General features: G+C 35.3%; 4 protein-coding genes across 11 annotated transcripts in view; all 4 read left to right on the top strand.

Annotated features, from left to right (window-relative positions):
• Positions 1-3,352: 3,352 nt before the first annotated feature.
• LOC125655220 (DNA repair protein complementing XP-C cells homolog) lies at positions 3,353-64,374 on the top strand. Of its 5 annotated transcripts, none has more exons than XR_008796940.1 (22): positions 3,356-5,172; positions 6,187-6,271; positions 7,053-7,137; positions 7,364-7,585; positions 9,714-9,779; positions 10,867-10,953; positions 11,859-12,241; positions 14,187-14,317; positions 16,459-16,509; positions 16,652-16,744; positions 17,555-17,701; positions 18,514-18,571; positions 19,521-19,632; positions 21,092-21,136; positions 21,493-21,537; positions 22,878-22,967; positions 23,511-23,592; positions 24,204-24,297; positions 24,958-25,051; positions 25,619-25,714; positions 27,362-27,698; positions 64,192-64,374. XR_008796940.1 is itself a non-coding variant. In XM_056144286.1 (22 exons), the coding sequence occupies exons 2-22, from the start codon at positions 3,819-3,821 to the stop codon at positions 27,479-27,481; spliced, it is 3,540 nt and encodes a 1,179-aa protein (XP_056000261.1). In that variant the 5' UTR covers positions 3,356-3,561; positions 3,814-3,818; the 3' UTR covers positions 27,482-28,535. The 5 variants fall into 5 exon arrangements, 3 of the variants coding, with proteins under 3 accessions (XP_048741387.2, XP_056000261.1, XP_056000260.1); XR_008796941.1 differs by lacking the exon at positions 64,192-64,374 and adding an exon at positions 27,764-28,535 and having other exon boundaries at positions 27,362-27,676; XM_056144286.1 differs by lacking the exon at positions 64,192-64,374 and having other exon boundaries at positions 3,356-3,561; positions 3,814-5,172; positions 27,362-28,535.
• On the top strand, positions 29,817-57,159 carry LOC125653099 (cell death abnormality protein 1-like). Of its 2 annotated transcripts, none has more exons than XM_056144288.1 (9): positions 29,817-30,039; positions 31,895-31,968; positions 32,082-32,300; positions 44,695-44,895; positions 49,657-49,815; positions 51,233-51,373; positions 51,736-51,837; positions 51,937-52,048; positions 56,673-57,159. In XM_056144288.1, the coding sequence occupies exons 2-9, from the start codon at positions 31,905-31,907 to the stop codon at positions 56,860-56,862; spliced, it is 1,188 nt and encodes a 395-aa protein (XP_056000263.1). In that variant the 5' UTR covers positions 29,817-30,039; positions 31,895-31,904; the 3' UTR covers positions 56,863-57,159. The 2 variants fall into 2 exon arrangements, with proteins under 2 accessions (XP_056000263.1, XP_056000262.1); XM_056144287.1 differs by having other exon boundaries at positions 29,819-30,039; positions 49,657-49,818.
• A 2,130-nt stretch (positions 64,375-66,504) lies between the features above and the next one.
• LOC130048107 (uncharacterized) lies at positions 66,505-96,770 on the top strand. 2 transcript variants are annotated; one of them, XM_056144284.1, is made up of 9 exons: positions 66,505-66,741; positions 68,597-68,670; positions 68,784-69,002; positions 82,826-83,020; positions 89,241-89,399; positions 90,818-90,958; positions 91,321-91,422; positions 91,522-91,633; positions 96,279-96,770. In XM_056144284.1, exons 2-9 carry the CDS (start codon positions 68,607-68,609, stop codon positions 96,466-96,468), a joined length of 1,182 nt encoding a protein of 393 aa, XP_056000259.1. In that variant the 5' UTR covers positions 66,505-66,741; positions 68,597-68,606; the 3' UTR covers positions 96,469-96,770. The 2 variants fall into 2 exon arrangements, with proteins under 2 accessions (XP_056000259.1, XP_056000258.1); XM_056144283.1 differs by having other exon boundaries at positions 66,509-66,741; positions 89,241-89,402.
• Positions 96,771-105,409: 8,639 nt separating this feature from the next.
• LOC125656536 (multiple epidermal growth factor-like domains protein 10) overlaps positions 105,410-123,767 on the top strand; it is a 22,378-nt gene continuing 4,020 nt past the window's right edge. Inside the window, exons 1-9 of one of the 2 annotated variants that reach the window (XM_056144281.1) lie at positions 105,410-105,589; positions 107,876-107,949; positions 108,064-108,270; positions 113,473-113,661; positions 117,549-117,710; positions 119,416-119,556; positions 121,957-122,097; positions 122,455-122,556; positions 122,656-122,767. In XM_056144281.1, the coding sequence (XP_056000256.1) occupies positions 108,093-108,270; positions 113,473-113,661; positions 117,549-117,710; positions 119,416-119,556; positions 121,957-122,097; positions 122,455-122,556; positions 122,656-122,767 (1,025 nt within the window). In that variant the 5' untranslated portion in view covers positions 105,410-105,589; positions 107,876-107,949; positions 108,064-108,092. Of the gene's footprint in view, positions 105,590-107,875; positions 107,950-108,063; positions 108,271-111,358; positions 111,806-113,472; positions 113,662-117,548; positions 117,711-119,415; positions 119,557-121,956; positions 122,098-122,454; positions 122,557-122,655; positions 122,768-123,767 lie in introns of those variants that run through there. The other variant, XM_056144282.1, reaches the window with a different exon arrangement.

Genomic DNA, 123,767 nt, shown 5'->3' with positions numbered 1-123,767 from the left:
CCATTGTCGATACCCTCTGTTCACTGTATACAATCACTGTCAACAGCCTCTGCTCACTGTATACAACCACTGTCAACAACCTCTGCTCACTGTATACAATCACTGTCAACAGACTCTGCTCACTGTATACAACCACTGTCAACAACTTCTGCTTACCGTATACAATCACTGTCAACAGACTCTGCTCACTGTATACAACCACTGTCAACAACCTCTGCTCACTGTATACAACCACTGTCAACAACCTCTGCTCACTATATACAACCACTGTCAACAACCTCTGCTCACTGTATACAACCACTGTCAATAACCTCTGCTCACTGTATGCAACCTTTGCTCACTGTATACAACCACTGTCAACAGTCTCTGCTCATTGTATACAACCACTGTCAACAGCCTCTGCTCACTGAATACAACAAATGTCAACAGACTGTTCACTGTATACAACCACTGTCGACACCATCTGCTCACTGTATACAACCACTGTCAATAACCTCTGCTCACTGAATACAACCACTGTCAACAACCACTGCTTACCGTCTCCAAACCTGTCAATGAAATCCGTATCCCAGTCGATTGTGGAAGATATTGTTTTAACTTGTGAGAGAGTTTATTTTTTAAATCAAGTGAATACCTTAATACTAAAAGTGTGCATGAAGTATTTTTTTAAACTTATTTATTTGTATTATTGATAAATATTTACATTTCCAATGTTTTATACCTTCTAGATTTTTACCACTCGAAATGATAGCCATTTCCTCATGAATGTGAACAATATGGGCGTGAATATTGATAACGAAACTATATAAGTGAATTTTATGTTATTTTTGTCAAATTCTGTTCAAATTAGAATTGTACGTTACTTTCATTAAAATGCTATTAAATATTGATCAACACAAAACTTGATAATGTTTGTACCCTAATTTTGTCATTTACTGCGCATGTGTTTTGTATTTTGCATTTAGATCATGTTGATTTCTAGACCTTTAAAATGAAAATGTCATGAAGCTATCTGTGAAATGTACGTTACAACATGCAGTTGCGGATTTAGAGGGGGCGCAGCCAGCACCCCCCCCCCCCCATAAATTATCAAATTTAAAGTAAATCGCGGTATCTTGTTTCGGAAAATGTACTAAACGATAAAGGAAGCAATAGTTTCTTCCACTCCCGGAAAAATAAATGACAAAATCCTATGATTTTTTGAATTACTATATTGGGAGAATTTAATTTTTTCAACAACAAAAAAACAAAAACAAAAAACCTTAAAGTTTGTGTCATTTTATTAATTTCACCTTATTAAAATGATAGAAAATCGTACAAAAGACTTAATAGGAGAAATATTTCAAGCCCCATAAAATCTGTAAAATCCAGGAGCTTTCGGGGGCCTCGCCCTCTGGACCCCCACCAGGGCTTTGCCCTGGACCCACTGCCTCATAAAATGGGCCCCCGTAACCACAATTCCTGGATCCGCCCCTGATATGGAGGTTTAGAAAAAAGTTTTGCACGCCCTGTAGTTGGAAGAGATCTTGAAGTTTAATTTCTTGAAAGAATATCAGGATTTTCATACACAGAGAAAGCTGCTTATAAAAGGAATACAGTACATTACCTTTACATGATTAAATATAGGACCATATGACAAAAAAATAGTGTCTATGTTTAAGGAGTAGTTTTTTAGCCACATGAAATATATACCCTAGCTTATACTTCAATTGGTGCCGTTGATGTTGTCAATATTCTGGCAACATTATTTCGTATCAGGAATACGTATTGATAGAGAAATTAACGCAATATCACCTTTCAAAAATGCGTGATCTTGTGTAACGTACATTTCAAGTGTTAATTTGCTCGCTATAGGGTGCTTTTGTTTGAGATTGTGTAAAAATGAACGCATGACAATTACATGCATAAAATTACAAGGGCGGATCCAGAGGGGGTTGGGGTGGTCTTTCTTCGGACCAAAAAAACTTATGTTATTCAATTTTAACGAGACTTTGAGTCAAAATGATATGAAAATACTTGGGTACCTTACATGTAATTGCATCATTCAAATTAATCTACACCAGTATATCATTCAATTCTAGATAAATAAGACGAAACACTGATATACATTAACGATATTTTCGTCAGATACAAGTATCACTCTTAAAAAGTATTTGTAACACAAAAGTTTTGCTTAAAAAGCAGACAATTTAAAAGTGAAAAAGAAGTGCCAGGAAATGCCCAGAATGCAGGAGTTTGCACCATTTACAGCAGAACTTCTGGGGGCCGCCTAGGCGGTCCCCCACACCCCTGGCCTATTGGGATAACCTTTAAATTAGCTTTTAAACAATTATTTACAACCAGATCTGAGTATAGCGACAACAATGACTAGAACTTGGGGAACAAGTAGTATTTTATACACACAAGCAAGCAAACGGTGTAAATGGGGTGGGGGTGGAGATTGTGAAAATTAAGTATCTAAAACATCAAGTGCTACAGGACACCCCCCCCCCCCCATTTCTCTTCCCAAATCCCTGTATCCGCCTATGAATTATATTTCTCTTATCTGCTAATATGTTGACGGTGTAACCGTTTGAACGAGCGCATATCCATGTATACATGTACATATTTTGTAATGTTCATGCTTTGATCAGGTTCAATTTAAACAATATATATTTGCCAAATACTCATTACATGAATTTTCTCCAAGGGTTTTATATTAAAAATCATTAAAACATGTATACATGAATGTGATTGAAATATTTTTATGCTATAGATCTAAATATACATTTTATTTCTGCTGCCTTCACTGTGACTTGCTTAACCTTTGATGTACGACTTGTTCTGAACTGTATGTTCTCAGCCTCTACTTTCCTTTTTTCTGCTCTCAATCTTTTCAAGATACTAATTGTATGATAAAAATGCCCAAACTTTTCAAGTTTATAAAACTATGTTTAAACAGCACTGCCTTTGAACACAAAACGCATTTCAATATTTAATGAAAATTTAAAAATAAATCGATAAATTCAACTATTGGGCATGTATATGCCCCCCCCCCCCCCCCCCGCGAACCTATCTAATTAAAAAAAAAATGAAATTCATATGATAATCCCCTTGTAGCAATTCTATGTTCCAAAAGAGAAAATTAGAACATTTTTTATAATATTGTACATAATGAACGAGTCTATTATTTCCCGAGCTCTAGTCATTAGGAGGTATATACCATCCCGGTTAATGGGATTTAACCGATCTCAATATGTCCCAGTAACTGGTTGGTTCAGTTAAATCCCGTTAACTGGGACTATAAATACCTCTCATTAGAGCTCGCAGTACGAGCCAGCGCTTCGCTCTGGCTCGCTGCGCTCGCTATTATTTTACTATATGAAAAAAAAAATACAGGGCAGTTTGGGAATACTTCATTTAAACAGCAAATATATTTGTGAATTGCACACATTAACTAGCTGTTGAAAGGTGTTTGGATCGTACGAAACATGAATGGTACAACCTATCTATAGAATGAGTTTGTTTCATAACGTAAAAAAAAAAAAAAAAAATAAACAAATGCACGTGGGAATTTGGGCAGTGAGTATTTAGATTGATCACAGCTTCTATGAAATTTGCAATGAAGATATAGTGATATTGAATAGAAAATTAAAGTAATTAGGGATAACTTGTTGAAATCAGTATATATTGTCAGCGCGGAAGTCGTCTGAAGATCACTCTCCGAGCCGGAGGTTCCCGCTCGTTTTCAGTTTCATGCAAGCCAACGGCAACGTTTGTAATTTTGTACCAGTGTTGATTTGATTTTGCCTTCCCGGTTTTATAAATTTTAAGGGATTATGGTAGCACGCAAACGCACACAAAGAACTGACAAGGCGACAGAAAGTAACAGAATCACAGGTGACAAAGATCGATGTAAAATCTCGTCAGGTGGTGATGACGATGACGTTTCTCCTCCGAAGGCGGAAAAGATCGCGGGGATTCCTGGAGACAAGGATGCAGACATGATACAAACAGACGAGAAGCGGACGTCTGATGTTAAAGGGAAATCTAGGAAGAGGGCAGTCCCTTTAGTGGATGCTGACAACAGCTCAAAGAATAAAAGAAGTCGTTCATCTCGGTCAGAATTACAGGTGATAAAGGAAGGTACTCGGGTTAGGAAGCAGAAACCAGGCGCTAGTAAAGCAGACCGAAAGCAAGCCCCAGACCCTAACAGAAAAACAAATCAAAAGTCGAAAAATGCCCCGGGTCCTGACAGTAAAACAGATCAAAAGTTGAAAAATGCCCCAGGCCCTGACAGTAAAACAGATCAAAAATCGAAAAAAGCCCCAGGCCCAAACAGTAAAGCAGATCAAAAGTCAAAAAATGCCCCAGGCCCTGACAGTAAAGCGGACCAAAAGTCAAAAAATGCCCCAGGCCCTGACAGTAAAGCAGACCAAAAGTCAAAAAAGCGAAAAGGAGGCAAAAGTGAAGTTGACTTGAGTGTGCTCAAGAGAAGATCAGGGAGAGGTAATTACGTAAAAACGTCGAGCAGACCCGCTGTTAAAGAAACTGTTGAGAGCAGTGTGAGAGATGAGGAGAAGACAGTATTAAACACTGAGATGTTAGAACTGTGTGATTTGAAGACTGATAAAGTTAAAGAAACAAGATCAGAAGATGTAGGTGTTCAGATTGATAAGGATTATGCTGATGTAGGGGTGATGTCCTCTAGTGAATCGGACGAAGCAGATGATTTTGAACCTGTGATAAAAAAGACGAAGGTCCAGTCAAAAACAGGTAGTGGAAAAGTGAGTGCTACTATGGATAGAAAAAGCAAGATACTTTCAAATTCAGACACAAAGAAGGCAAGTGAAAAAACCAAGAAAACATGTCCAGGAAGGAAACGAGCAACAAAGGTCAAAGAAATGAAACAGAGCAGTGAAAATAAAAGTCATCATGACAACAAGGGCATGTCCAAGAGGAGAGGCATCCCCAAATCAAAGGAGTCATCTGATAATTCCACAGGTGAATCTCGCAAATCTGCCACAACAAGCCAGAAGAACATCGACCATTTAAATGTGATGTCTGTGTTACTCCACATGGAAGGAGGGAGGGAGGTGCCAGGCTCCTCGGGGACAGTTCCTGGAGGTCAGCTGAGCGAGGGAGAGACTGACAAAGACAGTGAGGAAGAATCAGACTGGGAGGAGGTCAAAGGTGAAAATATTCATATTAAATATTATCCCACTGTTTACTGCGAAAATTAAAGTATAACCAGCTCTTTGGACTTATAAATGAAAGGTGCAAATAACAAACATTGATCAATCTCATAACTCCTATAAGCAATACAAAATAGGAAGTTGGGCAAACACAGACCCCTGGATATACCAGAAGTGGTATCAGGTGCCTAGGAGGAGTAAGCATCCCTGTCAACCGGTCACACCTGCCTTGAGCCCTAAATGCTCTGAAATTAATATGACTTCAAAAATACTTTTAAAAACCATGAAGATTTTTCTATAGAAAATTTGATTTTAATGACTATAATATGATTTTTGTCTCTGAAACAAAATTTATATTATGTATGATTGCAAATGTGATTGTGAAATGCCCTTTTAACACGTATGTACATTAATTATACTTCGAGATCATATAGTACGAAATTCATCCAATGAGTGGCATATTGTTAAAATGTTAAAATGAATCACATTGTCATGATTTTGAATTAATATATTTTTTATTGCATTTAAGGAAAGCAATACCTTCCATATTTATGACTTAGTTGAAGGATGCATTTTAGAAACTTTCCTTTTCCACTGTATACTTACATGTTATTGTGAAAGTGGCAATCGGTGGGACTACGTAGGTTGAACAAAAATTGATGAAAAATCAGTCATCGATTACTAGAAATGAATGCAATGTGTTCGGTACTCAACAGATTAGGAAGTATTTTAAGAGGGTTGTCCCAGAAAGTTGTAGACAACGTTCATAATTTTTAAAATACGCATCAAATCCAAAAGATTTTTTTTACATGAGAAACCTTTTTAAAACTAATTTTTAAACAAATTTAAAATAAAAAATTTGAAATAAGTAATGAAAAAGATTAATGAGATGTTACTGAATAAAAAGAGATCCATATATACTTTGTTGGTAGACAGGGTGTGTTATAATCGGATTGTGAAGGATGCTTAACACTGTCAGTATGTAATGTGATGTATATTTCCTAACATTTAGATTTTGAAGGGAGCCCAGTGAAGTCCCAGATCCCCACAGATCCCGTGGAAGTCATTCTAGAGGCCCCTAACATCCTCAAGAAAAGGCAAGTTTCATTAACGAACATGTCACAGGTACAATATACAGTGAAGGACGCTTATAGCAAAGTGCTGGGGATGGACAATTTTGATTCATTATAGACGTAATATGTATATCTAATGAGTTCATAATTATGTTTTAAAACTACAGGGAATGAAAATCAATTGGCAGAATTCATTATAAGTGTGTTAGCTATAACTGTGTTTTACTGTATGTGAGAATTCATTATATGTGTGTTAGTTGTAACCATGTTTTACTGTATGTGTGAATTCATTGTAAGCCTGTTCACTGTAACTGTGTTTTACTGTATGTGTGAATTTATTATAAGTGTGTTCACTATAACCATGTTGTACTGTAAGTGTGAATTCATTATAAGCGTGTTCCCTGTAACTGTGTTTTACTGTAAGTGTGAATTCATTTTAAGTGTTAGGTATAACTGTGTCGTTCTGTAAGTGTGAATTCGTTATAAGTGTGTTAGCTTTAACTGTGTTGTACTGTAAGTGTGAATTCATTATAAAAGCACAAAAGTCAAATCTCAGAACTTAATTGTTAAAATCAGTGTATATATATATTATATATATATATATATATATATATATATATAGATATATATGAAGTCGTCTCTCATTCTCCGAGCCGGAGGTTCCTGCTCAACTTCGTTTTAAATATATATTTCATGATAAAGAATGTTATGGGGATAGTCTACTTATCGAGGAGGATGTGACAAGAACTAGTTCAATCAAATTCCATTGAAATAACCTTGTTTCATCTTTGATTTTGTTTGACAGGAAAAAGAGAGAATTTGATTGGAAAGCATACGTTCAGAGACAAATCAATAGATTCAACAAAACTCTGAGAGAAGACATCCATAAGGTTAGTAGTGATCAGTAAGTGGAGGAGAGAGAGAGAGAGAGACAGAGAGAGAGAGACTATATAGGGTTGGTGTTAAATGTGACGTTTCTGACATTTTTTTCCAGAACTGTTTTTAACACCTTGATATGTTTTCCAAAATAGGTTTAAATTCTATTCTATTATACATAGAGTACATGTCACAGACAATGTATGGGTATTTATTTTTAATGCTGTTGTCTCTTTACAGGTACATGTGATGTGTTTACTGATGAGGGGGCGGTACCTTAATCAGATGTGTAATGATCTGCTTCTAAGGGGTGTGGCTCTATCCCTCCTACCTCAGGAATTTTCCTCGGTCCCACCAAGAAAGTACGATGTTACGACACACACACGCCTCGTGAACTGGTACAAAGGGACTATTATCATTGATCCAAGTATCGCTGTAACAGATGATCACAAATCTAATCTGGTATGTAAATAGTCTTGTTATAGGTACATTACTAACTTGCTTACTAGACATACTAGTGTAGTACTTAATAAGTACTTCAGGAAAGCAGAGAAGTATTAAACCTTGATATGATACTTCTATGCAACACGTTATCTATTTGGTCAAGACATTCTAGTGCAAGGTAGAATTAAACTTCATATTTCCCTCAAACTTCATATTTTCTTATATTTCATCCCTTTTGGAGCCTTGTGAATTTTGCATAAACTCGATATGCATTAAGGTAAATGTGGTCTATTATGATGTCACAATATGTCCAAATCAGTTTCTGATACACTGTAAAATCAGCAGATTTTTGTTGATATACAGACAATGAAAATAATCAGCCTTCAGACAGGAAAGAAACATAAGAAATGGGTATCTTTAATTCGTTGCTTGGTCATTCTAATACGTTGACAGTGCTACCATTAGGGGGGGATTTTGTTTCGCAATTTCAATTGCATTTTTGTAATCTTGCTTTGTTTTGGTATGAGAAACAATTTATTACATGAATACATGTATTTGGAAGATAATTGAGCAATTCACCCAAGAAATATGAAGTAAATGGATGGGACAGATAGATAGATTCAACAAAACAAACAGTCATGCAATAAATTTATGATATGACTGGGAGTCCAACCTGCAACACAAGTCAAGTGTCCTAACTGAATGGCCATTTCAGTTCATTTCCAGGGTTCACCCATTCTACTACCATAGGATTGTGCAGCACAATATGTCTTGTTCGCTTCACCATTATCACACAATAGGTCTTGTTGTCACTATCACACAATGAGTCTTGTTGTCACGATCACACAATGAGTCTTGTTGTCACTATCACACAATGAGTCTTGTTGTCACTATCACACAATAGATCTTGTTGTCACTATGACACAATGAGTCTTGTTGTCACTATCACACAATAGGTCTTATTGTCACAGTCACACAATGAGTCTTGTTGTCACTATCACACAATAGTTCTTATTGTCACAGTCACACAATGAGTCTTGTTGTCACTATCACACAATAGGTCTTATTGTCACAGTCACACAATGAGTCTTGTTGTCACTATCACACAATAGTTCTTATTGTCACAGTCACACAATGGGTCTTGTTGTCACTATCACACAATGAGTCTTGTTGTCACTATCACACAATAGATCTTGTTGTCACTATCACACAATGAGTCTTGTTGTCACTATCACACAATAGTTCTTATTGTCACAGTCACACAATGGGTCTTGTTGTCACTATCACACAATGAGTCTTGTTGTCACTATCACACAATAGATCTTGTTGTCACTATCACACAATGAGTCTTGTTGTCACTATCACACAATAGTTCTTATTGTCACAGTCACACAATGAGTCTTGTTGTCACTATCACACAATAGGTCTTATTGTCACAGTCACACAATGAGTCTTGTTGTCACTATCACACAATGGGTCTTGTTTGCACAGATCGTCACTGTCACAGGTATGGTAACTTAGGGAGGCTGGATATGTTTATTTTGTGGCAAATAAAGAAAATTTACTAATTTGAAAGGTGATGGTTCCTTAAACAGCATTGATATAAATTACAGGCAATTGAATTGTGTAGACTAAACATCTAACACACCAATATTTCAAATGTACATGTATAGATATATTGATACATGATACAGTATAACATGGTTATAGTGAACCTACCGGACTAGCAAAAACAGTTCATTATAACTAATCTTCATTATACAGTAAAACAGTCATAGCGAACCTACAGGGCCCGTGAAAAACAGTTGATTATAACCAAACTTCGTTATACCCAATGCAGTTTTTGTTATTTTACTCTCACAGAGGAATAACTATCATTTTGCAATAAGTTTAAATTCATTATCAGCTTGTTTTGCTGTATATGAGGGAATGGATACTTAATATGCACAATTTGATATCAGATTTACTGAAAATAAAAAATAAAAATTATAATGTGCTTAGTTTTACACAGTGCATAAAGTTATTTTGAATGCATGACATAATGACATTCTTCTTCTCATAGGATGCCACATCTATTTTATCAGGCCTAGTTTATTTTCGTTACTTGTAAGTTGAGAAAACATTCTGTGCTTTGTGTTTTATGCAGACTCCTGAGACTATTGTAAGGAGAGTGGAAGACAGAAAAGTGAACAGTCGACTGGAGTTTGTTTTGGTAAGGGTTAGACATATCATTCAATAAGCCCATAAGTCTAATAAGTTTCAATGTTTCTAATGGTGTGAACATGCATGCTGTAAATGGGGAAATGATTGTGGTGGTTTTAATTTCGCTATGTTCGCTGTCAGGGTTTTTTCCGCGAAACTAAAACAACCGCAATCATTTTGCAAGTGTGACACAATACATTTTGAACAGTCATAAAATTTGAATTATGCGAAAATAAAACCACCGCAATTAGACCACTATGAAAAACTGCGAACTTTTAGCACCGCAAAATTAAAATCACTTACAGTATCATGAATACAGCTGTGCAGTCATAAACAGTTTTTATTGTCACCTTAGAATTAAAGAAAGGTACATCGTCTGATTTTAACTCACCTGAGCCTCCAAGTGAACCTTTCTGGTTGAAATTTGTCCGTCGTCCGTCCACCTTTAGGAATGTCCTGGTTAACTTCTCACATTTTCAAATTTTTCTCCAGATCCTCTTCTTCAGTTTTAATAAAACTTGCCACCTTAGGTATCTTTGCTTAAAGGGGATTTACAATTGGTCAATTGAAAGGCTATGCTTTATTGCAAGGGGAGGTAATTTAGAGACTTGGATTGGCTGTTTAAGAAATATTGTGATGAAGAACCGATGAACTAGAAAAGCTAAAACTTGTTTGAATCTGCATGAAATAATGAAGATTTAAGTTTATTCAAATCATGATCCCTGGGGCAAGGACAGGATTCAAAAGTCTGTCATAAGAAGAAATAAAGAATGAATATCCTTCTCATAAATCATAAGGGATGATTGGTCAATTCAATATACAAGCATCCTCATGAAGTGGATTTCAAGTTTATTCACACCATGATCTCTGGAGCTTGGGCAACACCACAGTGAAGGTTTCTTTGAGTATGATACATTTCCAAAATTTAGTTCTTGGGATATTTTCTATTAATTAGGTTCATAAAAGTGCAAAATCATTTGCTCATAAAAAAGAAAAAAAGAATAGAAAATTCTTCTCTGATATAAATCAATGCTGTCAATCCTGTCAGATTCTCAGATCTACAATAGTTTTTGTGTATTGTATTCTTTCTGTTACAGTTCTACCTCGTCACACTGAGATGTTTAGGAGTCCACTCTAGACTGGTTACATCTCTACAGCCTCTTCCGCTCAAAAACTCCAAGCAGGTAAGACAATGTCTCTATTCTGCTCAAAAACTCCAAGCAGGTAAGATAAATTCTCTGATCTGCTCAAAAACTCCAAGCACTAGGTTTCTCTTGTGGGGGCCTGGGTTAGAATAGGTCCTCAGTATAAACCTTGCTTGTCATAAGAGGCAACTAAATTGGGTGGTTCTTTAAATGAGACCATAAAAACTGAGGCCCTGTATCACAACAGGTGTGGCGCAATAAAGATCTCTCCCTGCTCAAAGGCCATAACGCCAAGCATAGGCCAAAATTTTGCAACCCTTCACCGGCAGTGATGATGCCTCGATTCATGTCTAATTTTCTGTTCCACTGAAAGAACAGAGGATTTACAGTTATTTTTAGGTACCTGAGTCACTGAGGGGACCTATTTTTGTTGGTCTGCGTCCGTCGTCGTCCATCATGCATTAACAATTGAACATTTTTAACTTCTTCATAACTACCCTTTTAAGTCTTTTCAAATTTGGTATGAAGCATCTTTGGAACAAGGGGAACATACATTGTAAATTCCATGATCCCAGGGGAAGGGGTTGTGGTATTAGAGTGGGGCTTTATCATTTGAAAGAATTAACTTTGCTGATACTATCTAAAATCTAAACCCATATGAAGGAATAGCAGAAACGGATGTACCAGAATTGTGAATTTTGAAACCCCAGGGTTCTGAATCTAGGGCAGATTCGAAGTAGTCATATGGTGTTAATGTTACATATATTATATTATGGAAAGCCTTTCATCAATTTTGGGCACTTTGAAGCACATTTTGTTTTATACTGCTGCTGGATATTAGAATTTAGCTCAGATATGCAGAAGAGGAAAGTTATTGGGGCTATATATAGTGATACTTTTAAACTAATACTCAGGTGACCAATATGTCACTTGTTTTGTTACAGGGAGATCTTAAAGATGACTGTAAAAAAATAAACATAAAGGGAAACCCGGCAGCAATCAAGAAAGCCAAGAAACCCAACTCCAAGGTCAAACCCGCAGGACAGGCGAAAGTGGAGAAAAGGTCCAAGGACAAGACAGACAAACGGGATAGAGATCACACAGAAAAAACATCCAAGTCAGGAGCACAAGGGACCTCAAAAACTCTCAAAACCAAAAGCAAGAATCTCAGGAAGCGAGGCTCCAAAGTGAGGCCAGAGAGTTATCACGACAACAGCGACCTTGAAGACTCAGGAGATGACTTTGAGCCAGAGGAGGATGGTTGTAGTGGAGGAAGAAAGAGGAAGACTTCAGATAGCTCACTCAAGATCAATGAATCTCCAGACAGGTTAGGAGTTTATTGTAGTATATCTGTAGATCAACCTCCTCCAATGGTTTCCTAAACCTTTGTTTTTTCATATCTTGATTAAGGCACTGTGACACACAGATGTCTTTTCATCTTGACAAAAAATCCTATTCGTCACGGAATATGAATTCAATTATAAGAGTGTAGGTTGTACAGGTGGTACAGGAAAGTAAGAAAACAGTGGGAGAATTGACTATCCATAATTTCTGTATAACCGGCTTCTATTGCTTTCATACCTTCATAATACACCATGAAACAAACAATCTGGACAAGTCATATATTCCTTAAATGATTGTTTAGTTATGATATTTTATAATTAATGGAGACAGACTATCCCAGCCGAATCTGAAATTGGTTATAGTCAGTATTATGGTAGATTTTCTGACATTCATGCCTATTGTATTGCCTGTGTATCCTCCGTTAACCTGGGCAATAAATTCTTATGTGACATTCACGCAGGGTATTGTATTGCTTGTGTTTCCTATGTTAACCTGGGCAATAAATTCTGATGTGACATCCACGCAGTTTAATGTATTGCTTGTGTTTTCTCTGTTAACCTGGGCAATAAATTCTGATGTGACATTCACACAGTGGATTGTATTGCTGATGTTTCCTCCATTAACCTGGGCAATAATTTCTGATAATGGTTACCCCTGACTGTGTTTTCTTCAACAATTCTGAAGACAAAGTAATTATTGTTTAAGCAGAGAGTGACTAATTCTGAAAAAATAAATGAACAAGTCGGTGTTAATGTTAGACAGTTTAATTATACTTCAGGGTTTGACATTTACTTTTTTAAGCACTAGACCAGTCGGGCTACTTCAAATGATTTTTACTAGACCTGACCTTACATCCACTAGTCCTGACCAACTTTCCAGAAAAAAACCCACTGATAATTTCTTCATATTTAAATACTTAATTCAAATTACAAATGTTAAGTTTGAATTAAAACGTATTTGTCTCAAAAAATCTTTAGTCTCGTCATTCAATTTGATGCTTTAATTTTCAAACATATTTAATGATTTTCTGTTTCTTTAAATTCTACCCGGCATGGAAATTCTTTAGTCCATTTAGAATAAAATGACCTCAACCGTTGCTGTTTTTTTTAAAATTTCTATTTCTTTAGCCTTGCTTTGTTTCTTCCCATTTTTCCTTCCTTTTTTTTCTCTTAATTGGGACATCTTTCCTTGAAGACTCAGTCGGTCGGACGTGCCTTAGTGTCAAACCCTGTACTTGGATATATTTAAATGTTAAGCCGCTGAATTATTCTTATAGGCATATGAATTATACTTAGAGATACCAATGTTATGTAGTTGAATTATACTTAGAGATGTTAATGTTAAGCAGTTGAATTATACTTAGAGATGTTAATGTTAAGCAGTTGAATTATACTTAGAGATGTTAATGTTAAGCAGTTGAATTATACTTAGAGATGTTAATGTTAAGCAGTTGAATTATACTTAGAGATGTTTATATTAAGCAGTTGAATTATAGGCAGTTGAATTATACTTAGAGATGTTAATGTTAAGCAGTGGAATTATACTTAGAGATGTTACATGTATATGTTAAATATTTGAATTATACTTCGAGATGTTAATGTTAGTTGAATTATATACTTAGAGATGTTAATGTTAAACAGTTGAATTATACGTAGAGATGTTATATGCTAAGCAGTTGAATTATACTTCGAGATGTTAATGTTAAGTAGTTGAATAATAGGAAGTTGAATTATACTTAGAGATGTTAATGTTAAGTAGTTGAATAATAGGCAGTTGAATTATACTTAGAGATGTTAATGTTAAGCAGTTGAATAATAGGCAGTTGAATTATACTTCGAGATGTTAATGTTAGTTGAATTATACTTCAAGATGCCAGACTTGTCTTCTCCTGGAAAGATTGCTGTGATGTAATTATGATTTATAAACAGGTCAGAGGAAGACTTTGAGGAAGAAACCCAAACATTTAGGAGCCCACTCAGAAAGTCAATCTCAGGAAAGAAGAAAAACCAAAAGATTTTATCTTCAGACTCTGAGAATGATGCCCAGCTGCTTAATCAAAGTAAATTTTATTTTCAGACTCAAGCCCAGCTTTTTAATCCTGGTACCTGTACACCGAGTTTTCGTTAGTATATTAGGATTCAGATACCTACATGTACATGAGATGTAAAAAAAAATCATGTTCATTCAAAAAAAGATTGAAAGATGTTAAAACTAACAGTACTTTACAAATAAAAGGATTAGATTGATATGATGTAGATTGAATTCACATGTTAGAGGATTTTGTTTGGAAGGTTGTAATGAATGGATGGATGAATTCACATGTACAGTCCCTGAAACGTTCTACTTTACCATTTTTCCGTTTCCTCATCATGTGTTCACCATGCCCTCTCCGTTTACAGTTTTGTGCTCACCGTTCACAAAGCGTTCACCGTTCACTGTTATTCGGAACACCAATTTGAAAATGAAAGGATCGATTTTCATAGCAAGACAAAAACGAAAAAGGAATGTGTGCGTAAGAGTGAATGTAAACTTTCTTATTATATCAGAAATTTAATTCATAAAGCACAAATATCAAGATTATCAACTGCGAAAATTTAAGGAAAACTGCAGATCACTCATCAATATCAAAGAATAGAATGAATCGTTGTTATTACAGTGTATCATTACAAAACATCAAGTATTGTTTGCTTAAAAAGTGGGGGAAGTTCTGAATGAGAGAAAAATATAAAAGCCTTTGGTTATGAATTTAACCCTTATACATGTAGCGAAGAACGAGCAACGAGCGCTGGTACGTGTATGAAAATGAGGCAGTTTCAGTTAATAAATACCTTTGCCCCCCCCCACCCCACCCCACCTGAATTATCATTTTAACATTTTCAAGTTTGGTCTGAAGCACACAATTTATTATATTTCATTTTTTCTCATTTGACAAGAATTCTATATAAGTCGATTATTTTCCTTAAGCCGGCCCCCTCCCCCCCACCCCCTCTCTTACTTAAAAAAAACCCAAAACCCAATGCTACATTTCAATACACATTCGTGCCAAAATGTCAAATTGATTTTCTGATTATTGTTTGCCTATATTTATAAAGGACATTGTCAATAAATGTATTTACTCCTCTCCCCAAATTTGAAACTTTTGCATCGTTTGTTTCTAATATAAAGATGGAATATTTCTCATACATTTCTGTCCCACGTAGATATACATATAGTTCAGTACAATAAACAGTTTTATCTGCATCAAAAATTTACAAATATTGCACAATCTAAATGTAAAGTCATGGTCAAACTATTTATTTTGTAAGTACGTATATTAATTCTGGATTATTTCCTCAGATCAATGCCGGTATACCTTAATTACATGTATTTGCAATAAAGTGAATTACGCAAAATCTACGTGGGAATAAACCTTTTAATACTATTTAGAAGCGTTCAGGTGTCAACACAAGGTATATGATGTACCTGTTCTACCCGTGTTGGTTGTTTATGCATTTATTCTGACTCCTTTCGGGAATGTTTTATAATTGGGTGTAATCCAAACAACCGCACTCGTAAATTTTGAAGTCCTGCATGTACACCTGTAAATTCTTGGCGTTAATTACTAGACTATCTTTATTTCACATGCATTGTTTATACTCTTGTATTAAGAAATTAAATACTTTGTATCTTAATTAAGGCAAAATATATAATACATGTAGTATACCGAGATGACGCAGCAATATTCCTGATTTATGAAAACGTCAAGAATTCTAAATATTATAGAATATATGTTTCTATTTTTCATATAAATGTGTATCTATATATGTAATACTGTAAACAATGTACATATGGAATTTTCTTTTGTTTGTACATGATTGCTATGTGCATTAAAATTGATGTGAAATTTACGATCATTCATGAAAAATATACATCCAGTACTTGCACAAAAATGAACAGATGTATTCATATATATATTCTCTACCTGATTATAAACCAAGCACAATCCAAGGGAAAAATCCAAAATATACCGAATGAATAGACCATTTTGCGTTCACTGTTCACTCTGCGTGCGTTCACAGTTTGCTCACCGTGCATTCACCGTTCACTCACCGTACGTTCACCGTTCACTCACCGTACGTTCACCATTCACACACCGTGCGTTCACCTTTCAAGTGGTAAAGTAGAACATTTCAGGGACTGTAAGAGGATTTTGTTTTGAAGGTTGTGATGAATGGGTGGAGGTGTATATTGACCAGGAGAGCTCGTGGATATGTGAGTATCTCCATTTCTGCAGTTGTCACAACACATACACAGATAAACAGATTTATGTAGTACTTGTATGTTTAATACTAGATAATGACTGTTGTATTAGATATTGACTTACTGTTGTTGTAGATATTGACTCTTATTTTAGGTATTGACTGTCTGAGGGGACATATAAATCGTCCGTACCGTATAGAAAGTGCTGCCACCCAACCTGTGCATTATGTAGTGGCATACAGTGAAGGTATAGTATAAATAATCCACCACCCAGTCTATGTAGTGTGGAGTGGCACACAGTGAAGGTATAGTATAAATAATCCCACCACCCAGTCTATGTAGTGTGGAGTGGCACACAGTGAAGGTATAGTATAAATAATCCCACCACCCAGTCTATGTAGTGTGGAGTGGCACACAGTGAAGGTATAGTATAAATAATCCCACCACCCAGTCTATGTAGTGTGGAGTGGCACACAGTGAAGGTATAGTATAAATAATCCCACCACCCAGTCTATGTAGTGTGGAGTGGCACACAGTGAAGGTATAGTATAAATAATCCCACCACCCAGTCTATGTAGTGTGGAGTGGCACACAGTGAAGGTATAGTATAAATAATCCCACCACTCAGTCTATGTAGTGTGGAGTGGCACACAGTAAAGGTATAGTATAAATAATCCCACCACCCAGTCTATGTAGTGTGGAGTGGCATACAGTGAAGGTATAGTATAAATAATCCCACCACTCAGTCTATGTAGTGTGGAGTGGCATACAGTGAAGGTATAGTATAAATAATCCCACCACCCAGTCTATGCAGTGTGGAGTGGCATACAGTGAAGGTATAGTATAGAGAGTGCAGGGGCCACCTAATCTGTGAAGAAACTGAGAATGAAGAAAATATCTGCATTCATGTGTACCTGTCCACCCCCCCCCCCTTCCGTCTATTTATAAACTCCTAGTTGTTGTGGATCATACTGAAAACCCTTTAAGTACAAACAAAATCATATTACCCAAATGAAGAATTACATTGATTACATGTAAGGATGTTAAATTATTTCAGGGGGGAAATGGAAAGACGTAACAGCGAGGTATGCTTCTAAGTGGATGACGGAGACCAGAAAGCTGAGGGTGGATCCTGAGTGGTGGGAGGAGACACTTAGTGTGTATAGGGACAAGGAGGACGAAGTGGAAGATGAGGAAATTAAAGGTGGATAGTTTTAGGATTGGCAGCTACAAATTCGTCATGTGACTGGTTGTATATCATCTGTACGAGTTTTTATTAAAATGAAAATGTTTTATTAAGCTTTCCTTTTAAAAGAGCTTCTTACCAGACTTGTTTCTTTTCATTTGTTTGTTTGTTTCTTGTCCCTTCAAGAATTTTCACTCAAATTCAGATATCACCAGCTGTAGGTGAAGTACCACAACTTTAGACCTATGTTTAGTGCTCTGGGCTGTAGCAGTGAGGGTTCTTTAAATTGCGAACGCCTGTCGTGACACAGGACCTCCATTGTTTAGATCATATCCAAAAGGCTTGTGTAAATAACTTGCTTGTAAATACAATTGGTATTTGAAAATCACAGACACTAACAGTGTACGTAGCAATACATGCATCAACATGTTGCTGTGAATTATGTTCCTTTGCAAGGTCAGCTAAAGCTCATTCGGTGGAAACTCAAGGTTTTCTTCTTTATCCTACCAAATGTAAGAGGTTATTGCTATGAATTATAGCTAATTTTTAAGTTCATGGGTTGCCCCATCCAGGGGCATTATTGTAGTTGACTGCAATTTATGGAAAAATATCATAAAATGTCAAAGCTACAGATAGGAAAATTACAAAGGCCAGTGTAGGGAAATGCTACTTTTTAACCTGGAGATGACAGACAAGGGACGTAACTTGTGCAAACTTGGAATTCTATAATGATCAGGGAGGACAGGGAAAGGCTGCAAAATCTGGAGTATGTGAAATGTAAGGAGGAGTTTATTGGCAATAATATAGTAGTGTTTTATTTTTGTTTCTAGCTAGCCTGATGAAGCGCCCATTACCTACCAGTGTGTCTGATTATAAGAGCCACCCCCTGTAAGTAGTATTGTAAGAACCACCCCCTGTAAATAGTATTCCAAGAACCACCCCCTGTAAGTAGTATTACAAAATCCACCCCCTGTAAGTAGTATTACAAACCCCCCCCCCCCCCCCCCCCCCCCTGTAAGTAGTATTACAAAAACCACCCCTGTAAGTAGTATTCTCCAAGAACCACCGTTATAAGTAGTATTATAAGAACCACCTCTGTAAGAAGTATTGTAAGAACCACCCCTGTAAGTAGTATTGTAAGAATCACCCCTTGTAAGTAGTATTGTAAGAACCACCCCCTGTAAGTAGTATTACAAGAACCACTCATGTAAGTAGCATTATAAAAACCACCCCTGTAAGTAGTATTTTCCAAGAACCACCATTATAAGTAGTATTATAAGAACCACCTCTGTAAGAAGTATTATAAGAACCACCCCTGTAAGTAGTATTGTAAGAACCACCCGCTGTATGTAGTATTACAAGAGCCACCCCTGTATCTTATAAGAATCACCCCTGTAAGTAGTATTTTAAAAGCCACCCCTATATGTAGTTTTATAAGGACTATTATCTCACAGTAATTTATACTGCTATGTGTGTATTGTGTGACTATGTTACTGTATATCATAAGGGAAAATATTTCAACAGTGCAGAAGGGAAGCAACACAAATGAAAGCTTGTCTGTTCCACCTCAGTGGATTGATCTTCATTCCTGTGAAATCATAAATGTTTCTTAAGGAAATACGAAATTCAATGTATTCTGAAATTCAGATCTTCAACAAACAAAAGACACCAATACAACTATCATAAAGAATAACTGCATGCTCATCATGCCTGAAATAAAGTCCATGTAAACATGTTTTGTTCTCAAACATGCAGAATTAATCCAACTACAGTAAGTTCTAATAGATAACATACACTATGATGTTGAATATTTTAAAAATACCACCGTCTTTAATAGGTATGCGCTTAGGAGACATTTACTGAAGTTTGAGGCTATCTATCCAGAAACAGCTGCCCCGCTTGGCTACATAAGAGGAGAACCAGTTTATGCTAGAGAATGTGTGCATGAGGTAGGCCCTTGATACATCATCAAATCTAGCTGGGTTTTCTAAAGTTGCTGACAGTATTTGCATTGAATTAAAGGTTTTCAATTTCTGTGCTACTGACATTAAGTAGTGTTTGAATACTTTGAATGAGCTGTAGCATAACGTGTGCTGACCTATCTTGATGCAGGATATTTTATAAGTACATGATGCAATGTCGAGTGTTTTAGGAAATTACTCCTATACATGTATATGAAGGTTCTCCTCAGTTTGTGAGGACATAAGTTTAATTTATATTGCACTACAGGTAGTAGTACCCTATGAAACGGTGATCTGTAACGATGAAACGGTGATCAGTATTGATAAGTTAGTGATCAGTATTGATAAATTAGTTAGTGATCGGTATTGATAAGTTAGTGATCGGTATTGATAAGTTAGTGATTAGTATATTGATAAGTTAGTGATCAGTATTGATAAGTTAGTGATCAGTATTGATAAGTTAGTTAGTGATCAGTATTGATAACTTAGTGATCAGTATTGATAACTTAGTGATTAGTATTGATAACTTAGTGATCAGTATTGATAAGTTAGTGATCAGTATTGATAAGTTAGTGATTAGTATATTGATAAGTTAGTGATCAGTATTGATAAGTTAGTGATCAGTATTGATAAGTTAGTTAGTGATCAGTATTGATAAGTTAGTGATCAGTATTGATAAGTTAGTGATCGGTATTGATAAGTTAGTGATCAGTATTGATAACTTAGTGATTAGTATATTGATAAGTTAGTGATCAGTATTGATAAGTTAGTTAGTGATTAGTATTGATATGTTAGTGATTAGTATTGATAAGTTAGTGATCAGTATTGATAAGTTAGTGATCAGTATTGATAAGTTAGTGATCAGTATTGATTGCACACTTATCAGTAACTATAAATGAGTGAACAGTAAACCTGATTTAGAGATCAGTAACCCTGCATTATTGGTCAATGACATTGTATTGGTGATCAGATCTTAATAGATCACGATTTTGATGATGTCCGTGGGATAGCATACACTGAATGAAGACGTGATCAGAGACCATGGTTACGCATTTAATTGGTATTATCATTGTACACGTAGAACTAGTAAACGGTGTCTGATGGCACCTATTCTCTAGGATTCCCAACTCATGAAAACGACAGGAAATATACCTTTTTTTCCCCTGTAAATTGTAACAAATGTGAAATTATATCATCTTCATGATATTATTACTAATCAGTGACATCATGATTATGATTAATCTTTTAATGACTGTTTTCAAGCAATGTGTTGTTCTTTAACCTTAAATTTGTATAACAATCATATATTTCTATTTTAGAGTATGATTGAAGGGGGAGAAAATCACAAAAAGTCACAATCCTTTCATTGTACATATACTAAAGTCCTGAAAAGTACTTGCACAATATATAGTTTATTTGAATTGTCATTTTCATTTCGTCTGAATAGTTACACTCACGGGAGAATTGGCTAAAGGAGGGAAGAGCAGTTCGGGTGAGTCTCTTGTAAACTTGTCATTATTGTCTGAAGATATAAAACTCAATCATTATTTCTTTTTTAATGCACTGAAATGATTTACTGAGGTTCAGGTTTCAAGTTTTATGACTCCCCCCACCCTCCAAATTAATTCTGTTTGTACCTACATTTGTGTAGTTATCCTTTATTTTTTGCTGTTTAATTAAATTTGCACTTATCTAATCACTTTATTGTTTGGCCTTACTCTGACAGCGTAAAATCTATAAAAATAGACAGCCAACCATTGTCATAACTGATGTATCTCGCTAATCGACAGAACTATTATTGTTTACTTAGTGATCAATGACATAAACATAATTATCATCTGATTTCAGATTGGAGAAGAGGCTTACAAGATGGTGAAGTCCAGAGCCAAGTGGGTGCGTACAGAATTCACAAAATTCACATTAGCTTTAGATAGAGAGCACTAGTTTGACATTCGGAACACTAGATAGAGAGCAGTAGTTTGACATTCGGAACACTAGATAGAGAGCAGTAGTTTGACATTCGGAACACTAGATACAGATCACTAGTTTGACATTCGGAACACTAGATAGAGAGCAGTAGTTTGACATTCGGAACACTAGATACAGATCACTAGTTTGACATTCGGAACACTAGATAGAGAGCAGTAGTTTGACATTCAGAACACTAGATAGAGAGCAGTAGTTTGACATTCGGAACACTAGATAGAGAGCAGTAGTTTGACATTCAGAACACTAGATAGAGAGCAGTAGTTTGACATTCGGAACACTAGATAGAGAGCAGTAGTTTGACATTTAGAACACTAGATAGAGAGCAGTAGTTTGACATTCGGAACACTAGATAGAGAGCAGTAGTTTGACATTTAGAACACTAGATACAGAGCAATTGTTTGACATTCGGAACACTAGATACAGAGCAGTAGTTTGACATTCGGAACACTAGATAGAGAGCAGTAGTTTGACATTCGGAACACTAGATAGAGAGCAGTAGTTTGACATTCGGAACACTAGATACAGAGCAATTGTTTGACATTCGGAACACTAGATAGAGAGCAGTAGTTTGACATTCGGAACACTAGATAGAGAGCAGTAGTTTGACATTCGGAACACTAGATAGAGAGCAGTAGTTTGACATTCGGAACACTAGATAGAGAGCAGTAGTTTGACATTCGGAACACTAGATAGAGAGCAATTGTTTGACATTCGGAACACTAGATAGAGAGCAGTAGTTTGACATTCGGAACACTAGATAGAGAGCAGTAGTTTGACATTCGGAACACTAGATAGAGAGCAGTAGTTTGACATTCGGAACACTAGATAGAGAGCAGTAGTTTCACATTTAGAACGCTAGATACAGAGCAGTAGTTTGACATTCGGAACATTAGATAGAGAGCAGTAGTTTGACATTCGGAACATTAGATAGAGAGCAGTAGTTTGACATTCGGAACACTAGATACAGAGCAATTGTTCAAACAGTGTAAAGAATAAATTTTGTCTGTGAAGAACGTTAGGCTGCCATTAGAATGAGTTTCACAGGAATCAGTGTTGCAGTTAAACAGTGTTGCTGTATTGAAATAGTGGAGATCAAAAGATCTGCTGATGTAAAACTATGATACACTTTATTGTTAGCATTTCAAATTTTTCTTACTACTGCCACACTCACAGTATTTAGTAAAACATTTTATAAAAGGCTTCTTTTTTTCTGTACATTTTTAAATTACTGTATTTTTTTTTAGAATAAGCCCAAGCTTGATCCGGATGCCCTGGATTTGGAGTTGTTCGGATTCTGGCAGACAGATGTGTACATTCCTCCTCCGGCTGTAGATGTAGGTTGTGGTCCTTCAGTGCTGGACTCTCTTCCATATTTCAGATTTTTTTTTTTTTTTACAAAATGTACATTTCTAAAGAATTTGCGATCATTGTAGTAATTTTCTGGAGCAAAATATCATCTAGTAACATGTGTAGACTCATTAATCTTACTCAATAAGTCTGAAGTGCTTTGAATCATTTGTATATAGTAAAACACGCTTGTACGTGTGATGAGTGCTGGGGACGAACATTTACTTTCTTATAAATGTAATTTGTTATATCTATCAAGTTCATTAATATGTTTTAAAACTACTGGGAATGAAAATAACTTCACTGTAAGCATAAATTTGTTATAATTGTGTTCGCTGTAACCGTTGTTTTCTGTATTATATATCCAAATTGAAATTTCTTTTCCTTTAGTAAAAAATGGTACATACGATCTGCAGCTTGCATGCACGCACACATGCACACACTTTTGCCGCATCTTGACACTCATGAGTATTAGCTACGTACAGAACTGTATTCTTCTTAAAACATGACTCCTCTATCGCTACACACAGGGCAAAGTTCCCAGGAATGCCTATGGAAATGTGGAGTTGTTCAAATCTTCAATGTTACCTGCTGGAACAGTACACCTCAAAGGTCAGCTTCATTCTGTAGTGCAACGAAATTTTGTCCACATCCAAGTTTGTGTGATGGGAAAGAAGTTCGTAATTTTGTGTGATGGGAAAGAAGTATGTAATTTTATGTGATAGGAAACAAGTGTGTAATTTTGTGTGATGGGAAACAAGTGTGTAATTTTGTAGATCCTTGATTTATGGAGAGCTACACTTATCTATTTAAATACTTTAGACTGAGGAAACCTTTGTATTAAATGAATGGATCAATGTACACCGGTAGCGGGTGGTGCATAATGATTAGCATTTGATTGAATAGTTCTCTTGAAAACAAACCAAATTATGGTAAATTTAATTCTTTCTAAAAATGACTTTTACTCATCCATACAAATATTCAGCTTTGATTTATCTATGCTGTACATATGGTAACTCTACAACTCCGTTTGGAAGCTCACAGCTACATGTATTTATAGACATTAAACATCAGCAACTATGATAACCTATATGTATGTTTGTCTGATTGATGAAATGGTCAACATGTGATGAACATTATTCTTGTGAACGAAGCAACATACATTTACATATTCAATTGTTGTAATATTGATGACATAACATATTCATTCTATGGCTTTTTAGTGGTTGGTTTAAACAAGGTGGCAAAGAAGTTAGATATAGACTGTGTACCTGCCATGGTGGGTTGGGATTCTCATTGTGGATTTTCCCATCCAGTGTAAGTATTTCCTATCTGTCTGATTTGTCCCATCCAGTGTAAGTATTTCCCATCTGTCTGTAGATTTTCCCATCCAGTGTAAGTATTTCCTATCTGTCTGATTTGTCCCATCCAGTGTAAGTATTTCCCATCTGTCTGTAGATTTTCCCATCCAGTGTAAGTATTTCCTATCTGTCTGATTTGTCCCATCCAGTGTAAGTATTTCCTATCTGTCTGTAGATTTTCCCATCCAGTGTAAGTATTTCCTATCTGTCTGATTTGTCCCATCCAGTGTAAGTATTTCCTATCTGTCTGATTTGTCCCATCCAGTGTAAGTATTTCCCATCTGTTTGTAGATTTTCCCATCCAGTGTAAGTATTTCGTATCTTCTGGTCTGTCCCATCCAGTTTAAGTATTTCCCATTTGTCTGTAGATTTTCCCATCCAGTGTAAGTATTTCCCGTCTGTCTGTAGATTTTCCCATCCAGTGTAAGTATTTCCCATCTGTCTGTAGATTATCAAATTCTGTATGAATATTTCCCATAAGTCTGTGGTTTTCACATCTTTTCAAAGTATTGTCCTTGGAATTTTGTGAACGCAAGGCTGTATTCTGTATAAAATCTTGTATATTAATTCAATGTTTTAGTAGCGCTTCTCAGTACTTTCAGTACTTTGATTGTAGTTTGGAGGGGTTTGTTGTGTGTGAGGAACATAAAGACATTCTCCTGGCAGCCTGGGATGAAGAGCAGGAAATCCAGAAGCAAAAAGAGGCTGAGGTACAAGAACATGTAGAGACAAGGTTAAAGTTATCACCATTAGAGTTTAATTAATTGTTCTAACTTACACTGCTGTACAGTGAAAAATCTGAAGTGAGGTTCAACAATGTACAGGTAAGTCAGTCATTAATACACGAAATACACCAGTAACAAGTCGTTGAAGGATTTTCAATTTTTGGGTTATGTTTTTCTATTGAATTTTCAAGTGAAGATTTGTGAAACACAGTAAAATCCTACTTCATTTTATGCATCCAAAATTTTGGGTATGCTTTGATTTAAACAAAGATTTCCGAGTCCTTCATGTCGTATCTAGAGAAGGAAATGGACGGTGATATACTTGATCCATTACTGATGAGACAGATACAAAGAATTAAAATTGTAGTCCACGAATAAGTCATGCAGGAACTGTAGACTTCTGTATGAATGTTTAATTGTCCTCTTCTTCAATTAGACCCCACTTGGTTTGAGCACTGAGTATTATTAGAACAGCTCTAGACTGGAAGAAAATGAGATATATTGTATTTTTGAGTAATGATTTGTTAAGGTTATTTTTTCTGTTACAATTAGAAAAAAGAGAAGAGGGCCCTAGGAAACTGGAAGCTGTTAATTAAAGGGCTGTTAATCAAGGAAAGGATAAAGAAACGTTTTAACCTGGTAGACAAGGTATTTCGTCAAGATTTAGTGTGCATGTATGCAATTGTTTATCCAACTGCTACAGAAGTTAATGTTCTATAAATAATGTGTTTGTTTATAAACTAAACATGGCGTGGTAAATGTAATCTGTGGTTAAGAAATATTAGCTATGCTCCATTGTGTTGTAATGTGTCAGCAGAGAGCTGTAAGAGATTCAGAATTAAAGTCATCATTGTTCCTGAGCGAGTGTTCCATTCATTTACAGTGGACAATAGAATGTGTGTATATACTGAGATTTGTTTTATTGTCATTCGTGATGGATAAAAGGTAGTCAAGTTCCCTCTTGCCTGTAAAATTCCCTTGGTGGCCTGTCAGATTTGTTTTCCAATCAGAATCAGGCTTACCCCAAGCAATGTGTTCAGTATTTTATTCAATACTCCCTCATTTCGATTTGGTGTATCCCATTCCACTATCACCTGCATGTGGTGTTTATGTCTCTCAATTCATTCGATATGTTAGAACATGTTCTGCATATGATAAGTTTTGAATTGATACAGGCTACTGACAAATAAGTTCACGAGACAGGAGTTTCAACAGTCGCTTTTGAAGTCACAATTTCACAAATTATATGGTCGTTTTAAAAATTGATCTAATCTGCAAATACAACCTGTCATTAGGTCAAATAGTGTGACTTGTTTCTTACCAATCGTTATGCTGTTCTTTACATGCTGATTTTGACTATTTGTTACTCCATTTACTTGTGTCTGATCAGGATGTAGGGTTCACGGTGAATGTGACCAGCTGACAGGGGATGCTTACTAGGTACCTGATCCCTCCTCTGGGGTTTCCAGGGGTCCATGTTTGTCATACTCTCAGCTTTATATCCTTTATGGGATTTATGGGATTGATTGCTGTTTGTTGTCTTCACTGTTTTCCATCTGTATTATATATGTTAAGTGTAACCGGGAAGGTCATGAGTTTGAGCCCCGCTCGTGCCATGGTCACGTGAAACCTAAGATGTAAACATAGGTAATGATTGCTCCTTCGCTAAATGCTCTACATTTAGAAGTGAGAATCGCGGGTCTTTCAGATATGACCTTAAAAACAGAGGTCCCATGTCGCGGCTGGCGTTGGCACCATAAAAGAACCCTCACTGTTATGACTGTAAGTGCTAAGCATAAGCCTAATTTTGTGGTACTTCTACTACAACTGGCGATATCTCAATATGAGGGGAAAATTCTCGATGGGACATAAAACAAACTAACAAAAATATATTGGGCACCTAATATCAAACACACTGACTCTATGTATTGCTTCGACATTCGTGACTTATTTATTCAAATGTGATGTTTAAGAATTTTCTGTTAGGGAGGGAAAGTTGATTTTGTCAATGTCTATGTGATGTACATGTATCACATAAGCATAAATGTAAACTCAACAAACAGCTTTAGAATGATATAAAGCATTGTAACTTAGTTTTCAAACTTGAAATATAAACTGGGCTTGTACTTTAATATTTAGGTTGATTTAAAACAACTATTAGAGAAATTGGACACTGCTTTAGGAATCAAAGGCACTGAATGTGTGTTTTGATTTAGAACAACTATTAGAGAAATTGGACACTGCTTTAGGAATCAAAGGCACTGAATGTGTGTTTGTTTTTTATTTACTCAACAGGAAGAGAAACAAGAGATGAAAGTGAAGCAAAAAGGAAAGAAAGCAACTGATGCAGAAAAGTCCTGGCCACGAAAACAGCAGGAGGCCGAAAAATTGTCTCATAGTCAAGAAACCATGTGAAATGGATATTTACAACTTTTAAATTAATTTCTTAGAAGTACAAGTTTTGTCTTACAGCCATAAGGCTCATATCCTATAGTCACAAGGTTCATATCCTGCAACCACGAGGTTTATATATGTTACCATGAGGTCCACATCCTACAACCACAAGGTTCACATCCTATAACCACAAGGTTCACATCCTACAACCACAAGGTTCACATCCTACAACCACAAGGTTCACATCCTACAACCACGAGGTTTATATATGCTACCATGAGGTTTACATCTTATAACCACAAGGTTCACATCTTACGACCACGGGATTCATATTCTGTTACAAGAATTGTTTATAATCCAAACGTTGTTTTCTTTACATCCTGATACTGATGAACAATTGTTAATTGAGATAGAACTGAAGGCAGAGAGCAAAAGAATCAAAATGATACCTGTGTTCAAGTCAAATAATCTGCCACAATCTTTATTGTGTATAATATGAATATACATTGATATGTAAAGTGGTATTTAATGGTTTTTTTTTTATCTCGCTCAATTGACATACATGTACATTAGCAACAGAAGTAGATACAAAAGAATATGAATGTATATAAGCATATATATACATGTGTGTGTATATATATATATATATATATATCATCATTTTCTTTTTATGAGAGGGAGAGAGAGAGAAAGGGAGAGAGAGAGAGAGAGAGGAGGGAGTCAGTTGACTACACTGGTATTTAATGTTTATGAAATGGGGAAACTTTTTTCAGTAAAGCATGCAGTTTAGTAGGATGGGTGGTTATTTCTAAATTTCGATTTAATGTGGTTTCTTTTTTTTCAAAATGAGATGCTGGCATCTAAATATTAATTTAGGCAGTATGTGTTTTTCTTTTCTTTTTGTATGTGTGTATCTTTTAATCTCTATTGTATGAGAAACCATTGCTCGGTCTATGGGAATCCATCTATGAGAATCGTAATATATTGGACTGGGTTTAGAGAGATTGTTTTAAAGTGCACTGTTTTTGTGGTGAATTATTAAAAGAGGCATCAATAAAAATGGAACACAGAAGTATTCATATCTTATGATTAGTCATCATGATATTATTGTGTTGAAAATGATTCTGATTCTATCCACGAGTATTCTGCAGTTGGTATTAAGAAGATGCTGGAGTTCCTCATTGACAATATCTACTAGTCTCTGGAGAGCAGATCTTCCAAGAGTCTGTTGGAATTTTCATGGTCACAAATCCTTTATAAGGTGTAGGTGACATGTTTTTATGCTCCAGCAGATTCGTGGGCGTTTATTTTTGATCTGTTTGTCTGCGAAAACTTTAACCTTGTTTATAAATTTTGAATGGATTGTGATATGGTTCATATTTGACATGTGTATATTACTTTTGACAAAAACATATCTTTAAGTACTCTAGCTAATTACTTTTTGTCTATGAATAAAATCTATTTTTATTCATATAATGATTCAATATATTCCAGTGAACTCAACAAAACAAGATCTCAAAGAGTCTTTCAAATCTCTATCGCATTTACATGTTTTATTGAATATTGACAGTAATAGCAAACTACAGTAGCGATGGCGAACCAGATGAGCTCAGCGTCCCCAGCACCTTCTCTTATTTATTTAGCAATATTCACTGCCCATGTTGTTTATGTTTCCCAACTGATGAAAAAAGAATGTTTTTGTTGGTTTTTTACCCCTCGATTGACTGTATATTGTTTAACGTCCCTCTTGAGAATATTTCACTCATCGAGACGTCACCAACTGTATAGATGATTGATTGATTGTATATTGTTTAACGCCCCTCTCAAGAAAATTGCACTCATATGGAAACCCGTGGTGAATTTTTCACTCGTATTGAGACGTAACCAGTTGTAGGTTTACACATATGTTTAGACCTCAGAGCCGTAACAGTGTGGCTTCTTTAACGTGCCAACCTCTGCCGCGACATGGGACCTCCAATTTAAGGGCCTTACCGAAAAAGATGCCTGCTTCTTCAAAGTATCGAGTGCCTGGCAAGAATGTTTTTGTGTGCATACAATATCAAATTAGCAATCTATGTGGGCATTTTACGTAGGTATTCAAATATATTATAATTTAGAAATGATAAATTATATAAATATGTGCGTGTATAATGTATATATTATACACATAGATCAGGAGGATATTTGCAATGTCATTGCTTCCTTTTTTCCAACATCCGGTGACGTCACAAAGATTTCCGTGCCATTTGAATTCATTTTAAAGATATAATGAATATGTTGGGTGTACTGTCATCATGATCTACTTAAAACTAAGTACTTTTGCGGTTTCATAAACTCATCAATTTAGAAGGAAGTGAGAAATACACAGCTAATACTGGGGTGTTTTACGACTATAAAGCTTTGCGATTAGTCAAAACCGATAAAGGTTAATGTGTGATAAATTCCCCTTCGTTTGTGCAAAGTAACTACCTTTCAGAATTGTGCTTACTCACAAAAATTAGTCAAATCTGTGTTGATTAAATAAATATCAGGTCTATCTGCGAAACTTCATAGATGGCCCTTGGATAAGTTTATTTTTGGTGAGTACGTTTTTATATTCATAAACGAATCAATAATGGAGTTGCTTCCTATTGTCTGACGTCATTTTGCGAGAATCGTTACTGTAGATAATTTTGTTTTCTTCCATTAGCAGATAATTTTCGGTATATTGTAGTGGTATAGAATTTTTAAATCATAAATAAATGATTTATATTGTTACATTGTTAGATAAGTCAATTAAATTGATACATGTAGATACTTATGCTTTGTTCCATGAGAAGACACTTTTGTTTTATCCTATTGATTGATGAATTTGTTTTCATTCTATTGATATATGATGGTATTTCATGATATATATAATTTTATTCTAAATTGACATATTTTTTTTTATTCCAATGATTGACAATTTTAATGGTTGTTTTATTTTATTCCATGATTAGATGAATATGTTTTGTTTCATTAATGGATGAATTGATAGATACTTTATTCATTGAGAAATACTTTTGGTTTACTCCATTGTTGAATAATTTTGTTTTACTGAATTGACAGATTCTTTATTCCATCGCAGTGGCGTAGCTACACTGTAGCACTGTATGCACGTGCTAACAAATATTTTCGTTAAAATTTTATTACATATTACGTAAAATATCCTCAGCTTCGGGGGGGGGGGATACTTTTGTTAGCCGCGTTGCGTAGTAAATCTCGGCTTTTAAATTGGCGAAGGGACATCTTTGTGAAACTTACATAGCATGATCACATCCAAAGGAAGAAGGTTCCTATTTATTTTGAGGTAAAAAGGTCAAGGTCACTGTCACTAAATGCCATATATTTGAGCTTGTCCGGTCTCTAACTTTCATACTACTTGGTGCGTCTTTGTCAGACTTGCATATTTTGATCACATCCCAAAGAGGAAGGTTCCTATTTATTTTGAGGTCCAAAGGTCAAGGTCTCTTTTTCACTATATACTGTAGATTTGAGATTGCCTCTAACTTTTATATATGTACTTACTGGTGCATGTTTATCAGACTTCAAATCCTGATGACATTCAAGATTTATGTTGCTTTTGAAATCCAAAGGTCAAGGTCATTATCACACTAAATACCTATTGCGGCCATTCAGAGCTTCATACTTATAAACTATATTATTAGTTACACAGTTAGTTAGTGACCTGATACGGAAAAATACATGGTGTGAAAAGAAAACCCGTATCGGGCGAGGCGAAGCCGAGCCCGATACGGGTTTTCTTTTCACACCATGTATTTTTCCGTATCAGGTCACTAACTAACTGTGTAACGAATTTATCACGTCGAAGACCTCTAACTGTATATGCGGGGGTCTATATCATACAACTTAGTCAAATGTCTTTCCTTTTGACACGGCTGCAAGTCGAACCCGACGATAAATAAAATTACTCGCCCAATACGGATTTTACTCGCATGATACGGTTTTTTTCACGGCGTCATGTGACCAAGATCTGACCAATTAGATTTCAACAATTTTGTCTGAGGCGTGATAATAAATACGTGCATGTTTTTACTTCGTGAATGCAAGTGTGCATACTTTTCCAAACTGCAACTCGGCCATACGCATCTTTGATGCGTTTTAGCGATTTTTACTCCACGTTTAGATAATTTTGTTTCACCTCAATCTGTTTCTTCTTTGCTATTATAAACTTCGCTGTGCAGGTCCAACTCCCTTATCTCAATTCCATGTACTGTGTACCACCCAATTCAACTCTTATCACTATTCCATGTCCTATATACCACCCAGTCCAGCTCTCATATCTCTATTCCATGGCCCGTGTACCACCCAATCCAGCTCTCATATCTTATATTCTATATCCTGTTTACCAATATATTTCATATCCTGTTTACCAATTCAACCCTTGCCGGTCAGGAGATAGAGTATGACGTTTTTAGGAATTGGAACCCAGCTCCTGTGTCTCTCATTGGCACTTATCGGAGCATACGGTAAGTTTTTCTCCACTGGTCCATTCTGATCAATTTTGACATATCTAAAGATGTTGATGAAATGTGGAGGACTGGTCAGTGTTAATTGAATTAAATAAACGTGGTGGTTTCAGATAACCTATCAAAAGGACGGACATCATTCGTCTACGATGAAAATGGAGATGGAGAGGAAGATGAAGAGTTTTTCAGAAAGAATAAATTGGCTGTATTAACAGATGGTGATCCTACCACATGTGATTCATATTACTACATTCTGCAGTTTAGAAATAAACATACGTTAAATGTTGACCTGTCCACATTGCAGAGTATCTACGAAGTTGAAATACTCCAAGGTAACATATTTGTATTTTGTAAAAGTTATGTGGTATTTTTTCCATTGATTTTATTATTAAAACAGTGCGACATCTAACTTCGGAAACGACAAAGTCCGGACTGTTTGCTACCCTTTGACATAATCTTCAATTGAAAATAGATTAGGACTGGAAACATACTGGAAACGAAGAATAATTTAAGTAGTTTAGCATGGGACCACTAAAACGAATTAACAAGTCGCATCACTATTTGAGCAAGGTAATTTCTCGAGTCAAGGACCCGCGTTTTGCGATCCACTACATTTCACACAAATCCTAAGTAGTTTACGTTCAAATTTTCAGGGCTGTATATCCGATATCTAATCGGGGTATTCCACGCGCGAAATATTGCATGATCCAATGGAGTTCACCGTTTTATGTATTACATAAGGTACTGACTAAAACCCGGTCTCGGTCCCGGTCTTCGGTCTCGGTCCCGTGACTAAAACCCGGTCTTCGGTCCCGGTCCCAGACTTTTTTATTCGATAAAAACAGAACACATCAGAATATTTTAGCCCCAATTTCTCGTTAATTTAGATATGACATATCATGTTTGCATTCTGATAGTTGATTGATAATATTATTGTCGTCTTTCGTAAAATAATATGTGAAAACTCCGGGACCGGTGGGACCGAGAAGTAAAAACAGTGCTAAAAGCCGGTCCTGGTCTCGATGGTTTATATTTTTCTAAATAGCCGCTTTAATCTACTTTTTTATGAGAAAAAGATAAAAGAGTGTTATATTCAATGACATTTCTTTGTATGCACATGTATGTTTCTGATTTATTGTATGTTTGTGTTTTATTCCAATTTTCCTTTTTATGTCAAAATCGAACTCAACTACGTGATTTTTTTCCTCCCAAATGAACGCGTTACGTTACCTTTTCATAAAAAGATAAGGGTGTAGAAGAGAAATAATATATATGTACTTATCCTGGTGTATTTGTTTGTAATTTACTGTTGGATGTAGTATTTACAAAATTAAGTCTTCTTTTTTTTTCATTTAGGTAAAAAAACAACTGACCACACGATTGATAAAATTTTCAAATTCAATGTTGGTGTATTCCGAACCGGGTCTCTGTATATGTACATGTATACGCGGGTTACTGTTCTCTCTCTCTCTCTCTCTCTCTCTCTCTCTCTCTCTCTCTCTCTCTCATTTACGAGTGTATCGTGAGAATAGCATTAATTTGTTAAATTATGATGTTATATTAGTTGTTTTAATCAGGGAAGAAAAGCCTCTATGTAAATATTAGAATAATACGTGCAAAATATGAGTCCAGAATGTACGATGTATGAGGTACTTTAAAAAATTATGTTTATTAGTGAAATGGAAAACAACAAAACAAATATTCTCCTTAAATTTTATTATGATTATTGAAACATGATGAATAATTGTTGTTGATAGCGAAACAAAATTAATGTGCACTCTTGTCAACAACCCCTCCCCCGCCCCTTTCCAGAAAGATTCTGAATACAAGAATGATGCTTTTGAAAAACAAATGTTATACTCCCGTAATCGGATATTCGGGGCGCATTTATATAGTTTTTGGTCCATCCGTCTGTTTGTCAGCAAAAACTTGAACCTTTGGCATAACTTTTGAATGCATGTTGATAGGGTTTTCATATTTCACATGTGTACTCCTTGTGACAAGTCCTTTCTTTACATGCAATTCTTCACCTTTCAAATTTGACCTACTTTTGAAAATCTTTAACCTTAGCCATAACTTTTGAATGGTTATTAAAAATACACAAGGGTATAAAATACTTCACGCAGGCATACTTTTCACGAAGCGCTAACAGTAGGCCTATTTGTATTTTCAAAACTGAAATTTATTTCTTAAATGAATTTACATGTATGTTTTGCATATTTATAAATGTAGATTTCATTGTTTGTAAATTTGTCAGTTTATGTCAAATTTATGCACTTTGAAATATAGGATATTTTGAAAATAGGAAACGAACAGTTTTTGTGCAACATAATTAATACATTTATGTTTATACATATACGTACATAACTATTCACAATAAATATAGTTACCACATAATATTACAGTAAAAACATACCATAGATTATTTGAAGATCATCTAAAGTCAGAGGGTATCTTCTGTATAAGTATACAGAATCTGAGAATTTTTAGTGAGCATATGTATGGAGCACCAAATTAACATAAACTCAAATAATTGAAGATATCTTCAATTATTTGAAGATATCATCAATTCAATTATTGCTCTCTTTAAATTGAATTAATGCGCGCATTAAAACATTATTGCTCTCATCAAATGAATTAATGTGCACTTTAATTCAATTAATGCTATCATCAATTCAATTAATGCGCGCAATAATTCAGAATTGAAGATATCATTAATTATTTGAAGAGATCTTTAACTGAATTGTTGCGCGCATCAAATGAATTGATGATATCTTCAAATAATTGTGAAGATATCTTTAATTATTTGAGTTTATGTTAATTTGGCGCTCCATACATGTGCTCTATGTATGACACACTTTTATAGATACTATAAATATATTAGGTGGATTTTTTTAAAGCATTGTATCTAAAAGAACCACAACTGAAAAAAGAAAGAAAACTAAGTATCAAATAAGAAAGGAAGAAATATTTTATAGTTATTTATTGGTTATATACAACTATACCCATATAAAGAGATCGGGTTCGGAATACAAAACATGAATCTTTGAAACTGATTTTGACAGGAATAGAAGAAATAAAATAAATGAACAAATAAACTAACTGTAAATTACAAACAAATACACCAGGACAAGTACATGTATATTATTTCCCTTCTACATCCTTATCTTCTTATGAAAAGGTAGTGTAACGCGATCATTTGGGACAAAATATCACGTACATGTAGTTGAGTTCGATTCTGACATAAGTACATGTATAAAGAATATTGGAATAAAAAACCTATACACACAATAAATCAGAAATATATGTATACAAAGGGATGCCATTGAGTATCACGTCCTTATCTTTTTTATGAAAAGGTAGATTAAAGCGGCTATTGAGGAAAAATGTCGAGACCGGGACCGGCTTTTAGCATTGTTTTTATTTCTCGGTCCCACCGGTCCCGGAGTTTTCACATATTATTTTACGAAAGAAGAAAATAATATGATCAATTTACTATCAGAATGCAGGCATGAGATGTCATACCTAAGTTATTGAGAAATGGGGCTCAAATATCCTGATATATTCTGTTTTTATCGAATAAAAGTATCTGGGACCGGGACCGAAGACCGGGTTTTAGTCACGGGACCGAGACCGAAGACCGGGACCGAGACCGGGTTTTAGTCAGTACCATTACATAAACAGGTAACGGTGGTACACGTGTTCTGAGTAATTTAAGACATTTAATTAGAACTTGTACATTATCAGAAGATGATATGTGTGTACTGATATTCTGTCAGAAAGACAGAGAAGAAAAAATTCTGTCAACTTGTTCTTCGAAATCCTTGGGGATTTATGTAAAGGATATAAGCCAAAAACTGTCCATTCTGTGAGAGAAAGAACTGATCGAGGCCCGTGGGTCCGAGATCAGTTCTTTCTCTCACAGAATGGACAGTTTGCGGGGCTAATATCCTACTTAAAACATTACATCTTTTGTTCTAAGAATGGACAGACTCAGGTAAACCCATTGACGATGATAATCGTGAATAAAGCTGTTTGAATAGTCTGACAATATAACCAGTCTTGCGTATAATTCAATTTCTTTTGTTCACTTATTGGACAGTGTCAGGTAAGTAGTCTTCTACTGCAGGTTTTATATTCACTCTTTCTATAGTACTGAGCCATATCAACATGTCTTCCTCTGATGGGGTGAGCATTTTCATTGCACAATCAAAATGGATTTTAGCGAAAGTACTGCAAATATTATCGTAGTGAGTGTTGTATTCTGGATATGGAGGGTGAGAAAGTTATGGAGCCAAATTTTGATCTGAAAAGCATTGTGTTTTCGAATATTTGGATGAAGAAATAATTAACGCCAGCCAAAAGAACCCAATACGCCTATCTCGTGAAATGAAATAATTCATGAAAGCGAAAATGATAATTCAGAATTAGGATATATGGTAATAAAGAAAACATAAAAAAGCGTTGTGAAGAAGTTTCAGAATGTGCCTCTGAATCCAGCGAAATTCAAATACAGTATAGAAATATGTCTTTCAAATTTCTTTTAAATTTAAGTTTTGATGCGATATAGTAATGGCCAATGGAATTTAAAAATTGTGAATCTTACGAGTTGAAGCAGAGAATTCTATAAAGGGAAATATCGTTTTTAAGTGTTTCAGTGATTTTTCCGATATCTGTGTTGATTCTCACTTGTAGGGATATTTAGAATTAAATTTGTATCTCTTTGACAAAGGTATTGTCTTTCTCTTATTTTCAGCCTACCTGTGGATGTCTAATAAGCTATTGGGTTTACCTGGCACTGTCCAATAAGTTGACAATTACTATCCATTATTTTTAAGAACAGGCAATATCTGTCCATTCTTAAAAATGATGGACAGCAATTGTCAACTTATTGGAGACCAACAGGTAACCTTTTCACTACAAGAGGACTTTCTTCTATATAAAAGCCTAAAAAGACAAAGGATTGCGTAACAAAAATGTTTTAACTAAAATTCTCATATAGATTTTCCGAGTGCATGTTTCAACAAAATGAATTTAAATGAGATGTTAGATCCGCTCGCATGTACATAAAATCTGACTGGCTTAAAGACAAGGTTCAGCTGAGATTAAAAGTTTGCTGATCGCTAAATGGCGATAGTAATTAGCAGCTGCCTTTTATGACCTGTAATATGTCAAGAGTTTGTAAGATCTACCAAATCCATGATATATTAAGTTGTAGGAGTTTAGTTAATCGTCGCTAAAAGCTCACGTGACCTTTACTGATCGAAATTTTTCTTTGTTCCGATTTCTTCTCTAGAGTACCAAACTTGATGCATCCTAGAGTGAAGGAGGTCAAGGAGAATTGTACACAATTCCAAAGGGAGATAATGAAGAAATATTAAAAAATTGGAAAGGATGTTATGTTGAGTGCTATCAAAATCTTATCAAATACCACTGCACCAGAAAAAAACGTAACTTGTATAGAAGCTTCCTTGTATAACGATATTTCATATTCACGGTTCTTTCTTTAAAACAGTACAGTTTTTCAAATCAACATACAAGCATCTTCATGTAGTGTATATTGAAGTTTGTTCACACCACGCCCCCTCCCTCGGGGACCAGAGTAAGGATTTTACATAGCGAAGTCTTGGATAAGGCTTTAAAGGGGCATGGACAATAATTGAGCAATAATTGAATCGATGATATCTTCAAATGATTGGAGATATTTTCAATTATTTGTGTTTACATTAATTTGGCGCTCCATAATTTATGTAGCCATATTTTGTCACTTGTATCTGGTGGCTATATGGGTTATTATAAAAAAGGTGAATGTCACGAAGCGCCATTTTCCAAAAAAATAAGTATTTACAACCACAATGAATTTATCATATCCATAATTCAGCATCAGTTTGCTAAAATACACCAACAGTACACCAAATAGATTTTCATTAAAATATGATTTTTCAACCATCTGAAAGAAAAACTGTCTTTGGTGTAACACAGAAGAAATATTTGTAATTTTCATTAATATTTATTGTTCATGCATTTATTTTCTTGAAAAGTAAAATTTTCATATGTTTTTCGTAATTTCAAAATAAAACAGAAATTTGATAGTGCTTATTTTTCTTGTATTTTAACGTAAGTGTATAAATGAGAAATCTGCACCTGTCTTATGACCTTATATTGCACACAGAACCCCCCCCCCCCATTTTTTTCATGAAATCAATGTTTTTGGGAAACTTGTGTATGTCACATAATAAACAAACCTAACATGAAAAAATTTGAAATTTCCTGAATATCTTTTAAAAACAACTCAATAAAAATGGGATGTTACACAAGGGACAAATTTGTTAGTCCAAAGATAAAAATGTTACAACGTTCATCGAAAGAAAGAAATATATGATTTTAAAAAAGAACCAAGTGTATATTTTGACAGTTATAACTTATGTATGCATAGACTGAACAGTAGTCATTATCAAGCTGCATAATTTTGCCCCAAAGTTCAGCCAATATACACCATTCAATTTCCATATGTTTCACCAAAGACAATTACGTTACACCACAGACTTTATCCTTTCGTGAGAATCTAGAATTAAGTTACACCACATACTTTATCCTGTCGTGAGATTCTACAATTACGTTACACCACAGACTTTTATCCTTTCGTGAGAATCTACATTTAAGTTACACCACAGACTTTATCCTGTCGTGAGAATCTGCAATTACGTTACACCACAGACTTTATCCTGTCGTGAGATTCTACAATTAAGTTACACCACAGACTTTATCCTGTCGTGAGAATCTACAATTAAGTTACACCACAGACTTTATCCTGTCGTGAGAATCTGCAATTACGTTACACCACAGACTTTATCCTGTCGTGAGAATCTAAATTTTAAGATTTTCATTCATTTGGAGAATTTGCAAGCATCTCAATGCATCGCATTTGGCAAAAAATGAACATTATTGCATAAGCATTAAACAAGTAACTGGCATTCTCTGTAGGTGCTGGCTTAAAATTCATGTTTGTTATACAAAAGACGGATAGTGTTTTACCATGGACACTGTTGTGTTTATGAGGTATGATTTAGCATTTCATCGGATACTAGTTGAAAATATTATATTATCTTTCTTGTACCCGTGAAAGGAATTGAAGTGCGTAATTATTTATCTTATGAATATATTTTCAAATGCCAATTAAATTGATTTGGAGGAGATAATGAAATATTGTTTTACTGCAGATTAATTCCCAAGAAAGTCACAAGTAACTTTTAATATGTTTAATACAAACTGAAATGACATTTATCATTGATTATGAACTGAATTTAAGAACAATAACAAACGCAAACCTGTAAATTGTATTTCAAGGTATTAAAGCATGTATTGGTCACTGAAAGCGGTTCAAGATCATTTTCCAAATGTTTGGATCCACATAGAATTCTGTGCCTATTTGTAATGGCTCAGGGATAACCGCAATTACATCATCCATGTCGTACAAACTCTCGTCAATTACACATCTGGGCCAATAGAAGTGGCATTTGCCAATAAGATGCATGCACCTCACGCGGACATCTTGTTCATCTATATTAACAACGAAACCTGGATATAGTTTGCCATTGTACTGAATGATCACATACTTGTTTAAAACATCTTTTGGATCTTCAAAATCAATGATGTTCTCTACTTGATTTATATCGGGATCATTTGAAAAGTTGATATTTGTTTCTTTGCTTGTTTGCTCATTTCCTCTGGCGTCGTCATCTTTCATAATTTCATCAGATACGTCTTCATTGGTCTCTAAATCTTTCTTTTCTTTTCTTTGATTGTCTGTTTCTAACCTGATGTAAGACGGCTTATATCATCTCGCTAAAAATACTCTAGTAACTTTTTAGCTTCTCGCTTCATCTTTGACCCTTTCTTAAATCTTTTGTATTTCTCACTGAAAACACCCATATTTTTCCTAGCCATTGTACACAAACCATACTTTTTCATTATTTTTCCAGTCAGAATGTCTTCAATAGATTTTTTCCTATACCATTGTTTCCATTTTTGTAGGCTTCACGTAGCTGATCAGACATGGCACAATGGAAGTTCAAAGTTCTCGACACACTCTCTCTAGACACATCTTTCTGATGTTTAGATGCTGACCAGTATTTTAAGATATTTCTGGTCTTTGTTCTAGGGGTTTCTGGTTGATTTGGTTCTTTCATTGCTGGGTGCTTCTGTCTATATAGTCTCATTTTGTATATTGCAGCCTTTTTAGACAAGTTTCTTAATTGGTCTTTCAGGATCTTATTGTCTCTGTAACATTTTGCAATTGACCGCTTCTTTTTCCCGTCTGCAGAGTTTTTGGTGACTTGGTACCTGTGCTCTAATCTCATTTTCTGGTGGTGAATGAGGTGGTGTTAAGTTTGGAAGAGTGTCAAGTATTTTCTTTCTTCTCCTATAGTCTATTTTTGTTGTTTTCCATTTACGTCGAATGCTTCTCTTCTCTCTTTCAGTAAGTTGGTCTATGTTTTTCCGTTTCCCATCTTTCAAATTTAAAAGTTAAACATACTTTTCCCATCTTTTTGCTAGGTATTCAGCTCTTTTTAGAGGATTGCTGTCTCTTTTCTCTCTAAATCTCTGCTGTCTTTCTTTGTTTGACATACATGTACCTTTCATGGTGCAATCCTGTACCTGAAATAAACATTAATATATGAATTTCTATTGATAACAAACAACTTATGGATGCATGACAGTATTTTGACTATTTGGTATTGTCATTCTATTTTGCCTATCAAAGATTGGCCTTTGAGTCTAAATTTGATTTCAATGTTGATTTGTTGTTTGATCTGTAGCTTTCCTAAAGAATACCCATACAATGCTCCATGGATTTTGTTTGTAATTCATTTCAAATTCTTTTCAATGAATAGGATTTGTATCTATGAATTAAAAATGTCTTTTGTGTAACATCAATGGTCCTTGGAGAAACCCTTTTTAACGTTTAATTTTTTTAGGGAAAATTTAGTTAAACTATAAATCTGATTTTAAACATTTGTGTTGATGAAATTAAATTGAAATGAAAAGAAATAGCAATACTGACAATTCTTTTTTTTTTCAATTACATGTTGTACATTTTTCAATGAAATGTCCTTGATGTTCAATTCATGTGTCTTTGGTGTAACAAACTATTGTATGAATGAGTAAGAATCTGGTGCTACAGCACACACATGCCTTGATTTCATAATACAGTATAAAGTAGCAATTGTATTACAGGATGACATATTTCAATTTAGCCATTTCATCGCAGCTTCCCCCTAAAATAAAATATATGAAAATGTTTTCCTTGGGATAACAAATATGGTTCATGGTGTAACATTTTTTTCTTTTTACACCAATGACTGTTATACCAAGGACGGATATGTGAATTAACCTCTCCCTGCTAAACAATAACTTCTCCCTCTAAATAAAAAAAGCATGTCATCTTCTACAGAGACTCATTGAAATATTCTGTTCTTATTTCAGAGTTATCAAAACTTTCCTTTTCCTCATAATTCCTGTTAACCCATGGACAATATAAAATGTTACACATTAACTTGTACTTATCTTAAAATTCAGCAACTTCAACTTTTATAAGTTTTGTTGTCTGCCATCATTTACTACTGCATGGTGGGAAAAGGGAGGCGTCACTTACCATTCAAAATACTGAGAAAGAGAACTCTTACACCACAACTTTTTATTCCGTTACCCCAAGGACATTAAAACAGATAACAGGCTTACTTATTATCACTGAATAATACTGATCATAAAAATATTTTCTTTTTGTTTCTGAAAGTAATTTTGGCTCAAGTACAGAACAAGACGAAGATAGTTCTTTTAAGGTATTCAATGTATAATGACCATATTTCATATCTCATAAATGGATGGTGGAATATTTGTAATCATGGTATCATTTTGAAGGGTTCATCCAATAAACATAATCCACCATAGGAGTTTTCAAAATTTTGTTTGCTGCTTGATTTATTTCACCTAGAATTTAACATTGAAGTATATGGGAAAACCATGTTTTATTACAATATTTTAAAAACAAATTATATTTTCATAATAATCTCTTGGTAGAAAGTTACACACACTTTCTTTTTAAGAAAATATGAAATAAAATTAATCATTGACCACACACATTTTTAGAAAATTAGATTTATCTTATTTTTACAAAGGGCAGACAACTCTTCCAAAAAGTCTTAAGTGCAAAAAGGTCAGCTTCTAATCATTTACCAGTCATGTGAATTTCATCTGCTTCACTTTCATCATTATTTAACAATAAACTTTTATGTTGATCTAAATCCTTCAAAATTGTTCATTATCCTTTCATTATACATGGAATACCTTAACATTGTGTAGGGATATTTTAAGTAACATTGAAAAATAATTTGTTTCCTATCTATTGATGATACAATATTTATTCTGATTCTAATTAGATTGTAATCTTGATTATGCTAATTTTGTTGGAATATTCATAATTTATCCATAGTACAGTAATAAGTTCATAGCTTGTTTAATTTAAATTAATATTCAAATATATTTGATTATTTGACGAATTTTTTGGTTGATAGTTTATAATTAACCAGTACTCCTATATGTTTTAAATAATGAGTAAACAATGTTGAACGTGAATGTGCAAGGTGAAGATAACGAACAGTGATCAATCTCATAACTCCTACAAGCAATACAAAATAGATAGTTGGGCAAACACGGACCCCTGGACACACCAGAGGTGGGATCAGGTGCCTAGGAGGAGTAAGCATCCCCTGTTGTATATTCATTAAGTCACAGGGCAGGTACACAAGGTTGAATGATAGATAGACCTACAGGTAGAGAGGTCGAAAGGTAGACAGGTCGACGGTTGACAGGTCGACAGGTTGACAGGTATGTTCGAGATAGACCTACAGGTAGACAGGTTGACAGGTAGACAATTCTACCTGTCAACTTCTCGACCTGTCGACCAGTCATCGCTGATCGTGCAATGTGTAGACACGAATCAATAATTAAATGAAATGAATTATTCATAAATTACACATAATTTGCAATAATTATTTTTTACTAATTTCTTTGAAATTAATGGCTCGATTTTAATATTATGAATATTTATGAGTTTTTATTTGAGTTTTTTCATAAATAAAGTACATTTACATATTAATTTGTAACCAAACCGATTTACTACCACTTATGTGGATGGGACTATTTTCGTCTTATTATGTACTTGACCCGTAATTTTAATAACTATTCAACCCTTTGAACACATAATTATCTGAAAGAATTTGTTTTTTACTTCTTAAATTGCAACTTAAAGCCAAGTATTCCACTTGCAGGGGTGTGATTTTTCCTCTTTTCAGAGGAAATCCTCTGATTTGCTCAATTTTCGAAAAAATGAAACACTCTGGATTTGATGTAAAGTGGCAGAAAATGATATTTTCTAGGTAGGGTGAGGTGTTTTCTTTCCTTTTGACCAGTTTTCCTCTGATTTCTGAGGAATTCAGTCGCATCCCTGCACTTGGCAACAGCCATATATATATATATACCAAATCAAAACTACAAACTATCTAAATTTTTAAAAATCTTTTAATATCAATTGAAAATAAGATGATATGTATGCTAATATGTATTTAAATGTAGCACAATAATGGAACCCGAAACCTATCATTTCTTGCTTTGCGATCGAAGGTGTTTGACTACCAGCAGGTGGCTGCTCGGGGTCGGAACTATTTCTCGTCCGTGGTGCAAGGAAGGGACACAGTGTCCACTGGCTGGGGTGGGGGATCCTAATGGGTATTCCATGCCATGGGAACAAGGGTTCTGTGATACCCGGAAGTATTGTTTAGCTCCTCTATACTTTGAAATTTTTCGTATCTCATAGCTGAATAAAAGGGTTTGATGGCTTCTTTTAGAGCATAAATCTTTGAAGACAAGGCGGAAGAAACATCAGAGCAAGGTAGAGGACCCTAAGGGTTATCATTTACCGCTTTTAGTTTGGGGCTGTACAGGTACCAACCGATGGCTCCTAGGGGTGGGGACAGATTTAGAGACCCTGTGTCTACTCTATTTGGGTAGACAGCGGCAAAGTGTCCATTGATTGGAATAGTGAATCTGAGGGGGTACTCAATGCCATGAAGACAAAAGGTCTGAAATACCCGGAAGTGTTGTTTAGCTCGCCTGAACTTTGACATATTTCATATCTCATAGAGAATAAAGGGGTTTAATGACTTCTTTTAGAGATATAATCTTTGAAGACCAGATTGTATATTTGGAAGGAACAGGTATGCAGAGTTTCGATTTTAATATGACATTTGAAGAAATTGTGCTGAAGGAGCGAATTCAAAAGGGGAGTGGGGTCGGGCTTCAAGTGTATATATATTGAAAAGCAATCCATAAAAGCGAAAACCACTGTGTGTTGTATCGTTATACCTAAAATTGTGATTTCACTCATGTATGTAAACAGTTTAGGGCAAATTATATATCTTTATTAAATATAACAGGTACTAGTAATTAGTTACATGTAGTTGACTTCGAAAAAGAGCTTAGTACTTGAAACATTCCCCGACGTTTAACCGTTGACCACTGAATACAACCAGCCGAATGTTCATTCACGTGAGAAGGTAGATAACACTATGAACACACCTACTCCCGAAAGAGGGGCTCAATGTGGATTTAAGGTATTTCATGGGGATGTAGCTCCTTGGATGAGCAATGATCACTCCTTCATTTCAGAGGGAGTTTCCAACAACTGGTCGGTGTACATCTCAACTACAGACAGGAGAGAGAATGCCACCCAGTGTAGAAGAACGATCTCATCACCGGATGCCCAGCGCTTCACTTGTGCGGATCATGGCCGCTTTGTTATACTTAGTCCAGGTGATCAAAAGGAAGGGTTCGGAAAAAGAGCTTCTGTTTGTGAAGTCAATGTAACAGGTAAGTAATTCTAGCAACAAGCTGTGTAACCTTGTAAGGGACATTAGCTGAGAAAGTGATGGTAACAATTTTCCCCCTGAAAATCTCTCCATGGCAAATGAATATATATTAATGAGTAATAAAAATTTCATTTTGTACAAAAACAAGAGAAATCTAAGGAAACTACGCTAGAAAACCGCTTTTAGTGTAAAGAGGTATAAAAGGAAGAATTAATGTCTTGCAAGACAATAATTATTTAACTGCATATTCATTTGCCTACTTTGAGGTTCAGAAGTGTTTGAAATAATTAAATTCTGGTGTAATTACTGAAATATCTTGTATAGTGCAATTTTCATTGAATGCATTTTTTGGTGACAAAGTTACAGCTAATGCCCTTTAATAAGACTGTAATACTCGTACATGGACCATAGGGATGTGTCTCTAACAGAAACTTCATATTCTAGGTTGAAATAAAACTACGTTTCACAACAGATTCTTTTTTATCTTGAAACATGCAAATACATTTGTATTTCAATTTACGTCTCACTGCTAGAACTGTAACGATATAATATAATGGACATGGAGTATTTGTAGCTTTGACCTTAAACCTCAGAATCTTGTATCTGGGGCCTCCGTGGCCGAGTGGTTAGAGCATCGAGCTCAAAATCACACGGCCTCTCACCTCTGTCGGCGCGGGCTCGAATCCCGCTCGCGCCGGTAAGTGAGAAAGTTTCCCAGTTTACTTTCGGAAGGTCGGTGGTCTCTTCCCAGGTACATTGTATCTGGGTTCTCTCTTCCACCAATAAAAATTGGGCGCCACCATATAACTGAAAAAATTGTTGAGTGTGGCGGAAAACCTCAATCAATCAATTAATCTTGTATTTGGTCAGGACTTTAGAGATCAAATTCGACAAGGACCTCAATCATATCTAGATGATAACGGTTTAATTTCATACCTTTATACAATGATATAAATACAGCCACATAATACTGTACCTTAATCCAATGATATAATATTGATGCTCACACGCTTTTTATTTCAATAGCTCAGTGCAACCACTGGTGATGACGTGCGTTTTAAAGGGAAAGGCAACCCAATATTTTTTTTACATGATAAATGGTAGGATTAATATGATAAAAAATTGCCATACTATTTTGTTGATATACGGCCTAGATAAGCTTCAGTACTAATTCGAAAACGTTAAAAATTGAACTTCCCGCTATCTATAGAGGCTGACATGATGTGGAACTCTTTTATATTCAAGATCATAAAAATCAATAATTTTGACGTCACACCGTTTGTTCCGGTTTTGATGAGATACCGAACAGTGATCAATCTCATAACTCCTATAAGCAATACAAAATAGATAGATCAATACTGATTTAATTGTTAAGCAAGGATGTTTGTTGTTAAAGACTGTCATTTACGATATCAGTAAGTAATACTTTATTCATAAAAGCAACAATGTGGTTAGAGTTGCCTTTCCCTTTAAGATATGTTGAGTGTTGTTTAGGTGATATATTGTCATGCATGTTAGACTTCATAACATTAATCATTTTTATTAAGAAATTCAAAATCTGTTTTTCACAAAATAAAAATTGTATTATCAAGCTAACATTTTTCTCAAATTCGTAACTACTCGGACATTTATCGCTCACGGAAGTGGCCGAGTAGTGAGAATTGTTTTACCACATAGTAGTCGGTGAATCCCGATCTCGATTCAGATAAACGTACACTTGTTCATATTCGAGCTGACTTTCCCCATGTAACATCCGGTTTAACCCCGGGGTTCATGTAATAGATTGACGATGCAGATTTCCCCCAGATATATTGCAATCATTTAGATCTGGACACGATCTATATAGAGCTATAGTAAAACACAAACTGCTTTTATTCACAATTTGGGTTAAGGATGTTTCACCGTTTTAGTTGAGGAGTTGTTTTTGAGTTGTGGAGGTTCACTATTTTGGATGATGAAGTCCCGTTGGAATCTGGGTTAGAATATGTTTTCAGTATCACTTGCTTGTCGTAAGAGGCGACTGTCTTGGACGGTTTTTCGATTAGGTCCCGTGTCACATCAGGTGTGGCATGATAAAAATCCCTCCCTGCTCAAAGGCGATAAGCGCTGAGCATAGGCCTAAATTTTGCAGCCTTTCACCTGTAATGCAAGGTCTCCATATGAGTGAAAAATTCTCGATCGGGACGTTAAACAATATACATGTATAACCAACCAACCATCGTATAATGTTAATATAACTATTTGATGATAGTAGTTGGTGCTTTCGTTCCAATAAAAATAGTTAAATGGGTCTTCTTGTCCCGAAAATAGACCAAAAGGGAACATAATGCAAAAATAATTTTTCAAATATGCCGCCACCCTGCGAGACACAGCAACCGCTATCCCGAGCGTCACATCGAGTTTAAAGCCTAATTGACATAATTAGTAAATTGTATTGACTTACAAGGCAGCATTGAAGCTAAATTATATTGCAATACTTCACAACTATTTTATATTATTAGGAAAGAAACCCTCTAAGGGTTTTGACACAAACTTTTGCGTTAAAATACGAACACTTTGATACCTCGAAAAGTGAGGAGTGTTTGAGAAAACGGAACACTTTTATAAACCACTTTTAGCAGCCGGGGGGTGGGAGGTGTGCTTAGTGATTGGTGTCTTCCACAAAATATCATTTCCCGAACTAACACGTCCATACATATGACTAATTCCAACTTTACTCACCTTGTTTGTCTTTTCTCTACTTCGGGACCGCCAACCGATGTTGCGCATGACCGTCACTCCCAAAGGTAGCGTTCTAAGGGGTGAGGAAGTCCCCTACCAAAATTGTAAATTTTAGAATCCATGGAGTAGAGGTTTTGACTCCGGGGTGGGACTAAAATTGGTATACATCTAATGTTTATGTGTACATGTAAATCCTTTAGATAACATTTTCTTTAATATCATTGGTACTACATTGAAACTAAATGGATATATTTAGAAGGAGTAAGTAGTCCGTTACCAAATTTTTAGCCGAGTTGCAACGAAGCTGAACTCGGCTGTTGTTTTGATGATGCGGGCGGGCGGGCGTCAACAATTGGTTTCCGGATGATAACTCAAAAAGTTTACAATCTGATCAAATGAAACTTTGATATATTGTTGGGTACCAGGTAAGAAAGATCCCTATTAATTTTGGAAAGAAAATGGTCAAAGGTCAAGGTCACAGTGACCGAAAATAGAATGAAAATTTCAGAAAAATTTGGTTTGCGGACGATAACTCAGAAAGTTTAAATCCGAATCAAATGATACTTGAAGATATTGTTAAGTACCTGGTACGAAAGACCCTTATTGATTTTGGAGAAAGTAGGTCAAAGGTCAAGGTCACAGTAACCGAACATAAATTTAAAATTCCAAAACAATTTGGTTTCAGGAGGATAACTCGAAATTTTTTAATTTATATTTTTTAATTATATTAATTGTCCGTCCGTCTGTCTGTCTGTGCAGATTCGTGTCCGGGCCATAACTTCTTTGTCCTTTGACATAGGCATACCATATTTGACACATGAGTGTATCACCATGAGACGATGTGTCGGGTACTTTCATGACCTTCATATGACCTTGGCCTCAAGGTCAAAATTAAAGGTTTTTATAATGGATTTGTGTCAGGGCCATGACTTCTTTGTTCTTTGACATAGGCATACCATATTTGAGTGTATCACCATGAGACGATGCGTCGGGTACCTTCATGACCTCTATATGACCTTGAACTTTGACCTCAAGGTCAAAATTGATTATAGGGTTTTGACATAGTCATACCATAAGGCATGGGTGTATCACCATGAGACGATGTGTCGGGTACCTTCATGACCTCTATATGACCTTAACCTTTGATCTCAAGGTCAAAATTATAGGTTTATACCATGGATTTGTGTTCGAACTATATCTTCCATTTTCTTCTACAAAGGCATACCATATTTTTACACTCAGGAAAGAGGTAATTTATCCCTATTAACAACACCCTTTGGGAGATTGGGGTAAGCGGGGAGTATTCTTAGTGAGCATTGCTCACAGTACGTCTTGTTTGAATAAAATGAAACTTGGATATAGTGTTGGATACCAGCAAAGCAAGGCCCCTATTGATTTTGGAGAAAAAAGTTTAAAGGTCAAGGTTACAGTCACCGAAAATAGATTGAAAACTTCAGACAATTATGGTTTCTGGACAGTAAAACTAAAATTAGTTTTTCACAATTATAAATATGCCACATCATTCCTGACTGTACAATGTATCTCATGCAACTCGGCTCATGCACCCCTGGGTGCATATATTGATTTTTACTTTTTGATTCATTATTCCATAAGTAGGAGTTTCGATCCGGGATCAGACCAAATTTATTCTAGTGAATATTGTCTCTATCATTAGAAAGATTTCTTCTTTACTTTTGCTGATACTGTATAAAACTAAATGCATATTAAAGAAAAGCCCATGGTATATACAGAATTTGTGAATTCCGCAACTCCAACGATAGAGTTTTGATTCTAGAGCGGGTCCAAAAATAGAAACATATCATATTATGTACAGTCTTTCATCAGTATACGGGTAATCGTGTTTTAAGAGCACATCTTGTTTTATGCTGCTGGTGAATATTGCAGAATAGGAACATTTTGATATATTTCATAGCTCTGAGGACTAGAGATGCTTTTAACCAATGCTCAGGTTTGTTCCTGTATTTGTTTTAATAATATACAACATAAACATTCATTAACTCTCTATATTTTCAAAATGCAGGGTGTGTGGCGGGAAGGTTTGGTGAAGCCTGCAGCAAAAATTGCCCAGAAAATTGCGTAGAGAAAATATGCAACATATTGGATGGAAAATGTACGAGGTGTTCCGATGGTTGGAAGGGAGACTATTGTAACCAAAGAAAACAGAACATACAAGAAACAGGCAGTAAAACTTGTTTGATATTGAACAATACTGAAAGACGACAACGCTAATAACAAAGTCCTTTTATAATGAATTTTACATCAAGACATTTTAAGGCGCAGTTAAACCAGCACTGATTTTGACTACGGATTACTCCGTTTATCTGATCTAGATATAGGGCTGGTTCACCCGGTCGACAGGCATTCTGATTCCTCCTAGTCACTTTCTCTCATATCCGGTATTTCCAGAGTTTCGTGTTTGCCCTACCCTTAACTATATTCTTTATACGAATTAAGACATTGATCATTATAAGCTATCTTTACCTTTTCATTGAAAAGAACAGAGCCCCAACATCTAAGTTAGTGACTGGACATACTCGGGTATTGACGGCACTACTGCTTACAGGCACCTGAGGTTTGGACCCACACTCCCGTTGATCCTCCTTTTTTAATGAGCAAAGTATATCAATGGAGTCTTATGATTTTTTTTTAAAAATTCCCAATGCCATTTTGCGCTTTTATTGAACTTAAATGCAGTCTGACTGGGTTATATAACTCGATTGAATGAGGACATTAATCCATCTACAGCCCCTTGACCTGCTGTTGACTGGAAATCAGAACATATTTACTGCAAAAATTAATCCTATTAATGATCAAGGTGAAATTCCCCCGATTGCTTACAATTTTCTTCTTACCTTGTCATATACCATACTTATTCCAATAGAACTATGTAACTTAAAAGAGTTTGATAAAAGTGCAAAATGGTACTGGGTATTGCAAAATAGATATATTAAAATAAGTCAGGAAATATGCATATCAGAAAGGAGTGGATCAAAGGGAATGCGGGTCCAAAAGACAGATACCCGTGTTTTTGAAAGCGTAACTTGACCTCAGAATGTTTATCCCAACTTATTGAATGATTTGCATGAGTTCGAAGTTTCTTATAATTTTTTTAGTTAAGACGCGAAATTTAGAGGCAAATGAACTATTTAAAAAAATATCACTTACCCACATTATTCCAGTTTTGTACGCTTGGTTTTCATTTCCATTTAGGGATTAAACTATCAATAAGCTTCCCTGTAATTTAAGCTTGCATTTAGTAATCATCGATTAAAACATGAAAATACGGAAGATTGAATTATTTCAAATCGACAGTATGAAACTTTACCCCACCTACCTTCATCTTGAGGATGGGTACGTGCAGCGGACATAACTTTTTCCACGTTGATGTATTGTAAATCAGAATGGTATTTGATAATTGTTTTCTTCACTCGTATTTAGAAGTCACCAGCATAAGGTGAAGCGGCTCTAAATATTTCAATATCCTTCTGATTTCAAGGTGACTTGTAGAAGAATTTCCTATTATGTGTTGTATCTTGTTGATGCATTACGAATATCTTGTTGATTCATTACAAATATATTTGTTGATTCATTTACAGAGTGTGCGAAAGGGTATTTTGGCGACGACTGTACCGAACTTTGTAAAGGCAGGTGCTTGAATGGTGCCGCTTGTAATGCCACGACAGGATACTGTGACGAGGGTTGTGCTCCAGGATGGAGGAACAAAGACTGTTCCGAAGGTATTACAATTTTGTAGATATCAAACGTTTATGATGGAAGGCTATTCTAATAATAAGAAGATGGAAATGATTTCTACATTTCTTGAATTAAGGGAACAATATACATGTACTCCGCATGGTTTAGTTTCCTCTATATTTGCCTATGGTGTTGTGAAAATGTGAAATACGTAACTCTGTTACGATACTAACTTTCTGAAAAATATAGATGACATTTATATTTGTAGGACAATTGTGAATACATCTTAAAATTTTCCGTCATTTTATATCAATATTTATTGGATGCAAAATATGTACATGATATATGAAATAATACCCCCTCCCTTATTCGCTATCGCTTTCCAAGTAGTTTTTGGTTTTTGCAGTGTGTCTGAATGGATTCTTTGGAACACAGTGTGCGCAACGGTGTAACTTGTCATGTGATCCCATAACTGGATTTTACAGTGGGACTGTTACCGAGATGTTAGGTAAAAGCAAAAGTAAATCAGATATTTTCAAAGAAATAAAAAATGTTGTTTGACTGAAAATCGACTATAATACTCATGGCACGTTATCATATGAAACAGGGAAAAGTGAGGAACATTCGAAGGGAAGCAACGCAATAGTGAGCGGTTTGGTGGTGGCGCTGGTAGTGTCAGTGTTGATAAATGTTGGTCTCCTGGCGATATATTGGAAAAGGTACGATAATTGTCAACAGTTTCTAATATTCAAATCTTTATAGTGTAGGGAACTCGTAGCCCAGTCTTTGGAATTCTTGAATGGTTATGTTTGTTTTATGTCTCGTCGAAAATTTTTCACTTCTATTAATTCTGTAGAATTTTCATAGACCGTGCGATATTCTAAAGTTCTCGTCGGATTTCCCCCTTTCTAAACATTTGTGGAGTCTGCGACTATTTTTGTACAATTCCCACTTCCGGTCAGCAAAGATGAAAATCTACGAAAGTTGTGCATGAAAGGTGAAGATAACGAACAGTGATCAGTCTTATAAATATTTTTTGACTTTTTGACATCATAGACAGTTGATTCTTCAACAAAAATGGAAAACGCAAATATTCCTATCTAGTGATTAGTCATCCAAACATTACTTTGTTAAATGCTACTGTGATTCCACACACAAGCACCCTGAAGTAGAAATAAAAGATATGCTAGAGGTCCTCATTGACAATATCTTCGTGGTCTTTGGCGATTAGGTCTTCCAAGAGTCTTTTGGAATCCCCATGGGCACGAATTGTGCTTCTTTGTTAGCTGACCTGTTTTTATATTCCATTGAAGCAGAATTTTTTCAAAACCGTCTCCGTGAGAAGAAAATATATCTTGCTGTGGTCTTCAATTCGACATTTAGATGTATCGAGGACGTGTTCTCTAACAACAATAATAATTTTCATATGTTGATTCGATATATCCCAGTGAACTCAAAATAAAAGATACCACAGAGTCGTCCACTTCTGTGTCATATGTAGATATTTTATTGAAAGTAGATATTAACGGCAAACAACTCAGCTTTATGACAAAGTTTCTCTATCGTCAGCTTCCCAGATTTATGTAGCAATATTCCATTATTACCTGCATATGGTGTTTATATATCTCAACTGATTCGATATGCAAGAGCTTGTTCTGCTTATAGTCAGTTTTTAAATCTAAGCAGGCTACTGACAAACAAGGTGATGCTGCAGGGGTTCCAACGGTCTCGTGTAAAGTCAGCATTTCGCAAATTCTATGGTCGTTATAACGATCTAGTTTGCTAATACGACCTATCATTGGGTCAAATGCTGTCTGACGTGTTTCATACCGATTGTTAGGCCGTTCTTAGCACACTGATTTTGACTACGGATAGCTCCATTTACCTTATCAAGATATAAGGCTCACGACGGGTGTGACCAGTCGACAGGGAATGCTTACTCCTCCTAGGCACCTGGTTCCACCAATGGTATGCCCAGAGGTCTGTGTTTGCCCGTCGCTCTATTTTGTATTGCTTATAGGAGTTATGAGATTGATCACTGTTCGTTGTATTCACCTTTCATCTATACATTCAAGGTTGCATTGATTTATTTAACGGGTTCTTTTTATGGCCGTCGTATGGGACGTTAAAGAGTGTCCAATGCCAAGGACCACACCCTCTTGGCACGCAAAATATCATTTCCCTGATGTTCTAAAAAGAGTAGGCTCAATGGGGGCCGTCAGTGAAACTTAAACACTCACAGCCAAACATACTTCAATTAGTTAACCGCCGTAAAATGGCTGAAATACTGCCAAAACGTCGTAAATCCTCAACCAATCAATCCGTCAATTTAACGGCTTTTTCAGCAACTCGTATGATGCATGAGTTCACCATTGAAATAGTGATACTATCGCTGAAGTTTTTGTAATGTTTTTCCGGAATGATAATTTTTTTTTCTGCAAATAAAGATTTCAAAATCCAAACTTCGCTTTAATTTGATGCATGGTATGGATATATAATAAAACCTGCGAAAAAGACTCACGTAAATATGAAAATTATAGGGGAGTCTTGTTAATATTTTTTAAATCTACGACTAAAATCCGCAAAAAACATGCCATATGGAAAAAAGATACACGAGACAAATATACATGTATTTTAAAACGAAATTGATATGTAATTACCAAATTTCAGAAATATCGCAATGTTTTTCAATTTGGACCTAACCAAAGAAAAGAGGATCGATCGCGATGAAAATTATTAGAAATTACGAAAATAATCACATTGTTGCTAATTTCATGTACTTTTCATCAAGAAAGTAGGTTTGTCTATCAATTAATTTAGTTTGTAAACCCTTTTACAAGAAGGGAATGTAGATTTCTGATTAAATGATTACTTATAATTTTGATCGGGCTTGCTTCAATTTTGAAAATCGCAATCTTTCTGAATTTTGGCTGTTTTTCGAAAAGATTTATCCTATACATGTTGTCTAATTGACCTGTTTTTTAAATAAAGAGTTTAGCTGTAGATTTAAAGAGTATTGAGAAATAATATTTTCGTTTTCATAATAAATTTTTATTTTAAAAATCAGAACGTCTAGACATCCGAGTCTTTTATGCATATTGTGTTTTAGAAATATACATAATCACATCATGCATCAAATCACAGAGAAATATGGACTCAAATATCTTATTTGAAAATAAAACACCTTTATCTCATTCTGAGAAAAATAATCACACAAAGAATCATATGAAATAATTGAGAGCTTGTATCACTCTTTTAACGGTGAAACCATGCTTCAAACAAGGTGTTCAAACGAGCTATTAATCTCTTGATGTTGCCTTCAACTCACCATTTAGATTATTAATTAACAATTATCATTTTCATTCATATGTCAACATGATATATCGTCGTGAACTCCAGATAAAAGACACCACGTAGTCCTCCACATCTGCTCTGTACCTACATGTAGATACTTTATTGAAAATGGATATTAACGGCAAACTAACAACTAAACTTTATGACACACGGGATAATTTTAGCTTCTCCACCGTCAATTTCCATGTTTATGTTGCAATATTCCATTATCACCTGCATATGGTGTTTATGTCTCCCAAATGATTCGGTACGCAAGAGGTTGTTCTGCATACGATCAGTTTTTAAATCGAAGCAAACTACTGACAAAGAAGTTGATGTTACAGGGGTTTCAACAGTCTCGTTTAAAGTCAGCATTTTGCAAATTCTTTGGTAGTTATAATGATCTAGTTTGCCAATACAACTGATCATTGGGTTGTCCGACGTATTTCATACGATTGTTAGGTCGTTCATGACACACTGATTTTGACTACGGATTGCTCCATTTGTCTGATCGGGACATACGGCTCACAGCGGGTGTGACCGATCGACATGAGATGCTTACTCCGACGAAGCACCTGATCCCACCTCTGGTATGTCGAGAGGTCCGTGTTTGCCCATCTTTTTATTTTGTATTTTCTTATAGGAGTTATGAGAGTGATCACTGTTTGTTATTTTCAGCTTCTTGTGCATGTAAGGAAATGAATGAATTATTTTAGAATGGGGATCGTAAGAACATACAAGAAAGATATTCCCCATTACTTTAAAAACCATTTCCATATCCTCAGTTTGAAAAGTTTCTGTATATAGTTGTTACGTAGTAACGAATGTTAGAAAATTGTATCGAAACAAGAATTTACTCAAATTTTCTATATGATATGAAAGGTGAAGATAACGAACAGTGATGAATCTCATAAATCCCATAAGTAATACAAAATAGATACTTGGGCAAACACGGACCCCAGGATACACCAGATGGGATCAGGTACCTAGGAGGAGTAAGCATCCTATGGTGTGCAAAGTTTGTTGTGCAATTTAAAAAAATGCATTTGTTTCTCCCTTTATGTGTTATCGAATTTCTTGGATATTAGAATGATGCTCAAATTTTGAATGTTCTACTAGCGATCGGCCCGAATCAATATTTTTCTTTATAAATGCGTCATTCTCAGAGATAAGGTGTTCCCGAATATGAACCATTTTTGTAACTGTATACACTTAAGCGAAGATAAACAAAATTCTGAAAACCAATCCATCACCACAGACATTGGAGAAAATTAAACAGAAATATATATATACAGAGTTAGTGTTATTCGGGAAGTAAAACCACTGTGCTATCAGTACTTTGTGTACTGCACCATCAGTACTTTGTGTTCTACGCCATCAGTAGTGTACTACGTCATTAGTGTAATGAACACCTTGATACATTTGCATTTGGGAGAGGTGTCCTATGCATGTGGGAGAGGTGTACTATGTCATAAATATTTTGTTTACTGTGTCATCAGTACTTAGTATACATACTACGTGATCAGTACTTTACGGAGACACCAAAGATGGAAAATTCTACAATTAATATTCTATTTGCGCCGCTCTCTCGCGCAGAGGAACAGGTTTAATGGATATAAAAAGACGATATACCAGTTTATGAAATATGATCTTGTTTTTAAATTTTCAAACAGTGTTAGGAATATATGAATATAAACGATGGTATGTACAAATGTCGGTATACCGGGTTATTTTTCGTAAAGACAAATGGTAGGCCATCTAAATTTTATTTAATAGTGCAGAGTCGGAGATTCAGTGTCTATACTCTAGAATAGTCTATCGAATGTCCATGCATCTATAAATATTTATTTTTATGTTTCACTGGATGAAAATGCCGCCCTATGCATTGCTGCATTTACGACCAATCCCTTAGTTCGATTCCGTATCGAGATTGAAGAGTTCCACACAAGAAGTATGTAAAAGTAAAAGAGGTACCAGGTCGAGTTTCAATTCTTTTTACTGTAATTACAGAGGTATACTTAAAGGAAAACAGACAAGCTTAAAAGAAGCGCCATTGTACGCGGATGCGGAATTTGAGGACCCAGTAAACGAACAACCAGGAAGGGGAGATAACTCAACGGGGACGACCGTGTACTACGAAACATTAGATGAAAGAACACGTGATCAGGACACGCAAAACTACAGTACATTAGAGAACTAAAGAGAGAGAGAGAGAGAGAGAGAGAGAGAGAGAGAGAGAGAGAGAGAGAAAGAGAGAGAGAGAGTTTATCATTTTCATTTAATTCTATGACATTCTTGAGTTTATTTCTAGGAGTAATTTATGGGAGTCAATACCGTTTAATGTACCACGTCTTGTGTATAACTCTTCATGTTACATGTATATGGTCTTATATTAGAAAAACTGTATTTTGTATTAGAAAAGGTGCGCATGTCATGTTGAGGATTTGTCATTAATATGTTATATGGTCTTATATTGAATAAACTGTATTTTATTATATGTCTTTTTATCTCTCAACTGATTCGATACGCAAGAGCTTGTTCTGCTTATGGTCAGTTTTTAAATCTAAGCAGGCTACTGACAAACAAGGTGATGCTGCAGGGGTTCCAACGGTCTCGTTTAAAGTCAGCATTTCGCAAATTCTATGGTCGTTATAACGATCAAGTTTGCTAATACGACCTATCATTGAGTCAAATGCTGTCTGACGTGTTTCATACCGATTGTTAAGCCGTTCTTTGCACACTGATTTTGACTACGGATATCTCCATTTACCTTATCAATATATAAGGCTCACGACGGCTGTGACCGGCTGACATGCTAGTGAGATGTTAAATTTGTAATTTTAAGCATCTTAAATTTTCTACAGACATAAGTTAACTTTAAATTGTCCATTTTACCTAAATAATACTTGAAATGTAACATATATCATAAAATTAAATCGATGACTATACATTTTCAAAACTTTGTAAAGAAATGACATACAGGTCGCAATCTTTCATTGTTATTATTACTATAGCTAATTTTTTTTCTTTTTTCAATATAAATATTCTGTATGTATTTCACAGGAAATTGATCATTGTTCGTTATCTTCACCTCGCTAAAACCCTGCATTCTCCATTAAAGTGTCGGCGGCATTAAAAAATTCGTTTAAAGTCCAAGTTCATAAAATTGTATGTCTTATAGATCTATTCAGTATGTACCAAAAACATAATAGGGCTATAGCATCATAACCATTCATTGTTCTGAGTACTGCTCTCATAATGTACGCATATCAAGGAAATAAACCGTGTCTGATTCGCATTGGGAATTGTTACATTTGTACAATGGTATAATTTTTTTTTTATAATTTCGGGTCCTTACTTCTTATTTCAAGTTAACATAAATAGTTTCTAGCTAGTGATATTAGATATTTCAAAGAAGTAATATATTTTTTAAGCAAACTGTTCTTAAACTGATGTCCATTGGAGTGCGAACAGATACAAACTGTACGTTATTGATTTTGCAACCTTAATAAAGAATATGACAGTCTTTTTCGTGTTTAATACCAAGGTAAAAGAAAAACCAAAATTTTTATTAGATACCACAATCTTAAACATTTTGAACCACGAAAAATGGGTATGATAGACATGTAATGCAGTTCAAAGAGTACACATTAGCATTTGGACGTTCGGTTTGGAACAGATTCGATACCGCCTATCCATCATCAGAAGAAGAGCGAAACAAAATTAATTACAGGAAGTTGTTTAATTTAGTAGGTATATATATATATATTAACTTCGACTAAATTCTATACGACGAATAATAGATAATTTTTTCAAGGAAAACATGATAATCAACAGATACGTTACAAACAGATAGAGTTGTACGCTACCATCATTTCTTTTCATAGCTGTAATAAGGATATCTAATGTCCTTTACAGCCTGATGTATCAGGTTCATCAAATGACTAAGAGAAAATGTTTGAAAAGTTTTATGCATTCAAACTTTGTAAATAATTAGTAGAATCTTTTTTTTTATGCATTTTCTGATATTTTTCATGAATTTTCTGATAATATATCTATAAAAGCATATTATATGACACATTTTGCTTTATTTTAGTCATGAATATAATTATAAAGAATTAAGACGACGATTTGTCATTTGGAACATTGCAAGCATCTATTTTTGATGGTATCGTATCTGCTTTCTTAGTGGTAACGTATCTGGTTAGTTATTGGAACTTAATATCTCGTTGAACTAAATTAGACATTCGTTAGTCCCCTTTGTTATTTGTTCTTTTAACAATTACTATTCATTTTAATGCATACAAAACAATTTGTAATTGAAATTTAAAGGCCATTTACTCAACACTTTCATTTCGTGCTAGATTTGGCCTGTATTTTATTAGACTTACCTTTTCCATTAAACACTGGTATTTTTGGTCTGTATTTGATGGTTTTCTTTAATCATATTGTTGTTCCTTTATGTCTTTCCTAAACTATTTAAGAAATGAACATCACTTTTGAGCTGTTCATGGTCAATATGAACGGATTTGGTTTTGAGGCAAATTCTGTGAATCACGCTAGCGATTCACAGAGAATTTGCCTCAAATTCAAATCCGTTCATATTGACCACGAACACCTCAAAATTGATGTTCATTTCTTATATCTATATTCATTTACTTAATCGCCATTTGTTTACATTGCTTGTATAGGTCAGGAAATATTTTGTTGCAGAAAACGAACTCCTAAGATCCACCTACATTACAGTCGTATTGTGACGTACGTACGTCATAACATAAACATGACGTCACACGTCATCTTACCCTGCCTTTTATCAACATAAACTACATAAAAACCCTTACAAAGATACATTGCTGGATCCAGTAAGTGCTCTACCAAGCCCCTATCTTTGCTCCTCACGAAAATGTGAAAGAGAAACGTCAAACTTACTGTGCGACTACATATGCCAGAAGTGGTGTTAATCAAATGTGGATTCTAAAAAATTCTAAAGAACTTTTAGTAAACTTGAAATCACAGAATTTTTCCCAAATCAATAGCATTAAAACCTATGACTTTTCAACACTATACACGACCATTCCTCAAGATAAATTAAAGACTAGACTTTTTGACATCATAGACAGTTGCTTCTTCAACAAAAACGGAAAACGGAAATATTCATATCTAGTGATCAGTCATTCAAAAACTTACTTTGTTAAACATCACTCTGATTCCACGCACAAGTACTCTGAAGTTGAAATAAAAAATATGCTAGAGTTCCTCATTGACAATATCTTCGTGGTCTTTGGTGATCAGGTCTTCCAACAGTCTGTTGGAATTCCCATGGGCACGAATTGTGCTCCTTTGTTAGCTGACCTGTTTTTATATTCATATGAAGCAGAATTTATTCAAAAACTTCTACGTGAGAAGAAAAAATCTCTCGCTGTGACCTTCAATTCGACTTTTAGATATATCGATGACGTTTTGTCTATTAACAATGATAGCTTTCATTCATATGTCGATTTGATATATCCCTGTGAGCTCGAAATAAAGGACACCACAGAGTCGTCCACTTCTGCTTCATATTTAGATATTTTATTGAAAGTGGACATTAACGGCAAACTGACAACTCAACTGTATGACAAACGGGATGATTTCAGCTTCTCCATCGTCAACTTCCCACATTTATGTAGCAATATTCCATTATCACCTGCATATGGTGTTTATATATCTCAACTAATTCGATATGCAAGAGCTTGTTCTGGGTATAGTCAGTTTTTTAAATCGAGGTAAGCTACTGACAAACAAGTTGATGGTACAGGGATTTCAACAGTCTCGATTGAAGTCAGCATTTCGCAAATTCTATGGTCGTTATAACGATCTAGTTCGTCAATACGACCTCGCATTGGGTCAAATGCTGTCTGACGTGTTTCATACCGATTGATAAGCCGTTCTTGGCACACTGATTTTGACCGCGGATAGCTCCGTTTACCTGATCAGGATATGGGGCTCACGGCGGGTGTAACCGGTCAACAGGGGATGCTTGCTCCTCCTAGGCGCCTGATCCCACCTCTGGTATGTCCAGGGGTCCGTGTTTGCCCAACTATCTATTTTGTATTGCTTGTAGGAGTTATGAGATTGATCACTGTTCGTTATCTTCACCTTGCATTGCACGGTGCACTGGAGACCACAAGATGGGGATGATAATCCACGTAAGTTCACAATCTTAATCCGAGGTTTGACTTTGCAAGATCTTTGTAACACATGCATTTTTTCAAATCACTACGCTCTCTCAGTCGCGTGCTAGTTCATAATCCGTTCATATTCAATATGAACGGACTGTGTCGCGTGCTGAAATTGGTTGGTTCGTACATAAGGAAAATGCGAGTTGTAATATAAACATATATCTATGTTTTAGAAGATTCTCAAGAAGAGGCACAACCGGTCGCGGTAGGTCAGTGGTAGAGCAGTAGGATACCGTGAGTTCAAGCTCTGCTTGTGCCATAGCTGCATCAAACCTAAGATGACTTTAACATAAAGCGTGGTTGCTCCGTCACGAAACGCTCAGTATTTAGAAGTGAGAATCACGAGTCTTTTGGATATGACCTTAAAAACGGATGTCCTGTGTCGCGACAGACGTTTGAAAGTTAACGAACCCCCACTGCTACGGCCATGAGCACCAGGTATAGATCTAGATTTGTGGTACTTCACTGACAACTGTTGACGTCTCAAGATGAGTGAAGTATTTTCGACGGGACTTACAATCAATTAATCATGAAGAGACCCACAGGCCACATGGATCACATGAGTCAATTCCCTTGTTCGTGGAAGATTTGCGATTAATACTGTAAACTAAAGAAAAATTGTCAATATGCAGAAGGTTTTTTTTTATTTCGCAATTTCTCATCCCATGTCATAACCCCTAGTACTATAGGAATGAGTTCTAAAACAAAGTGATATCCCTGTACATTTACGCTGGCCAGCAATGAGGCCACTGCAGACAACACCAATGCCTACTAAACACAACACCACAACCATGAGGTTCAATGGTTACACATATTTCATGCATTCACAAAAATTCAGGCTCAGGGTTTTTGAGGTTATACGATACCCACAATTTTGGATGCATCAAATGAAGTAGCATTTTGCAGTGTTTAAGAGGGATTTTCTATTGATCAAAGGACAATGTACAGGTAAGTCAGTCATTAATACATGAAATACACCAGTAACAAGTTGTTGAAGGATTTTCAATTTTTGGGTTTGTTTATATTGTTTTGTTTATTTATTTGGGAATATGTTAGGAATAGGGTTATGCTTTTCTATTGAATTTTCAAGTGAAGATTTGTGAAACACAGTAAAATCCTACTTCATTTTATGCATCCAAAATTTTGGGTATTCTTTGATTTTAACAAAGATTTCCGAGTCCTTCATGTCGTATCTAGAGAAGGAAATGGACGGTGATATACTTGATCCATTACTGATGAGACAGATACAAAGAATTAAAATTGTAGTCCACGGATACGTTATGCAGGAACTGTAGACTTTTGAGTGAATGTTTAATTGTGCTTTTATTCAATTAGGCCCCACTTGGTGTGAGCACTGAGCATTATTTGAACAGCTCTATAGACTGGAATAAATTGGGAGAATATTGTGTTGGTGAGTAATGATTTGTTAACGTTATTTTCTCTGTTACAATTAGAAAAATAGAGAAGAGGGCCCTAGGAAACTGGAAGCTATTAATTAAAGGGCTGTTAATCAAGGAAAGGATAAAGAAACGTTTTAATCTGGTAGACAAGGTATTTCGTCAAGATTTAGTGTGCATGTATGCAATTGTTTATCCAACTGTTACAGAAGTTATTGTTCTATAAATAATGTGTTTGTTTATAAACTAATCATGGCTTGGTAAATGTAATCTGTGGTTAAGAAATATGAGCCATGATTCGTTGTGTTGTAATGTGTCAGCAGAGAGCTGTAAGATATTCAGAATTAAAGTCATTATTGTTTCTGAGTGAGTGTTCCATTCATTTACAGTGGACACTAGAATGTGTGTATATACTGAGATTTCTTTTATTGTCATTCGTGATGGATAAAAGGTAGTCAAGTTCTCTCTTTCCTCTAAAATTCTCTTGGTGGCCTGTCGGATTTGTTTTCCAATCAAAATCAGGCTTACCACTAGCAATGTGCACAGTATTTTATTCAATACTTACTCATGTCGATTTGGTGTATCCCATTCCACTATCACCTGCATATGGTGTTTATGTCTCTCAATTCATTCGATATGTTAGAGCATATTCTGCATATGATAAAGTTTTGAATTGATACAGGCTACTGACAAATAAGTTCATGAGATAGGAGTTTCAACAGTCGCATTTAAAGTAAGAATTTCACAAATTCTATGGTTGTTATAATGATCTAATCTGCAAATACAACCTGTCATTAAGTCAAATTGTGTGACTTGTTTCTTACCAATCGTTAGGCTGTTCTTTACATGCTGATTTTGACTATTTGTTACTCCATTTACTTGTGTCTGATCAGGATGTAGGGTTCACGGTGAATTTGACCAGCTGACAGGGGATGCTTATTAGGTACCTGATCCCTCCTCTGGGGTTTCCAGGGGTCCATGTTTGTCATACTCTCGGATTTATATCCTTTATGGGATTTATGGGATTGATTACTGTTTGTTGTCTTCACTGTTTTCCATCTGTATTATATATGTAAAGTGTAACCGGGAAGGTCATGAGTTTGAGCCCCGCTCGTGCCATGGTCACGTGAAACCTAAGATGTAAACATAGATAATGATTGCTCCTTCGCCAAATGCTCTACATTTAAAAGTGAGAATCGCGGGTCTTTCAGATATGACCTTAAAACAGAGTTACTGTGTGGCGCCTGGCGTTGGCACGTTAAAGAACCCTCACTGCTATGACTGTAAGTGCTAAGCATAAGTCTAATTTTGTGGTACTTCACCAACAACTGGCGATGTCTCAATATGAGGGGAAAATTCTCGATGGGACATAAAACAAACTAACAAAAATATGTTGGGCATCTAATATCAAGCACACTGACTCTATGTATTGCTTCGACATTCGTGGCTTATTTATTCAAATGTGATGTTTAAGAATTTTCTGTTAGGGAGGGAAAGTTGATTTTGTCAATGTGAGGTACATGTATCACATACGCATAAATCTAAATTCAACAAACAGCTTTAGAATGATATAAAGCATTGTAACAGAGTTTTCAAACTTGAAATATAAACTGGGCTTGTGTTTTTATATTTAAGTTGATTGATAACAACTATTAGAGACTCTGACATCAGGCACTGCTTTAGGAATCATAGGCACTGAATGTGTGTTTGTTTTTTATTTACTCAACAGGAAGAGAAACAAGAAATGAAAGTGAAGCAAAAAGGAAAGAAAGCAACTGATGCAGAAAAGTCCTGGCCACGAAAACATCAGGAGGCCGAAAAATTGTCTCAGTCAAGAAACCATGTAAAATGGATATTTACAACTTTTAAATTAATATCTTAGAAGTACAAGTTTCGTCTTCCAGCCATAAGGTTCACATCCTACAACCACAAGGTTCACATCCTACAACCACGGGGTTTATATATGTTACCATGAGGTTCACATCCTACAACCACAAGGTTCACATCCTATAACCACAAGGTTCACATCCTACAGCCACAAGGTTCACATCCTACAGCCACAAGGTTCACATCCTACAACCACGGGGTTTATATATGTTACCTTGAGGTTTACATCTTATAACCACAAGGTTCACATCTTGCAACCACGGGGTTCATATTCTGTTTCCGGAATGTTCATCTACAACCATGAAGTGGATACCCTATAATCTAAATGTTGTTTTATTTACATCCTGATACTGATGAACAATTGTTAATTGAGATAGAACTGAAGGCAGAGAGCAAAAGAATCAAAATGATACCTGTGTTCAAGTCAAATAATCTGCCACAATCTTTATTGTGTATAATATGAATATACATTGATATGTAAAGTGGTATTTAATGGGTTTTTTTTTTATCTCGCTCAATTGACATACATGTACATTAGCAACAGAAGTAGATACAAAAGAATATGAATGTATATAAGCATATATATACATGTATATATATATATATATATATATATATATATATATATATATATATATCTCATCATTTTCTTTTTATGAGAGGGAGAGAGAGAGAGAAAGGGAGAGAGAGAGAGAGAGAGAGGAGGGAGTCAGTTGACTACAGACTGGTATTTAATGTTTATGAAATGGGGAAACTTTTTTCAGTAAAGCATGCAGTTTAGTAGGATGGGTGGTTATTTCTAAATTTCGATTTAATGTGGTTTCTTTTTTTTCAAAATGAGATGCTGGCATCTAAATATTAATTTAGGCAGTATGTGTTTTTCTTTTCTTTTTGTATGTGTGTATCTTTTAATCTCTATTGTATAAGAAAGCATTGCTCGGTCTATGGGAATCCATCTATGAGAATCGTAATATATTGGACTGGGTTTAGAGAGATTGTTTTAAAGTGCACTGTTTTTGTGGTGAATTATTAAAAGAGGCATCAATAAAAATGGAACACAGAAGTATTCATATCTTATGATTAGTCATCATGATATTATTGTGTTGAAAATGATTCTGATTCTATCCACGAGTATTCTGCAGTTGGTATTAAGAAGATGCTGGAGTTCCTCATTGACAATATCTACTAGTCTTTGGAGAGCAGATCTTCCAAGAGTCTGTTGGAATTTTCATGGTCACAAATCCTTTATAAGGTGTAGGTGACATGTTTTTATGCTCCAGCAGATTCGTGGGCGTTTATTTTTGATCTGTTTGTCTGCGAAAACTTTAACCTTGTCTATAAATTTTGAATGGATTGTGATATGGTTCATATTTGACATGTGTATATTACTTTTGACAAAAACATTTCTTTAAGTACTCTAGCTAATTACTTTTTGTCTATGAATAAAATCTATTTTTATTCATATAATGATTCAATATATTCCAATGAACTCAACAAAACATGCAAGATCTCAAAGAGTCTTTCAAATCTCTATCGCATTTACATGTTTTATTGAATATTGACAGTAATAGCAAACTACAGTAGCGATGGCGAACCAGATGAGCTCAGCGTCCCCAGCACCTTCTCTTATTTATTTAGCAATATTCACTGCCCATGTTGTTTATGTTTCCCAACTGATGAAAAAAGAATGTTTTTGTTGGTTTTTTACCCCTCGATTGACTGTATATTGTTTAACGTCCCTCTTGAGAATATTTCACTCATCGAGACGTCACCAACTGTATAGATGATTGATTGATTGTATATTGTTTAACGCCCCTCTCAAGAAAATTGCACTCATATGGAAACCCGTGGTGAATTTTTCACTCGTATTGAGACGTAACCAGTTGTAGGTTTACACATATGTTTAGACCTCAGAGCCGTAACAGTGTGGCTTCTTTAACGTGCCAACCTCTGCCGCGACATGGGACCTCCAATTTAAGGGCCTTACCCAAAAAGATGCCTGCTTCTTCAAAGTATCGAGTGCCTGGCAAGAATGTTTTTGTGTGCATACAATATCAAATTAGCAATCTATGTGGGCATTTTACGTAGGTATTCAAATATATTATAATTTAGAAATGATAAATTATATAAATATGTGCGTGTATAATGTATATATTATACACATAGATCAGGAGGATATTTGCAATGTCATTGCTTCCTTTTTTCCAACATCCGGTGACGTCACAAAGATTTCCGTGCCATTTGAATTCATTTTAAAGATATAATGAATATGTTGGGTGTACTGTCATCATGATCTACTTAAAACTAAGTACTTTTGCGGTTTCATAAACTCATCAATTTAGAAGGAAGTGAGAAATACACAGCTAATACTGGGGTGTTTTACGACTATAAAGCTTTGCGATTAGTCAAAACCGATAAAGGTTAATGTGTGATAAATTCCCCTTCGTTTGTGCAAAGTAACTACCTTTCAGAATTGTGCTTACTCACAAAAATTAGTCAAATCTGTGTTGATTAAATAAATATCAGGTCTATCTGCGAAACTTCATAGATGGCCCTTGGATAAGTTTATTTTTGGTGAGTACGTTTTTATATTCATAAACGAATCAATAATGGAGTTGCTTCCTATTGTCTGACGTCATTTTGCGAGAATCGTTACTGTAGATAATTTTGTTTTCTTCCATTAGCAGATAATTTTCGGTATATTGTAGTGGTATAGAATTTTTAAATCATAAATAAATGATTTATATTGTTACATTGTTAGATAAGTCAATTAAATTGATACATGTAGATACTTATGCTTTGTTCCATGAGAAGACACTTTTGTTTTATCCTATTGATTGATGAATTTGTTTTCATTCTATTGATATATGATGGTATTTCATGATATATATAATTTTATTCTAAATTGACATATTTTTTTTTATTCCAATGATTGACAATTTTAATGGTTGTTTTATTTTATTCCATGATTAGATGAATATGTTTTGTTTCATTAATGGATGAATTGATAGATACTTTATTCATTGAGAAATACTTTTGGTTTACTCCATTGTTGAATAATTTTGTTTTACTGAATTGACAGATTCTTTATTCCATCGCAGTGGCGTAGCTACACTGTAGCACTGTATGCACGTGCTAACAAATATTTTCGTTAAAATTTTATTACATATTACGTAAAATATCCTCAGCTTCGGGGGGGGGGGATACTTTTGTTAGCCGCGTTGCGTAGTAAATCTCGGCTTTTAAATTGGCGAAGGGACATCTTTGTGAAACTTACATAGCATGATCACATCCAAAGGAAGAAGGTTCCTATTTATTTTGAGGTAAAAAGGTCAAGGTCACTGTCACTAAATGCCATATATTTGAGCTTGTCCGGTCTCTAACTTTCATACTACTTGGTGCGTCTTTGTCAGACTTGCATATTTTGATCACATCCCAAAGAGGAAGGTTCCTATTTATTTTGAGGTCCAAAGGTCAAGGTCTCTTTTTCACTATATACTGTAGATTTGAGATTGCCTCTAACTTTTATATATGTACTTACTGGTGCATGTTTATCAGACTTCAAATCCTGATGACATTCAAGATTTATGTTGCTTTTGAAATCCAAAGGTCAAGGTCATTATCACACTAAATACCTATTGCGGCCATTCAGAGCTTCATACTTATAAACTATATTATTAGTTACACAGTTAGTTAGTGACCTGATACGGAAAAATACATGGTGTGAAAAGAAAACCCGTATCGGGCGAGGCGAAGCCGAGCCCGATACGGGTTTTCTTTTCACACCATGTATTTTTCCGTATCAGGTCACTAACTAACTGTGTAACGAATTTATCACGTCGAAGACCTCTAACTGTATATGCGGGGGTCTATATCATACAACTTAGTCAAATGTCTTTCCTTTTGACACGGCTGCAAGTCGAACCCGACGATAAATAAAATTACTCGCCCAATACGGATTTTACTTGCATGATACGGTTTTTTTCACGGCGTCATGTGACCAAGATCTGACCAATTAGATTTCAACAATTTTGTCTGAGGCGTGATAATAAATACGTGCATGTTTTTACTTCGTGAATGCAAGTGTGCATACTTTTCCAAACTGCAACTCGGCCATACGCATCTTTGATGCGTTTTAGCGATTTTTACTCCACGTTTAGATAATTTTGTTTCACCTCAATCTGTTTCTTCTTTGCTATTATAAACTTCGCTGTGCAGGTCCAACTCCCTTATCTCAATTCCATGTACTGTGTACCACCCAATTCAACTCTTATCACTATTCCATGTCCTATATACCACCCAGTCCAGCTCTCATATCTCTATTCCATGGCCCGTGTACCACCCAATCCAGCTCTCATATCTTATATTCTATATCCTGTTTACCAATATATTTCATATCCTGTTTACCAATTCAACCCTTGCCGGTCAGGAGATAGAGTATGACGTTTTTAGGAATTGGAACCCAGCTCCTGTGTCTCTCATTGGCACTTATCGGAGCATACGGTAAGTTTTTCTCCACTGGTCCATTCTGATCAATTTTGACATATCTAAAGATGTTGATGAAATGTGGAGGACTGGTCAGTGTTAATTGAATTAAATAAACGTGGTGGTTTCAGATAACCTATCAAAAGGACGGACATCATTCGTGTACGATGAAAATGGAGATGGAGAGGAAGATGAAGAGTTTTTCAGAAAGAATAAATTGGCTGTATTAACAGATGGTGATCCTACCACATGTGATTCATATTACTACATGCGGCGGTTTAGAAATAAACATACGTTAAATGTTGACCTGTCCACATTGCAGAGTATCTACGAAGTTGAAATACTCCAAGGTAACATATTTGTATTTTGTAAAAGTTATGTGGTATTTTTTCCATTGATTTTATTATTAAAACAGTGCGACATCTAACTTCGGAAACGACAAAGTCCGGACTGTTTGCTACCCTTTGACATAATCTTCAATTGAAAATAGATTAGGACTGGAAACATACTGGAAACGAAGAATAATTTAAGTAGTTTAGCATGGGACCACTAAAACGAATTAACAAGTCGCATCACTATTTGAGCAAGGTAATTTCTCGAGTCAAGGACCCGCGTTTTGCGATCCACTACATTTCACATAAATCCTAAGTAGTTTACGTTCAAATTTTCAGGGCTGTATATCCGATATCTAATCGGGGTATTCCACGCGCGAAATTTTGCATGATCCAATGGAGTTCACCGTCTTATGTATTACATAAACAGGTAACGGTGGTACACGTGTTCTGAGTAATTTAAGACATTTAATTTGAACTTGTACATTATCAGAAGATGATATGTGTGTACTGATATTCTGTCAGAAAGACAGAGAAGAAAAAATTCTGTCAACTTGTTCTTCGAAATCCTTAGGGATTTATGTAAAGGATATAAACCAAAAACTTTCCATTCTGTGAGAGAAACAACTGATCGAGGCCCGTGGGTCCGAGATCAGTTCTTTCTCTCACAGAATGGACAGTTTGCGGGGCTTATATCCTACTTAAAACATTACATCTTTTGTTCTAAGAATGGACAGACTCAGGTAAACCCATTGACGATGATAATTATGAATAAAGCTATTTTTGAATAGTCTGACAATATAACCAGTCTTGCGTAGAATTCAATTTCTTTTGTTCACTTATTGGACAGTGTCAGGTAAGTAGTCTTCTACTGCAGGTTTTATATTCACTCTTTCTATAGTACTGAGCCATATCAACATGTCTTCCTCTGATGGGGAGAGCATTTTCATTGCACAATCAAAAAGGATTTTAGTGAAAGTACTGCAAATATTATCTTAGTGAGTGTTATATTCTGGATATGGAGGGTGAGAACGTTATGGAGCCAAATTTTGATCTGAAAAGCATTGTGTTTTCGAATATTTGGATGAGGAAATGAGGACACAACGCATGTTTCTAAACTTTTTCATTTTTTCAGCAAAATTAACTCTTTTTATGCCTAAAACTACTTTAAATGTGTTTTAAATGAAATATTTTGCGTAGTTTTAGAGTTTGAAAGCGATGAAATTCAAATCTTGCGATATGCATATTTTCTTTCGCTAGTTTACGCGCCATTTTGTGTGACGTCATATGCGCCCTCGGGTTTGAAAACATCTATTAGCCATTTCATAAACAGATTGGATTTAATCGACAAAAAACCAATTGTCACGTTAACGGCTTGTAAATAATAATGCATTAAGATGTTTTGTGCCGTGCTCGGGTGTACTAGTTGTCGGTAGAAAGGATTTAGACTGAGTATTTTTCAATTTTTCGAAGGAAGGTACGAGAAAAAAGACGTGGATAATTTTTTTTGTTGGAGCAAGAACTTTACCTTATAAAACACACCCAGTCACCTTTTCAAACATCGCTTGGACAGAGACCCTGATAAACTGCGAGAAAATGGATATATCGAAGCTATAAGCACTGGTAGGCCTATAGCATACATTCTGTTTTGCTCTTCAAATTCAATACACACTCAGATCAACTGACCTTCACCTTGTAAACAACATGTATCGACGATACAATGTAACTTCTACCAACTGGTAGATTTACAAAAAAAAAAAAAAAAATAAAGATACAAAATAATTGAACTTTTAATTATACAAATAATAGAATATTGTATTTCCTAACTTTAAATTGAATTATAAAATTATTTCTTTATTGAACTCGTAGCATTGCGTCAGTAGGCTATAACGATTGCGTCAGTAGGCTATAACGCCGTGCTCCCACTTCGTACTTCCTAAAGACGTGCAGATCACAATTCAAAAATATTAACAAGATTGCTTTATCAAAATAAAATAATGTGATTACCACTTTAAATTTGAATATTTTTATTGATTTGTGTGTGTGTTGTCTTTTTCTTTCTTTCCGAAATGCACGCGTGACAATAGCTTGGCATAGGGCCTAGTTGTCAACAATTTAACGTATCATAATTTGTCTAATCCAAAAATAAATAATGATTGCACTGTTTATTTTAGAAAAACAGCGCCAATTACAGATGTATAAAGGAATAACATCACCAAACAGTTTGTAGACAGCGGCCCATATAAACATTATTTACTCACAATTTTGCCGATTTCATACACGCTTTACTCGCTATATTTGGGTATTTACATCGTTATATGTGTGCACTGGTGGCGAACACATATAAAACTCGGACAATTTATCAACATCGATTTAAATGTTGCCCATGGTAAATTAATTAGGCCCCTAAAAGTTGAGTTTTTAATAATATCTCGCAGTACTTTCACAATCCGAAGGGCGCATGTGACGTCACTGTACCACGTGACTACCTACCTAATTAACTTGACTTTTTGAAATCGGGGCTTAGATTTAAGTCTGTATTGTGTTAAATATCGCAAAATTTCGGCGAACGAACTATTAGAATTAATTACTATAAGCATAAAGAAGACAAAATGCATGTAATATTGTATACTTTGAAAACATGAGATGTGTCCTTTAACGCCAGCCAAAAGAACGCAATGCGCCTATCTCGTGAAATGAAATTATTCATGAAAGCGAAAATGATAATTCAGAATTAGGATATATGTATGGCACGCGCGAATCACATTAATTAGATAAACCTACTTTAACGGAGATAAACTAACTTTATCGATCGTTAATCCTAGTTTTTCAATTTGATAAATTAAGTTTATCGTCGTTAATTCGAATTAACGACCGTTAATTCAAATTAACGACCGTTAATTCAAATTAATGACCATTAATTCGAATTAACGATCGATAATACAAGTTCTTGGTCGTTAAACCCACTTTTCCTGTTGTTAATGCCTTATCGATCGTTAATTCGAGTTAACGACAGATAATCCGGGTTTTTCAAGTCGTTAATGCTAATTAATAGACAGCCAATCACAGCCGTCGATGCAAATACAAACAGACACCCCCGCCATTTTAAAATGAATCGTTTGGAGAGATCATCAAATGTACATCAATGAATGATCTTGAAATGGACAGGAAATAAAATGAAAATAATAATGTGCCGTTTATTTTTATTTCTAATTTATAACAACCAAACAGTCTATAGTGTTCAATACTACATATTAAAATTTTTAAAAGTGTAATGACATAACAAACCAATATGAAGCAAGTCATGACAATAGTTTTGTACATGTATCAATATGTCCATTCTACAGAAAAAAGGACTCCTATATACCAATCCATAACAGTTATAAATATGATTTAGTATTCAAAGAGAAACTAATTTTTAAGGTTCTTATGGTGCTTTGTCACAAGACAGTTTTACACGGAGTCGAAAACACTTGCTGATGAATGGCTCAAATATAAGTTAAAGTCATTTGCCAGGTCTTCTGCAGAAAAGTATGTCCTGCTTATCTGCAAAGTTGCAGCACAAGTGTTTGCAATTGGACGTCTTTCTATTCCCTCGGCAGAGTTGTAAAAGACTTCTATATTTTGGAGGCACAGTGTGTCTGCTGATGGTTTGGGATAAAAAGATGAAAATAATGAATGCATTTATAGTCATTAAGACATACAATATTGGGATTTAATTAATAACTGCTCTTATCGGTTATCATACTGATGATCAGTTTAAGAATAAATTAGTTCACAACTAATATTACTATGTGACATATTCTTAACATCACAATCAAGATAAATAATTCATAAAAATGTACAGAAATTCTGTCCCAACCATCAAATACTTCGAGCAAAAAAGACACACATTTGTGTTAAATTTTGAGGGCAATAAAGGTGGCAACAGACATATTTTTTAAATTCAAAAAGATTTCAGGTAATATACACACTTTCTTCAAAAGGAGATAGATCTGGACTCGTAATTGATTTTAGTAACATTGATAGCATACACATGCAAGGTGAAGATAACGAACAGTGATCAATCTCATAACTCCTACAAGCAATACAAAATAGATAGTTGGGCAAACACGGACCCCTGGACACACCAGAGGTGGGATCAGGTGCCTAGGAGGAGTAAGCATCCCCTGTTGACCGGTCACACCCGCCGTGGGCCCCATATCCTGATCAGGTAAACGGAGTTATCCGCAGTCAAATCAGTGTGCCAAGAACGGCTTAACAATCGGTATGAAACACGTCAGACAGCATTTGACCCAATGCGAGGTTGTATTGACGAACTAGATCGTTATAACGACCATAGAATTTGCGAAATGCTGACTTCAATCGAGACTGTTGAAATCCCTGTACCATATATAACTTGCACTACAAAATTTGATAGATAATGCTTTTGGAATGTACCTTAAATTTTTTTCAGAAAAATGTGATGTTTTCTTTTTTAAAAAAGGATATGGAACAAGTAGAAAATTAATTAAATGGCTTTAGACCTGGTATGACAATGACCTTTATTTGCATAAACTGTAACACAGTGCAGAGAAAATACATATGTACAAAGTGTACAAACAATATAGTAGACATAATTTAATAATGTTTGAAGAAGGGATTATAATTAACCAAGAGAGTCAACTCTCTCAATTATATTATCTAACAATTTACAAATTTTGCTAAGTTGATTAATATTTGTCACATTAAAACAACTTGTAAAGGCAAACTTTAATGACCTAGAAATTGTGACTTCTGCTGAATTCACAAGGCTATGTAATAATACAATTGTAATTTATATCAGTAATTAGACAACTATGTATACATGAATTTGGCAAATCAAAATTAGTGTAACCCATCCATTTGTTGTGTTTCCTATTCCTTTTGAAGTCAATTAATTTTAATCAAATATGCCATGAAAACATCATGAAATTTATTTACTAAAAAGATATAATTTAACAAGCTAGCTATTGTGATATTCTGACATAAATATGACCAAAAAAACCCCCAACAACAATGATTTGAAAGTTTGTCCAGTCTATTTGTTTCTGTAGTTAAAGGTTCATTTAATATCCAAATATGTAACTGTATATATATATATATATATATATATATATATATATATATATATATATATATGCTTATTGACAGCTGAGGAAGCTAGCATAGTTCGACAAGGAGTCCGGTATCAGAAAAAAATTCCATGCAATTATTATGATTTAAAAAATAATAGGCACCCCACGTCAACCAATCAAAATCAGCGTTACATCGATAAATGCGAGTGATAAACCCGGTTTATCTATCGTTAATGCGAATTAAAATTTCTTTATATGTTTAACATAACATTACAACTCATATTAACGGTCGATAATGTGAGATAAAAAATGTCAACTACCGTTTAACCCACTTTATCGACCGCTAATTCGAGTTAACGTGATAAACTAACTTTATCGACCGTTAACTCGAATTAACGCCGTTAAACTAGGATTAACGGTCGATAAAGTTAGTTTATCTCCGTTAAAGCAGGTTTATCTAATTAATGTGGTTCGCGCGTGCCATATATATATGCTAATAAAGAAAACATAAAAAAGCGTTGTGAAGAAGTTTCGGAATGTGCCTCTGAATCCAGCGAAATTCAAAAACAGTATGGAAATATGTCTTTCAAATTTCTTTCAAATCTAAGTTTTGATGCGATATAGTAATGGCCAATGGAATTAAAAAATTGTGAATCTTACGAGTTGAAGCAGAGAATTCTACTAAAGGGAAATATCGTTTTTAAGTGTTTCAGTGATTTTTCCGATATCTGTGTTGATTCTCACTTGTAGGGATATTTAGAATTAAATTTGTATCTCTTTGTCAAAGGTATTGTCTTTCTCTTATTTTCAGCCTACCTGTGAACGTGTATAGGCTATTGGGTTTACCTGGCACTGTCCAATAAGTTGACAATTACTGTCCATTATTTTTAAGAACGGACAATATCTGTCCATTCTTAAAAATGATCGACAGCAATTATCAACTTATTGGACACCTACAGGTAACCTTTTCACTACAAGTGGACTTTCTTCTATATAAAAGCCTAAAAAGACAAAGGATTCCGTAACAAAAATGTTTTAACTAAAATTCTCATATATTTTCCGAGTGCATGTTTCAACAAAATCAATTTAAATGAGATGTTAGATCTGCTCGCATGTACATAAAATCTGACTGGCTTAAAGACAAGGTTGAGCTGAGATTAAAAGTTTGCTGATCGCTAAATGGCGATAGTAATTAGCAGCTGCCTTTTATGACCTGTAATATGTCAAGAGTTTGTAAGATCTACCAAATCCATGATATATTAAGTTGTAGGAGTTTAGTTAATCGTCACTAAAACCGTACGTGACCTTTACTGATCGAAATTTTTCTTTGTTCCGATTTCTTCTCTAGAGTACCAAACTTGATGCATCCTTGAGTGAAGGAAGTCAAGGAGATTTGTACACTATTCCAAAGGGATATAATGAAGAAATATATCCCAAAAATTAGGAAGGGTGTTACAGTGTTATCAAAATCTTATCAATGACCACTGCATCAGAAAAAACGTAACTTGTATAGAAGCTTCCGTGTATAACGATATTTCACAGTGCTTTCTTTAAAACAGTACAGTTTTTCAAATCAACATACAAGCATCCTCATGTAGTGTAGATTGAAGTTTGTTCACACCACGCCCCCTCCCTCGGGTACCAGAGTAAGGATTTTACATAGCGAAGTCTTGGATAAGGCTTTAAAGGGGCATGGACAATAATTGAGCAATGATTGAATCGATGATGTCTTCAAATAATTGGAGATATTTTCAATTATTTGAGTTTACATTAATTTGGCGCTCCATAATTTATGTAGCCATATTTTGTCACCTGTATCTGGTGGCTATATGGGTTATTATAAAAAAGGTGAATGTCACGAAGCGCCACTTTTTCAAAAATTAAGTATTTACAACCACAATGAATTTATCATATCCAGCATCAGTTTGCTAAAATACACCAACAGTACAGCAAATAGATTTTCATTAAAATATGATTTTTCAACCATCTGAAAGGAAAACTGTCTTTGGTGTAACACAGAAGAAATATTTGTAATTTTCATTAATATTTATTGTTCATGCATTTATTTTCTTGAAAAGTAAAATTTTCATGTTTTTCGTAATTTCAAATATAAAACAGAAATTCAATAGTGCTTATTTTTCTTGTATTTTAACGTGAAGTGTGTAAATGAGAAATTTGCACCTGTCTTATGACCTTATATTGCATACAGAAAAAAAAATTCCCAATTTTTTCATGAATGTTTTTGGGAAACTTGTGTATGTCACATAATAACAAACCTAACATGAAAAAAATGAAATTTCCTGAATATGTTTTAAAAACAACTCAATAAAAATGGGATGTTACACAAGGGACAAATTTGTTAGTCCAAAGATACAAATGTTACACCCAGGACCGAGACAGATGGAAAACTATTGTTGAGGCCTTATGCCCCCTCAGGGGCGAAGAGGAATAAGTCAAAGTCAGGACAACGTTCATCGAAAGAAAGAAATATATGATTTTAAAAAAGAAACAAGTGTATATTTTGACAGTTATAACTTATGTATGCATAGACTGAACAGTAGTCATTATCAAGCTGCATAAGTTTGCCCCAAAGTTCAGCCAATCTACACAATTCAATCTCCACATGTTTCACCAAAGACAATTACATTACACCACAGACTTTATCCTGTCGTGAGAATCTAGAATTAAGTTACACCACAGACTTTATCCTGTCATGAGAATCTAGAATTAAGTTACACCAGAGACTTTATCCTGTCGTGAGAATCTTCAATTACGTTACACCACAGACTTTATCCTGTCGTGAGAATCTACAATTAAGTTACACCACAGACTTTATCCTGTCGTGAGAATCTGCAATTACGTTACACCACAGACTTTATCCTGTCGTGAGAATCTAAATTTTAAGATTTTCATTCATTTGGAGAATTTGCAAGCATCTCAATGCATCGCATTTGGCAAAAATGAACATTATTGCATAAGCATTAAACAAGTAACTGGCATTCTCTGTAGGTGCTGGCTTAAAATTCATGTTTGTTATACAAAAGACGGATAGTGTTTTACCATGGACACTGTTGTGTTTATGAGGTATGATTTAGCATTTCATCGGATACTAGTTGAAAATATTATATTATCTTTCTTGTACCCGTGAAAGGAATTGAAGTGCGTAATTATTTATCTTATGAATATATTTTCAAATGCCAATTAAATTGATTTGGAGGAGATAATGAAATATTGTTTTACTGCAGATTAATTCCCAAGAAAGTCACAAGTAACTTTTAATATGTTTAATACAAACTGAAATGACATTTATCATTGATTATGAACTGAATTTAAGAACAATAACAAACGCAAACCTGTAAATTGTATTTCAAGATATTAAAGCATGTATTGGTCACTGAAAGCGGTTCAAGATCATTTTCCAAATGTTTGGATCCACATAGAATTCTGTGCCTATTTGTAATGGCTCAGGGATAACCGCAATTACATCATCCATGTCGTACAAACTCTCGTCAATTACACATCTGGGCCAATAGAAGTGGCATTTGCCAATAAGATGCATGCACCTCACGCGGACATCTTGTTCATCTATATTAACAACGAAACCTGGATATGGCTTGCCATTGTACTGAATGATCACATACTTGTTTAAACATCTTTGGATCTTCAAAATCAAAGATGTTCTCTACTTGATTTATATCGGGATCATTTGAAAAGTTGATTTGTTTCTTTGCTAATGTTTGCTCATTTCCTCTGGCGTCGTCATCTTTCATAATTTCATTTGATACGTCTTCATTGGTCTCTAAATCTTTCTTTTCTTTTCTTTGATTGTCTGTTTCTGACCTGCTGTAAGACGGCTTATATCATCTCGCTAAAAATACTCTAGTAACTTTTTAGCTTCTCGCTTCATCTTTGACCCTTTCTTAATTTTTTTGTGTTTCCCACTGAAAACACCCATATTTTTCCTAGCCATGGTACACAAACCATACTTTTTCATTATTTTTCCAGTCAGAACGTCTTCAATAGATTTTTTCCTACCATTGTTTCCATTATTGTAGGCTTCACGTAGCTGATCAGACATGGCACAATGGAAGTTCAAAGTTCTCGACACACTCTCTCTAGACATCTTTCTGATGTTTAGATGCTGACCAGTATTTTAAGATATTCTGGTCTTTGTTCTAGGGGTTTCTGGTTGATTTGGTTCTTTCATTCTGGGTGCTTCTGTCTATATAGTCTCATTTTGTATATTGCAGCCTTTTTAGACAAGTTTCTTAATTGGTCTTTCAGGATCTTATTGTCTCTGTAACATTTTGCAATTGACCGCTTCTTTTTCCCGTCTGCAGAGTTTTTGGTGACTTGGTACCTGTGCTCTAATCTCATTTTCTGGTGGTGAATGAGGTGGTGTTAAGTTTGGAAGAGTGTCAAGTATTTTCTCTCTTCTCCTATAGTCTATTTTTGTTGTTTTCCATTTACGTCGAATGCTTCTCTTCTCTCTTTCAGTAAGTTGGTCTATGTTTTTCCGTTTCCCATCTTTCAAATTTAAAAGTTAAACATACTTTTCCCGTCTTTTTGCTAGGTATTCAGCTCTTTTTAGAGGATTGCTGTCTCTTTTCTCTCTAAATCTCTGCTGTCTTTCTTTGTTTGACATACATGTACCTTTCATGGTGCAATCCTGTACCTGAAATAAACATTAATATATGAATTTCTATTGATAACAAACAACTTATGGATGCATGACAGTATTTTGACTATTTGGTATTGTCATTCTATTTTGCCTATCAAAGATTGACCTTTGAGTCTAAATTTGATTTCAATGTTGATTTGTTGTTTGATCTGTAGCTTTCCTAAAGAATACCCATACAATGCTCCATGGATTTTGTTTGTAATTCATTTCAAATTCTTTTCAATGAATAGGATTTGTATCTATGAATTAAAAATGTCTTTTGTGTAACATCAATGGTCCTTGGAGAAACCCTTTTTAACGTTTAATTTTTTCAGGGAAAATTTAGTTAAACTATAAATCTGATTTTAAACATTTGTGTTGATGAAATTAAATTGAAATGAAAAGAAATAGCAATACTGACAATTCTTTTTTTTTCAATTACATGTTGTACATTTTTCAATGAAATGTCCTTGATGTTCAATTCATGTGTCTTTGGTGTAACAAACTATTGTATGAATGAGTAAGACTCTGGTGCTACAGCACACACATGCCTTGATTTCATAATACAGTATATAGTAGCAATTGTATTACAGGATGACATATTTCAATTTAGCCATTTCATCGCAGCTTCCCCGTAAAATAAACTATATGAAAATGTTTTCCTTGGGATAACAAATATGGTTCATGGTGTAACATTTTTTCTTTTTACACCAATGACTGTTATACCAAGGACGGATATGTGAATTAACCTCTCCCTGCTAAACAATAACTTCTCCCTCTAAATAAAAAAAGCATGTCATCTGCTACAGAGACTCATTGAAATATTCTGTTCTTATTTCAGAGTTATCAAAACTTTCCTTTTCCTCATAATTCCTGTTAACCCATGGACAATATAAAATGTTACACATTAACTTGTACTTATCTTAACATCACAAAATTCAGCAACTTCAATTTTTATAAGTTTTGTTGTCTGCCATCATTTACTACTGCATGGTGGGAAAAGGGAGACGTCACTTACCATTCAAAATACTGAGAAAGAGAACTCTTACACCACAACTTTTTATTCCGTTACCCCAAGGACATTAAAACAGATAACAGGCTTACTTATTATCACTGAATAATACTGATCATAAAAATATTTTCTTTTTGTTTCTGAAAGTAATTTTGGCTCAAGTACAGAACAAGACGAAGATAGTTCTTTTAAGGTATTCAATGTATAATGACCATATTTCATATCTCATAAATGGATGGTGGAATATTTGTAATCATGGTATCATTTTGAAGGGTTCATCAAATAAACATAATCCACCATAGGAGTTTTCAAAATTTTGTTTACTGCTTGATTTATTTCACCTAGAATTTAACATTGAAGTATATGGGAAAACCATGTTTTATTACAATATTTTAAAAACAAATTATATTTTCATAATAATCTCTTGGTAGAAAGTTACACACACTTTCATTTTAAGAAAATATGAAATAAAATTAATCATTGACCACACACATTTTTAGAAAATTAGATTTTTCTTATTTTTACAAAGGGCAGACAACTCTTGCAAAAAGTCTTAAGTGCAAAAAGGTCAGCTTCTAATCATTTACCAGTTATGTGAATTTCATCTGCTTCACTTTCATCATTATTTAACAATAAACTTTTATGTTGATCTAAATCCTTCAAAATTGTTCATTATCCTTTCATTATACATGGAATACCTTAACATTGTGTAGGGATATTTTAAGTAACATTGAAAAATAATTTGTTTCCTATCGATTGATGATACAATATTTATTCTGATTCTAATTAGATTGTAAACTTGATTATGCTAATTTTGTTGGAATATTCATAATTTATCCATAGTACAGTAATAAGTTCATAGCTTGTTTAATTTAAATTAATAATCAAATATATTTGATTATTTGACGAATTTTTTGGTTGATAGTTTATAATTAACCAGTACTCCTATATGTTTTAAATAATGAGTAAACAATGTTGAACGTGAATGTGCAAGGTGAAGATAACGAACAGTGATCAATCTCATAACTCCTACAAGCAATACAAAATAGATAGTTGGGCAAACACGGACCCCTGGACACACCAGAGGTGGGATCATGTGCCTAGGAGGAGTAAGCATCCCCTGTTGTATATTCATTAAGTCACAGGGCAGGTACACAAGGTTGAATGATAGATGGACCTACAGGTAGAGAGGTCGAAAGGTAGACAGGTCGACAGGTTGACAGGTATGTTCGAGATAGACCTACAGGTAGACAGGTTGACAGGTAGACAAGTTGACAGGTCTACCTGTCAACTTGTCGACCTGTCGACCAGTCATCGCTGATCGTGCAATGTGTAGACACGAATCAATAATTAAATGAACTGAATTATTCATAAATTACACATAATTTACAATAATTATTTTTTACTAATTTCTTTGAAATTAATGCCTCGATTTTAATATTATGAATAATTTTGAGTTTTTATTTGAGTTTTTTCATAAATAAAGTACATTTACATATTAATTTGTAACCAAACCGATTTACTACCACTTATGTGGATGGGACTATTTTCGTCTTATTATGTACTTGACCCGTAATTTTAATTACTATTCAACCCTTTGAACACATAATTATCTGAAAGAATTTGTTTTTTACTTCTTAAAATGCAACTTAAAGCCAAGTATTCCACTTGCAGGGGTGTGATTTTTCCTCTTTTCAGAGGAAATCCTCTGATTTACTCAATTTTCGAAAAAATGAAACACTCTGGATTTGATGTAAAGTGGCAGAAAATGATATTTTTCTAGGTAGGGTGAGGTGTTTTCTTTCCTTTTGACCAGTTTTCCTCTGATTTCTGAGGAATTCAGTCGCATCCCTGCACTTGGCAACAGCCATATAAATATACCAAATCAAAACTACAAACTATCTAAATTTTTAAAAATCTTTTAATATCAATTGAAAATAAGATGATATGTACGCTAATATGTATTCAAATGTAGCACAATAATGGAACCCGAAGCCTATCATTTCTTGCTTTGCGATCGAAGGTGTTTGACTACCAGCAGGTGGCTGCTCGGGGTCGGAACTATTTCTCGTCCGTGGTGTAAGGAAGGGACACAGTGTCCACTGGCTGGAGTGGGGGGGGGGGGTCCTAATGGGTATTCCATGCCATGAGAACAAGAGCTTTGTGGTACCTGGAAGTATTGTTTAGCCCGTCTATACTTTGAAATTTTTCGTATCTCATAGCTGAATAAAGGAGTTTGATGGCTTCTTTTAGAGCATAAATCTTTGAAGACAAGGCGGAAGAAACATCAGAGCAAGGTAGAGGACCCTAAGGGCTATCATTTACCGCTTTTAGTTTGGGGCTGTACTGGTACCAACCGATGGCTCCTAGGGGTGGGGACAGATTTAGAGACCCTGTGTCTACTCTATTTGGGTAGACAGCGGCAAAGTGTCCATTGATTGGAATAGTGAATCTGAGGGGGTACTCAATGCCATGCAGACAAAAGGTCTGAAATACCCGGAAGTGTTGTTTAGCTCGCCTGAACTTTGACATATTTCATATCTCATAGAGAATAAAGGGGTTTAATGACTTCTTTTAGAGATATAATCTTTGAAAACCAGATTGTATATTTGGAAGGAACAAGTAAGCAGAGTTTCGATTTTAATATGGCATTTGAAGAAATTGTGCTGAAGGAGCGAATTCAAAAGGGGAGTGGGGTCGGGCTTCAAGTGTATATATATTAAAAAGCAACCCATAAAAGCGAAAACCACTGTGTGTTGTATCGTTATACCTAAAATTGTGATTTCACTCATGTATGTAAACAGTTTAGGGCAAATTATATATCTTTATTAAATATAACAGGTACTAGTAATTAGTTACATGTAGTTGACTTCGAAAAAGAGCTTAGTACTTGAAACATTCCCCGACGTTTAACCGTTGACCACTGAATACAACCAACCGAATGTTCATTCACGTGAGAAGGTAGATAACACTATGAACACACGTACTCCCGAAAGAGGGGCTCAATGTGGATTTAAGGTATTTCATGGGGATGTAGCTCCTTGGATGAGCAATGATCACTCCTTCATTTCAGAGGGAGTTTCCAACAACTGGTCGGTGTACATCTCAACTACAGACAGGAGAGAGAATGCCACCCAGTGTAGAAGAACGATCTCATCACCGGATGCCCAGCGCTTCACTTGTGCGGATCATGGCCGCTTTGTTATACTTAGTGATCAAAAGAAAAAGTTCAGAAATAGAGCTTCTGTTTGTGAAGTCAATGTAACAGGTAAGTAATTCTAGCAACAAGCTGTGTAACCTTGTAAGGTACATTAGCTGAGAAAGTGATGGTAATCATTTTCCCCCCTGAAAATCTCTCAATGGCAAATGAATATATATTAATGAGTAATAAAACTTTCATTTTGTACAAAAACAAGAGAAATCTAAGGAAACTACGCTATAAAACCGCTTTTAGTGTAAATAGGTATAAAAGGGAAGAATTAATGTCTTGCAAGACAATAATTATTTAATTGCATATTCATTTGCCTACTTTGAGGTTCAGAAGTGTTTGAAATAATTAAATTCTGGTGTAATTACTGAAATATCTAATATAGTGCAATTTTCATTGAATTCATTTTTTGGTGACATACAGCTAATGCCCTTTAATAAGACTGTAATACTCGTACATGGACCATAGGGATGTGTCTCTAACAGAAACTTCATATTCTAGGTTGAAATAAAACTACGTTTCATAACAGATTCTTTTTATACCCCCGAACGAAGTTCTGGGGGTATATAGGAATCACTCTGTCTGTCTGTCTGTCTGTCTGTCCGTCCGTCCGTCCGTCCGTCATTCTGTCTATGCAGATTTGTGTCCTGGCCATAACTTCTTTGTTCTTAGACTTAGGCATACCATATTTGGCACACAGGTAGATCACCATGAGATGATGTGTCGAGTACCTTCATGACCTCTATATGACCTTGACCCTTGACCTCAAGGTCAAAATTAAAGGTTATTTTACAATGGATTCGTGTCCGGGCCATAACTTCTTTGTTCTTTGACATAGGCATATCATATTTGACACATGAGTGTATCACCATGAGACGATGTGTCGAGTACCTTCATGACCTTGGACTTTGACCTCAAGGCCAAAATTGATTATAGGGTTTTAACATAGTCATACCATAAAACATAGGTGTATCACCATGAGACTATGTGTCATGTGCATTCATGACCTCTTTATGACCTTGACCTTTGATCTCAAGGTCAAAATAATAGGTTTATGCCATGGATTTGAGTTCGGACTATATCTTCCATTTTCTTCTACAAAGGCATACCATATTTTTACACTCAGAAAAGAGGTAATTTATACCTATTTACAACACCCTTTGGGAGATTGGGGTAAGCGGGGGTGGGGGTGGGGTGGGGGTGGGGTTCGTAGTGAGCATTGCTCACATTACATCTTGTCTATCTTGAAACATGCAAATACATTTGTTTTTCAATTTACGTCTCACTGCTAGAACTGTAACGATATAATATAATGGACATGAAGTATTTGTAGCTTTGACCTTAAACCTCAGAATCTTGTATCTGGGGCCTCCGTGGCCGAGTGGTTAGCGCATCGCGCTCAAAATCACACGGGCTCTCACTTCTGTCGGCGCGGGCTCGAATCCCGCTCGCGCCGGTAAGTGAGAAAATTTCCCAGTTTACTTTCGGAAGGTCATTGGTCTCTTCCCAGGTACATTGTATCTGGGTTCTCTCTTCCACCAATAAAAATTTGGCGCCACCATATAACTGAAAAATTGTTGAGTGTGGCGGAAAACATCAATCAATCAATCAATCAATTAATCTTGTATTTGGTCAGGACTTTAGAGATCAAATTCGACAAGGACCACAATCAGATCTAGATGATAACGGTTGAATTTCATACCTTTATACAATGATATAAATACGGCAACAAAATACTGTACCTTAATCCAATGATATAATATTGGTGCTCACACGCTTTTTATTTCAATAGCTCAGTGCAACCACTGGTGATGACGTGCGTTTTAAAGGGAAAGGCAACCCAAGTTTTTTTTTACATGATAAATGGTAGGATTTATTATATGATAAAACATTGCCATACTATTCTGTTGATATACGGCCTTGATAAGCTTCAGCACTAATTCGAAAACGTAAAAATTGAACTTCCTGCTATCTATAGAGGCTGCCATGATGTGGAACTCTTTTATATTCAAGACCATAAAAATCAATAATTTTGACGTCACACCGTTTGTTCCGGTTTTGATGAGATACCGAACAATGATCAATCTCATAACTCCTATAAGCAATACAAAATAGATAGATTAATACTGATTTAATTGTTAAGCAAGGATTTTTGTTGTTAAAGACTGTCATTTACGATATCAGTAAGTATTACTTTATTCATGAAAGGAACAATGTGGTTAGAGTTACCTTTCCCTTTAAGATATGTTGAGTGTTGTTTAGGTGATATATTGTCATGCATGTTAGACTTCATAACATTAATCATTTTTATTAAGAGATTCAAAATTTGTTTTTCACAAAATAAAAATTGTATTAGCAAGCTAACATTTTCCTCAAATTCGTAACTACTAGGACATTTATCGCTCACGCAAATGGTCGAGTAGTTACAATTGTTTTACCACATAGGAGTCGATGAATCCCGATCTCGATTCAGATAAACGTACACTTGTTCATATGCGAGCTGACTTTCCCCATGTAACATCCGGTTTAACCCCGGGGTTCATGTAATGGATTGACGATGCATATTTCCCCCAGATATATTGCAATCATTTAGATCTGTACACGATCTATATAGAGCTATAGTAAAACACAAACTGCTTTTATTTTAATTTATTTCACAATTATTCTGAAAGAGAGGTTCCACTTTGGGCTGATCAAGTTCTACTATTTGGGCAGATAAATTCCACTATTTGAGTTCAGGAAGTTTTATCATTTGGAGTGAGGAAATACCACTATTCTGAATAAGGAAGTTTCGGTATTTTGACTAGGGAATTTCAGTATTTGGTGAGGTAGTTTCTTTACTTATATTTTGAGAAATACACTGTTTAGGTTGAGGAAGTTTCGCTATTTGGGTTGAGAAATGTTCGATATTTCTGGTGAGGAAGTTCTCTATTTGGATTGAGGAGGTTCACTACATGTATTTCAAGTGAGGAAGTTCACTTTGTCGGTTGCGAAAGTTTCGCTATTTGCATTTAGGATGTTCACTCTTTCAGTTGAGGAAGTTCACGTTGTCTGTTGAGGACGTTTCGCTATTTGAATTGAGAAAGTACACTATTTGGGTTGAAGAAGCTCACTATTTCAGTTGAGGATGTTTCGCTATTTAGGCTAAGAATTTTCACTATTTGGGTTGATTGATTGATGTTTTCCGCCACACTCAACAATTTTTCAGTTATCTGGTGGCGCCCAGTTCTTATTGGTGGAAGAGAGAACCCAGATACAATGTACCTGGGAAGAGACCACTGACCTTCTGAAAGTAAACTGGGAAACTTTCTCACTTACTGGCACGAGCGGGATTCGAACCCGCGCCGACAGAGGTGAAGGGCCGTGTGATTTTGAGTGCGATGCTTCAGTAACCACTCGGCCATGGAGGCCCCTGAATTGAGGAAGTTCACAATTTGGGTTAAGGATGTTTCACCGTTTTAGTTGAGGAGTTGTTGTATTTGGGTTGTGGAGGTTCACTATTTTGGATGATGTAGTCCCGTGGGAATCTGGGTTAGAATATGTTTTCAGTATCACTTGCTTGTCGTAAGAGGCGACTGTCTTGGATGGTTTTTCGATTTGGATGGGACTGCAGAAACATAGGTTCCGTGTCAGGTGTGGCATGATAAAAATCCCTCCCTGTTCAAAGGCGATAAGCGCTGAGCATAGGCCTAAATTTTGCAGCCTTTCACCGGTAATGCAAGGTCTCCATATGAATGAAAAATTCTCGAGCGGGACGTTAAACAGTATAAAACCAACCAACCATCTATAATGTTAATATAACTATTTGATGATAGTAGTTGGTGCTTTCGTTACAATAAAAATAGTTATATGGGTCCTTTTGTCCCGAAAATAGACCAAAAGAGAACATAATGCAAAAATAATTTTTCACATATGCCGCCACCCCGCGAGACACAGCAACCGCTATCCCGAACGTCACATCGAGATTAAAGCCTAATTGACTTAATTAGTAAAATGTATTGACTTACAAGGCAGCATTGAAGCTAAATTATATTGCAATACTTCACAACTATTTGATATTATTTGGAAAGAAACCCTCTAAGGGTTTTGACACAAACTTTTGCGTTAAAATACGAACACTTTGATACCTCGAAAAGTGTTTGAGAAAACGGAACACTTTTATAAACCACTTTTAGCAGCCGGGGGGTGGAAGGTGTGCTTAGTGATTGGTGTCTTCCACAAAATATCATTTCCCGAACTAACACGTCCATACATATGACTAATTCCAACTTTACTCACCTTGTTTGTCTTTTCTCTACTTCGGGACCGCCAACCGATGTTGCGCATGACCGTCACTCCCAAAGGTTGCGTTCTAAGGTGTGAGGAAGTCCCCTACCAAAATTGTAAATTTTAGAATCCCTGGAGTAGAGGTTTTGACTCCGGGAGGGACTAAAATTGGTATACATATAATGTTTATGTGTACATGTAAATCCTTTAGATAACATTTTCTTTAATATCATTGGTACTACATTGAAACTAAATGGATATATTTAGAAGGAGTAAGTAGTCCGTTACCAAATTTTTAGCCGAGTTGTAACGAAGCTGAACTCGGCTATTGGTTTGATGATGCGGGCGGGCGGGCGTCAACAATTGGTTTCCGGATGATAACTCAAAAAGTTTACAATCTAATCAAATGAAACTTTGATATATTGTTGGGTACCAGGTAAGAAAGATCCCTATTAATTTTGGAGAAAAATGAAAATTTCAGAAAAATTTGGTTTCCGGATGATAACTCAGAAAGTTTAAATCCGAATCAAATGATACTTGAAGATATTGTTAAGTACCTGGTACGAAAGACCCTTATTGATTTTGGAGAAAGTAGGTCAAAGGTCAAGGTCACAGTAACCGAACATAAATTTAAAATTCCAAAACAATTTGGTTTCAGGAGGATAACTCGAAATTTTTTGATTTATATTTTTTAATTATATTAATTGTCCGTCCGTCTGTCTGTCTGTGCAGATTCGTGTCCGGGCCATAACTTCTTTGTCCTTTGACATAGGCATACCATATTTGACACATGAGTGTATCACCATGAGACGATGTGTCGGGTACTTTCATGACCTCCATATAACCTTGGCCTCAAGGTCAAAATTAAAGGTTTTTATAATGGATTTGTGTCAGGGCCATGACTTCTTTGTTCTTTGACACAGGCATACCATATTTGAGTGTATCACCATGAGACGATGCGTCGGGTACCTTCATGACCTCTATATGACCTTGAACTTTGACCTCAAGGTCAAAATTGATTATAGGGTTTTGACATAGTCATACCATAAGGCATAGGTGTATCACCATGAGACGATGTGTCGGGTACCTTCATGACCTCTATATGACCTTGACCTTTGATCTCAAGGTCAAAATTATAGGTTTATACCATGGATTTGTGTTCGGACTATATCTTCCATTTTCTTCTACAAAGGCATACCATATTTTTACACTCAGGAAAGAGGTAATTTATACCTATTAACAACACCCTTTGGGAGATTGGGGTAAGCGGGGAGTATTCTTAGTGAGCATTGCTCACAGTACGTCTTGTTTGAATAAAATGAAACTTGGATATAGTGTTGGATACCAGCAAATCAAGGCCCCTATTGATTTTGGAGAAAAAAGTTTAAAGGTCAAGGTTACAGTCACCGAAAATAGATTGAAAACTTCAGACAAATATGGTTTCTGGACTGTAAAACTAAAATTAGTTTTTCACAATTATAAATATGCCACATCATTCCTGACTGTACAATGTATCTCATGCAACTCGGCTCATGCACCCCTGGGTGCATATATTGATTTTTACTTTTTGATTCATTATTCCATAAGTAGGAGTTTCGATCCGATATCAGACCAAATTTATTCTAGTGAATATTGTCTCTATCATTAGAAAGATTTCTTCTTTACTTTTGCTGATACTGTATAAAACTAAATGCATATTTAAGAAAAGCCCATGGTATATACAGAATTTGTGAATTCCGCAACTCCAACTATAGAGTTTTGATTCTAGAGCGGGTCCAAAAATAGAAACATATCATATTATGTACAGTCTTTCATCAGTATACGGGTAATCGTGTTTTAAGAGCACATATTGTTTTATGCTGCTGGTGAATATTGCAGAATAGGAACATTTTGATATATTTCATAGCTCTGAGGACTAGAGATGCTTTTAACCAATAATCAGGTTTGTTCTTGTATTTGTTTTAATAATATACAACATAAACATTCATTAACTCTCTATATTTTCAAACTGCAGGGTGTGTGGCGGGAAGTTTTGGTGAAGACTGCAGCAAAAATTGCCCAGAAAATTGCGTAGAGAAAATATGCAACATATTGGATGGAAAATGTACGAGGTGTTCCGATGGTTGGAAGGGAGACTATTGTAACCAAAGAAAACAGAACATACAAGAAACAGGCAGTAAAACTTGTTTGATATTGAACAATACTGAAAGACGACAACGCTAATAACAAAGTCCTTTTATAATGAATTTTACATCAAGACATTTTAAGGCGCAGTTAAACCAGCACTGATTTTGACTACGGATTACTCCGTTTATCTGATCTAGATATAGGGCTGGTGCACCCGGTCGACAGGGATTCTGATTCCTCCTAGTCACTTTCTCTCATCTCCGGTATTTTCAGAGTTTCGTGTTTGCCCTACCCTTAACTATATTCTTTATACGAAGTATGAGATTGATCATTGTAAGTTATCTTTACCTTTTCATTGAAAAGACCAGAGTTCCAACATCTAAGTTAGTGACTGGACATACTCGGGTATTGACGGCACTACTGCTTACAGGCACCTGAGGTTTGGACCCACACTCCCGTTGATCCTCCTTTTTTTAATGAGCAAAGTATATCAATGGAGTCGTATGATTTTTTTTAAAAATTCCCAATGCCATTTTGCGCTTTTATTGAACTTAAATGCAGTCTGACTGGGTTATATAACTCGATTGAATGAGGACATTAATCCATCTACAGCCCCTTGACCTGCTGTTGACTGGAAATCAGAACATATTTACTGCAAAAATTAATCCTATTAATGATCAAGGTGAAATTCCCCCGATTGCTTACAATTTTCTTCTTACCTTGTCATATACCATACTTATTCCAATAGAACTATGTAACTTAAAAGAGTTTGATAAAAGTGCAAAATGGTACTGGGTATTGCAAAATAGATATATTAAAATAAGTCAGGAAATATGCATATCAGAAAGGAGTGGATCAAAGGGAATGCGGGTCCAAAAGACAGGTACCCGTGTTTTTGAAAGCGTAACTTGACTTCAGAATGTTTATCCCAACTTATTGAATGATTTGCATGAGTTCGAAATTTCTTATAATTTTTTTTTAGTTAAGACGCGAAATTTAGAGGCAAATGAACTATTTAAAAAAATATCACTTACCCACATTATTCCAGTTTTGTACGCTTTGTTTTCTTTTCCAATTAGGAATTAAACTATCAATAAGCTTCCCTGTAATTTAAGCTTGCATTAGTAATCATCGATTAAAACATGAAAATACGGAAGATTGAATTATTTCAAATTGACAGTATGAAACTTTACCCCACCTACCTTCATCTTGAGGATGGGTACGTGCAGCGGACATCACTTTTTCCACGTTGATGTATTGTAAATCAGAATGGTATTTGATAATTGTTTTCTTCACTCGTATTTAGAAGTCACCAACATAAGGTGAAGTGGCTCTAAATATTTCAATATCCTTCTGATTTCAAGGTGACTTGTAGAAGAATTTCCTATTATGTGTTGTATCTTGTTGATGCATTACGAATATCTTGTTGATTCATTACAAATATATTTGTTGATTCATTTACAGAGTGTGCGAAAGGGTATTTTGGCGACGACTGTACCGAGCTTTGTAAAGGCAGGTGCTTGAATGGTGCCGCTTGTAATGCCACGACAGGATACTGTGACGAGGGTTGTGCTCCAGGATGGAGGAACAAAGACTGTTCCGAAGGTATTACAATTTTGTAGATATCAAACGTTTATGATGGAATGCTATTCTAATAATAAGAAGATGGAAATGATTTCTACATTTCTTGAATTAAAGGAACAATATACATGTACTCCGCATGGTTTAGTTTCCTCTATATTTGCCTATGGTGTTGTGAAAATGTGAAATACGTAACTCTGTTACGATACTAACTTTCTGAAAAATATAGATGACATTTATATTTGTAGGACAATTGTGAATACATCTTAAAATTTTCCGTCATTTTATATCAATATTTATTGGATGCAAAATATGTACATGATATATGAAATAATACCCCCTCCCTTATTCGCTATCGCTTTCCAAGTAGTTTTTGGTTTTTGCAGTGTGTCTGAATGGATTCTTTGGAACACAGTGTGCGCAACGGTGTAACTTGTCATGTGATCCCATAACTGGATTTTACAGTGGGACTGTTACCGAGATGTTAGGTAAAAGCAAAAGTAAATCAGATATTTTCAAAGAAATAAAAAATGTTGTTTGACTGAAAATCGACTATAATACTCATGGCACGTTATCATATGAAACAGGAAAAAGTGAGGAACATTCGAAGGGAAGCAACGCAATAGTGAGTGGTTTGGTGGTGGCGCTGGTAGTGTCAGTGTTGATAAATGTTGGTCTCCTGGCGATATATTGGAAAAGGTACGATAATTGTCAACAGTTTCTAATATTCAAATCTTTATAGTGTAGGGAACTCGTAGCCCAGTCCTTGGAATTCTTGAATGGTTATGTTTGTTTTATGTCTCGTCGAAAATTTTTCACTTCTATTAATTCTGTAGAATTTTCATAGACCGTGCGATATTCTAAAGTTCTCGTCGGATTTCCCCCTTTCTAAACATTTGTGGAGTCTGCGACTATTTTTGTACAATTCCTACTTCCGGTCAGCAAAGATGAAAATCTACGAAAGTTGTGCATGAAAGGTGAAGATAACGAACAGTGATCAATCTTATAAATATTTTTTGACTTTTTGACATCATAGACAGTTGCTTCTTCAACAAAAATGGAAAACGCAAATATTCCTATCTAGTGATTAGTCATCCAAACATTACTTTGTTAAATGCTACTGTGATTCCACACACAAGCACCCTGAAGTAGAAATAAAAGATATGCTAGAGGTCCTCATTGACAATATCTTCGTGGTCTTTGGCGATTAGGTCTTCCAAGAGTCTTTTGGAATCCCCATGAGCACGAATTGTGCTTCTTTGTTAGCTGACCTGTTTTTATATTCCATTGAAGCAGAATTTTTTCAAAACCGTCTCCGTGAGAAGAAAATATATCTTGCTGTGGTCTTCAATTCGACATTTAGATGTATCGAGGACGTGTTCTCTAACAACAATAATAATTTTCATATGTTGATTCGATATATCCCAGTGAACTCAAAATAAAAGATACCACAGAGTCGTCCACTTCTGTGTCATGTGTAGATATTTTATTGAAAGTAGATATTAACGACAAACAACTCAGCTTTATGACAAAGTTTCTCTATCGTCAGCTTCCCAGATTTATGTAGCAATATTCCATTATTACCTGCATATGGTGTTTATATATCTCAACTGATTCGATATGCAAGAGCTTGTTCTGCTTATAGTCAGTTTTTAAATCTACGCAGGCTACTGAGAAACAAGGTGATGCTGCAGGGGTTCCAACGGTCTCGTGTAAAGTCAGCATTTCGCAAATTCTATGGTCGTTATAACGATCTAGTTTGCTAATACGACCTATCATTGGGTCAAATGCTGTCTGACGTGTTTCATACCGATTGTTAGGCCGTTCTTAGCACACTGATTTTGACTACGGATAGCTCCATTTACCTTATCAAGATATAACGCTCACGACGGGTGTGACCAGTCGACAGGAAATGCTTACTCCTCCTAGGCACCTGATCCCACCAATGGTATGCCCAGGGGTCTGTGTTTGCCCAACGCTGTATTTTGTATTGCTTATAGGAGTTATGAGATTGATCACTGTTCGTTGTATTCACCTTTCATCTATACATTCAAGGTTGCATTGATTTATTTAACGGGTTCTTTTTATGGCCGTCGTATGGGACGTTAAAGGGTGTCCAATGTCAAGGACCACACCCTCTTGGCACGCAAAATATCATTTCCCTGATGTTCTAAAAAGATTAGGCTCAATGGGGGCCGTCAGTGAAACTTAAACACTCACAGCCAAACATATTTCAATTAGTTAACCGCCGTAAAATGGCTGAAATACTGCCAAAACGTCGTAAATCCTCAACCAATCAATCCGTCAATTTAACGGCTTTTTCAGCAACTCGTATGATGCATGAGTTCACCATTGAAATAGTGATATTATCGCTGAAGTTTTTGTAATGTTTTTCCGGAATGATAAATTTTCTCTGGAAATAAAGATTTCAAAATCCCAACTTCGCTTTAATTTGATGCATGGTATGAATATATAATAAAACCTGCGAAAAAGACTCATGTAAATATGAAAATTGTAGGGGAGTCTTGTTAATATTTTTTAAATCTACGACTAAAATCCGCAAGAAACATGCCATATGGAAAAAAGATACACGAGACAAATATACATGTATTTTAAAACGAAATTGAAATGTAATTACCAAATTTCAGAAACATCGCAATGTTTTTCAATTTGGACCTAACCAAACAGAAGAGGATCGATCGCGATGAAAATTATTAGAAATTACGAAAATAATCACATTGTTGCTAATTTCATGTACTTTTCATGAAGAAAGTAGGTTTGTCTATCAATTAATTTAGTTTGTAAACCCTTTTACAAGAAGGGAATGTAGATTTCTGATTAAAATGACTACTTATAATTTTGATCGGGCTTGCTTCAATTTTGAAAATCGCAATCTTTCTGAATTTTGGCCGTTTTTCGAAAAGATTTATCCTATACATGTTGGCTAATTGACCTGTTTTTTAAATAAAGAGGTTAGCTGTAGATTTAAAGAGTATTGAGAAATAATATTTTCGTTTTCATAATAAATTTTTATTTTAAAAATCAGAACGTCTAGACATCCGAGTCTTTTATGGATATTGTGTTTTAGAAATACACATAATCACATCATGCATCAAATCACAGAAATATGGACTCAAATATCTTATTTGAAAATAAAACACCTTTATCTCATTCTGAGAAAAATAATCACACAAAGAATCATATGAAATAATTGAGAGCTTGTATCACTCTTTTAACGGTGAAACCATGCTTCAAACAAGGTGTTCAAACGAGCTATTAGTCTCTTGATGTGGCCTTCAACTCACCATTTAGATTATTAATTAACAATTATCATTTTCATTCAGATGTCAATATGATATATCGTCGTGAACTCCAGATAAAAAACACCACGGAGTCCTCCACATCTGCTCTGTACCTACATGTAGATACTTTATTGAAAATGGATATTAACGGCAAACTAACAACTAAACTTTACGACACACGGGATAATTTTAGCTTCTCCACCGTCAATTTCCATGTTTATGTTGCAATATTCCATTATCGCCTGCATATGGTGTTTATGTCTCCCAAATAATTCGGTACGCAAGAGGTTGTTCTGCATACGATCGGTTTTTAAATCGAAGCAGACTACTGACAAAGAAGATGATGTTACAGGGGTTTCAACAGTCTCGTTTAAAGTCAGCATTTTGCAAATTCTTTGGTAGTTATAATGATCTAGTTTGCCAATACAACTTATCATTGGGTTGTCCGACGTATTTCATACGATTGTTAGGTCGTTCATGACACACTGACTTTGACTACGGATTGCTCCATTTGTCTGATCGGGACATACGGCTCACAGCGGGTGTGACCGATCGACATGGGATGCTTACTCCTCCGAAGCACCTGATCCCACCTCTGGTATGTCAAGAGGTCCGTGTTTGTCCACCTTTTTATTTTGTATTTTCTTATAGGAGTTATGAGAGTGATCACTGTTTGTTATTTTCAGCTTCTTGTGCATGTAAGGAAATGAATGAATTATTTTAGAATGGGGATCGTAAGAACATACAGGAAAGATATCCCCCATTACTTTAAAAACCATTTCCATATCCTCAGTCTGAAAAGTTTCTGTATATAATTGTTGCGTAGTAAAGAATGTTAGAAAATTGTATCGAAACAAGAATTTACTCAAATTTTCTATATGATATGAAAGGTGAAGATAACGAACAGTGATGAATCTCATAAATCCCATAAGTAATACAAAATAGATACTTGGGCAAACACGGACCCCAGGATACACCAGATGGGATCAGGTACCTAGGAGGAGTAAGCATCCTATGGTGTGCAAAGTTTGTTGTGCAATTTAAAAAAAAATGCATTTGTTTCTCCCTTTATGTGTTATCGAATTTCTTGGATATTAGAATGATACTCTAATTTTGAATTTTCTACTAGCGATCGGCCCGAATTAATATTTTTTCTTTCTAAATGCGTCATTCTCGGAGATAAGGTGTTCCCGAATATAAACCATTTTTGTAACTGTACACACTTAAGCGAAGATAAACAAAATTCTGAAAACCAATCCATCACCACAGACATTGGAGAAAATTAAACAGAAATATATATATATATATATATATATATATATATATATATATATATATATATATATACAGAGTTAGTGTTATTCGGGAAGTAAAACCACTGTGCCATCAGTACATTGTGTACTGAACCATCAGTATTTTGTGTTCTACGCCATCAGTAGTGTACTGCGTCATTAGCGTAATGAACACCTTGCTACATATGCATTTGGGAGAGGTGTACTATGTCATCAGTATTTTGTTTACTGTGTCATCAGTACTTAGTATACATACTACGTGATCAGTACTTTACGGAGACACCCAAGATGGAAAATGCTACAATTAATATTCTATTTGCGCCGCTCTCTCGCGCAGAGGAACAGGTTTAATGGATATAAAAAGACGATATACCAGTTTATGAAATATAATCTTGTTTTTAAGTTTTCAAACAGTGTTAGGAATATATGAATATGAACGATGGTATGTACAAATGTCGGTATACTGGGTTATTTTCGTAAAGACAAATGGTAGGCCATCTAAATTTTATTTAATAGTGCAGAGTCGGAGATTCAGTGTCTATACTCTAGAATAGTCTATCGAATGTCCATGCACCTATAAATATTCATTTTTATGTTTCACTGGATGAAAATGCCGCCCTATGCATTGCTGCATTAACGACCAATCCCTTAGTTCTATTCCGTATCGAGATTGAAGAGTTCCACACAAGAAGTATGTAAAAGTAAAAGAGGTACCAGGTCGAGTTTCAATTCTTTTTACTGTAATTACAGAGGTATACTTAAAGGAAAACAGACAAGCTTAAAAGAAGAGCCATTGTATGCGGATGCGGAATTTGAGGACCCAGTAAACGAACAACCAGGAAGGGGAGACAACTCAACGGGGACGGCTGTGTACTACGAGACATTAAATGATAGAACACGTGATCAGGACACGCAAAACTACAGTACATTAGAGAACTAGAGAGAGAGAGAGAGAGAGAGAGAGAGAGAGAGAGAGAGAGAGAGAGAGATTTTATCATTTGCATTTAATTCTATGACATTCTTGAGTTTATTTCTAGGAGTATTTTATGGGAGTCAATACCGTTTAATGTACCACGTCTTGTGTATAACTCTTCATATTACATGTATATGGTCTTATGTTAGAAAAACTTAGAAAACTTAGAAAATTTTTGTATTTTGTATTAGAAAAGGTGCGCATGTCATGTTGAGGATTTGTCATTGATATGTTATATGGTCTTACATTGGATAAACTGTATTCTATTATATGTCTTTTTATCTCTCAACTGATTCGATACGCAAGAGCTTGTTCTGCTTATGGTCAGTTTTTAAATCTAAGCAGGCTACTGACAAACAAGATGATGCTGCAGGGGTTCCAACGGTCTCGTTTACAGTCAGCATTTCGCAAATTCTATGGTCGTTATAACGATCAAGTTTGCTGATACGACCTATCATTGAGTCAAATGCTGTCTGACGTGTTTCATACCGATTGTTAAGCCGTTCTTAGCACACTGATTTTGACTACGGATATCTCCATTTACCTTATCAAGATATAACGCTCACGATGGTCGACATGCTAGTGAGATGTTAAATTTTCTACAGACATAAATTAACTTTAAATTCTCCATTTTACCTAAATAATACTTGAAATGTAACATATATCATAAAATTAAATCGATGACCATACATTTTCAAAACTTTGTAAAGAAATGACATACAGGTCGCAATCTTTCATTGTTACTTTCATTGTTATTATTACTACAGCTATTTTTTTTCTTTTTTCAATATAAACATTCTGTATGTATTTCACAGGAAAATGATCATTGTTCGTTATCTTCACCTCGCTAAAACCCTGCGTTCTCCATTAAAGTGTCGGCGGCATTCTAAAATTCGTTTAAAGTCCAAGTTCATAAAATTGTATGTCTTATAGATCTCTTCAGTATGTACCAAAAACATAATAGGGCTATAGCATCATAACCATTCATTGTTCTGAGTACTGCTCTCATAATGTATGCATATTAAGGAAATAAACCGTGTCTGATTCGCATTGGGAATTGTTATATTTGTACAATGGTATAATTTTTTTTTTTTTTTTTTTTTATAATTTCGGGTCCTTACTTATTTCAAGTTAACATAAATAGTTTCTAGCTAGTGATATTAGATATTTCAAAGAAGTAATATATTTTTTAAGCAAACTGTTCTCAAACTGATGTCCATTGGATTGCGAACAGATACAAACTGTACGTTATTGATTTTGCAACCTTAATAAAAAAATATGACAGTCTTTTTAGTGTTTAATACCAAGGTAAAAAAAAAACACAAATTTTTTATTAGATACCACAATCTTAAACATTTTGCACCACGAAAAAAGGTATGATATACATGTAATCCAGTTCAAAGAGCACACATTAGCATTTGGACGTTCGGTTTGGAACAGATTCGATACCACCTATCCAGCATTAGAAGAAGAGCGAAACAAAATTAATTACAGGAAGTTGTTTAATTCAGTAGGTATATATATATTAACTTCGACTAAATTCTATATGACGAATAGTAAATAATTTTTTCAAGGGAAACATGATAATCAACAGATACGTTACAAACAGATAGAGTTGTACGCTACCATCATTTCTTTTCATAGCTGTAATAAGGATATCTAATGTCCTCTACAGCCTGATGTATCAGGTTCATCAAATGACTAAGAGAAAATGTTTGAAAAGTTTTATGTATTCAAACTATGTAAATAATTAGTAGAATCTTTTTTTTTAATGCATTTTCTGATATTTTTCATGAATTTTCTGATAATGTATCTATAAAAGCATATTATATGACACATTTTGCTTTATCTTAGTCATGAATATAATTATAAAGAATTAAGACGACGATTTGTCATTTGGAACATTGCAAGCATCTATTATTGATGGTATCGCATCTGCTTTCTTAGTGGTAACGTATCTGGTTAGTTATTGGAACTTAATATCTCGTTGAACTAAATTAGACATTCGTTAGTCCCCTTTGTTATTTGTTCTTTTAACAATTACTATTCATTTTAATGCATACAAAACAATTTGTAATTGAAATTTAAAGGCCATTTACTCAACGCTTTCATTTTGTGCTAGATTTGGCCTGTATTTTGTTAGACTTACCTTTTCCATTAAACACTGGTATTTTTGGTCTGTATTTGATGATTTTCTTTAATCATATTGTTGTTCCTTTATGTATTTCCTAAACTATTTAAGAAATGAACATCACTTTTGAGCTGTTCATGGTCAATATGAACGGATTTGGTTTTGAGGCAAATTCTGTGAGTCACGCTAGCGATTCACAGAGAATTTGCCTCAAATCCAAATCCGTTCATATTGACCACGAACGCCTCAAAATTTCATTTCTTATATCTATATTCATTTACTTAATCGCCATTTGTTTACATTGCTTGTATAAGTCAGGAAATATTTTGTTGCAGAAAACGAACTCCTAAGATCCACCTACATCACAGTCATATTGTGACGTACGTCATAACATAAACATGACGTCACACGTCATCTTACCCTGCCTTTTATCAACATTGCACGGTGCACTGGAGACCACAAGATGGGGATGATAATCCATGTAAGTTCACAATTTTAATCTGAGGTTAGACTTTGCAAGATCTTTGTAACACATGTATTTTTTCAAATCACTACGCTCTCTCAGTCGCGTGCTAGTTCATAATCCGTTCATATTCAATATGAACGGACTGTGTCGCGTGCTGAAATTGGTTGGTTCATACATGAGGAAAATGCGAGTTGTAATATAAATATATATCTATGTTTTAGAAGATTCTCAAGAAGAGACACAACCGGTTGCGGTAGGTCAGTGGTAGAGCAGTGGGATACAGTGAGTTCAAGCTCTGCTTGTGCCATAGCTGCATCAAACCTAAGATGACGTTAACATAAAGAGTGGTTGCTCCGTCACGAAACGCTCAGTATTAAGAAGTGAGAACCACGAGTCTTTTGGATATGACCTTAAAAACGGATGTCCTGTGTCGCGACAGACGTTTGAAAGTTAACTAACCCCCACTGCTACGGCCATGAGCACTAGGTGTAGATCTAGATTTGTGGTACTTCACTGACAACTGTTGACGTCTCAAGATGAGTGAAGTATTTTCGACGGGACTTACAATCAATTAATCATGAAGAGACCCACAGGCCACATGGATCACATGAGTCAATTCCCTTGTTTGTGGAAGATTTGCGATTAATACTGTAAACTAAAGATAAATTGTCAATATGTAGAAGGGTTTTTTTTTTATTTCGCAATTTCTCAGCCCATGTCATAACCCCTAGTACTATAGGAATGAGTTCTAAAACAAAGTGATATCCCTGTACATTTACGCTGGCCAGCAATGAGGCCAATGCAGACAACACCAATGCCTACTAAACACAACACCACAACCATGAGGTTCAATGGTTACACATATATCATGCATTCCCAAAAATTCAGGATCAGGGTTTTTGAGGTTATAGGATACCCACAATTTTGGATGCATCAAATGAAGTAGCATTTTGCAGTGTTTAAGAGGACAATGAACAGGTAAGTCAGTCATTAATACATGAAATACACCAGTAACAAGTCGTTGAAGGATTTTCAATTTTTGGGTTTGTTTATTTTGTTTTGTTTATTTATTTGGGAATATGTTAGGAATAGGGTTATGCTTTTCTATTGAATTTTCAAGTGAAGATTTGTGAAACACAGTAAAATCCTACTTCATTTTATGCATCCAAAATTTTGGGTATTCTTTGATTTTAACAAAGATTTCCGAGTCCTTCATGTCGTATCTAGAGAAGGAAATGGACGGTGATATACTTGATCCATTACTGCTGAGACAGATACAAAGAATTAAAATTGTAGTCCACGGATAAGTTATGTAGGAACTGTAGACTTTTGAGTGAATGTTTAATTGTGCTTTTATTGAATTAGGCCCCAATTTGTGTGAGCACTGAGTATTATTTGAACAGCTCTATAGACTGGAATAAATTGGGAGAATATTGTGTTGGTGAGTAATGATTTGTTAACGTTATTTTCTCTGTTACAATTAGAAAATAGAGAAGAGGGCCCTAGGAAACTGGAAGCTATTAATTAAAGGGCTGTTAATCAAGGAAAGGATAAAGAAACGTTTTAACCTGGTAGACAAGGTATTTCGTCAAGATTTAGTGTACATGTATGCAATTGTTTATCCAACTGTTACAGAAGTTATTGTTCTATAAATAATGTGTTTGTTTATAAACTAATCATGGCTTGGTAAATGTAATCTGTGGTTAAGAAATATGAGATATGATTCGTTGTGTTGTAATGTGTCAGCAGAGAGCTGTAAGAGATTCAGAATTAAAGTAATTATTGTTTCTGAGCGAGTGTTCCATTCATTTACAGTGGACACTAGAATGTGTGTATATACTAAGATTTGTTTTATTGTCATTCGTGATGGATAAAAGGTAGTCAAGTTCTCTCTTTCCTCTAAAATTATCTTGGTGGCCTGTCGGATTTGTTTTCCAATCAGAATCAGGCTTACCACTAGCAATGTGCACAGTATTTTATTCAATACTTACTCATGTCGATTTGGTGTATCCCATTCCACTATCACCTGCATATGGTGTTTATGTCTCTCAATTCATTCGATATGTTGGAACATATTCTGCATATGATAAAGTTTTGAATTGATACAGGCTACTGACAAATAAGTTCATGAGATAGGAGTTTCAACAGTCGCATTTGAAGTCACAATTTCACAAATTATATGGTTGTTATAATGATCTAATCTGCAAATACAACCTGTCATTAGGTCAAATTGTGTGACTTGTTTCTTACCAATCGTTATGCTGTTCTTGACATGCTGATTTTGACTATTTGTTACTCCATTTACTTGTGTCTGATCAGGATGTAGGGTTCACGGTGAATGTCACCAGCTGACAGGGGATGCTTACTAGGCACCTGATCCCTCCTCTGGGGTTTCCAGGGGTCCATGTTTGTCATACTCTCAGCTTTATATCCTTTATGGGATTGATGGGATTGATTACTGTTTGTTGCCTTCACTGTTTTCCATCTGTGTTATATATGTTAAGTGTAACCGGGGAGGTCATGAGTTTGAGCCCCGCTCGTGCCATGGTCACGTGAAACCTAAGATGTAAACATAGATAGTGATTACTCCTTCGCCAAATGCTCTACATTTAGAAGTGAGAATCGTGGGTCTTTCAGATATGACCTTAAAACAGAGATCCTGTGTCGTGGCTGGCGTTGGCACGTTAAAGAACCTTCACTGCTATGACTGTAAGTGCTAAGCATAAGTCTAATTTTGTGGTACTTCACCAACAACTGGGGATGTCTCAATATGAGGGGAAAATTTTGGATTGGACATAAAACAAACTAACAAAAATATGTTGGGTATCTAATATGAAGCACACTGACTCTATGTATTGCTTCGACATTCGTGACTTATTTATTCAAATGTGATGTTTAAGAATTTTCTGTTAGGGAGGGAAAGTTGATTTTGTCAATGTCTATGTGATGTACATGTATCACATAAGCATAAATGTAAACTCAACAAACAGCTTTAGAATGATATAAAGCATTGTAACTTAGTTTTCAAACTTGAAATATAAACTGGGCTTGTACTTTTATATTTAGGTTGATTTATAACAACTATTAGATACTCTGACATCAGGCACTGCTTTAGGAATCACAGGCACTGAATGCATGTTTGTTTTTTATTTACTCAACAGGAAGAGAAACAAGAGATGAAAGTGAAACAAAAAGGAAAGAAAGCAACTGATGCAGAAAAGTCCTGGCCACGAAAACAGCAGGAGGCCGAAAAATTGTCTCGTAGTCAAGAAACCATGTGAAATAGATATTTACAACTTTTAAATTAATATCTTAGACGTACAAGTTTCATATCCTACAGCCACAAGGTTCCCATCATATAGCCACAAGGTTCACATCATACAACCAAAATGTTCATATATGTTACCACAAGGTTCACATCCTATAACTGCAAGGTTCTTAAACTTCAACTACAGGATTCATAAATGTTACCACAAGGTTCATATATGTAAGCACATTGTTCACATCTTACGACCACAAGATCCACATCCAACAACCCTAGGATTTATATATGTTACCACAGGTTTCACATCCTACAAACACAAGGTTTATATATGTTGCCATGATGTCCACAATCTACAACCACAAGGTTCACATCCTACAGCCACAAGGTCCACATCCTAGAACCACGGGGTTTGTATATGTTACCACAAGGTTCACATCATATAACCACAAGGTTCACATCCTACAACCACAGGGTTCATATCTTGTTACCAGAATGTTCATCTACAACCATGAAGTGGATACCCTATAATCCAAACTTTTTTTTTTTTTTTTTTTTTAGATCTTGATATTGATGAACAGTTGTTAATTGAGATATAACTGAAGACAGAGAGCAAAATAATCAAAATTATACCTGTGTTCAAGTCAAATAATCTGCCACAATCTTTATTTTGTATAATATGAATATACATCGATATGTAAAGTGGTATTTAATGTTAATGAAATAGGGAATTTTTTTTTCAGTAGGGCATGCAGTTTAGTAGGATGGGTGGTTATTTCTAAATTTAAATATGGTGCATCACTTTTAAGGAGGTATACTACACCAGAGAAATTTGATGTAGATGAAAAGTAGAGGATATGTACAACACAGTTTTGAAGTTGAAAATTTTCGAATTTACTTTATTTTGTCAAAAAAGACAGTTTTCAGTAAAAGGTAATCTGAATTTTGTTTTTAAAAAAACCCTGCTGGACTCAAGCCTGCGACCTACAGTACAGCAGTCAGTATTCTAACACACTGAGCTACTCGGCTAGGTATTGAAATTGAAAAGGAAAGGCGATGTAGAGTACCTCCTTAATGTGGTTTCTTTTTTTCAAAATGAGATGCTGGCATCAAAATATTAATTTAGGCAGTATGTGTTTTTTTTCTTTTTGCATGTGTGTATCTTTTAATCTCTATTGTATAAGAAACCATTGCTCGGTCTATGGGAATGGATCTGTGAGAATCGTAATATATTGGACTGGGTTTAGAGAGATTGTAAATGCACTGTTTCTGTGGTAAATTATTAAAAGAGGCATCAATAAAAATGGAACACAGAAGTATTCATATCTTATGATTAGTCATCATGATATTATTGTGTTGAAAATAATTTTGATTCTATCCACAAGTATTCTGAAGTTGGTATTAAGAAGATGCTGGAATTCCTCATTGACAATGTCTACAAGTCTATGTAGAGCAGATCTTCCAAGAGTCAATTGGTTGGTTGTTTTGATGTTTTCCGCCACACACAACAATTTTTCAGTTATCTGCTAGCGCCCAGTTTTTGTTGGTGGAAGAGATCACCCAGATACAATATACCTTGGAGGAGACCACCGACCTTCCGAAAGTAAACTGGGAAACTTTCTTACTTACCGGCGCCAGCAGGATTCGAACCCATGTCGACTAGAGGTGAGGGGTCGTGTGATTTTGAGCCTGTTGGAATTTTCATGGTCATAAATCCTTTATAACATGTAGCTGACATTTTTTTTATGCTCAAGAAGATTCGTGGGCATTTCTTTTTTATCTGTTTGTCTGCGAAAACTTTAACCTTGTCTATCAATTTTGAATGGATTGTGATATGGTTTTCATATTTGACATATGTATGCAAAACGTATACGGTACCAATTTTGATGCACCAGATGCGCATTTCGACAAATAATGTCTCTTCAGTGATGCTCAACCGAAATGTTTGAAATACGAAATAACAATGAAGTTTTAGAGCTATTATAGGGGAAAAGCAGCGTGCCAAAAAAGTGAAGTCAAATTCGTCCAAGGATAAGAGCTATGCGTAAGGGAAATAATCCTTAATTTTGATATGAATTTCTATTGCTTTTGAGAAAACCCTTTCCTTAAGTACCCTAGCTAATTACTTTTTGTCTATGAATAAAATCTATTTTTATTCATATGATGATTCAATATGTTCCAGTGAACTTAACAAAACAAGACATCAAAGAGTCTTCCAAATCTCTATCGTATTTACATGTTTTATTGAATATGGACAGTAATAGCAAACTACAGTAGCAATGGCGAACCAGATGACTTCAGCGTCTCCAGCACCTTCTCTTATTTATTTAGCAATATTCCCCTGCGCATGTTTATGTTTCCCAACTGATAAAAAAGAATATTTTTGTTGGTTGTTTTGCTACCCGTAGATTGTATATTGTTTAACGTCCGTCTCGATAATATTTCACTCATATGGAGATGTCACCAGCTGTAGATGATTGATTGATTGTATATTGTTTAAAATCCCCGTGGAGAATATTTCACTCGTGTTGAGACGTAACCAGTTATAGGTTTAGACATATGCTTAGCAGTGTGGGTTCTTTAACGTGCCAACCTCTGTCGCGACATGGGACCTCCATTTTTTAAGGGTCTTACCCAAAAAGATGCATGATTCTCAACTCAAAGTACACTGTACCGAGTGCCTGGGAAGAATGTTTTTGTATACATGTACATATAATATCAAATTAACAATCTATGTGGACATTGTACGAAGCTATGCATATATATTATAATGTAAAAGTGATAATATGTGTGTGTATAATGTATATATTGTACACATAAATCAGGAGGATATTTGCAATGTCATTGCTTCCTTTTTTCCAACATCCGGTGACGTCACAAAGATTTCCGTGCCATTTGAATTCATTTTAAAGATATAATGAATATGTTGGGTGTACTGTCATCACGATCTACTTAAAACAAAGTCCTTTTGCGGTTTCATAAACTCATCAATTGAGAAGGAAGTAAGAAAGGAATAGCTAATACTGGGGTGTTTTACGACTTAGAAGCTTTGCGATTAGTCAAAACCGATAAAGGTTAATGTGTGATAAATTCCCCTTTCAATTGTGCAAAGTAACTACCTTTCAGAATTGTGCTTACTCACAAAAATTAGTCAAATCTGTGTTGATTAAATAAATATCAGGTCTATCTGCGAATCTTCATAGATGGCCCTTGGATAAGTTTATTTTTGGTGAGTGCGTTTTTATTTTCATATAATCTTATTCTAAATTGACATTTTTTTTATTCCAATGATTGACAATTTTAATGGTTGTTTTGTTTTATTCCATGAATAGATAAATATGGTTTGTTTCATTAACGGATGAATTGACAGATACTATATTCATTGAGAAATACTTTTGGTTTACTCCATTGTTCAATAATTTTGTTTTATTGAATGTAGTCTTTACAAATCCCGACAAGCCCTTGGCTCAGGCATCAGTCAGTGCCTCAGAGGTCTACCTAAATCAGCGTACCGTGACGCATTTCAGAAATGGATTCAGAGATTGAAATTATGTATTTCAAACCGCGGAGATTACTTTGAAGGGATATAATGTTCATTTCACTATTTGAGTCGAATGCTTTTGAGATATCGTACAATACACATAACATATCGAACAACCCTCGTACTTCCGTTTTCCATTTTTGTTGACGAAGCAACTGTCAAAAAGTCTAGTCTTTAATTTATCGCGAGGAATATCGTGTAAAGTGTGGAAAAGTCATAGTTTTGATGTTATTGATTTGGAAAAAGTTTTGCGATTTCAAATTTATTAAAGGTTCTTTTGAATTTTGTAGAATCTACATTTGATTAACATTACTTTTAAAGCTCATATATAGTCGCACAGTACATTTGAAGTTTCTCTTTCACAGCTGTTAATATTTTCGTGAGGAGCAAAAATATGGGATTGGTAGCACTTAGTAGATCCTGTAATGTATCTGTTAGAGTTTTTATGTAGTTTAGGAATCCAGTATAGGTACGGTAACTCATATTCATTCGACCCATTGACTGGGGCATTAAATGTGTTTAAAACTGCATGAAGCATGGCTTTGAAGAGTTTCATCTTTTGAAAGGGCAGTTAAAGTATAAGTATGATTACCATAAGTGGATGTAATGCCAAGTTCGTTTAAAATACAGTTGTAATAATGAGCCTTACAAACAAAGACAATGTTGTTACAAGTTTTGTCAACTGGAAACAAAACATATTCCTCATGTAACCTATCTAAAACTTTTTATCACTTCTGGTTTACTAAACGCAAAAGGATAGATGGTACGCACTTTTGTTCTTAATATGTCTAATGCGGGATTTTGATATTCCTCTTATGCTTTTAACCCATTCTGACAATGTATTAAGTTCTTCTTTTTCATATTTAATCCATCGTCTGACATAACCTTCAACAGAATTCATCATAGAGATGAAGTTCTGTCGACAATTCAAAGACCGAGGTTCTCTGTATTTAGGACCTTTAGAATGAGTGACTTGAGGTCCCCATTTTCAACTATATCAACATCATCAGTAGTGACATTAGTAATGACATGTCCAGCTGGACTATAGTTGAAAGAAGATGAAGAACAAGAACACGTTGGTGGATTACGTATAAGATGGTCTATATCTAGGCACTGCAAAGTTTGTTTATAATTAAAACGTTTGGGTGCAATATAAGTATGGATGTAGGAAATACAGGGTGTAGACTTGAACTTGAAATAACGAAGAATGTTGCTTATGTTAACGACATATATTCCTTTGTTTGTAAATGAGCTTAAGGAACTGGCGGCATGATTTGGAAGGAAGATCATCCATGACCCGTGCTGATTTAAAGAGCCTGTGATTGGCAACATCCATAATAATATAATTCGGGCTAGCTGTGGTTTCTTCAAATAACGTATGTAAAACTCTCAATGGAACAGAGTAAAGTTTTGTACGAATATGATGTGAACCTAATTGTCTGTTGACGTAAGGCAAAAGTGAACCAAACATGACATCATTTATACTTGGTCTTCTATATGAACGATGTCCATGACTGCATTTCCGTCTTTGAGTATTGGGAAAGAATCCTATCACATTCACGTTATTTCCTTGTGGACAAGTCAAATTCCCCACATCATATACATTATTATTGAATCCATAGGAAAATGCAGTGCCTAGGGTCCTGATCCAATGATCTTCTCGTCTACGAAAAGGGGTACTTAATGTTGGATTGTTTGTGTGATGGTAAATGTTTTCTAAAATCCTTATCCTTATGGACAAGATGGAGTGGTCCGGTGCATTAAAATGCTTGTAAAGAAGTTGGTTACCACCATTATTTATTTGAAATATTTGCCCCAATATTCTTTTGATAAGTGAACCCTTAGTTTTTCCCACAAAAATTTAGCCAAACAGGTTAGACTCAATAGCGTAGACAACGTTAAGCTTTCCAAGTCTTATCAAACGTTTTGGTACAGAAACTACGTCCAGTGAGATTACTACTAAATGAATTTCAGGAGATAGAGTATGACGTTTTTTTGAATTGGAACCCAGCTCCTGTGTCTCTCATTAGTGCTTATCGGAGCATACGGTAAGTTATTCTCCACTGGTTCATTCTGATCAAATTTTGACATATTTAGCGATGTTGATGAAATATGGAGGAATTGTCAGTGTTAATAAAACTAAGTACACGTGGTGGTTTCAGATAACCTATCGAAAGGACAGAAAGCATACATGTACGAAAATGGAGAGGTCTTCAGAGAAAATAAATCAGCTGTAATCACAGATGGCGATCCTGCCACATGTGTTTCACTTCTATCAAATGTTTACAGACTTTGGTTTAGAAAAAAGATTACGCTAAATGTGGACCTATCCACGTTGAGGAGTATCTTCCAAGTAGAAATATTCCAAGGTAATATATTTTTATTTTGTAGGACATCATTCTTTTGGACTAGTAAATTTATTAGTATGATTTAATATGATTTTCTTGATTTTATTACTCAATAATTTTATCCTCGATTGAAAATAGATTATGACGGGGAACAAATGGCGTCAGAACTAATGGAAACTAGCTTATCACAGGGCCATTAAAACAAATTAACAAGTTGCATCACAATTTGAGCATGCCATTTTCCCAAATCAAGGACTCGCCGACGTTGTAATCCACCACATTTCACACAAACCTCTGATAGTTCAGGGCTTTATATCTGATCATGATCTCTGATTGGTGCATTCCATGCGTAATTGCATGATCCAATGAAATTCATCGTCTTATCTAACACCTAAACAGGTAAATTATGGCGATACATGTATTTCAACAGAAATGAGATGTCCTAGGCACCTGATCCCACCTCTGGTGTGTTCAGGGGTCCGTATTTGCCCAACTATATATCTTATATTGCTTATGGGAGTTATGAGATTGATCACTGTTCGTTATCTTCACCTTACATGTTAGATCCGCTTGCAATAATAAATTTAAATAAGACTGGCTAAAAGGAAAGGTTAAACTGAGATTAAAATATTTTTTGATTGCTAAATGTCGATAGTAATTTGAAACTGCCTTTTATGACCTATAATCTGTCAAGGCTTTGTAAGATTTGTGGTGGATCATCATCCCTTGATTTCTGGAAACGAAACATGGTGAATAGTGTTGTTGTCCAAGGGTTTCCACCACTGAGCTACGTTTCGTGTAGGCTTCAGTTGAACTTCTAGATCCATTCTCTACCAAATTCATGATTATTTTAACGCGTATGTGGTTGTGCGATGTTAGTTCATTTTCGCTAAAACTGTTTTTATGTGTCCGTTTCCCACGGATTTATTTTCTATAGTAGCACACTTGATGCACTCTTAAGTGAAGGAAGTCAGGAAAAATTACACACTATTCCAAAGGGAGATTATGAAGAAGTATTTGAATTGGGGAAGGATGTTTTAAAACCTTCTCGAGTACCACTGTACTATAAAAGCCATAACTTGCATAAAAACTTCCTTATCTTACGATTTTTCACGTTTAAATGTTCAAATCATGAATCCATTTTCCTGAAGAAGGATAATGGCACAGTTTTTTTTTTTCAAATTCATATGCAAGTATCCTCATGTAGTGCATTGAAGTTTGATCACGCCATGCCTCTTTTCCTGGGGCCACAGTAGGGATATTACGTAGGAAAGTCGAAGACAAGACTTTAAAGGGACATGAACACGATGTTTGATCTACTGAAATTGATATTTTTGGTTTAAGAAATAAAGATCATTTATGAATAAGTGGATTAAAAATATTTTATGGCAAACTAAAAACTCAACTTTCTGACAGACTTCAGCTTCTTCATCGTAAACTTCCCATATTTAAGTAGCAATATTCTATTATCATCTGTACATATATGGTGTTTATGTCTCTCAACTGATTCGATACGCAAGCGCTTATTTTGCGTATGGTCAGTTTTTAAATCGAGACAGGCTACTGACAAAAATGGAACTTGAAAATATTTGTATCTACTTATCAGCCAACTTAAAAATGACTTTGTTGAACAGCACTCTGATTCCACTCACAAGTACTCTGAAGTTAAAGTAAAAATATGCTGGAGTTTCTCATTGACAATATTTATAATAGTCTATGGTGATCAGGTCTTCCAACAGTCTGTTGTAATTCCCATGGGCACGAATTGTGCTCCTTTGTTAGCTGACCTGTTTTTATATTGTTATGAGGTATCTTGTTGTGGCCTTTAATACGACATTTAGATATATTGACGATGTTTTGTCTATCAACAATACTAATTTTCATTCATATGTCGATTTGATATCCCCTGTGAACTCGAAATAAAAGACACAACAGAATCGTCCACTTCTGCTTCATACTTAGATATTTGTTTTTTATTGAAAATAAATATTAACAGCAAACTAACAACTCAGTCTTCTGGTAAACGGGATGATTTCAGCTTCCCCATCGTCAACTTCCCATATTGATGTAACAATATTACATTATCACCAGCATATTATAGTGTTTATATATTTTGATTGTTTTGATATGGAAGGGCATGTTTGAGACCGACCAACAAGTTGAGGGTGCAATGGTTTTAACAGTCTCGTTTAAAGTCAGCATTCCGCAAGTTCTATAGTCGTTATAACGATCTAGTTTGCCAGTATTACCTACATGCATCATTGAGTCAAATGCTGACTGACGTGTTTCATACCGATTGCTAGGTCGTTCTTGGCACACTGATTTTGACTACGGATTACTCCCTTCAGCTGATCATGACATAAGACTAACGGCGGTTGTTACCGGTGATGCTTACTCCCCCAGGCACCTGATCCCACCTCTGGTATATCCAGGGATCCGTGATTGATCACTGTTAGTCGTATTCGCCTTTCGTAAGGAAGAATTATTGTCTTGCAAGAAAGTGATTATTTAGTCAACAAAATCACATAATCATGTGCCTGTTTGAGGTTGGAAAGTGCTTGAAATAATCAAATACTGGTGTCATTACTGAAGCATTTTATTATGACACACACACACACACACACACACACACACACACACACACACACACACACACACACACACACATATATATATATATATAAAGGGGTCGAACCAGCGACGTATCTTAAACACTGCATGACATAGCTCCTGTGTGAGATTGCACCAATGTGTATAAGTAGCGCTTTAGGAGCATAACAAATCTTCCTTTCTTAGGGAAGTCGTTGTGGCCGAGTGGACTTACGCACTGGTTTGAAAATCTTGCTAGGCGGTGGGTGCCGTACGTCGCTGGTTCGACCCCGGGCTGGGGCGAAAATTTTCAGCACCTAGTTGTGATTATTTAGTGCTTTATAAATTAATTAATTGATTATCACATGTATCGTTTAGATCCTAGGGGTAAACGTAAGGTTGGGTGTTATATTTATATATATATATATATATATATATATATATATATATATATATATATATATATATATAAATTGATGATCAGATGGAGTTCAGTCATATAACATTTATTTCTCTACAGGCTGTTTCGTAAGGGGATGGTTTCCCCTCACTCGTCGGAAAAAAAATGACATCTAACGGAAATCATCCGCATGGCTGAGAATATGTTACACAGAAACATACTGGATAGTTGCTATCTGTGTGTAATCATGCTGATCATCAATTTATGTAGCTCTGTGAGGCCATGTCGAGCACTCTAGAAGATTATATCGGAGATTTATCCCACTATATATATATATATATATATATATATATATATATATATATATAGGGAAAGTCATTAAAAATCTTCTTCTGAAGAATCACTGGACTAGAAAAGTTTACATTTACATGCGAGCTTCCTGACATAGTGCAGATTCAAGTTTGTCAAAATCATGGCCCCTGAAGGGAGGTTTGAACCACATTGGGGACAAAGATTTACATGCGAATATATATGGAAAATCTTTCGATATGGGCCAAAGTGATTCAGGTGAGCGATGTGGCCCACGACCTCTTGTTTCTTATATGAGTTATGCGATTCATCACTGTTCGTTATCTTTACCTTTCATAAATATATATAACACTGAACTCCACCAAAGCATGCCCACCACATGTCCATCTCATAACCTATAAGCAACACAAAATAGATAATTGGGCAAACATGGACCCCTGGACACACCAGAGGTGGGATCAGGTGCCTTGGAGGAGTAAACATCCCCTGTCGACCGGTCACTCCCGCCGTGGGCCCTATTTCCTGATCAGGTAAACGGAGTTATCCGCAGTCAAAATCAGTGTACCAAGAACGGCTTAACAATCGGTATGAAACATGTCAGACAGCATCTGACCTAATGATTGGTTGTATTGACAAACTAGATCGTTATAACGACATTTGCGAAATGCTGACTTCAATGGAGACTGTTGAAACCCTTGTACCATCAACTTATTTGTCAATAGCTTTCCTCGATAAAAAACTGACTATACCCAGAACAAGCTCTTGCGTATCGAATCAACTGAGAGATATAAACAACATATGCAGGTGATAATAGAATATTACTCCAAAAATATGGGAAATTGACGATGAAGAATCTGAAATCATCCCGTTTGTCATACAGTTGAGATGTCATTTTACCGTTAATGTCTACTTCAATAAAATATCTAAGTATGAAGCAGAAGTGTACGACTCTGTGGTGTTTTACATAAAAAACTAAATACGTACCAAGCATAATTAAAGTAGAAAGGATTGTGTGTTCTCCGTCCATTACAGCTTATTATTCCGTGTTGTAGATTAGAATTTCCATCTACATAGTACACCCCCACCCCCATAAAAACTTACCCAAATAAGACTACTCCATTTCGGGATAACCTACAGCTAAGGATTGATTCCCATGCCGAAAATCAGTATAATTTTCCCACGACGATAAAACTGACATGGGTTAGAATTTTTCGAATTTTTATCAAGCTTGTGATAATGAACCACCTTTGGCCTGGCGTTGAATCATTTCTTGGAACTTGCAAATTCTATTAATAGACGTGGAATCATTTTTTGGAACATCAGTATAAATTCTTTCTTGGAAAGTCTATCGATAGATGTGGAATAATTTCTTGCAAAGTACAAACTTGAAATATTTTCTTGAAAAGTACGCATTCTATTAATAAACCAAAACTTTACTCTTCCTTCACCTTGTAATTTTCTACTATCGTTGTATGCTGGGGTTGTTTTTAATCAGTATTCTGAGTTCGTTTTCTGAATAAAGTGGGAGACTAACCTAGGCCCATCTTTCAAGGAGGGGGTATGTTTTAGCAGTTTTGGTTGATTGTATATTGTTCTATAACACGTAACACGGATTTCATTTGGAGTTTGTAATACATTTGCGCTTCTATCGAAAATACCAAGCCCGGTTTGTGATATCAGTTGGGATGTATCATTGTTAATGCAAAATGTAGTCTTTTTGTGAATAAATGTTTTTCTATAGTACTTAGCCTATTGATTTAATAAACGATGAATCAAATGATAAACAGGATGTTAAATATATATGCATTCAGTTTGATGGGGAGAATGAAGATAACACTATGTAACCACCCCTACCTACCCCCCCCCCCCCCCCGCAATATGAAATCAAAGTATTAGCTCCTCGAATGATCAATCCTTTATTTCAGAGGAAGTTTCCATCAACTGGTCGGTGTACATCTCAACTACGAAAAGGAGAGAGAATTCCACCCAGTGTAGAAGAACGATCTCATCACCGGAACTCCAGCGCTTCACTTGTGCGGATCATGGCCGCTTTGTTATACTTAGTCTAGGTTATGAATACAAAGATTCTTCTGTTTGTGAAGTCAATGTAACAGGTAAATAATTCTAGCAACAAGCTGTATAACCTTAAAAAGGACTGTAAAACGTAGGCCTAATCATGTGTTTCTAACAGAAACTTAATATTCTAGATTGAAATAAAAATACGTTTTTATAAAAACAAACTGAGCAAGTTTCGCTATTTGGATTGAGGAGGTTCCGCTATTTGGATTGAGAAAGTTCACTCTTTCAGTTGAGGAAGTTCACTGTCGGTTAAGGAATTTTCGCTACTTGGGTTGAAAAAGTACACAATTTGGGTCGAGGAGTTTCGCTCTTTACGTTGCGAAATTCTCACTATTTGGGTTAAAGATGTTTCACTGTAGTTGAAGAAGTTCGTATTTGGGTTGTGGAATTTCACTCTTTTGGACATGAAAGCCCCATAGGGATCCGGGTTAGAATATGTTCTCAGTATCACTTGCTTGTCGTAAGAGGCAACTAAATGGGACGGTCTTTCGATTCGGATGAGAACACAAAAACATAGGCCCCATGTCACAGCAGGTGTGACATGATAAATACTCCTACCTGCTCAAAGGCCGTACGTGTCGAGCATAGGCCTAAATTTTGCAGACCCTTACCGACAATATGAGGTCTCCATATGAGTGAAAGATTCTCAATTCATAACCAACCAACCATCGTTTAATGTCAATATAACCATTTGTGATATTAGTTGGTGGTTTCATTGCAATAAAGAAAGCTTATTGTAAACTTTTGATCGATAAATTAAGTTTATCGAAACCTAAGAAAAAGTAAAACTTTGCTGCTATATTCTTTCAATTCTGCATGGTCTTTTAATATTAGTTTGTTTTAGGTTGTATGATGATTTTCGTTACATTCAGTGTAAAAGAAATGTTGAAATCAGGATCACAGTAGCCCCTTCGGTTCTCGGATGTGTCACAGCGTTGACGTACTGTTTGTAGATGCTTTTTCTATTTCTCAGTTTTTGTCACGTGATTACATAAGGACAATAAGAATGTTTACCACAATAGAGGAAACCAGCGAATTAATTGATTGATTGTCCCCTCGAGAATGTTTCACTGATAATGAGACGTCACAAGTTGTAGTTGGTACCAGAAATTTAGAACTATGCTTAGCGCTTAGGGCCGTAGCAGTGAGGGTTCTATAACGTGCCAACATACGCCACGGCATGTGCCCTCCGTTTTTAAGAGTCACATTCGAAAGCCCTATGATTCTTACTTTAACATGCCGTTCGCTTGGCGAAGGAGTAATCACTACTCATGTTAACAACGGGCATGACACGAACAGGGCCCAAACTCATGACACCCTGATTAAATACATGAAGCAAACGCTCTACTACTGAGCTACCGTGACCGGTCCATCGAATGGATATTTACACTAATATTTTGAAATGGAAGACTTGCTTTATTTTTTTGAGGGGTGGGTGGGGGTGATATGCTAGTAATCAATTTTTCATATGTGTTTCGAAAAGAAATCGACTATCATAGCGACGTGTGATGATTTATCTCTTTTAACGCTGAGGTAATTCATTAGTTGGTTTAGAATTAAAAGTAAGGTAGAGGAATTGTTTATGTTTGAATGCGAGTATGAAAGATGTTTTGGACCCTTAACCAGAACATTTTTGGTATAAATTACAAATAGTCTAGTCTTATTCAAATTTCCATCAGGGTCGAACACAGGAGTGAACGTCCTTTCAAAAATTAATAGGTTACTCAGGTAAATTATAGCAATTCGTCTGTGTCGGTCGTCGTGCATTTTTACAGTTTCCTACAACCGCACATTTGTAAGAAAAAAGTATATGCATACATGTAGTGATGTAGAGCAGGAAGGCCTCTACCAAAATTGTAGATTTTAGAATCCTCGAGGTCTAATTCTAGAGTTGGGCCAAAATTGATATTCTATGTGTACAGGTGCAATCTTTAAATCACATGTTCTTTAATGCTATTGACACTACATTAAAAGTAAATGGATATTTAGAAGGAGAAGATAGTCCTTTAGTAAAATATGTATTTTCATTATTTCATTATTCCAGAGGTAGGGGTTTGGGTTCCAGGATCGGGCCAAAATTATTATTATAGTGATTATTGTCTTTATGATTTGAAAGACTCCTTACCTTTTACTGTATAAAAACTAATTGCATATCTAAGATACAGCCGGACGTATTTACCAAGTGTGTTATTCAAAAACTTCTACGCGAGAAGAAAAAATCTCTCGCAGTGGTCTTCAATTCGACATTTAGATATATCGATGACGTTTTGTCTATTAACAATAATAGCTTTCATTCATATGTCGATTTGATGTATCCCTGTGAGCTCAAAATAAAGGACACCACAGAGTCGGCCACTTCTGCTTCATACTTAGATATTTTATTGAAAGTAGACATTAACGGCAAACTGAAAACTCAACTGTATGACAAACGGGATGATTTCAGCTTCTCCATCGTCAACTTCCCATATTTATGTAGAAATATTCCATTATCACCTGCATATGGTGTTTATATATCTCAACTGATTCGATATGCAAGAGCTTGTTCTGCGTATAGTCAGTTTTTAAATCGAGGTAAGCTACTGACAAACAAGTTGATGGTACAGGGGTTTCAACAGTCTCGATGGAAGTCAGCATTTCGCAAATTCTATGGTCGTTATAACGATCTACTTCGTCAGTACAACCTCGCATTGGGTCAAATGCTGTCTGACATGTTTCATACCGATTGTTAAGCGGTTCTTGGCACACTGATTTTGACTGCAGATAACTCCGTTTACCTGATCAGGATATAGAGCTCACGGCGGGCGTAACCGGTCAACAGAGGATGCTTACTCCTCCTAGGCACCTGATCCCACCTCTGGTGTGTCCAGGGGTCCGTGTTTGCCCAACTATCTATTTTGTATTGCTTATAGGAGTTCTGAGATTGATCACTGTTCGTTATCTTCACCTTGCAACCCCAGGGGTTTGTTTCTAGGGTAGCACATCTTGTTTTATACTATTGCTGAATATTATGTAAAACTTATACCGTACCAATTTTGATGCACCAGATGCACATTTCGACAAATTATGTCTCTTCAGTGATGCTCAACCGAAATGTTTGAAATCCGAAATAGCAATGAAGTTTTAGAGCTATTATAGGCAAAAAGAGTGTGCCAAAAAAGTGGAGTCAAATTCGTTGAAGGATAAGAGCAATGTGTGAGGGAGATAATCCTTAATTTTGAAATAAATTTCTAAATTTTATAACATCAATTAAATATAATTCCATATTTTCAAGCTAGTGACGAAGTACATAGCTACTGGGCTGTAGAGACCCTTCGGGACTAACAGTCCACCAGCAGAGGCCTCGACCCTGGGGTTATAATGTAAAACTTAAACGGTACCAATTTTGATGCACCAGATGCGCATTTCGACAAATTATGTCTCTTCAGTGATACTCAACCGAAATGTTTGAAATCCGAAATAACAATGAAGTTTTAGAGATATTATAGGCAAAAATAGTGTGCCAAAAAAGTGGAGTCAAATTAGTTGAAGGATAAGAGCTATGTGTGAGGAAGATAATCCTTAATTTTGAAATGAATTTCTAAATTTTATAACAGCAATTAAATATACATCCGTATTTTCAAGCTAGTAACGGAGTATTTAGCTACTGGGCTGTAGAGACTCTCGGGGACTAACAGTCCACCAGCAGAGGCCTCGACCCAGGGGTCATATTGTAAAACTTATACGGTACCAATTTTGATGCACCAGGTGCGTATTTCGACAAATATTATAATTTATCTTAGATAAGCAGATCAGGAACATTTTTGTAGACATAGCCCTGAGAACTAGAGATACTTTAACCAATATTCAGGTTTCTGTTTGTATTTGTTATGGTAATATACAACATATGCTACACATACATTCACTCTATATTTTCAAACTGCAGGGTGTGCAGAGGGAAAATTTGGTGAAGACTGCAACAAACAATGCCCAGAAAATTGCGTAGGGAAAATATGCAACATATTGGATGGAAAATGTACGAGGTGTTCCGATGGTTGGAAGGGAGACAATTGTAACCAAAGAAAACAGAAGATACAAGAAACAGGCAGTAAAACTTGTTTGATATTGAAAAATATTGAAAGACGACAACACTAATAGCAAAGTCCTTTTATAATGAATTTTACATCAAGATATTTTAAGGCACAGTTAAACCAGCACTGATTTTGACTACGGAGTACTCCGTTTATCTGATCTAGATATAGGGCTGGTGCTTCCGGTCGACAGGAATTCTTATTCATCTTAGTCACCTTCTCTCATCTCTGGTATTTCCAGAGGTTCGTGTTTGCCCTTCTCTTAATTTTGTGTTCTTTATACGAATTAAGACATTGATCATTATAAGCTATCTTTACCTTTTCATTGAAAAGAACAGAGCCCCAACATCTATGTTAGTGACTGGACATACTCGGGTATTGACGGCACTACTACTTACAGGCACTTGAGGTTTGGACCCACACTCCCGTTGATCCTCCCTCTTTTTAATGAGCAAAGCATATCAATGGAGCCTTATGTTGTTTTTGTTGTTTTTTGTTTTTGTTTTACAATTCCCAAAGCCATTTCCCGCTTTTATTGAACTTAAATGCAGTCTGACTTGGATATATAACTCGATTGAATGAGGCTACCAATCTATCTAGAGCTCCTTAACCTGCGATTGACTGGAAACCAGAATTTATTTACTGCGAAAATCCTAATCAAAGTGAGATTCCCCCGATTATTAACACAAAATGTCTTCTCACCTTGTCATATACCGTATTTAATCCAATAGAACTCTGCAACTTAAAAGGGTTTAATAAAAGTGCAAAATGGCATTGGGTATTGCAAAATAGGTATATTAAAATAATTCAGGAAATATGCATAGCAGAAACGTGAAGTGGATGAAAGGGAGTGCGAGTCCGAAAGACAGGTGCCTCTGTTTGTGAAAGCGTAACTTGACATCAGAATGTTTATCCCAACTTATTAAATGATTTGCATGAGTCCGAAGTTCATTATTTTTTTTTTAAAGTTAAGACGCGAAATTTAGAGGCAAATGAACTATTAAAAAAATATCACTTACCCACATTATTCCAGTTTTGTACGCTAGGTTTTCTTTTCCATTTAGGGATTAAACTATCAATAAGCTTCCCCGTTATGTAAGTTTGCATTTAGTAATCAACGATTAAAACATAAAAATACGGAAGCTTGAATTATTTTAAATCGACAGTATGAAACTTTACCCCACCTACCTTCATCTTGAGGATGGGTAAGTGCAGTCGCGGACATACTGTAAATGTATTACATTTGGCTGTGTATTCTATTTAGCGCCTTTGGCGGAACGCAGCTTCCGCTAAATCAAGTACATCGCTAAATGCCATCCATAAATCTAGATGTTTAAAGTAATTCAGGAATGCGCTAAATCAAATCTACGCTAACTTGTTGAAAAAACGATTTCCGCCAAATATCGTACACGCCAAATACAATACGTTTACAGTAACTTTTTCCACGTTGATGTATTGTAGATCAGAATATTTGATAATTCTTTTCTTCACTCATATTTAGAAGTCACCCGCATCAGATGAAATGTCTCTAAATATTTCAATATTCTTCTGATTTCAAGGTGACTTGTAGAAGAATTTCCTATTATGTGTTGAGAACTGTAACGGGTAAAACACATGTAGTTATGGATATTTAACAAATTGTGATTAATTACAAATATCTTGTTGACGCATTACACATATCTTGTTGATTCATTACAAACATTTTTGTTGATTCATTTACAGAGTGTGCGAAAGGGTATTGTGGCGACAAGAGTATCGAGCTTTGTAAAGGCAGGTGCTTGAAAGGTACCGCTTGTAATGCCGTGACAGGGTACTGTGGCGAGGGTTGTGCTCCAGGATGGAGGAACAAAGACTGTTCCGAGGGTATTACAATTTTGTGGATATCAAACGTTTATAATGAAAGGATATTCTAATAATAAGATGGAGTGATTTCTACGTTTCTTGAATTAAACGTGTACTCCGCACGGGTTAAATTCCTTTATATTTCACTGAAAATGTTAATGACCTAACTGTTGGAAGAAAAACTATCTTACCCAGAGTAAATAAAACATACACACAACAGGCTGTAAAACTTATTTCAGATTGAACAGTATTGAAAAACGACAGCACTAACAATGCATAATAGATTTTACATCAAAACATTTTAAGATTAAGTTTGACCAGTTTCAGTATTCTAGTGGGTATGGTTAAAAAATGTAGGACCTAAGCTCACCGCGTCCAACCACCTAACCTAGATTGGCGAAAAGATTAATTTCATACAACTGCAAACGTAATTCATTTGGGGGGGGGGAAATATGACACCACAGCGTCTTCTACGTTTGGGCCCTTATTCACAAAACATCTTACGAAAGGTGAAGATAACGAGTAGTAATCAATCTCATAAATCCTACAAACTGAAAAACTACTTCTGTCTGATAATCAAAGACCGATCACAAGGTCATAAGTATGTATTCAAGTTTTATAAACTATGGATATACTTAACATATCAATTAAGAAAATCTACAAGAAATGAAAAATAAGACAATTTTAGTGTTCGTATATTTTGATCTTAGTCGTAAGATATTTTGTGAATAAGGACCCTGATTCATACTTGGATATTGAATATAACATAGATGGCAACGGCAAACTAACAGCTCAACATTTTAACAAACGGACTTCAGCTTCTCCATTATTAACTTTCCATATTTATATAACATCATCACCTGCATATGGTGTTTAAGTCTCTCAAGCAATTCGATACCCAAGAGCATCTTCTGTGTTTGAATGGTTTTTATACGCCCGTCTAAAGACGGGACGTATTATGGTATGGCGTTCATGTTCCTCCGTCTGTCCGTCTGTCCGTCCGTCTGTTAGCTTTTTCGTGTCCGACCCGTAACTTAAATACTACAAGGCCTAGAATCATCAAACTTTGTCTGTAGATACATCTTGGGTAGAAAGTGTGTAGCACATTAAAACCAGGTCACTGTGACTTTTCATTAAGAAGATATGGCCATATATGGCAAAAACTTGACCGGCTCATAACTTGAAAACTATTAGACCTAGAATCACCAAAATTGGTCAACTAATGCATCTTAGGTAGAAGGTGTGTCGCATCCTACTTTAAAGGGACTGATTCACGATTTTACCCAAAATTTTGTTTTTCACTTTTAATGATCAAAATCTACTGTCTAATGTGTTTGAAAGATTTCACATGAAAATTAAGGTTATACATCATCACAGAAGCTCATTTTAGAGAGTTTATTATTTGTTTTGTAAACAAATATTGCTTTATGCTATTGTTTACAAAATTTTCAAAAGAAATGGATATCGATCTAAGTATTATTATATCTTTCACATTTCAAGCATTTTTTAGGGTGAAATGTGTCCTCTAAAAGTTAAAATTTGTGACTATGCAAAATTAAGATGCATTATATTACTAAATCAATATTTCTCTTGTTTGTTTGTTTACATAAAAAGACTCGAGTCTTTGTTTACATAACACATATTTCAGGCTAAAATATTGCTTTCATTCTTGCATTCAGAAGGTCAAAATTTTGGCTGTCAACATTAAATGAGTTATATTTCTAATGTTTAACATAAAAAATGAAAAATATTTTTATCAAAAATCGTGAACCAGTCCCTTTAAGGTCACTGTGACATTTAATTAAGGTGATATAAAAAAAATTATTTTTTAATGGGTACAATCTATACTGTTAACAATATGTGACGGGCGTATCATGTGCCGTGGCGGTGCACTTTATTAATTGAGGCAAGCTACTGACAAATAAGTTGATGTCACAGGGGTTTCAACAATCTCGATTGAGGTAAAGATTTCGGAAATTCTATGATCGTTCTAGCTATGCAATTTACCAATACAACTTATTATTGAGTGAAATACTTTCTGTCGTGTTTTATACCAACTGTTAAGCCGATATTTTTGCACTGATTTTGGCTATGAATTACTCCGTTTACCTGATCAAGGTATAGAGCTCACGTAAAGTTGTTTCTACAAACTAAGTTTCCTTTCTATAGCAATTGAGATCTCTTGATCAAACAATGACTTCATAAATATAATCTTTCTGAAGGATTGTATAGAATGCATATCGTGAGCGTGGTTCAATCTAGAAAATGTATTCATGGAATGATTTCCTTAATATGTGGCCTGATATTTATGATGCTGACATCAATTTATTTTCTTCTAGATGTTTTAAAACAAGATATGCTGTTCCTTCATTACAAATACCTTGTTGATTTAATATAAATATCTTTTTGATTCCTTTACAGAGTGTACGGAAGGGTATTTTGGTGACAATTGTACCAAGCTTTGTAAGGGCAGGTGCATGAATGGTGCTGCTTGTAATGCTGTGACAGGGTACTGTGACGAGGGTTGTGCTCCTGGATGGAGGAACAAAGACTGTTCCGAGGGTACATGTATTACAATTTTGTAGATATCAAACGTTTATAATGGAGAGCTATTCTATAATAAGATGGAAATGATTTCTATTTTCTTGAATTAAAGGAACATTATACATGTAATCCACATGGGTTAATTTCCTCTATATTTGCCTATGATGTTTTGAAAATACGTAGCTCTGTTACGATACTAACTTTCTGAAAAAAAATAGATGACATTTATATTTGTAGGACAATTATGAATACATCTTAAAAATTTTCCGCCATTTTTATCAATATTTATTGGATGCAAAATATGTATATGATATATGAGATAAAGTCCCCTCCCTTATTCACTATTGCTTTCCAAGTAGTTTTTGGTTTTTGCAGTGTGTCCGAATGGATTCTTTGGAACACAGTGTGCGCAACGGTGTAACTTGTCCTGTGATCCCACTACTGGATTTTACAGTGGGACTGTTACTGAGATATTAGGTAATAGCAAAAGTAAATCAGACATTTTCAAAGAAATTAAAAATGCAGTTTGACTGAAAATTAACTATAATATTTATGACACGTTATCAAATGAAACAGGGAAAAGTGAACAATACTCGGAGGGAAGCAACGCAATAGTAAGCGGTTTGGTGGTGGCGCTGGTGGTGTCAGTGTTGATGAATGTTGGTCTTCTGATGATATATTGGAAAAGGTACGATGATTGTCTACAGTGTCTATCATTCATATCTTTGTAGTGTAGGGAAGTCGTTGTCCAGTCCTTGGGGCACCGTTTGAATTCTTGAATGGCTATGTTTGTTTTATGTCCCGTCGAATATTTTTCACTGACATTAATTCTGTAGATTTTTCATAGAACGTACGACATTATAAAATTCTCGTCAGATTTTCCCCCTTCTAAACATTGATGAACTCTGCGACTATTTCTGTACAATTCCTACTTCCGGTCATCGAAGATGAAAATCCACGAAGTTGTTGATGAAAGGTGACGATAAAGAACAGTGATTAATCTTATAAATAGTTTTTGACTTTTTGACATCATAGACAGTTGCTTCTTCAACAAAAATGGAAAACGCAAATATTCTTATCTAGTGATCAGTCATCCAAAATTTACTTTGTTAAACGCTACTCTGATTCCACGTACAAGTACTCTGAAGTTGAAATAAATGATATGCTAGAGTTCCTCATTGACTTTATCTTCATGGTTGTTGCCGATTAGGTCTTCCAATAGTATGTTGGAAACCCCATGGGCACGAATAGTGCTTCTTTGTTAGCTGACCTGTTTTTATATTCCTATGAAGCAGAATTTATTCAAAAACAGCTATGTGAGACGAAAAAATCTCTTGCTGTGGTTCGACAATTAAATGTATCGACGACGTGTTATCTATTAACAATAATAACTTTCATTCATATGTTTCGATATATCCTAGAAAACTCGAAACAAAATATACCACAGAGTCGTCCACTTCTGCGACATACTTAGATATATTTTTGAAAGTAGATATTAACGGCAAATAGACAACCCAGCTTTATGACAAAGTTTCTCTATCGTCACCTTCCCAGATTTATATAGCAATATTCCATTATTACCTTCATATGGTGTTTATATCTCTCAACTAATTCGATACGCAAGAGCTTGTTCTGCTTATGGTCAGTTTGTAAATCGAAGCAGGCTACTGACAAACAAGATGATGGTG

Source organism: Ostrea edulis, chromosome 7 (assembly GCF_947568905.1).
Source record: "Ostrea edulis chromosome 7, xbOstEdul1.1, whole genome shotgun sequence".
In the NCBI taxonomy this organism is placed as follows: domain Eukaryota; kingdom Metazoa; phylum Mollusca; class Bivalvia; order Ostreida; family Ostreidae; genus Ostrea; species Ostrea edulis.
The sequence above is the reverse complement of the archived record's forward strand: the minus strand, read 5'-3'. Positions and strand labels throughout refer to the sequence as shown.

What these genes read in the sequence shown, in the direction of transcription:
- LOC130048107 (XM_056144283.1), top strand. Translation starts at nt 68,607, where the DNA reads ATGACGTTTTTAGGAATTGGAACCCAGCTCCTGTGTCTCTCATTGGCA. An exon ending in GAACATACAAGAAACAGGCA is followed by an intron (nt 89,403 to 90,817) that starts GTAAAACTTGTT and finishes ATTCATTTACAG; the next exon opens with AGTGTGCGAAAGGGTATTTT. An exon ending in GAACAAAGACTGTTCCGAAG is followed by an intron (nt 90,959 to 91,320) that starts GTATTACAATTT and finishes TGGTTTTTGCAG; the next exon opens with TGTGTCTGAATGGATTCTTT.
- LOC125653099 (XM_056144287.1), top strand. Translation starts at nt 31,905, where the DNA reads ATGACGTTTTTAGGAATTGGAACCCAGCTCCTGTGTCTCTCATTGGCA. An exon ending in GGCACTTATCGGAGCATACG is followed by an intron (nt 31,969 to 32,081) that starts GTAAGTTTTTCT and finishes TGGTGGTTTCAG; the next exon opens with ATAACCTATCAAAAGGACGG. An exon ending in TTGTGAAGTCAATGTAACAG is followed by an intron (nt 44,896 to 49,656) that starts GTAAGTAATTCT and finishes TTCAAAATGCAG; the next exon opens with GGTGTGTGGCGGGAAGGTTT.
- LOC125655220 (XM_056144286.1), top strand. Translation starts at nt 3,819, where the DNA reads ATGGTAGCACGCAAACGCACACAAAGAACTGACAAGGCGACAGAAAGT. An exon ending in GATTATAAGAGCCACCCCCT is followed by an intron (nt 18,572 to 19,520) that starts GTAAGTAGTATT and finishes CGTCTTTAATAG; the next exon opens with GTATGCGCTTAGGAGACATT. An exon ending in AGAAGCAAAAAGAGGCTGAG is followed by an intron (nt 25,052 to 25,618) that starts GTACAAGAACAT and finishes TGTTACAATTAG; the next exon opens with AAAAAAGAGAAGAGGGCCCT.